At 41.7% G+C, this 121,896-nt stretch overlaps 15 protein-coding genes, 3 long non-coding RNA genes and 1 other non-coding gene across 42 annotated transcripts in view; 10 read left to right on the top strand and 9 right to left on the bottom strand.

The window, feature by feature from the left end:
• Positions 1–15,554: 15,554 nt before the first annotated feature.
• On the top strand, positions 15,555–18,590 carry LOC124329241. 10 transcript variants are annotated; one of them, XR_006916636.1, is made up of 9 exons: positions 15,555–15,792; positions 15,889–15,986; positions 16,088–16,358; positions 16,428–16,707; positions 16,774–16,902; positions 16,971–17,115; positions 17,183–17,400; positions 17,807–18,070; positions 18,132–18,590. It is a non-coding gene; the product is annotated as an uncharacterized LOC124329241 (long non-coding RNA). The 10 variants fall into 10 exon arrangements; XR_006916644.1 differs by having other exon boundaries at positions 16,088–16,362; positions 17,230–17,400; XR_006916640.1 differs by having other exon boundaries at positions 16,088–16,362; positions 17,199–17,400.
• Positions 18,591–19,120: 530 nt separating this feature from the next.
• Positions 19,121–24,024, bottom strand: LOC124328995 (condensin-2 complex subunit G2-like). Of its 2 annotated transcripts, none has more exons than XM_046787876.1 (18): positions 23,897–24,024; positions 23,429–23,824; positions 23,177–23,362; positions 22,885–23,091; positions 22,679–22,813; positions 22,446–22,601; positions 22,148–22,375; positions 22,024–22,089; positions 21,797–21,943; positions 21,474–21,732; positions 21,204–21,409; positions 20,868–21,135; positions 20,678–20,808; positions 20,376–20,593; positions 19,959–20,304; positions 19,751–19,894; positions 19,545–19,682; positions 19,121–19,480 (listed from the first exon to the last, which is right to left on the bottom strand). In XM_046787876.1, the coding sequence occupies exons 1-18, from the start codon at positions 23,978–23,980 to the stop codon at positions 19,271–19,273; spliced, it is 3,525 nt and encodes a 1,174-aa protein (XP_046643832.1). In that variant the 5' UTR covers positions 23,981–24,024; the 3' UTR covers positions 19,121–19,270. The 2 variants fall into 2 exon arrangements, with proteins under 2 accessions (XP_046643832.1, XP_046643833.1); XM_046787877.1 differs by having other exon boundaries at positions 21,204–21,406.
• Positions 24,025–24,072: 48 nt separating this feature from the next.
• On the top strand, positions 24,073–24,968 carry LOC124329213 (39S ribosomal protein L13, mitochondrial-like). Its single transcript, XM_046788273.1, has 4 exons — positions 24,073–24,205; positions 24,265–24,388; positions 24,457–24,611; positions 24,672–24,968. Exons 1-4 carry the CDS (start codon positions 24,182–24,184, stop codon positions 24,903–24,905), a joined length of 537 nt encoding a protein of 178 aa, XP_046644229.1. The 5' UTR covers positions 24,073–24,181; the 3' UTR covers positions 24,906–24,968.
• Positions 24,969–25,627: 659 nt separating this feature from the next.
• LOC124329033 (septin-7-like) lies at positions 25,628–37,718 on the bottom strand. Of its 7 annotated transcripts, XM_046787961.1 has the most exons (13): positions 37,463–37,477; positions 36,958–36,959; positions 32,404–33,492; positions 30,199–30,507; positions 29,944–30,104; positions 29,646–29,817; positions 29,410–29,510; positions 29,045–29,297; positions 28,774–28,963; positions 28,528–28,711; positions 28,057–28,192; positions 27,812–27,975; positions 26,600–27,326 (listed from the first exon to the last, which is right to left on the bottom strand). In XM_046787961.1, the coding sequence occupies exons 3-13, from the start codon at positions 32,998–33,000 to the stop codon at positions 27,179–27,181; spliced, it is 2,415 nt and encodes an 804-aa protein (XP_046643917.1). In that variant the 5' UTR covers positions 33,001–33,492; positions 36,958–36,959; positions 37,463–37,477; the 3' UTR covers positions 26,600–27,178. The 7 variants fall into 7 exon arrangements, with proteins under 7 accessions (XP_046643918.1, XP_046643917.1, XP_046643920.1 ...); XM_046787964.1 differs by lacking the exon at positions 32,404–33,492 and having other exon boundaries at positions 37,463–37,718; XM_046787960.1 differs by lacking the exons at positions 36,958–36,959; positions 37,463–37,477 and adding an exon at positions 36,510–36,791.
• Positions 34,017–36,267, top strand: LOC124329178 (transcription factor Adf-1-like). Its single transcript, XM_046788225.1, has 5 exons — positions 34,017–34,256; positions 34,972–35,131; positions 35,378–35,489; positions 35,595–35,821; positions 35,966–36,267. The coding sequence occupies exons 1-5, from the start codon at positions 34,076–34,078 to the stop codon at positions 36,141–36,143; spliced, it is 858 nt and encodes a 285-aa protein (XP_046644181.1). The 5' UTR covers positions 34,017–34,075; the 3' UTR covers positions 36,144–36,267.
• A 1,033-nt stretch (positions 37,719–38,751) lies between the features above and the next one.
• LOC124329424 (protein fem-1 homolog A-like) lies at positions 38,752–40,335 on the top strand. Its single transcript, XM_046788486.1, has one exon. It carries the CDS (start codon positions 38,752–38,754, stop codon positions 40,333–40,335), a length of 1,584 nt encoding a protein of 527 aa, XP_046644442.1.
• A 209-nt stretch (positions 40,336–40,544) lies between these two features.
• LOC124328979 (ATP-dependent RNA helicase DEAH12, chloroplastic-like) lies at positions 40,545–48,229 on the bottom strand. 2 transcript variants are annotated; one of them, XM_046787834.1, is made up of 18 exons: positions 47,775–48,229; positions 47,549–47,679; positions 47,173–47,357; positions 46,785–47,111; positions 46,523–46,722; positions 46,107–46,461; positions 45,774–46,040; positions 45,533–45,703; positions 45,254–45,455; positions 44,994–45,188; positions 44,635–44,924; positions 44,251–44,561; positions 43,853–44,183; positions 42,453–43,784; positions 42,151–42,389; positions 41,833–42,082; positions 41,369–41,770; positions 40,545–41,299 (listed from the first exon to the last, which is right to left on the bottom strand). In XM_046787834.1, the coding sequence occupies exons 1-18, from the start codon at positions 47,915–47,917 to the stop codon at positions 40,685–40,687; spliced, it is 5,946 nt and encodes a 1,981-aa protein (XP_046643790.1). In that variant the 5' UTR covers positions 47,918–48,229; the 3' UTR covers positions 40,545–40,684. The 2 variants fall into 2 exon arrangements, with proteins under 2 accessions (XP_046643790.1, XP_046643791.1); XM_046787835.1 differs by having other exon boundaries at positions 44,635–44,915.
• A 596-nt stretch (positions 48,230–48,825) lies between these two features.
• Positions 48,826–50,275, top strand: LOC124329152 (probable 1,4-beta-D-glucan cellobiohydrolase B). Its single transcript, XM_046788191.1, is given in 5 exon segments — positions 48,826–49,076; positions 49,155–49,273; positions 49,351–49,789; positions 49,791–49,826; positions 49,914–50,275. Coding segments are annotated over 5 exon segments (1,062 nt in total). The 5' UTR covers positions 48,826–48,896; the 3' UTR covers positions 50,202–50,275.
• A 153-nt stretch (positions 50,276–50,428) lies between these two features.
• Positions 50,429–52,220, top strand: LOC124329151 (beta-1,3-glucan-binding protein-like). Its single transcript, XM_046788190.1, has 7 exons — positions 50,429–50,708; positions 50,771–50,905; positions 50,966–51,093; positions 51,156–51,342; positions 51,407–51,614; positions 51,694–51,830; positions 51,915–52,220. The coding sequence occupies exons 1-7, from the start codon at positions 50,521–50,523 to the stop codon at positions 52,000–52,002; spliced, it is 1,071 nt and encodes a 356-aa protein (XP_046644146.1). The 5' UTR covers positions 50,429–50,520; the 3' UTR covers positions 52,003–52,220.
• Positions 52,221–52,503: 283 nt separating this feature from the next.
• LOC124329070 (pickpocket protein 28-like) lies at positions 52,504–55,921 on the bottom strand. Of its 3 annotated transcripts, none has more exons than XM_046788033.1 (13): positions 55,854–55,921; positions 55,131–55,331; positions 54,830–55,059; positions 54,550–54,759; positions 54,261–54,464; positions 54,079–54,186; positions 53,902–54,010; positions 53,561–53,840; positions 53,441–53,500; positions 53,201–53,372; positions 53,030–53,121; positions 52,752–52,963; positions 52,504–52,669 (listed from the first exon to the last, which is right to left on the bottom strand). In XM_046788033.1, the coding sequence occupies exons 2-13, from the start codon at positions 55,182–55,184 to the stop codon at positions 52,625–52,627; spliced, it is 1,776 nt and encodes a 591-aa protein (XP_046643989.1). In that variant the 5' UTR covers positions 55,185–55,331; positions 55,854–55,921; the 3' UTR covers positions 52,504–52,624. The 3 variants fall into 3 exon arrangements, with proteins under 3 accessions (XP_046643989.1, XP_046643991.1, XP_046643990.1); XM_046788035.1 differs by having other exon boundaries at positions 54,830–55,055; XM_046788034.1 differs by lacking the exon at positions 55,854–55,921 and having other exon boundaries at positions 55,131–55,236; positions 55,308–55,328.
• LOC124329183 (inositol monophosphatase 1-like) lies at positions 55,788–57,365 on the bottom strand. Its single transcript, XM_046788234.1, has 7 exons — positions 57,187–57,365; positions 56,983–57,116; positions 56,655–56,914; positions 56,467–56,572; positions 56,248–56,345; positions 56,134–56,187; positions 55,788–56,049 (listed from the first exon to the last, which is right to left on the bottom strand). The coding sequence occupies exons 1-7, from the start codon at positions 57,250–57,252 to the stop codon at positions 55,943–55,945; spliced, it is 825 nt and encodes a 274-aa protein (XP_046644190.1). The 5' UTR covers positions 57,253–57,365; the 3' UTR covers positions 55,788–55,942.
• Positions 57,366–58,263: 898 nt separating this feature from the next.
• LOC124329001 lies at positions 58,264–62,668 on the top strand. 2 transcript variants are annotated; one of them, XM_046787889.1, is made up of 11 exons: positions 58,264–58,562; positions 58,623–59,498; positions 59,567–60,449; positions 60,540–60,674; positions 60,749–60,991; positions 61,070–61,234; positions 61,316–61,531; positions 61,617–61,694; positions 61,750–61,844; positions 61,904–62,072; positions 62,143–62,668. In XM_046787889.1, exons 1-11 carry the CDS (start codon positions 58,330–58,332, stop codon positions 62,296–62,298), a joined length of 3,249 nt encoding a protein of 1,082 aa, XP_046643845.1. In that variant the 5' UTR covers positions 58,264–58,329; the 3' UTR covers positions 62,299–62,668. The 2 variants fall into 2 exon arrangements, with proteins under 2 accessions (XP_046643845.1, XP_046643844.1); XM_046787888.1 differs by having other exon boundaries at positions 62,140–62,668.
• Positions 62,669–62,932: 264 nt separating this feature from the next.
• LOC124329278 lies at positions 62,933–65,093 on the bottom strand. The gene is made up of 3 exons (XR_006916725.1): positions 63,830–65,093; positions 63,462–63,568; positions 62,933–63,402 (listed from the first exon to the last, which is right to left on the bottom strand). It is a non-coding gene; the product is annotated as an uncharacterized LOC124329278 (long non-coding RNA).
• A 996-nt stretch (positions 65,094–66,089) lies between these two features.
• LOC124329267 lies at positions 66,090–67,689 on the bottom strand. Of its 4 annotated transcripts, none has more exons than XR_006916709.1 (3): positions 67,200–67,689; positions 67,033–67,123; positions 66,090–66,974 (listed from the first exon to the last, which is right to left on the bottom strand). It is a non-coding gene; the product is annotated as an uncharacterized LOC124329267 (long non-coding RNA). The 4 variants fall into 4 exon arrangements; XR_006916710.1 differs by lacking the exon at positions 67,200–67,689 and having other exon boundaries at positions 66,090–66,821; positions 66,893–66,974; positions 67,033–67,193; XR_006916711.1 differs by lacking the exon at positions 67,200–67,689 and having other exon boundaries at positions 66,090–66,842; positions 66,901–66,974; positions 67,033–67,193.
• A 1,164-nt stretch (positions 67,690–68,853) lies between these two features.
• Positions 68,854–68,925, top strand: Trnaq-cug. Its single transcript has one exon. It is a non-coding gene; the product is annotated as a tRNA-Gln (tRNA).
• A 1,071-nt stretch (positions 68,926–69,996) lies between these two features.
• On the bottom strand, positions 69,997–71,495 carry LOC124329153 (probable 1,4-beta-D-glucan cellobiohydrolase B). Its single transcript, XM_046788192.1, has 4 exons — positions 71,283–71,495; positions 71,030–71,148; positions 70,464–70,935; positions 69,997–70,382 (listed from the first exon to the last, which is right to left on the bottom strand). The coding sequence occupies exons 1-4, from the start codon at positions 71,460–71,462 to the stop codon at positions 70,095–70,097; spliced, it is 1,059 nt and encodes a 352-aa protein (XP_046644148.1). The 5' UTR covers positions 71,463–71,495; the 3' UTR covers positions 69,997–70,094.
• A 10,965-nt stretch (positions 71,496–82,460) lies between these two features.
• Positions 82,461–110,073, top strand: LOC124329079 (sonic hedgehog protein A-like). Its single transcript, XM_046788056.1, has 3 exons — positions 82,461–85,318; positions 99,239–99,500; positions 107,686–110,073. Exons 1-3 carry the CDS (start codon positions 84,752–84,754, stop codon positions 108,570–108,572), a joined length of 1,716 nt encoding a protein of 571 aa, XP_046644012.1. The 5' UTR covers positions 82,461–84,751; the 3' UTR covers positions 108,573–110,073.
• A 6,006-nt stretch (positions 110,074–116,079) lies between these two features.
• The window catches only part of LOC124329023, a 7,088-nt gene continuing 1,271 nt past the window's right edge, over positions 116,080–121,896 (bottom strand). Inside the window, exons 2-5 of the mRNA XM_046787935.1 lie at positions 119,964–120,131; positions 119,550–119,880; positions 116,629–119,069; positions 116,080–116,548 (exon numbers count right to left, since the gene is read on the bottom strand). Of these exons, the coding sequence (XP_046643891.1) occupies positions 116,480–116,548; positions 116,629–119,069; positions 119,550–119,880; positions 119,964–120,116 (2,994 nt within the window). The 5' untranslated portion in view covers positions 120,117–120,131 and the 3' untranslated portion in view covers positions 116,080–116,479. The remainder of the gene's footprint in view (positions 116,549–116,628; positions 119,070–119,549; positions 119,881–119,963; positions 120,132–121,896) is intronic.
• The window catches only part of LOC124329124 (flotillin-1-like), a 9,519-nt gene continuing 8,382 nt past the window's right edge, over positions 120,760–121,896 (top strand). Inside the window, exons 1-3 of the mRNA XM_046788150.1 lie at positions 120,760–120,948; positions 121,739–121,814; positions 121,888–121,896. The exon at positions 121,888–121,896 is cut by the window's right edge and continues 82 nt beyond it. Of these exons, the coding sequence (XP_046644106.1) occupies positions 120,897–120,948; positions 121,739–121,814; positions 121,888–121,896 (137 nt within the window). The 5' untranslated portion in view covers positions 120,760–120,896. The remainder of the gene's footprint in view (positions 120,949–121,738; positions 121,815–121,887) is intronic.

Here is a 121,896-nt window from a genome sequence, read left to right as displayed (position 1 = left end):
CGGCGATGGATTTGGAAGCTCGGGCGGTCAGACTGTATTACGTCAAAGAATAATGAAGACGTGACTTTCTGTGTGTTCCTTCTTCCCTGCGTACCCCTTCGTGTCCCGATTTAACCGACAGCTATATACAACTAACTCTTCATAATTGTTTTTCGATAAATTTTCTTCTGCTGTACAACATCATCTTTTTTCTCTTCTTCTTGCCTCCCCGGGACGTGGATTGAAATATGAAAATGCCTTGGCTTTTTCCTCCTCTTGGATAAAAGGCAGACAGTCATGGCCGCCCATCCATTATTACATTCTCTCCTTATTGCCTCTCCTAATAACCTGACAAGGAGAAAAGTTGCGCTTGACCACACGCGTGGAGCTGATTGCATCTGATGGCAGGTGACTAGTTTGGCCGGCCGTCTTCCATCATTTTGGGACTTTTCTGGCTGCCCAGCACACACAACTAGGATGGATCTTACCGGAGTGTAGGGGGAAGCCGTCCATCATGTCGCGCGGTCAATCCGAAACCGAACGACTCGCGTCCATCCCTCGTCCTTGTTAAATCCGAGGGACAACCAAATAACAAATACCCCCGAAAAATAAAAACATCGAAAGTTTTTTTTTTCCAACTTGCTGGAAGGTAAAAGGCATTCTGGGTTTCAATGAAAGTCATGAAGCAACCAACGGTTGCGTATACGTACTGCGTGCGGAAGGTCGCTCGCTGTGTGTGATTTCTCAACGACGACGAAACCCTACGGCGGGCGAGCAGCTCGGCCATAGCTCATCTGCTCATCATCATCAACGGCTCCCGCCCCTCCCGTTCCGCCGTCAAATATACTTTCACATTAATGGATTCTTATTTTTCAAAGGAAAATGAAAGAGAGAGAAAAAAATGAATCGTTATTATTTTTTTTTCCCCTTCTTGCTGCGCCTCTCTGTGTGGACGGACGGTATAAGGAGTCGAGTATAGAGATATATAGATAGTGAGGAGCTAGCCGCTAGCTAATAATGCCAAAGTCTCTACACGGGGAGAAATAAGAAAGATGGGAGAAAAAGAAGAAGAATATTTACAGGTTTTTCCGAGCAAGAGAGCTCATCACGGTCATTATATCAGTTGCCTACTCGTGTCCATCTGCTACTATAGAGTGGACGGAATGCGTTCCGATCTATAAGGGGGCTGTGTTCAAACGAGCAGTGGAGCGTGTATCGCTCCACCGAGAGAAAGATTACTACAGCAGTCGGACGAATTAGTGAGCAGCAGATAAAAATGAAATCATAAAGAATAGAAAGGGAAAGAAGAACATCTCGAGGGGGGGAAATATAAAAAAAAAGCTAAGGGACAGCACGACGACAAGAGCAACAAACAAAAAAAATAACGTTCGAAATGCCACTTTCACCGCGCGTGATCTCTCCCAGCAGCCCAAAGTTTCCTCTGGGTCCGTCTGAGCTCACAACAAACAAAAAAATTAATAAATCTGCCAAAATAGGAGCGCGTCAATGACTCCTATAAATGGCATATAGAAATTATATACATCCAGTCCGGCGCCGCAGCTTTTTTGTTTCCCCTTTTTTTTCTTTTTGAGTGATATTGTTCTTGTATTGTCAGATTGTTTCTCTTTTTCTTTCTTTGGCTTGGATACATATTCTCCTGACGGCAGGGCTTTTCTCTTTTCCCCATTCTCAGATGGAATTAGTATACGACCAGCCAAAGACCTCCTGCGCGCACCTTATTAGGCACGGCTTTGATTGGTTTAGACGATCTCAATGACACACACGAGCACACAGGGCTTACAAAAAGAATCAAGCATTTTCTTTCTTTTCTTTTCTTTTAGCTTCTATCTCTGTCGGGATTCGAGAGAGTAGGCCAGACGTGTTGGGCCAACAAAAACAAGAGGAAACCTACCAGGACTCTGGAGGGGGGTCTCTCTGGAAAGGGCAAAACACCCACCGAGTGCCAAATTTGTTGTACTGTAGACGACTACTATGGCTGGCCCGGGTGAGACTGACGAATAAAGAAGGTGATGGTGGCAACAGTCAAGATGGTCATTCTCCTAATCTCTCGCTAGGGAAGACAAAACGGACGCGGAACATGTGTGTACACTGTAAATAATATATTATACGTATACACCGCATACCCGCACCAAAGGCAAGTCGAAAAAAAAAGTGGACTTTCTCCGACACAGTTTATGTTTATGCCGCGACGACCATCGAGGAGAGTGCTGGGAAACGGGCGGGGGGGAAGATTCGAGTTGAAACGCCAACGTGATGAGATCACAGCGCCATGATCAAAACGTTCAGCAACTTCATGGGTCCCATCACTTAAGGAAGGAACAACGTACAATGTGTTTTCTTTTTTTCTCTCTCTTTCTCTTTCATGGGGTTATGAGGAACAACATGACGGGCATACAACAAATCAGTTGATTGAGATAGAACAATCAAGACAAGGATGCCTATTTCGTGATCAAAACGGCCGGCACGGCAGGAATTCTTACATCCAAATATATAGCTAATAACCGAACGCGCTCAAGGGGTTCTCTCTCAGCATCCGATTCCCGCCAAAACGGAAAATTTTCAAAAATGATATTAGAAGAATGTAAGAAAGAAAAAAAGTAGAGAAGGGCAGCAAATGATCTCTCATCCACCCCCTACATAATGGACAGTCAGACAATGAGAGAGTCCCGAGACCAGACACTTTTTTTTTTGTTTCTCTGTCGGGTCTATTATTTATGCGGACTTGACTACAGAGGAGGGTGGAAAAGGAAAAAAAAAACCCAAAACATTTTTTATTAAAAAATATTACAAGAAGAGGCCGAGTTGTGTATGTGTGTAATCATTCCTGTGTTCAGACGTCCGTGGCTAGCGCGCCCAGCAAACTGACCGCAGGTGAAAGTTGCGCTCATACCGCGGCCTCACCAAACGTATCTATGATTGCCTTTTGGTTTTTTCTTCTTCTTCTTTTAGCTTGTTTGGTCTGGTCCTTTTAGCAGTTGGCTTCTTCTTCTTCCTGTGTTGATGTTGTCGGTGCGGGGATTTTTATATTTTTTATTCCAAAGATCTTTCGCTGCTGGCGCTTGTCGCTACCTGCCGCACCAAAAGGGAAAGAAGAAGAAGATCCAAAAGCCGTGAGGGAAAGATGGCCATGATGGATGGATAGGCCCTATACAAGTATATCTATATATATACACTGGTGTATACATGTTTTAAGCTTTTGGGATGTATCCTACATGAGCCTATAGCCTCTTTTGTTTTGTTTCTTTTCGGGGTTTTTTTTTTTCCGGACCGTATGAACGGACTTCATTTCCCATTTGTTTTACGACCGACTAAATAAGTTTTCCTCTTATTCGTTTTACACCGACATCTTTTCTTCTTCTTCTTCTTCTTCTTGTTCTCCCCCCTGATTTTGTTTAAGTTTTTCCGTTTCTTTCTTTGGGGAGTCGAAATAAGTCAGAATGAAGAGCAGAAATGTTGCGGGCGCTTTACGCAGTTGGTTCCCAAATGATTAGAGTATTAGATGAGGGTTTTTGTGCACGGCGTGGAAATAAGAAGAGCCCCCGAGAGAGAGAGAGAGATTGGAAAGGTCGCGAGATCTTTTTACTTCCAAAATGTTTTTTGTTTTTTTAAGAACCCGTAAAAGTTGGAAAAGAATAGAAACATCGAAAAAGAAGAAGAAGAAGAAGGTTGGAATTGCGCTGCTGGTAATCGAGCGCTCAGCTTTAAGGGGAAAAAACCAAACAACAAACAAAAATCAAAAGCTCTGCTGCTGCTGGGAAAAAGAAAAAGAGGAAATACAAGAAAACAGGACAATTGTTTTTTTTCTTCGTCTCGTTTGTCGTCTTGTTCGTTTTTATTTCGGAAAATTTTTTTGTTTCTCTCTCTCGGCGAACGCCGTCATGCGTCACGCCCCTCTCTGTAAAAAAAAAAAAAAAAAAATCCCCAGCGTCTATATTGCGCTGGCGCATAACAGGTGGCTTCGACTTTTTTCGGTTTGTTGTAATGCAACAAAGTTACACTGATGAGTTTTGCCGCTTCTCTGAGCAGCAGCACTCACTGCACGCTGATAGTAAAAATGAAAAGATGTATACACGTAAACTATATAATTCCTATATAGTAATACTGCGCCGCGCAGCAGCAGACTATATGGCAGAGATGTCCGGAAATGGTTCCAGTGCACGCATATTGCAGCCTGGCGGTGATTACAGAGAGCAGCGGAGCTCTTGAGCTTTTAGATATAACACGGATAGGATGTAGTATATAATATGTACACACCTACAATACGGCAGGCGCAGAACGGTCTAATGCATATTATATTCTATAGATACATTTCATTTTTGTTTTAGAGAAATGTTTTCCTTTTTTTTTTTTTTGTTAAGTTGTTTGCTTTTATTATTATGATGATGATGATTCTTTGCCGGGTAGTACGTAGTATATATTTAAGCAGTGGTGTTCTACTAACTCAACGAAAAATGTGCCTCCCCCCTCCTTTTTGCTCATGAATCTTCTTTAGTTTTGGACCACCATCCGAGTTGCGAGCACGCGGATCACGAAATAATCAAAACTGCTGGCAAAGAGAAAACGCGGCCCTTTTTTTTTCTTTTTTTAATGAATCTGTAGATAGGAAACGTATATAAAAAGAGACATGCAGAGATGTTGTATGCTACAACGCGGGACGTTGTTGTTGTTGTTGCCGTAGAGAGAGAGAGAGAGGCGCCGCGCGCTTTCTCCACTCACGGAGAATTCTAAATCGACGATTGATCCGTTCAATCGAGCGAGACGATGTTTTTTTGTGGCCGTTACGCGCACTGCTCGGAAAACAAACACACAAAAAAACAAAAGAAAAATGAATCTTCCTCGGGGGCTTTATACGCCACATATCGCGCTATTTATATCCCATACGAACGAGTCGAGAAAATGGATGATGAAGTCGTTATTATCTGATTTTCTCCTCTTTGTGCTGATGCTGATGCTGCTGCTGCTGCTCCAATCGGCTATACTCGGGTCGTCGCTCACCCGTCCAATCTAATATTTCCCTATTCTGCCTCATCTTGCCCCCGCTGCTCCTGCTATAAATTACAGGTGAAGGCCGGGGGGAGTTGCATAACAAAAAAAAAGTGACGTGTGCGCAATTTGTCATCATCTTTCTTTCCTTTTCTCTGAGCTGTTGCATTTCAAAAACTGATGGCCAAAGTCTATATCTTTTTTCTTTTTTCTTTTTTGGCCAGCTATAAGTAGTTCGTTTGCAATTCCTATTGTAGATTTCCCGGTTGAACGCATCTCCAAAGTTATAAATACAGCAAGGCATATATAGCTGGAAGCGACGAAAATTAAAAGCAAAGAAAAACATGAAACCAAGTCGCAGTAGAAGAATTCGTTTTTTTTCTTTTAACGTTTGGGAAGAATATTAAGAGAAAGGTCGCGCAGGGTTCGTGTGTTATTTCTTTTTTTTTTTTTTTGCGGTAAAAGGAGGTCATCAACAATACACACACACGACGTGACAAACGAGCGCTCTAACAAAGTAGGCAACCTGGAAATAGGAAAAAGGCAAAAATAATACAATCCTTTTTATTATTCTTCCGCGTCGCGGGTGAAGACCAAGACAATCGCACGCAACCCGACGTTGTTCCTCTCCTCGCCGTGTATATACATTTTTGCTCCTTTTTATAGTATAACCAGCAGCAGACCTGTTTCTATTTTTCCCCTTTTTGTTTTTTTACGGCTTTTTACCTTTTGGTTCCATCCGCTTGTTGCTCCATGGGTCTTTGAGCGACTGACGGCGTCTATAGTATATAGAACCGCGTGATCTTTGCGTGTTGGCCTGTCATCGTTCGTTCGAAAAATGACAAAGTCGAATAATTATTCATGGCCTTTTTCTCTTGTGACACATAACAAATGGACTGGGAGATTATTAGAATCTGCAGCTTTGGCCGTGTGGCCTCTTTGACTTTTCGGTTAATACGCAGCTTTAAAACAAAAAAAATACAGGGCGACGATATGGCAGATGAACACGAAAAGATTCTTTTGTCTTTCTTTTGAACTCCGGTCGCGCGGCGAAACCGAAATTATTGGAGGAGAGAAGAATTGATATGCGGGCCCCGATTTATTCCGACGATGACTGATGAAATTCATGTTCAAATCTCAGCAATCTTTTTTCGTTTCTTGTGTGCTTGATTTGATTCAGGCGATCGCCAGATCACGCAGCTTTATCATCCTGTATTATATAACTTTTTCAAAAAAGGTTTTCGTTTCTTTTTCTCCGTCCATTTAAAGTGCGGCTATTTTTATTTTTGATTTCGCTCGAGGATGATGAACGACGATGCCAATTGGATTCTCAAGCGTGAACAATTATCCATTGATCAAGTAGAGATTTTTTTTTTCTTCCGCTCGGAGAAAGCGCAACGTGTTTGGCTAATGCGTCCGAGAGAGCGTTCAAAGATTTGCCGGTGGTGGCCCGACTCGAACACACACGCACGCCGCACCGGCGCAAAAAAAGGACAGCTGTGCCGTGCCGTCTATAGTACATGCAATCTGCATCATCCTTTCCCCCTTGTTCCCGACATCCTTGTCTATTCTGCGCTCTGTCTGTGTGTTATTCTCGTCGTCTATTGCCCATATCAGCCTCTCTCGGTTAGTGTACACTGTAAATTCACGATTACGTTACGGGCCCAATGGCTTTTTCTCTCTCCCTTCTCCAGTTAAGAGGAACGAGAGAGTGAAAAAAAGGTCAAAGAAAGAAATACATTTTTGAAAAAAGCGCTAGCTCTTTTCTTCGTGATATACCCCCGAGTCCCCCGCCCCATATAACATTTCTTCTCCCCCCCCCCCTTTCCTTCTTGAAAAACATAAGCGACCGAAAAAGGCATTAATTAAGGATAGGCTCACATTTCACTAGGGAGGATAGGTTGTGTGTGCTCTTTCCTCGCGTGACAATTAGACCTAAAAGGAGTTTGGCCATATGTATACAGCACCGCGCCGATGGAGTTTTGTGATCTCGATTGTTTCGTTATTCAGTTTCATTGGCCACGAGTCTATAAAAGAAGAAGAAGAAGAAAAGACAACAACAACCTACAGAGCAAACACGCACGTGTTTATCCGCTGTAGCTTTTAACACCGGCTTTTAACCTACATTCCGCCGCCAGTCTTTTCCTCCGCGAGGGATGAAGTCAAGCAGAAGCAGAACCAAATACCATCCAGCCGCGCGCTAGGGCCAACGCGCGCAATATTTGCGCAAATAAGGCGCTCTTTTTATTTTAGTCTTGCGTGTTTGGCTGTGTGTGACAAATTGCGAGCACACGGAAATCTTATACAAGTCTGTGTCGCTATGAGTTACAAATTTTGAAAACAAAAAAAAACCCATAATATTTGGGGCAAATGTTATGAAATAAAATTTCACATATATGAAAAATCCCAGGCGATCTGGAATCAATTTGGTTTTTTATTGAAACCAGACGTCCTTGATGCGCAATTGATTTCGTTATCCGGTCATAATAATTCGTATATACAACAACCAATATCTTCTATGGTTATGTACGGTTATGCCCGGCCAATAAAATCATCACGCAATGTCGGTGAAAAACTTTTCCTTTTTGTTTTCCCACTTCTATAAAATTCGATAAAAGTTGCACTTGCATGCACCGTTGGATGGGCCTGCGATATTATTGACCACACACGCACACACACACACAGACTAATAAACATCTTGTTGTATACCAGGAATGCTGTCCAGCGGTACTTTTACTTTTCTCATGTTACCGTTCCAGCCGATTCGCTAACGGTCAAACTTTTACTTGCTGTTCGTCCCTCGGGTAAATAACTGTCGATTGGATTATTTTTGTTTTTTTTTCCTCCACATCGCCCTTGGACACGACGATGGAAATTCCCCCCAAAAAAGTTAAAAAAGAAAAAAGAAAAATGTCGATTCGATTTTGTGTGCGCCGTAAAAGTTTTAGGAGGAGAGAAAAGAAATTGTGTATTGGCACGTCGATTATTATGCAAATGCGAGGTCCCGCCCTTGAGCGTGGCGTGTTCATTACGTGTAATTCAATCTGCTAATATAAAATACATAGACGCCCAGTAAATACTGGACAATGTGCAGTCAGGCAACTCATTTCGTCGACGGGCTCAGCAGCGCCCGATGATGAAAAAACTCTCATCCGCTCGCCTTTACCATTATTTTCGCTTCTTTTCTTCTTCTCTCTTTTCAGATGAAAAGAAAACTTATTGGCAAGCGCGCTCCCGATGCCCGTGTCCACAAATGAGTCGGCACTTTCTAACTAAGTGTATATACATGTCGAGCAATCACTCCGAATGTCACCTGACGGCAGCGATGCGTGAAAGAGTCTCCATCCCGCGTTAACATTCGTCCACAATGGCGCTGGCCCGGCGCATAATAATAAATTGGAGATGAAAACTTGACGGCCCGTCGTAGATATATAATACCCCGTGTGTGATATTCGCTTCCCAGAGAGTTGTGTGTAGATAGTGTCCGTGCCCATTAAGTTGTCACTCTCTCTCTTTCCACATGTGATATCTCTTGCCCGTTATTGCAACAGGGCGACGGACGAGGGAGCCGGCGGCTGGATGTTTACGATTTTCCCGGGTCTCTTGTTGTCAGCCGAAACATTTTTGAGTTCTTCTCAAAGACGGTTGGGGAAAGCTTTCACCTCTTTGACGGAGAAGACAGCAGAGCATAGCACTTTCGCACCGGGTATACTCACGTCACGAAGGAAAAGAGAGAATCGATCAGAAAAGGTTTATTATAATAGGCGGTAATAAATTCCTCCCCCCATTTGATCCACTATCCAACATTATAAGAACCTGTTTCTCATTTTTCTTCATCTTCTTCTTCTTCTTTTTCTTCTTCTTCTTCTCGGTTATTTTTGTGTGTGTTTCTATTCTATTTGATTTGATCGTATCTGTCGGGGCTGTGTGGGTTTTACATACGTGCCCGGCTCACCGTCCAACGCAGGCCATAACATAACGCGGCTAACGGACATCCAAGTCGACAAGGTCCAGGTCAAGATTGCCCCTCCGTCCCCGGTTGAATGGATGGCCATTGTTATCGGCATTGACACAAAACACACGAAAAATAGAAAATGTATAGTTTTTTGTTTTTTGTTTTTGTTTTGTGTTTTGTTTCTCGTATGATTGGATTCACGGTCTTCTCGACGATTTGAAACCGCTTTCCATCAATGACACGCCCGTGATGTTGTCGAGAAAGGACAATAAAGATTTTTTAGGTTGTGTGGATATTTCATTTTCGAATCAAAATGATCTATGCCTTCATTTCGCCCGCACAAAACACGCCCCGCGTGATATCACCGTTTTCCATCTCTCTCCCTCCGCCGGTTTTATACGTATCTATCTGCTTTGCTGGCAATCACGAAGATGAAAACGATCATCGGATGACCGCAGAAGGGCACACGGATATCCACGTATCATCATCGTATCAGACATGGGAATGCAAACAGCAACCGTTGATGCGGTGGTTAATAGTACATCTTAATCGAATTCTAAACGCCGCGCAGTTCAGTTTCTTCCAACTCTCTCTTATATAATAAATTCTCGTTTTCTTTCACTCACGCTATTATATTTGTTGTCCCTGTCCCTGTCTCTCTCTCTCTCTCCCAGGGATTTGCGGACTTTATTGACTTTTTCCAAACAAAACAAAAAGAAAAATGTGTGCGGTTGACTGGTGAATAATATCCGTCGGTCTTGTTTGCACTATGTGAAGTGGGTGGGTAGGGTGGAAGCGTTCGCTCATTCGTTCACGACTCTCGTTGTGTTATGTCAGCTGGGGCGACGTCAACAAGTGACTCGGATTTTTTTTTTTTTGGTGAGGGTTTTTTTTTGTTTTGCGGCCGTCGGGAGAAAGCAGAAACTTTTGTGCCGAAATGTTATTACAGCAGCAGTCAAAAGGATTCTTTCACGCTCCGGCTACGTCAGCAATGCGCTGTGACCGAATACTTTTTTTTTTGTCTTTTTTCTTTTTTCGTTCTTGCCTTTTGATTTATTTGCATGTTCATTGGAGAATTTAAAAAAAGGTATGAAAAACCAAATTAGAAAATCAAAATCAAAAGAGATGACTAATTGTGACTCAAATCCCGTTCCTATATGTCTCCCCGCCCGTTGAATCGTGTCAACATTTTTCGGGGAGGTCCGTTGCTGGAATTCGTAATAGTCATCATGTCGTGACTCGTTGGATTTTTTTTTTAAATTTTACTATTATTATTTGACCGGTGTGTGTGTGTGTACACACAGAAAAGAAAATTAAAAAAAGGACATTCCATTCACGTCTTTTTAATATATATTTCCCTCCACAAAAAGAAAAAAAAAAAAAAAATCTGTGCTGACATAGAAAACAGGTGAAAGTCTTCCTTCTTTCTCTTCTTCCGACGAACATGGACGTTGACATCGCCTAACTCGCAGCGTTTATTGACGTGCCAGGCAGCGGTGTCCACATTGATATGCAAATAAATAGTTATTTTCTTCTTTCTTTCTTTCTTTCTTGTCCAAACTGCCGTCGCTTTCAGACTCTTTTCTCTTATGGCACGTACGTTTATTTTTAAGGCTATCGTATAAATATTGGCCGGCGCTATTTCGTCGGCACATGCGAGAAAGCGAAAAGGATCGCCTCCGATATTCGTTAGTTTTTTTCGACTTGTCTCATCATTTCCCCGCATTTCCCCCCAGCGCGCCTGTAACCCATCGACAGATTACCCACAGTCGTTATTAATAGCGCGGTTCATGTTGTGTATATTTATACAGTGAAGGTATTTTTTTCTTTTTTACTTATCGAATAAAATTGGCTGAGATATTGGTCGTAGAAATTGACGTCACCCGCGCGTTCGTCGGCGGCGGGATATTTCTTTTGGGTGCCGCGGACGTTACGTGCGCTCCAATGGCGTGTGCGTATTCTTTAGTTATTGCGCATTACAGCCGACAGATAAGCCAACTCGATACTATATGGGCGCGCATCTTATATCTATTTTTTCGCAGGGCGCTTATCATCATCTTTTTCCCGCCTCTTTTCTTCTTCCGCACTGCTCCGAAGATGATGAGAAATTGGAGAGAAATAGAAAATGATTTTCCGGGGTCATTAACTTTCTAATCGTGCAGCCCGCACCTGTCTCGATTTTTATCCCGTCTTATACATCTTATCATATTTATCCCTTTTTTTTTGTTGTTGTGTGTGTGCTTTCGTTTTTGATTCGATTTGGATTTTGTGATGATGGATTCTGGTTTCTTCTCTTTCTCTCCGCGTCGGAGAATGAAATGCTCTTAAACTGGGATCTTGTTCTGATTCTCATCCATCACACAAGGGTAACACAGAGCATCCCCCCTCTGGAGAGGTAATAATATCAGGAAAGCTTTTGAAACAAAGCTATTATAAATCCGTATAAATCAACCGTAATTTTTGTTTTCGGTTTTGCGCTATAGGTAAGGTGAGAAGAAACATGAAGCTTGCGACAGTTTATCAATCAATGATGATGTACTTCAAACCGAGAAAGATAGAGCCTATAGCTACCGGAGATGGAGATAATTAAAAGCAGCAAAAAAAGGTGAAACAAAAAAACACAAAGCTACAGGCGAAGTTCTTTCTCGGGTGGTGTTTGTGAAAGGGAAAAACAAAAAAAAAATTCCCTACAGCCGCAAAAGTCCGGTTCTCATCTTCCGACACATTCTATTTTATTTTATTTTTCTCTTTCATCTTATAACTCGGGTTCTGATGCATCAAGAGTTTTGAAAGGCCCAGTCTTCTCTGCTGCGTAAACTACGTTCTAAACTCGCCCTTGTTGATTGTAGCTGGCTGCCCAGGTGACGTTTAGTGCCAGCTGAACGCTGCTGCTGCCATTTTGATTCTTACGCTCTTAAACGCTGCTGCCCAGATGGCCAACGAAACAATTTCGGTTTTTGGCGAGCTGGGAAAAGGCGGAGACCGAGAAACGGTGATTTTCTCCTGACGTCACTCTCCCCGCAGTCATCGGACTATAAAAATATTTCACAACCCGCCAGCGGGTACGGTCATCAGGTATGTTATATTGAGAGCTATAGGCAAGGTTGTTGGAGGGGGCTGCTCACTCCATATGTGGCGGGCTCTGTCGCAGCTTTCTCCGCTTTCATATTAGTCCACATATACCCAACCGAAATCAGCATAGAGACTCGCTGATAATGGCGATATCCGTGTTCATTTCGACGTGCGTTTTTTTGTTGTTGTTTTGTTGTTGTGTGTGCTACCTAACTCAACTACGCATCAGCAGCATCGCTCGAGCAAACACCCAAGATGGTTGTTATTACATCTACACACACAGAGATTTGTATGTATGCGCATGCAGATGTGTCTGTGCACTTTTCTTGTCGCACTTCATCATTCACTCGCGTCTCTGCACCTCCTATAGAAGAACCAAATGATCATTTGTTTTTATCTTTGGCGTGTATGTGTGTCTATAAGTACATATTTACTTAGTCGCAGTATTATGTATTGTGTAGGGCTGTACATACATGCATAATCACGAGTCGTGGGTGACCTACTGCGCAACCGAGAAGATATATAGAATTCACGGTATAATCTGGCTGGGTACACAGGCTGGCTGCTGCTGCCGTACCGTGGAAATGGTTTCACGTGCTCATTGATTTTCCTGCTCGACAGACCATATAGTCACGTTGCATGATGATGATGCGCGCGGTTCGGGGCTGGCGCAGCAACGGTTTATTATATCCATCTTTTGACTGCTGCTGCTGGAAAGTTGCTATTTGCGCTCATGTATAAATAGTTCTTGTTCTTTTTTTCTCACATCACTTGGATCATGTCCATATATCCCGCCTACTTTTGCTGCATATTCCGTGGGGCGGAAAAAGAGAGAGAGAGAGGGAAAAAAAAAAAAAAGATTTGAACTGTTTCTTAGTAGATATTATAGACTTTCGTGCTGCTGCTGGAATGTCGAAGTGCTGGGAAAGCTCACGTCCTGGTGCGGTTGCCGTTCTACAAATCGTCATCATGCTTGCAATCCTCCTCCTTTCCTCCTTATTCCCCTCTTTCTCCACTTTACATGTCCACTTTCATCTTCTCGTTTTCAGCTGAGAAATCAGAAGAAGAAAAAAAACTAAATCTCTTGCCGAATAACCGCGCCGTTTCGTTTCGGAACTATTATAATCGAGTTCGTGCGCTCACGAAGCCGCAAAACGTTTCATTTCGTAGGCGTTTAAAATAACGGAAGAGAAATATTTCGTGTATATCAACTGTTGGGACCCGCTCAGCCAGCTGACACCTTTTAAGGGCTGAGATGAATAGCTCAATCACTTTCCAAAATTGGATAGACGAATTAAAGATTCGTGAGTTGCAGGTCTTGGTGGATTTCTTTCTGGCGGGTCCGCAGTATGGCTGACTGAAGGGAAAATCGCCCAAGCCGAATGACACAGGTATACGTCGCCGCATGCTTATAAGTCTCCGACAATGTTGTTCAACCGGAATGGAGTTAAGAAAAATAAAAGGGAAAAAAAAAATAACAGATATAGTCTCAACATGCAATGAAGAGATTGAGGACTCATCTCTACAGCTCCCATCTTCACCAATGACATGGAAACTAAAAACCGAAACCAAAAACGGTGGTCTAGCCTACTTGCAGCACACAAAAATCCTTATCGGATTTAATACATCAAGCGACGACCGCAGAACTCTTTTTCCTACTTGAATTGATGCCAGGAATTAAAATGAAAACAAGGAAAATGATTGTCAATGGGCAATTTTAAACCATGAAAAAATGAAACAGTTTTAGCGAAACGTCATACTAAAGGTTGGATCCATGAATGGCATATTATTTCAACCATTTATTCCTATCCGCAATGTTGCGGCGTCTCATAGCAGTAGACGAGAGTATGCACACATGCGTGCGTGGCATTTTAGTATCGAGTAAAGAGCCCAGGAGGTCCGCAATTCGCATCGATTGTCTACTGACGACTTGAAATAACGGCCTCATAGTTTCAAAAACCATTGAGCATCGGGCCATTCGAACTCGAAGAAAGATTTTAAAGAAAAGGCTATATACACATAAATAATTCAATGTGTTTTTTTTTATTTTGTTATGTTCCAATATGGAAATAACCAATCGTTTATTTTGTATACATAGCACGCCGCCAGCAGCAGCAACATTAGAATTAGCAAGTTATTTCATGTAATTTAGTGTTGGTTTACTAAAATGATACCGTTAAAAGGCGTTAATATCTTTATATCTTTTGCATCAGAGATGCGTCGTCATTATTTTCATCTTCGGATTCAATTTTTCTGATTGCTTTGGCGCCTACTGTTATTTTCATCAATTATAAACTGGTTTCTAGGGATCGTACAAAACATTTGATTACCGTATAGAGTGGACGCATTCTATCATATTTTCATTATTTTTAAAAAGTTTTATAGCTCTCCTTATAATTTAAAATACTGTTAACCCCCAGCGCCTTTAGAACATAAATCCTGAGCACTGTGACTGTTTCAACAAGAGTAGGTGGTATACTACATATAAAGGTGATAGATTATAGGGGAGAAAGGAACAAGAGCCTTGTTAATACGGTACTGTATATACGTACTATATATCTTAGATAAATGTGTTTGAAATGAGCCAGTCCTTATTTATGTTGGGATGAAGATGAGATGGCAACACATTCATTCCTTAGAGTAAAAGAACTGGTTCTCACTACTGGCAAGATTAAAAAATTACATCATGATTTATTATCCATTTTTATTATTAAGATTTTACCTGAAAATAATTGAAGAGAGGCTTCAGACGAAGAGGGCGAAAGGTCCTACGTATACAGAGGTCTTCAGTGTACGTTACAAGATGCAAGGATACATTTTTGAAAAAGCCGCAATCAGGCACCTAGTAGAGAAATTTCGTACTGCTTTATCGAATCAAGCTTGATAGCCTTGTCGTCTGCGTCATTCCCGCGTGCTGTCCGCTGGGTGGTGTTTGTTTTTTTCAGGCTCAGGCTTTGGGTTATTATGACCGAAGAATAGAAACTTGAAAATTTGCTTTCATGTTCCTACCACTGTTTTATGGAATAATTTGTCATTTAGAGAAATCTGGGAAGTAAAGAAGACACAGACAAAAAAATTATTTTATTGTTTAGGATAAATTTCTGTTGGTTTTAGTTTTTAGGCTCAAAGTGCATGCAAACTTTTGAGACAGCAAGTTTTTATATGGGATACAATCTGTTTATTGAGAAAAGTGATGGCTCATAACTCATAACTGTGCACAACCATTTACCTTGAGTCTACAATAACTGTGACACGATCAGTTTATTCTATGTCCTTCCACTGCTTCATAAAAATGCGTTTATTGTGTGTTTGTACATTGTAGGTTGGTTATTGCTATGTTTTTTTGTTTCTTTAACTTTTACAAAATTCTTATTTGTTAATTAACAGATAAACAAGGGCCTTTAAATATAGAATGCATCACATCACCATGCATGCAAATATTTTAAAACAACATTGAACCTGGCCAATTCAAGGAATGCTGCATACTTCAGTTTTATTCAATCTCGCTCAAGAGATTGTGGTAATTTGAACTATTTTCAAACAGGTTTGTGGACCTTCAGTCGTGACCATTTTAAAATCCTTGAACATGCTGGTAGATCTCAGAAGAGTAGCACTGTAGCAGCTACCATCACAGACATAGAATGTCATCTGTGGTAATGGATACAGGAATGAGTGTTGAGATCCAAGAAAATAGTGAATTTCTCGTACTACGTGCTACCACTCGACTCGAAAGTTTTCCTATTTTTCCATGAAAATCAGCGATGATTAACAATGAATTCAAAGTAAATTCAAGTTTATTTCTGTGCAACTTGTTTGCGATGTGATTTATTCCGTATGTGTGTTGGATCAACTTTCATATATCTTATTTTAACTTGTAGGAAGGAACGCCAAAGGCAACTAGCCTAGACAAGTAGCCTACCATAAATTTTTTTCATAAAATTGTCGTTCAGCTGAATGCTTCATGCTGTTAAAACAGGTAAAAACCGATAATAGCTTAGTCATAATTTTGTGAATACCTCCTTACATTCTTAGTTAATATTCATCGTAATTATCTGGAGTTTCTGTTGATATTGGTAGGTCAGTCACTACCCCAGTGTGGACACTTGTTTTTTTTTTAACATGTTTTCTACAAATAATGCATTGACAAACAAGTATTGTTCTTGCTTCAAAAATTTTTAACTTTTATTTGATGCCGTAAACTTTATTTTTGCCTAGAGAAAGCTATGGAAACATAATCAAGGCCATGGGTATCTTCAGGTTTATTGCAGCAACTTTAGGGAAGTCACATGAAAAGATGCAGGGCACATACCAACATGTGTTGTATTTATCTGAATTTTTTACTCAAGCAGTAGGTAGCAATTAACTTTACTTTATTGCATTAATGTTGTAGTAATATTTATTGGAATATTTCCTTTAGATTCAACATGACTGTTTGATGCCAAAGTAAGTTAGTTGAAACTCTAACTAAAACACAGATAACTGTTGATGCTGCTGCCTTACAGTCACAGCCAGGAAAATTATTTATTTCTACAGAAAATTGTAAGTTTTATTTTTTGTCTGGACCCCCCATACCCCTAATCTCATCAGATTATTTTGTATGTGATGTGTATCTGATTATCCATTTCTCGTGAGTCGTGATGTTAAGCCTCGGCAACAGAGTTCGGGTAGCAATCCATCCGTCCGTACAGTCTAATGTGGTAATTGATTGTGAGGTAATCTTTTGGCCGTCAGTAGGCTAAAATGGTTTATCCCTCATCCACCAGGTGACGCGAGTGTCTTCGTGATGACGAAATATTAGCCATTTGTTTCCGAGACGCTGACTGAAAGTGTATTCCAAATTCATTACGGAATTGCGGTGTCGAACTGTTGATCTACAATTTCAGACATGAAATGTAATTGGTAGTGCTAGTTTGGATTTCTTAAATTTGTTTAATCTTAACGTTTCTGTCTGCATTTACAGGCAATCTGGCATATAATTTCACTTGGCCAAATAATGTCACGACGTGGGTCGAAACTGCTGTCCATTTTGCCGAAATGTCGGCCATTGTTAGCTGTATACCTATTCGGCTGTACGTCTCATCTCGTGCAGAAACACTTCAGAGCTGGTAAAGTAATTTTGTTGATAAATTTCCCTGCAATAATGCTATAATATAGGTTTTATTAGACTTTTAGTTGATGTTTAGTATAGACACAGAGATCTCTTTGCTCAACTGTTGCAGAAATTGAAAACACAACAAAGTCAGAGATTCATGGCTGTCGTTCATTAACATGGTGTTGTTGCAGCCAGCTGGTGAAAGGTGTGATCGAGTCAAGTTGAGGTGCAGCTGCTGCATGCAGTTTATCAAGCTGGTGTTATCTGAAGTGTCATTGCAGGAAGACTTCATGAATTGGTAATTATATTGATATAATTGGTTGTATTGGCAATTTTTGTGTTTTCTTTGTTTGCTTGTTTGTTTGTTTTTTTATTTTGTATTCAACAGACAAATTTAATTTGATGTGATGTAGAAAATTAGGGTTTATATTTCCCCCTTCCAAACAATTCATTGGTTCCCTTCAAAAATAGCCACATTAGTGGTCAGCTTCCACTGAGTTTTTTTTTTTTCAATTTTCTTCCAATTAAATTAGTCCCACTAGAACAAAAATTCCCACTTAGTATTACCAAGTTTTTGTAGATGTACAGAATTATTTCCTGGTTTCTTTTTTATTATTAATTTTAAATTTAGTAAATTTTATTATTGGTACCCTTTTTCACATTTCAAAATGTTTTTGTTTCATTAATGTTCTTTTGCTGTGTAGGAGTTTGTGGTTGGTTTGATGTTTATGGTGTTGCTGTTTGGTGTACAGTGGTTTTGCAGCCCCTTTCCAATTGAGAGATCCTCTGAAATGGAGTTTGGTGCAGACTTGCAGTTTAACATCACACTTAAATGTTTCATTTGCCTATGTTGGTGTCTATGCAGTGTTGAACAGTGGGGTAAAATAGTCAATGCTGCCTGATGGCTGTCAGTCTTATTTTATCGGCTGGATTTTGTCGATATGTCGTCTCTTGGTACCGGCGTTGAGGTAATGCTTGATGTTTCGTTCAGTTATTGACTTTTAATTAACATCTCTATTCGTTTTTCAGTTTCATCGTTTGCTGCCGTTCCATAGACTTGATCCATTGGTAAAACTGAGGAGAGGTTGCTGAAATTCAAGACTCGTCAATAACTTATGTAGATGTAGAAAAATTACAAGTGCATATCTGGGCTCCCTTCTTCAGTGGCCCCGTTTCCCTAAATAACCACTAACCAACGCCCGCCGGTGGTCACTCACTCGCTGCGACAACCAGGAGGAAGGGAGATGTTTGGTCGAACGGGGACTTGCAAGGCGCATGATTCGATGAAATCTGTTGGAGGGTCATGAGTCTAAGCCGGAAGCCTACTATGATACACTGCTCTCATAATAACTGCTCCTCAGCTCTCTTCGCTCTTTTTCCGGTTTCTCTTAACCATGGCCGGGTAATCTCCCTGGTCGAGTCAGTCGGGCAGTGTCTCCCCCTGCTTGACTGGCAGCAGTTTGTTCCGGACGGTTTGTTTAATAAATATATAAAATCTTTTATTATACAATTTATTATCTCTAACAGAAATGTACCTAAATAACTAGGTAAACAGTTATATTTTTATGAAATAATTTATTAAACAGACCGTCCGGTACAAACTGCCAGTCAAGCAGGGGGAGACACTGCCCGACTGAATGCTGGCATCCCGTTCTGGTGTGCGAGGTTCCGGTTCCCGTAAGAAATAGGAAATATGAAGTAAAACAAAAAAAGTAAATGATAACATGAATTTCAAAATGAATGTTGTGAAGTAAGTGAATCATGAATCTAACGGTATATTGAATCAGGAGGGGGGAGGGGGCAGGAGTGGCGGATCATTTTGAATTTCATTTTATCTTTAGCTTTTTTATGATTTACTTCATATTTCCTACGGGAACCTCGCACACCGGAACGGTATGCCAGCATTCACGTTTTTAAAAGAGGTTGGATGTGGAAGATGTTGCATGAAAGGATTAAAAGTGATCATGGTTCGCTTCTATGCAACTAGATGGAAAAGTTGAAGCTTTCAAAAAATTAAATCCAGTGAAAATGATTCATTATATTTCCGGTTTGCTCGAATTCCACCATGAAGGACCTTATTTTCACTAAATAACTGCAGTGCCATCAAAACATGTGAACAGTGCTTAACATTTTGTTTGTCCAGTCACAAAGTACAAACCACTCTAGACCTATATTGAAAAGGCTTTCTTAAGATCTTTAATTGTATCGTTAACATGTGAAACCAAATCCGCGTTAGCTCTTTTTTCAATTTCTCCTACAGTTGACCACCAGCGCTCGAAAGAGTTGATGGCGTGTACAAAGGTGCCCGCTGAAATTTGACCTTTATCCTGACTCAAATGTTCGAGAAGCCTGGTAATCGCAACCAAATTGGATAATACCTGTGGTGGAATAAATACGTGTTTTAGCCGTTTGATAAAAAAATATTCCAAAGGAAGTGTATACCATCTCATCTTCGTCGATTTTGAGAGATTCAAAAATTTCGTCCAACATCATCTTAGCCAAAACGTTTCGAACCCGGAATGCTGCAATGATAGCTTTCGATATCTGATGCAGACAAGCTACATCGCCTTGCTCTTCAGACTTTAACGTCCAACGATAATACGAAATTACTAATTAAGATAAAATAATTTTCTTTTAATGGAAAATACCTGTTGATATTGCAACATTTCTTGTCGTATGGTGTCTCCCATTTTACGTACGATTGTACGTATACTTTCGTGTTTTTCCGGACTATGTCGATGGCACTCTTCCATGATCTTTCTTATAACATTTCTCATTACAATCCAATCGTCCTGTTGAAATTTCGAAACCAGATAATTTTTTTAACAAACGATGTTTAAATTTTAATTTACATACCTCATTCAGGGACACTTCCTCGCTAGTCTCAGAAGATTCTGTTGCTGAGGGACGTTCCAACACGTAGAAAATTATATCGTTGATTTGACGGTCACATTCAGCATCACATTCATTTCCAATCGAACGCTCAGTCCAAATAAAAACCAAGGAACTATGTGCACAATTCATGGCGAGGGTCAAGTGACTAGATGACGGAAATCGTTTAACCGCTTGAAGAACACTACTCAAAAACTGGCGATGGACTTCCGAACTCATAGAGTGAATCACGACTAAGTTGCTAATGGAGGCAACGACGGAAAAAATAAGATCCCCCTCTAATGGATTCAGATTTTCATCTACCATTAATCTATTTAAAAATAATAATAAAAAACATATATAAAAATATGAATGATAAAATGTCAAAATCATTTTTAAAACCTTGCTATCCAACCGAGAACTCCTAAGATTTTTTCTTGTGATTCTGCATACTTCAATTCTTCATCTTTTGTTCGTTGGTAAAAGGAGGTTAATACCAGAAGAGTTCTCACATACACCGACGCAGCCACAAACAAGAAACTGTCTTTATTGTTTAATATCTCGGGATTGTTTTCAATGATCAACGTCACAGCCTTTAAGCTGTCGCACAATTGTTCCATCTATATGAGTCAATGAAGTTATTTTATACATGATGACTGTAGCTTTAAAGGTAATAATGTAAAAATAAAAATAAGCATATTTACTTGTATGAGGTTTTTTCGCAAAATGATCTTTTTATTGTAGGGATGTTGTAAGATATAAATCAAACAACGTAATCCCAGCATAGGTTTACCCTTGTTGGTTTTTTTAAAGGAAACCCGCTTCTTTCCAGTACCTATACAATTTGCGAGGATATTGAGGTCTCATTTCAACACTAGATTTTTTAAACTGTACCTTTTCTTGTCCGAGAATCACAATTTTCAGAAGACTGATCGGATACAAATGAAATTAAAATTTCATGGAGATGATCAGTTATGAACTCCAATAAATCTTCTCCTCGACCCCAATTACACATGACGTCCACCAAATGACCAAACTCTTTACAGGTGGCTTCATCAGTTAGTGATTTCAACTGAGACTTGACGAAACTTAGCACCAAAGTAGATGCAGTGGATGACATCAATCCATAGAGATAGATGAGCGAACGGAGACCGTCCGAATTCTAAGAACATAATAGGGGGACAAATAATTAAGCGTAAAATTTTGCGAGGGGAATAAAAACAGGCTTACCTTGAAATAGCGAAAAAATAAGGAACACGTTTTATGGAAACTAGACTTAATTTCTTCCCAGAACGCAACATTTTGCGGCGCCTTAAATTTCGTCTTATTTCCACTCAGTAGGATACACATAACATCGATCAGTCCAATGATGCTCGATTCATTAAATTCCTCGTTGCTGCCATCGTCTTCCCCATCATCGTCGGTGGATTCATCTGCAGCAAATACATTAAATATAGGATTCAGGAAAAGAATAAATAGAGTAAAGTGTGTGTGAGAAACCTTGATTTTCTTTATCTTCGTCTCCGATCGTCTCTTCAGTTCTCTCAACCTGCTCTCCTCTTCGAGACCTTTTCGCCACGCGGGAACGATTCTGACGAGCTGTTTCCTCTCTTTCTTGGCTAATTCTATTCTGTTCCAATTTCTTGTGAATATGGTTCCGTAAAAACTTCCATATAATTAAGATCAGTTCTGCCATTTGCTCAACTCCCACGCAGTTATCAATATGCTGATAAAATTTTCTCGAAGCTTCCCGGTTATCCTGCAAGACAATAACAAACTAGAGTTATTTCGCATTTTAAAAGTTTACAGATTATAAAATTTACAATGACAAGTCGTAAGCAGCGTTGGAACACAATTTCTGGTGTAGCTTTAGGATAATAAAACGGGGCCAAAAGTACCACTAAACGACGACAGACATTTTTCGATGAATCCATTGCAAGTCTGGCGACTAAATGACTTACTTCAATCACCTGAAGAAAAATGAATAAATGATACGAAGATGAATGTTATTCGAATCCTAGATACAAAAATTCTAATTGGGCATACACACCTCCCACAATTTGCTGATTTTTAACTTTTGGACGTGAGTTAACAAAAAAACATATTCAGCCCGAACCTGCGGTAAATGAATTATGAAATGGTGCTACAGTATGATATCTATCGAGCAAATGTACCTTTTCATTGGGATCATGAAGTACTTTGTTGGTAAGGGGGATCATTTTCTCGAGGAGATTATGAGTTTGATTACTTCCTAACATGGTAACTAGTCCTTTAACAACGTTGGCACGGACATCAGCAGAGGATGAATCATATAATAACTTTCTCAACAATGCTGTAATAAAATCTTGAATAATGTTGACCGGAACAATTTCCCAATATTCTGTTAAAATTCGACATGTGCCCTAAAATAACCATGCATTAATAAAGGTAGATTCATCAAGCAAACATCAACAGATTCAAGGGAAAGCCAACCTGTATGGCGATTGATCGAACAAGAGGAACGGGATCCAAGAGAGCGGCAAGCATAATTTGCCACTGCTTATTACGAACAACTTCATCTTCTTCCACCCCTTCGCCACTCTCAAAAGGGAAAGCGTCAAAAAACAGACACAACGCATTTGCTCGAACCTATTATCCAATGTCAGAAGACCATTCTTATTATTTGGGTAAGCAAATAATTAATTACAATAGTTTTAATTCATTACCAGACCATTAGAAGCTTCCAAATAGCGCCAAAGAATTGGTTTATAGAGGTTGTTAATAAGAATCGCAACAGTACGCTGCTTTCTCTGACGATGAAGTGCATGCAGCAAATGGAAGAGTAGCTTGTTCATGGGTATCTGTTGCAAGAAAACGATAAAACAAATTTTTAATCCACATCGAAGAGATATGAATTATTCAAAACTGTTACCTTATTCATTCCACCTTCAACCGCACCTACTGGTGTTCGAAAGGCAATGACAGCATTGTACATTATGTCTTGAATAGAAAATTCTATGTCTGCTCGGGATTCTTCAGTAACTACCGATCTCCACGCTTTAAAATAAATCTCTCCCAGCGCTTCGCAATCGGATGTTGTTGCAAGTGGAATAAACTTTTTTATTGTTTTCTGCAATGCCTGATGTGCGTCCGTAAAGATAAAAATGTTTAAATAAAGAAAATGTTACGAAAGCCAATTTGGTTGTCATGAAACGCTTCATTACCTGCACAACAGAGGGGCCAAAGTTAAAAAGGCAGGCAATGCATTTTCGACCTTCATTGGAGCTTATAAATTTTGAATTTGAAATACCAGAAAGGAAAAGTTCTAGCAGTCCAGATCTTTCAAGAATCTGGGGATTCAACTTTTCAATAGATCCTTTTAGGCTCCACAACCGCTTCACTGAAGTCATCTGCAGACACAAAAGTTATTATTTAAATTATTTAAGTTGTAACATCAACTAATGTATAACACCTACTGTTGCTTTTGGATGTAGAGCATGGGTCAGAAGCCAAGAGATAACATTTACAGAGAGAATCATTTCAAGTTCAGGATGAACCTTCCAGTAATGCTCGCTCATTTCACAAATACTTGCTCCTGCTTTCTTGCATGTAACCAATTTCAGAGATCCATTCATAGCTTTTAAAGATGGGCTCAATCCTTGAGGCTCATTTGTTGAAATGTTCTCTATTGTGTAAGTTGCCATGGTAGACATAATTAGTAAAACTTTCATGATTGAATCCTTTTCGGGTGAATCAGGGTTTTCTTTCAAAGAATTTGTCATGTCCATCACCCATTTGATAAAAACTGTCCATATTCCACATAACTCATTCTTGGACAGACGATCAACTGATTCTTTGACAGCTAAGTTGTTCTATAAAAGATAAATGTTGAAATCTGAGAAGCCTTGCTTAATACACGAAACGTAAAACACGTTGCTCTTTACCTGAGATTGAGCTTTCTCGTACCACTCCATGAAAACTGTACAATCAGATGATTCAACAGCTCGAAGAAGAGCTTGGTGATCCATTTCTTCTGCTTTTTTGACTGTATGATTGTTAATTTTGCGCTCAAACTCTGATTATAAATTATTTTACACCAGCACCAGCATCACTCAAAAGCGAATAATTTCAAAAAATTCAACGGAATCATAACAACCTCTTCACATTGCTTTCATGCGATGGTTGCTCTAGTCGAATAAAATCGTCGATTGATTTTGAACACAAGAAAGATGTCTGCTGCTAAACGTGTGCAGGTAATTCTGAATTTCTCAAAACTTTATTGTTTTCTATAAATGTACTCTTTCTTTTTCAGCAATGGGCGACTTTGTCTCGTATGTGGTATCTTTTTGATGCTCAGTGGCAAGATCCATTCCGCTCTGCTCCTATTTTGGCCTTATATCTTACCGGCCAAAACAAGCCTATCTATCACCCAATGAGTATGTTGTTTTTAGACGCATCACATGCATTAAATATAGGTGAATACCCTTTTTTCAAAATATTTTAGATGACTGTGGAGATCATGTTGTAGTGATCAACAGTAAAGAAGTAGCTTTGAGGGGAGATGAATGGAAGAAAAGAGTATACTTTCATCACACAGGCTATCCAAAAGGAGCATCATGGACACTAGCCTGGCAAGTGCACGAAAAAGACCCAACAATGGTGAATTCCTTTCTTCAGACAATATCTTGTACTCTTTAAGTCATTCCTGGGTTTTGGTAGGTTATGAAAAAAGCTGTGTACAAAGCCATGGACAACAATCTTATTCGAAGAACTAATATGGAGAGATTACACATTTTCCCAGGATCACAGATTCCAGAAGATATAAAACGTAATATTAGTGGGCAAATCAGACCAATCATGCCTGTACCCAAGAGACTGACAGAGTACAGTAAGGAAGATGTTGACAACTTTCCCAAAATATTTGATTATCCTAATGATTATGTAGTCCGATGATTGGAAATTTATAGTTTCTACTGTAGTGTAAGTGAATTAATAAAAAAAAGAAGAAAGAACAAACATTTGTATGTTTTAACTAACTAAGTTCTACAAGTAAAGAATAAATATTCCTACATAATTAAAAATGTTTGCAAATGTAAATTAAATTTTCCATTTTTTAAATAGACATAGTTTGCTATAATTAAGAATAGTGAATTATACACATAATCCAACATCGTCGCATTTTAAAATTTCAATAAGCCAAGATTATTAAAAATGGCTAATCAAATATGCGGAGGTAGACTAATAATTCCAGCCGGTTTGTTGCATTAATTATATACAACTTTCGGGAAACTGTAGCACGCTAACTCATCCTTTCACTTTCCGCCTCAGGTACAGTTTCTTTGGTCTAGTGTAAATAATTATCCAAAAACTTTTTGTCCCCCGTTACCCGTTTTTCTTATACTTTCCACTTCAATTTGGATTAGAGCTTTGAATGTCACAAATATTTCATGTTATCATTTTTTGGTACACCGTACACACAATTGATTAATGATTATGTAAGTATAAAATATTCCTGCTGATCCAGAAAGAGGCATAGAAATGAGGACGCATAGGAACAGAAGAATGACGGAGATAACAGCTCCGACAGCTTTTCTTGAAGTACTTTACTTACCGATTTTTTAAGCTGAAACTGAAATTTAATCATTTATACCAAAGATTACAAATGAATGTGATCATACGGTTTTCATTAGTTTATTTAATGTTTCTGTATTCTCCTCCAGCCTTGACACTTGACACAAAGTAGTCGATATGGAAGATCGGGGGTGGGGGAATAATTCATTATTTAAATTACAAATTTTGTTGTATTTTGTCAGCATTCATCTCTGTTTTTCTTTCTTTTTTTAATTAATGACAAGATCGAACCCAACAAAAATGGTAACCTGGTTGACTCGAGTGTTTCGACGATGAGGACAACCCAAAAATGCAATGAAATTAAGACAGGACTGCAAGAAGAGGGTATTTTTGTTTTGAAATTCAGTACGATCATGTTTGTTTTTTGTTATTTTTGTTTGCGTGACATAAAGACCCCATAACGGGAGACACATCAGATGGCTGAAACTTCCCTATGAACAAAAATTCAAAGAAAAGAGAGAAGAATACTGCCACCAAAATAAAAAAATGGCACACAAAGGGAAGCTGAATGAGGTCGGGGTGAACTCGAGAAAAAAAATTGACGTCGGAATGCCAGTCTACATAATAGGAAAAAAAGAACGTTCCAAAAATGTAAACCAAAAAAAGAAGAATATAAGCCCAAATTGTTTTCCATTTACTCACATACTGCGAAGGGGGAAAAAAAAGAAGACAAAAAAAAAAATCTGAAAAATGAGGGGAGGTAGTAGACGTTCAAAATATTCGAAAAAATAAAGAAAAATTGATTTCACAAAAAAAAATTGAATATAATTACTCCCGAGAGGTATTAAAAAAAAAGGGGGGGGGGACATGAATGACACAAAACTATACACAGAAAAAGAGAAACAAGACACAAAATACAACGTAGACACACACTGCACGATCGATACTTCTTCACAAAGAGCGAGACAAGAAACAGAGCAGAGAATAGAGAAAAAGGAAAAAAATTAAGAAGCTAAATTGAAAGATAGAAGTTCGTGTCTGCGTGTAAATGTGTGTGTGTGTGATCTAGAATTTTATGCTTTCCTAGAAGAGTCCCTTCTTCTTTTTCACCTTCTCCTTGTCCTTGCCGTCTACTTGCCTGCAAAGATATAGGGGGCATTTGGTTAGTCAGAGACTACACGAAGAAAAAAAAATATGGCTACAAATTTGTTCGAATTAAGTTTTAGAGCATGCGATTTCCGCAATGTGCGCTTAACGACAGGTCAATTTTCAGCTTTGATTTCTCTTGTTCTTTGATCACCTTTGCAGAGCAAGTACAGACGTGAGATTTCACAATTTAAGTTAAAGTGCCTTTGACCCCACCCCGGAAAGAGAAGAAAAAAATAACTAAAGTTAAGTAGAAACGGCTCGAGCGCATGCAAGTTCATATCAAAAAGAGGTTTTGTTTTTAGAAAGGAAAAATTTAAGAGAAAAAGTGGAAAGAGAATGAGAAAGAGGAAAATGAAAAAAGAGATTCAAAATTTTTTAAAAAAAGATTATTTTTTGTTTCATGTGATGTAAACAAGATGCATCATGAGTTTGTTTGTTTTGGCAGTCAAGAGATTATTGAGAGAGAGAGAGAGATGTATATGGAGGAGGAGGAGAAATCAAATTTCTCATTGCTGTTTGCATTCTTGGTTAGCGGCTGGCTGATGTTGGGAGTAGGTTTCGGGCTTGCTGGCCGTGCGCAAAGAGAGCGAACGCTTGAAACGATTCGCAGCCCCGCTGATGGACCGCTTTGGCTCATCAGCAACGGTCAATCCCCTAATTTATAATATTAATATGCATTCACCGGTGATTTGTTTTGTTTTTTTGCTGTTTTTTTTGTTGTTTTATTCGGCGGTTTTGTGAGGGGTTTATTTTATTTTTTAATGATTAGTGCTGGCTATAGCGAGCGAGAAAGAGTGAGTGAGTAAGTGAGTGAGAGCAGCCGGTTAAGGAGAAACCCATAAAATAGGATTTTAAAAATAAATAAATGTACACATATATATTCTACGTACTGCATAAACAACCCAGTCAAGAATGACCAACAACTCGAGGCTAAATAACGTCGTAAAAAGTTATAGGATCCCGACCCCATCAAAGAAAAAAGAAAACGAATCCGCCCCAAAAGGCAAATTACTCGCCAAATAAAATAAAAAGTAAAAACCAAAAAAATTGCTACACGTCCAAATCCTGACCTTTTTAAGAGAAAACTTTTAACCCATAAGGAGAAGAAGATAAAAACAAAAAGAAATTGCGAGACTTACTCTCTAGAATTGGCTTCGAGGCTGCGTCGGCGCATTTCCTCCAGCGTCAAGCCGGAAGCATTCTCCCAGGCCAATTTTTCATTCTCAAAGGCTTTACGCTTCTCCTCCAGTTCTTGTTTCTGGGCCTCGAGCGAACGGAGCGTCTGTTCGTGTCGACGTTGCAACTGTAAAATTTAAAAAAAAAGCAACAAAAGGATACGAAATGAGATGAATGAAAAATGGAAGGCTACAATTGAATCGGTTACGTCTGTTTCGGAGTCTTTGAGCTTTTGCGTCTTCTCCTTGACTTTCATTTCAAAAACTTGTTCCATCTCTTGCTCCATTTTCTTCATTTTGGCTTCGTGATCCCTTCGCTCTTCTTCCATTTGCGCCAACGGGTTCCTAACGAAGAGGGAAAAGATAAATGAGCCTCTGATTAGTGCCATCCAGAACTTAATGGACGTTATTTTGCTGTAGAAAGGGGCCGCCGGATGATGAATGACTTACCAAACCATCATAAATGGGCTCATTATCCAAGGAGAGCATGCACTGGAGAAAATTGCCAGATTATATATTCGACTCAACAGAAAATGAACGTGTTTATACGGTGCCAGCTACGATTCAACATGCCATGCTCTCCTTTTTCATTTTTCATTTTTTGACTCAAAATAACATTTTGTGTTTCGAAATGGCAACGAAAGAAGTCAGGGAATAAGTCAACAAAGAACGAAACTAACTTGTTGGAGATCCGATTAGATTTGCCCAGCGTTCCGTCACTGGCCGTCACTCCCACTCCAGCCAGTTTCCTACAGCGGAAGTTTTCGTAGTGGACATTATTTGTCACTTCTTTCAAATCAGTCATGTGGGTCCGGATCAACATGTTTCGTAGAGCGATGAAATCGCAATGTTCCATATTTTCCACTGCAAAATAAAATGTCAATAAAGCTGAAATAATGATTTTTCAGAGAAGATGCGAAATTCACCTTCGACGACACCCCATGGATAACGCCGTCCACGAATCTTCCGCCCGTCCACTTCGACAACTGTATTGGAGCCGACCACGGCAAACGGCACTCGTTCTCGCAGGGCGCGTTGAGATTTGCGCAATTCCTCGTCATCAACGTCTGGAAACTCGTAAATCTTGATCTTGTGCTGAGCAATTTCATTGAGAACCTGATGATGAGAGACACATTTTAAGATTAAGAACCAACGGGAAGTTGTCGAGAAAGTTTGAAATAAAAAAGCTGAGCTGACCTGTTTTTTGAAGTAGGTGCACTCATCTGGCGTCATGGTGTCGGCCTTGGCCAAGACGGGGATGATATTGACTTTATCGTGGAGTCGCTTCATAAATTCAATGTCCAACGGTTTGAGACCGTGACCCGACGGCTGGATGAAATACAGGCAGACGTGAACACGGTGGTCGCGCATGGGTTGGCGCTGCACCCTGGATTCGGCGTTCAGGTACTCTTCATATTTGGATTCAATGTAGTCGACGATCGGCTGCCAACTGCAATCCAAAAAAAACAAGAAATGAGAAAAATCAAGGAGCAAAAACTTCCACCTCATTCGACAGCTGCCCTCCAGTTGAAGGAAAACAACAAATGATAATACACACGCACCAGTTGCTGTTGTCTACCGCGTCACCGAATCCGGGCGTGTCGACTACGGTCAGTGTCAAATTGACTCCGTTCTCTTTCAAAAGAGCTTGGCACTGTTCCACCTTGCGAACACAAACAAAGAAAGAAAGTTACGAAATGAGAAAAGATAAAAATAGTCAAAATATAAAGAAAAACCAGTTTTACTTGAGAAGAGGGAAAAGTTTTTCAAAAAAGAAAAGGAAAATGCCAAAACATACTTGGACCGTCTTTTTGATGCGGTGCGACGGGCCAGGGTATTCCGGCGAGTAAATGTCGGCCAAAAACATGGAGTTGATGAGCGTCGACTTGCCCAGTCCCGACTCGCCGACAACCATTAAGGTGAATTCAAATCCTTTTTTGACAGCTCTTCGGTACACCTGGTTGGGAAGACTAAGAAAAGAAAAGAGAAACAAGACGGGCCGGTTATCGCTCACATCCTTGTCGCAAATCTAATGACTTGCAGTTCATCGGACAAGAAGAATGTGTGTCATCTCATGAGGACATCATCGAACATACTTGGCAAAGCCGACGTAATCCACTTCGCGTGTCTTATTGATGACTGGCGGACTGGGTGCCGGACCTTTCTCAGCCAGTCGGTCACGTAATATAACCCGGTTGCTGGTGCTACTGCTACTACTGCTACTATCATCCGTCAATTCCCGCTTCAACGCCTCCACCTGTCGAATTGAAATGTTTTCATTGTTTAAATTTTCCTCGTCATCCATCAAAAATGTTTGTTTCCAAGAAAGAAAAATAAAGAAAAAAGTATACCTTGCTTCCGGTGCTGGCCAAACCGGGCACACTGCCATGGCTGCTGTTATTACTAATGCTGCCAGTCAAGGTTGCCGAGGAAGATGACGTCTGCGGTCCACCCGTCGTCGTCGTCGCAGTCGTGTGATTCTCCTTGTTGGCCAATAAACTCTCCTTGAGCGAAGCAATGTTGCCCACCGGCTGTTGAGCACCAGTTGCTGAAGAAGCGGGCGTGGCATTATTGGCTGTCGAGGCCGTGGCAGAGCTGCTCAAACCAGCACCCGCTGGCAGCGTATCGCTCTTGAAGAACATTTCACGCTTACTTTGTAACTGTCGAATTCCAAACAACAAAAAATCAAATAAAATTGAATGAAACGACGGAGAGAAGACGAAACTTTCAGTCACATCATCAAGGAGAGCCCTCCTTCCCCTTTAACGGCAGGAAATAAATATCTGGGTGGTCAGAACAGGGTCAATTGCTCGGAAAAATGGGCGGCGGTCCCATGACACCACCCGACAGACGCGGGCACACACACAGACAAAAACAGGGTCGTGTCCGTCTTCCTAATCCAAAGGATCGTGCCAACAAGACGATGTCTCTGCCGGAGGCCTCTCTTCTCGTATAGGAGGCGTTTCCCAACAACAAAATAATGAGGAAATAAGAAAAGACCAACAAAAACAAAAAACCAAAACGGGTTGGTTTCGCCCATCCTCGGTGGTAGGTTAAAAGCCAATGCGACAATCGATACGCACGCAAGTCACTTTAGCCCCATTCTTGTTTTCTTTTCTTTTCTTCTTCTTCTTCTTCGTCTGTCTTGAAATTGATTTGGTTGACGCCAGTCAGAAAAGGGAGAACAGCGCCGATCGATAGTCAGTTGAGACGGAGTGAAAAAGAAACGTATTGAAATGAATTTGACTCCATCTGTAGGCGAGTTGCAAGTTTCTCGCTTATCATCCCCGACTGGGTTCGTTTCAGGGGGTTTCTTTTTTAACGGCAACAACAACAACAACTGCCAGTTGATGTGCTAAACAGACAAGACAAACCCCAAATACTCCCACGTACACTTTGAAATGTAGACACGCAAACACAGCTGTTTGTCGGATTCTCGACATTAAACAATATTTTTGGGTTCGTCTTTGGAAAACTTACAAATTTCCACAAAGCGCAAAAGGATTGTGTGCTGCGCCGTCTTACACGTAAGACACACGAATAGGAATTCTTTAATTTATTTTGGTTTTTTCTCTTCTCCAACTTTTTAATGAAAATGCAAAGACATGAAGCTGACGATATTTTTCCGTAGGATGCTGGGAGCCATGGCGTAAGGAACCCTCTCGTTCTTTATTTAAAATTTTTTCCTTTGTGGTGTACTTTAACCAACCCACCCTTTTTCAACCCACCCTCCTGTGCCTAGTTTCCTGTTTTAAAGACTTGGGAGACGGATGATATCCGTTCTCTCCTCCATTTCCGGACGCCGCTAAAGATATTTTCCTCCTTTCTTTCCTGTGTGTTGGGGAAGAGCTAACTTTAGAAAGGTGCATTTCTTTTTCGGAAAAACACACATGGAGGCCATGTGTGTGTGTGTGTGTGTGTATGGGCATTGTAATGCAGCCAGAAAGTAGAGGCGTGAGGTTAGGCTGAAAAGAAATTTCCAGAGAATTTGGCAGTTTGGACAGTCTTTCTTAATCAGCGGATGGGCCAATGACTCATCACCATCCGAAACCCCTTTAGGGCTCGTTGGGTGTTGTTTTCCTTCAACTGCATACTACTGCCGTGTGGGTAACCCAACACACCATATCCGGAGATTATCAACTTTGTTCGGGTGTAGTAAGTTGGACCCCATAATCCAAAAGGGATGGACTTCTTCTTCTTCTCCAGCACTACGGCCATACATAAATAAATCAATAGCCAGAGCGACCCCAGCGTTAGATTATATGGTCCTATACATGAGTTGAGTATATGTATAGTATGGCGCATCCGCAATGCCGGATCGTGATACACACACTGACAGGAGAGGAGAGAGGACTCCAGTCCCCCCCCCCACCCCCACTCTTTCTCTCTTTTCCTTCAAACTGTTTCGAGGTTCCATTCCCCATTCCGACAAGGGGTCAAAATGGCGTGTCGCCTTCTCAAGTTACCCGAGCACACAGAAAAGTAGAGAGAAACATAAGACACACAGAGAGAGAGTAGGACATTTTCGTTTTTCTTTCTTTAAAAGAAGAACTTACGGCGAGTGACTCTCCAATGGCCACATTAGTGGCGGATGTGAAAGAAGAAGTCGAAGAGGACGAGGAAGAAGTTGAAGGAGGATGAGCGGTGGTGGGCAATCCGTTGGGCTGGACCGAAGTGGCGGTCGTGGTTTCAAACAAACGCTGACGCTGGGCCAGCCGATCCAGACTGGATAATCGATAACTGGGTATGCGCGAATTGGAATCGACACTGTAGGATGTGGTCAACTTGTGCGGGAGGTTGTTGTCGCCATTGGTTGTCGCCGACGTTGTTGTTGTGGTCCCTCCAGCAAAAGTGGAAGTCGACGAAATTGCGGCTGATGAGGAGGACGAGGATGATGTCACCGAACTAATTGGAGATCCAGCCGAGGCCATGGCCGCCAGACGACTGGCTACGACGCCGCGGACGCCGGCCGCAGCGGCAGCAGCTGCCGCTGTTGACTGAGCCGCTGAACCGCGGTTCGGTTCCGGCGGATTGGGCAAAGGACGGCGCAGTCGTTCCCGTCTCGAAGCCGCCGCCGCTGCAGCTGCACCACTACCGACAACTCCACCAACGCCATCACTACTACTCATCATCGCCGCTTGTTCACTCATCATTTTTTCTCTCCCTTCCCCCCTTCTTTTCAAACGCACAGTGACGATCGACTTCGACAGATGGCGTCACTTACGTCAAGCCGAATATTCAAACGGGAGGGGGAAAAAATAAAATAAAATAAAAACAGCCACGGAGAAGAACGTCAATCCGCACGGAGAGAATAAACAAGTCACGTTGTGTGGACCAGCTCGGTCGAGCGCCAGTTTCTCTCTGTGCGTGTGTTTATCCACTTATCAACGACGCGAGACCAACAAAGTTGACAGGGAGGTGCGTGACGGAAGCAACAGGCGACGGAAATTCACGAGGCGCCACAAAGACGGGCATTCCCAAACCAACTGTTTTTTTTTTCTTTTTTCCGAATCGGTTCGGTTCCGTTTTTCTTGAATATTAAAATCTTCCGCAAAGTGATTTTTTGGTTTAACGAACTGGTGCGCGTGTTAACACGACAAAACAAAGCCGGATCACGTTTTCTTTCCTTCCTGTTTCCACTTTTCCTGATGTTTTCCGAAAGAAATTGAAAAAGAATAAAACAAAAAAGAAATTTGAGAGAGAGAGTCAGTAGGGCCGGTCTAAACTGGACAAACTCTCCAACGTCAATGAAATGAAATTCTTTTCCCCCCCGAACTTAACAAACGTCTTTAATTCCGTTAGGTTTTTTTCTCTGTGTGTGTGTGTGTGTTGGTTGGGGGGCGACTCTCCGTTAAGTTTAATTTTCCCTTGGGAAATTTATTTGGCCAAACAAAACAATAACAGGCCTCCTCCTCCCCAAAGTCCCTGCCCAAATAAAACTATAACAAAACTGTCGCCGCCTGTCGGTCTGGAACGACGGAGGCCCCTGGCGTCCGTTAACGGCTCTCGCCGCGCCGTCCGCGTTTACGTTTCTCGCCGTCGCGACCGAAGCGACACGACGCGGTTGGACCGGACGCGCGCGGATGAAAGTAGGTGAAGGAGGGAGGGGTAGGGGGCCGACTCTCAATGTCATCACCCCCCCCCCCCATCTCCTCCCTCCGTCTCTCTCTCTCTGGCTCGTTCGCTGTGAACGCGGGCGCTCCATCAGTTTGCGATCCGTCGCTCAAGATGGCGGCCAGCGGTGGTACCGGGTCCGGCGGTACCTCGACCACCAACTTTCCGGACGAGCTCATCATCCGTCACGTTCGCGACCATTCGTGCCTCTACGATCCGCGTGAAACCGAATACAAAGACGCTGATCGAAAGGCCGCCGTTTGGAGAGAAATCGCAAACAACGTCGGCATGTCCGGTAAGCCAATTCCAAATGTAACTCAGCCATTGTGTGTCTGTGTGTGTGTGCCAGCGTGCAAGCCCTCCCAGTTTTTTTTTTTTTTTTTTTTTTTTCGGTGGTTGCTACCCGCGGCCGCCCACGTACACCGTAACTACGTAACCCCCCCGCTTTTCCCCCCCGTCCGCTAGTCTGCGTCCTCTGCCTACCGTTACGTAGAGAAAAGGAGGGCCAGCGCCATTGCGTTCACGAGGGGGTTTAAAGGAGGGAGTTGCCTCCGGGTTGCGCATGCGCCGCCCTTAAACAAACTTGCAATCGGAATTTCCCTCGACGTAGAAGAAATAAAAATAATAAGAAGAGATCACCATAAAATAATTTCCGAATCGCTTCGGAATCACGTTTTCTTCTTGGCGGACAATGTTCGTTCAGGTGGAGAAAATCGGTGACAATCGGCTTCACATAACTGTCGCAACGGTCAGGGAGGTTGTAAATCGATTAGAGGATGGAATAAAATAAAAAAAGATATTCGGTCAAATTGGCCGTATGCCATCGGCTTTTCCCTCTGCTGGAAATCTAACGAGTCGTTAAAATATTCCCCGCAAAATAAAATCCAACGGAAAACGATTTAAAGAAGAAAAAAAAAGTGCTTCCCACCCGCACCTGTCTGCTGTCCTTTTTTTTTCTTAAAATTCCCAAACAAACCATTCAGATATATATTTATTTTTCGACTTTATAGCCATCGAGTGCGAGCACCGCTGGCGCTACTTGCGGGACCGGTACACGCGGGAGCGCAAGCGCAAGTCGCAGCAGACCAACGGCTGCAAATCGGGAGGCGGAGGCAACTGGCCGTTGGCTTCTCAAATGCATTTCATCCAGGATTTTATCAAACACCGCAGGTACAGTAGAGAGAGAGAGAGCACGACTTTTTCTCACACACGTTTTTCTTCGGTAGTTTTGTCTTAATAGTTTCTTTGACTCGGTTGGAAAGTCTCATGGCCTTTACGAGCAGTTGCCTGCGCTGTTTACTACTGATAAAACGAAAATAGACAAGTGACGATGTTTTTAAAGCTGGGAATCAATAGAATATTCATCGGCGATGATTCTTCTTTTCCTTTCCTTTCCTGGGGGGGAATTTTGTTTAGTTTCAAATTCAAGGCTCGCGGGGGTGGCGGTGGCGGCAGCAGCGGCGGCCAGCAGGAAGCGACGTCTGATGGTACAAACACGCCACGAGGTGCCCGCCAACAACACGTCAAGGTAACAAACGCCAGACTTTCCTCAATGATTGAAAGAGTGGCTGGCTTTATCATTCGAACGGACACACACACACACGATAATCCTATCTTTTCCTATCTCTGACAGTCTGAAGGTGATAATAATCATACGTCGTCGGATGAAACTGACGGGCCAGTTTCGCCGGGATTCGATCAGCAAAGTGCCGCAGCGGCCGAATGCTACCCCATGGTCATTATCGAGGAAACAGACGGGCACCATCACATAGGTCCACCTCGCTCAGGCACACCTTCAGATTACCTACGAGGAGGAGGAGGAGGTGGAGCGGCTGATCACCACCTCCACCACCACCACCGGTAAAAACAACCCAAACCCAAAACTCAAAATTGAATTTAAAAAAAAAAAAAAAGAACTGCAGGGGCAGCACAAACCCTAAAAAAGAAGCGGCTACCATATAAGGATTATTATTTTGTTGTTTTTCTCATTTTCTGATATTGAAGGTCGTCAGCGTTCAATAACGGCGGGAGCACAAGCCCTCGGATGACGTACAACGAAGATGAACTCTTCTGTCTCTCAGTGGCGCAGACACTGCGACGTCTGCCGCTAATGCGCCGATCTTTGGCCAAAGTTCAAATCCTTCAGCTGATACACGATATGGAATTCGGGAGTCATTCCTAAACTGAAACACATTTTCAGTGGGGGCAAAAGATTGAACGCCACTTGAAAATGAAAAAAAAAACTATTCCCCCCTCCTCGTCTCCTGTTCTTCTCTTTACTTTATGAATACATGTTTACATCTCAAGTGGTTAGTGTGTATCTGGCAACTCTGTGGGTCGTGATAAAAGGTGTGCGCATATAGCCAGTAGAAAAGAAAAAAGAATCGGAGCCAAGAATAGCGATGATGACTTTTCTCTCTCTCTCTCTCTGAACCCTTCGCCCCGTGGTATAACCGTGATTCCTTCCAGACATTCTTCACGGTCAACAAACACACACACACACCTTAAAGAAAAACCCCCCTTTCTACTGGGTACAACAACAAAACACCTGTGCAGGAAATCCGGACAAGATCCAGCCAGCCGCAACAGCAAGTAGTTAAGACAATAAAACACAATCAAATAAAAAGAGGCCTCCTTTTTCACAGTTCACCACCGAGAGCGACACTGGCGGAAAATAATAGTTCACTTTTGCACCACCAGAACAAGTCGGGATGAAATAACCACAAAAAGATAAGCAGCAGCAGCAGCAAACACAAACAATTTGGTAACGACTAAAGTCTCTTTCGCTTGAGACTTGAAGTCGGAACGACCGTTCCGATTCAACTGACCGGCGGGATTGAGAGCGCGCGCCATAGTAGCACGCCGCCCGTTTTGACTAGTGGCGCCTCTAGCGGGACAAGATAAACCAACCCAGATTGCCGTTTTATAACACTCTCGCTTTGAATCTATCGACTAAAAACCAAGAAAAATAAAAACAAAAAAAAAGTGACACTCACCACTTTATGTCAGGAACCACGTGGGGGCGATGATGTCGATCGATTATTTAATTTAAAAAGAAAACAAAAACAAAAAAAATAAAAAAAGATGAGTCTCTAGATCCACTTTCAATCAGGGCGTGTAACACTGTGACCAAGGATAGAGATTTTCAAATCAATTCAAATATGCACGCCAAAAGAAAGGGAAAAATGCTGGAATCCGGTTTCGAAACGAGCCGTCTCGAATATCCCCACCCTTCAAATACGCCCAGGTTTCGGCCAGTTGTATCGAAAAATGTTTTGAACAAAAATGGATCTGCCAGACTAAAAAGTGAAGGCTTTCAAGAAGGCCACTGACAAATTGCACATGCCGTTTCCTTGGCTTTTTATTCTTTTGTCCAGCCATCCATTTTTCTTTTTCGTTACAACAGACTTGACTGTTTCCAAAAGACTATACAGCAGCAGCACTCGAAAGAAATAATTTGGCTGTGTGATTTCACAGAAAAATGGGGAAACAACAACTTACCGCTCTTCTGCATCGTTGTCACAGCAGACACACTCACACCACTCGAGATGGGGGAAAAACGGTTGCCTCTTCTTTTTTCTTCTTTCTCTCCTTGTAGTGACAGTCACTGTTGCTTTTCAAAAACGGGAGTGGAGCTTGGAAACCCGCGTCAAGATTAGGAATTTTCGTCACAGCCAACTGCCAAACACACACACACCAGTTACTTTTTACACACAACGTGAAGGAACCACTGGCAAATGTGTATGTAAACGCCTGTGGGGAATCAAGTGAGAGTTGGACGAGCGTCTGCGACCCAAACGCCATCTAACGGTGGAATTTCGTACTCTATTGTAAAAATGGGAACCCATTGTTCGGCGGAAAAATCTTGATTTTGACAATGATAAATGCCTCGGAACGAATTGGATGACGATGTTTCGTAAATTAGAAAGCTGATAGCCACAGAATCTTATTAGGGAAACAGAACGTGAATCCCCAACATTTTCATTACCGTCAATCACATTAGGCGTTTACGAGTTTTTTTTTTGTCTTATTTCAAAGTGCAATAAGGTCATAATCTGGGTTGTGGTCAAATTTCCTTTCTTTCCCTTCGCTGCGAGCCTGAGGAGCGATAAGATTCCGGATGAAGAAAATCTGATAAGACTTTTTTCTCCGCACATGCTGTACGTTACTTAACCCAAAGAAAAAGGTTTTTTAGAGACGGAGAAAAGTTATCTTGAAATCAAGCCAAAACTTTTAGGAAGAAAATTGTTCCCAGAGAAAAAAGTTCCCAAAGAACTTTGTCAGCAGTTAGCTCCCTTAAATAGGAAACGAAAGGGCTGCAATATTCAGGAGAAAACGTCCGAGTGAATTAATTATTACGACATTGTCATGTCAATAATGTCGTGTTTTCATGGCTTAAAATGAATGAGCTTGCGTCACGCACGAGAAAATACTCGAAAAATATAAGAAAGTCTAAATAAGGAAGGCTTCATGGCCATATTCTACCCATATTTTGGTTCTTATGGACAATGGTCTCTGTGATCAGACCTTCCCGACCATGAAACAATAAAACTCATTTTCAGCTTTTAAAAATTCGTTTTTGAGATGAAATGTCATTGAACAATGTGCTTTAATATAATTAAAAGCATTTTATTATCTATTCTTTTTTCTACTGATCCGCAAAAACGAATTAAAAGTAAAAGAATCACGAAAATCGGATTTGCGACGACGAAACTAATTGGAGGAAGATGATATAAGCAGACTAGATTGACTATTGTTTCATTACATGTGCTCTTATTGTTCCATCAACCATGGGTTCTAATAGAAATATCAGCAACCACTTTTTCGCAGCTGTGAGCATGGGCTCAGAACTTGAATTGCGTGAAATACTGGAGGCGGAAGGACGGGAAATTACGATCGATGCAGCTCAATCGTACAATGAACAGGGGGAAACTCCGCTCCTGGTGGCCATCCACCGCAAACACATCGGCGTCGTCAAATTCTTGGTCAGTGAACTGAAAGTCGACATTGGTCAAAGCGGTAGATTTGCTTGGAAAGGTCTTGATCACTCCGCTAATCCACCGCTATTCGCGGCCATCATTTCCGGCCAAGTTGCCATCGTCGACTACCTTATTAGCGTCGAAAATTTGGATACACCGTCGATCCCTATGAGTTCCATCATGTCGAGCTCCATCAGTCGACAAGAGAAGATAGACGCGCTTGAACTGATGGGTTCTGCCTACATTTTCTACGGAGAAGAGACGGCCCGTGGATTCGGACTGCCTTGCTGGATGCAAGCCATGACTCTTCGTCAGTCGACAACTAGAGGCCAGCCGGAGATACCCAAGAATCTCCATCATTCGTCAGAACTTGTTCGCAAAGCCATGGGTGACGCTGTTGAGTTTAATACGCCCCAGCAGTTGCACCTTTTGACCAACGAACCGCACAACCAGCTCATTACTCAAGCTAATATCGTGAGCAACCGGATTCTCAAGAAAATCAGTCCCGGTACTAATCCCTGTACTTGCACGCAATTGCTGAATTATAGTCGACATTACTGGACAGAGAATGAGTACGGTCGTGTCATTAGCATTACCATGCTCATTTTGGAGTCGTTTGACCTGAGCGACGAGGATCAGTACTTTGATGGGATGAATGACATCATCAACAGCGCACTCACCATCGTGTCCAACAGTTTGTTGATGCTGCGGCGAGAGTCGGCAAACACCAGCGGCCATGAAGAGCTTTCCTTTGCTAATCTGATGAAGGTCGTCGATTTCGCTTTCACACATTGTCGTTCACGGACGAATGAGTCATTTAGAGCCAGAACAATGGACAGCATGAACGAATGGGCACTTTGGCCAGAGAACTACATCGGCGATTTGATCGTTTTACTGCACGACATGGACTTGAGCCAGCAGGAGAAACATCTTTTCAGGAAGAGCATTTTTCGCTTCATTTCACTTGATCACAGGAGCTCCTACCAGCGAAATCTGCTGCACATGATTTGCTTGATGCCAGTTATCCCGAACGATGTTATTCAGCTCTTGCTTGAACTTGGAGCCGACCCCAATGCGACCGACGAGGATGGAAATACGGCGCTTCACTTGCTGGCCAAGAATCAGTGGACACATTTCGATACGAATGCAGCTCGGATCCTCATGGACTTCGGAGGACATCTCGACCATGCCAATAAATTCGGTACCACCGTAACTGAACGACTCAAATATCGGATGCGCTGTCTGATCCGCCAGGGAAGTTTCGACGCTAGCTTGCAAGCCCTTATCAATCGCGTGCTTCCGCTGAGCTGCTGCAGTGCCCGAGTCATCCGACAAAATCAAATTGACATTCGAGCGCTTCCGCCCAGTCTGCAGGAATTTGTCCGCCGACATTAAACTATTTCTTCGTGAAAACCACGGTGTCTAAATTACAGAATGATGAATTGTTAATTCTTTTGAATGTCGAATAATCTGAAAATACAAAATAAACAAAATTGTGTTGGTTTCTTTTTCTAGTTTAAGAAAACCATGAAATAAGTCAAGGTTTTATTTGTTTAGCAACTCGGTTTCACTTCAGCTTGTTGACAAAGAGTATTTGGAAAGCGTTCAAGTGTTGAGCAAACGAATGATTTGCTAGAAGATTATATTTGATAAATGTAAAGAAAGGTACCGCCAAAAAACCAAACAAAAAACACCGTTTCTTTGTTTAACAATAAGAGAATTACCGGACTATCTGCGCAAAGTTCTATAAAATTACACAGTCCTTTTTTGGTTGACGTGGTCTTTCGGCTGGTTGAGGCATTGGAGCACGTCTAATGGGTTCCACTGGAGGGAATACTACCCTTTCAGGAACCACTGGAGGAAATACTGGTCTTTCAAGAACCAACGGTCGTTGAGGTACATATTGTGGAATGGGCCTATAATCAACTGGCCTGTCGATTTCAACATGGCGAGGAGGTACTCGAGGAACGGGTCTATAATCTACTGGCCTGGGGTATTCAAACGGACGAAGTGGTACTCGAGTAGCTGGAGGCGTGAAATCTTCAGGGCGGATGACAATATTTAAGTGTTTCAAATTAATCGACACCGAGTCGATGACTGCTTGACGTTCAGTAGGATCCGGGCAATGCGACATTAAATACTTGACTATTCCTTCCTTGCGACGCTTGCAGTTTACCATTTCAATTTGATCTGTAGGAGTGTAAAGTTGGCCGGGAACGACGTTCTTCGGGCATCTGATGACGTGAGCGTGATTTCTCTGGTCATCAACGCAATCCTCGAGGCAAAAGAAACAGAAATGGGTTTTGCATTGTTGATTCCAGCATTGCAGGGCCGAGCAGCCTTCGTAGTCGAAAAAGGCCTAAAATTTCCCAAAATGATTGATAAAATGGAGATAGATTGCACTATTATTTAAGCCATTGTAACTTACTGTGCGGCAGCGTGGGCATCGCAATGTGCAAATTTCTTCTAAAATATGTTGGCGATGTTTGGACGTGTCGGCTATAGGCGTGAAACCAGACAGATTCACTTCACTAGGATTGATGATGATTTCCAAGTCTTTTAAATCTCTTTCGATTGAGTGAAGGACTGAAGAGCGTAGTCCACGATCAGAACACGTTCTCATCAAATACTGGACGATGGCTCTCTTCCTCGATTCCCTGTGCACAGTGTTTTTCTGCGAGGCACTTATAAATACTCCCTGACCGGTATTCTTCGGACAACTTCTTACGTGACTATGAGCATCATTGCCACAATCCTCAAGGCAGAAGAAACAGAAACCCGCTTTGCATGGGCAATAGAGAGCGCAGCAGCCAACAAAATCGACAAAAACCTGTTTAGAGAATATAAGCTTATAAGACATAATTACTATCTACAGAAATAATTTGCAATTACCGCTCTGCAACGAGGACAACGTAAATTGCACAATTCGTCCAGAATGTAAAGGCGGTGAAAACCTACATCTTTGTTATCACCCAATTGGTTTGCAGCACACGTAACTCCTCTATGGCGTTCAACGGGTTTCCTCAACGTATTGCAACAGGTACGACAGTAATGAAGATTGCATTGATCACAAAAGACCGTGTCTCCGCCACTTACTCTCTGCTCTTTCTCTTCAAGTTTCGACTCCTTGATTGGTAGGTACCTTTCATCATAAATAAAATAAAATAAACATTTCCCGTGAAATTGTAAAAAATAAAAAAAAGTACTCACTGTTCACATCCAGTTTTGAAACAGGATTGGTACTTGTCCTTAGATTTTGGGTCAAGCAGTATTGCATTAATAGCAGTCTCAGCGATTTTTTCTACGACATTAGCTGGAGCGATCGCTTGAATGTCTTTTAAGCAAACCTTGGCCCCGCATCCTTCAGCTGGACATATAATTGGATATGGGACTGTTTCTTGGTTAAGCATGTGCTTAATGCATTCTGAGCAGTATTTATGGGCGCACATCTAGAAATAAAAGACGGAATTACTCACTCAAATAATATATAGAGTCTATGGCAATCTAATTACCTGAAGAAATGTAGGATTTTCTAGCGGAGAAAAACATAGCCCGCAATCCCCAATGTCAATGTCGCCTCTCGGTTGAATAATGTGATCTTTCAAATCGTATTTCAGTTTTTCAATTCCATCTTCCGTACCGGTTGCGTACAGGCGGTTGTACAACAACCGGAGCTCATCACGTAATCCGGGGTTACGATACTTAGCCAAATTTTTTCCCACGACGTTCAAACTAGTCTTGCGAACAATCAGGGGAACATCGATGCGAAGTAACTTGAGAGTTTCAACTAGATTGTCCAATTTGTTGCTGATTTCTTGCCGTTCCGTCTCGGTGCCATAAATTCGAATCGCTTTAGTGGCAGCATTGAGGTGAAGATATCCCGGTTTGACGTCGAAAGCTGAAAGCTGTTTCTGACCGTGGTGAGTGAAAAACAGCTGAAACTCATTGTTTCTGTAGAACCGAAATTGTAGGAAATCGTCCAATTTCTTGCGAATATCATCAATGTTTTCCGCCCGCGGGACTTCTAGATGAAGCCACACATGAGTGGTTGGCCTAGTTTCGAACTTGCAGAAGACATCTTTTGTTTTCAGATTTTTCACATATTCTTCGATTTCTTTTTGTCGGAATTCCCACAAATTCTTTTCCAGTCTGAGGCTTGTTTTGATTTGAGCTTTCAATCTGACCCGTTGATTTATGAGTGTGCTAGCACACAATCTAGATATGTAAATCATTTCAATTTGGTCCATCGATTCATATCTGGCGCGGATGGTAACCGTTTTCCGTTTGGAATCTTTGCGAACAAAAGTCCTCATAACTTTATCCGAAAGCGGTAAAAGTTCATTATTCTTGGCGTAGTCAAGTATTAAATCCGTTTCGTCCGTCGTGGTTGAAGGTAAGTAATGAGGATGTTCAAATTTCAATTCACCTCCTCGAATAATTTTGATGTAAGTTAGCTTTGGACATCCGTACCTGTTGAGCTCGTTTTCCACGTCTACTTCATCAAACATAGCAGGAAGTCGATTGGCGTAGAGAACGTATGTCATCCTAACATTGAAAGGATTGGCTTGTTTGATGAAATATCCACCTTCTTCTGTTGGATTGTAAATTGACGAGCTGTTATGGGGAGCTTTAGATTTTGAAGGGCGGAAACCTAGACATCCTAGACGTATCGTAAGATTCGCATCTTCCATTGAATTGTACATGATGATGGAACTGTTCAGTGACGGTGCAATGGCAAAAGTGATGGTCAACCAAGCTTCCGACTCTTTATAGACTGACGGGCGGTTACTAAGAGCAGGAGAACATTCCAGTCTACCCCGAAGACCACCACCGGCCGATAGTTCCTAAGTCACAAATATAAAAGTTAAAACATAAGTGTAAGGAATTTTGCACAAACCAAGTGGCAAATTACCTGAAGAGCAGTGGCAGCTTTATAGGGATCGTCAAATACAATTCGGGCAGTCTTATTCTGTTGATCGGAATTTTTTGGCAAGAAGAAAACATTCCGGAATGAATCCTTTGTAGACTGGCTTAATTTTTGACGGACAATTATGTCCACATCTGACAAGTTCCACGAATTGAGCACGTTGCGTACGTTGATGCCGACGTAGTTGCCATAAAACAGCAATAGTTTGGCTTCTCCACCACAGCCCCAGACGATTCGCGTTTCTCCGACAACTGGATCTTCTCTTATCTCCATTTCTAGTTCCGTCTTCCTGGATTCCACTTTACGCGATAATTCACTGTAGCCAGAAATATTATTAGATTTTCTTTACTCTATCAAACAGGTCAGGTAGCGTTTTGACTTGCCTATTAACGAAGTTACATGCGTGTGGTTTACACCAAGCAACAAGGGCGTCATTATCGTAATCACTGTGAACTAGACAGTCGAGCTCTTGGTTAAGTTCATCCACATTGCGATTGGCCGGGCCGAGAATAAAACGGAGAATTCCCCGAGACACTGGAGTGACCCGAGTTTCTTTAATATTGACCTGAGTGGCTCTCTCTTCGTAAAGGGCATGAAGGGCTCCGTTCTCTTGACGAATCCATTCCATATCAATAGGCGTTATTTGCAAGGCATACGTTTTTGAAGTCCGCAGAATACTTTGGTATATTATAACCTATGGATTCAGAAACACAGGAATTTTATCATTAGACGTTATCACTTAAAAAAAAATGGGGAAAATGTTTTACTTGAGGTGGTTCTTTATGGCGAAAGAAAACCGAACCAGGATGCACATATGTCATAGTATCCGCTCTGAGAGCCACGTAATTTTTATTGACTTGATAGGCAACGTTTAGAACGAAGGCCTGGGCGATTAGTTTTTGAAGTTCTTCCTCGGTCGCCTGCCGATCCTGATTGGTTTTCTTCCAAATGTGAGAAGCGCTTCTCTTGAGATGCAATTGGATTTCATGAGAAGTCGACATAGCCATATTCATTGCTTTATTGTTGATGTAGTTTTGCATACACCACGCTTTGGCAACTATACGAAATTGTTTAGTAAAATGTAAGTATTAAAAAATTTCTAAACAGAATAAATTATAAATCTTACTTTTCAGAGAAGGATCGGCTTCTTTTCGCGTGAGCCATTCAGTAAAGACCTGATAACTAGAAAATATGTCTCCTCTATCACTGAAGTACTTCTTCTTGGCTTCATCTGAAGCCTGGCGAGTTTCATCATCTCCGCCACGCCAAAACACCATGCTCGTTACAGAGAAGAGGCCAGCTAAAATGGTTGCCACTTTTCCTGTATTGAAATAATTACATCTAATTAACTTTTACAGACTAGCTACATATTCAAGCTAGACATACCAAGCCCTTTGGAACAGGAGTAATAAATCATATGAGCGATCCCTGGATCAATCTGCAGATCACCAATGAGATGGCCAAGCGGAGTAAGATTTTGTCGGTGATCCAATGCTCCCAACAAACTTAATTCTTCAGTGGCTGCCTCTAGAGCGACACTGTCAGGCTTTTCTAGCCAATGGAAATCAATCGGATCGACCCGCATCGCCTAATATAAGAAAACAACGTTTGTTTTATTAAAACAAAAAAATATATTAGTAGCTTCTTTTTATTTTTATGATAAACCTTCAATAAGGTGACGGTGATGCTCAAAGGACGTAAGAATATTTCCGCTTTGTCATACTTTGCCAGGGAATTGTATTCGTCTTCGCCATACATCCGGTAACAGATGCCTGGTCCTGTTCGACCTGCCCTTCCTTTGCGTTGTTCAGCAGATGCCGATGAGATCATCATTTCCTTTATGAAATTATAAGTCATCAAATGTCAAAGCATTGCTTAATTGAGAAAGAAGAATTATTTTCCAAACCTTGAGGCTCGTGATATTCCGAGCGCTGTCAAAAACTAGATTCTTAGTCAGTCCACTGTCCACAATAAATTTCACGCCATCGATTGTGACCGATGTTTCGGCTATGTCGGTAGAAAAGATGACCTTTTGCACATCTGGCGTTTTTTGGAACACCAATTGTTGTTCTTCGGGCGTTTGCTTTCCGTACAAAGAGTAAGCGACAATTTTTTTCGCCCTGGAAGCGCTGGGTTTGACAGACGCTGAAAACTTTTGCGTTGCCCATTCTACCTAATGAAATAATGAAATTAGAAAACCAAATTCAGCTTAATATTGTCTTAAAATTAAAAGTCTTACTTCATTTTGTCCTGATAAAAAACACAAAATATCCCCAGACTGATGTTCGTTACAAATCGTGATTGCCTGTTTGACCACAGCTTCGATGACTTTACCGTTATCACGGTCAAAAGGGCGATAAATGACCTCTACAGGAAAAAGTCGGCCGGGGATATCAATGACGGGGCAGCCGCCTAAATACTCCGAGAACAAGTTTGTGTCAATCGTTGCGGAGGTGACGATCACTTTCAAATGGGGCCATAGATGAATTTTTCTCTTGAGGACACCAAGTAAAACATCCGTAGTGATCGTCCGGCTGTGAGCTTCGTCTACGATAACTGCAGCACAATTCTGAAATGGATCCTCTTTTGATACCCTGGATTGCAAAATTAATCTTGTTAAAATTACAGTAAATACATGCATATTTTTAAAATTACTCTGCTTGAGTGAGTTGATTTAGAAGGACAGTTTCCGTCATGTATTGGATGCGATTATTCAAGTGAAGTCGATTTTCACCTCCCACATGCCAACCGACCCATTTCTTCGATTCTGTTGATTCTTTACCTGCCGCAAATTCAAATGCAACTCTTTGCGCCAAAGTAACAGCTGCAATTTTTCTTGGTTGAGTGCAAATCACCTACAAGTAGAAGTCACAAAATTAGAATCCAGCTCATGATTAAGAATAAATAATGAACTTACAAACTGTCTTTCGAACTGAGGCATATCAGCTAAATATTGCGTTAATTGCGTACTCTTGCCTGATCCCGTTTGACCCATAACGACAACAAACTTATTATTATTGACGGCATTCTCAAAATCTTGCCTTTTCGATAAAGCTGGAAGGGGTGTAGTGAGCCGGAATATTTCGCGCTTCTTGCGGATCTCTGAATCGGCGCACATGGAAGCTCGCTGGAAGCCAAACTGGGCACCTTTCTTTTGCATTTCCAACTCGTCAATTTTCGACTCGAGAATAATGACATGCGGCATATTTTCTTGATGCTTACTTGCTTTGTTTTTCCCATTTTCCTAAAATCATTAAGTTATATTAGGAATAAAATTTAAAAATAAATACACCCTTTGCGCATACCTGATTTTTCTTTAACCGATCCACGGCAGATTTTAGCTCTGAAATACGTGTTTCACAACCGGTTACTAAGAATTGGAATTGAGTTAAAACATCTGGTTCTGCTAAAGTCTGAATAACTGGATTCGTTTTATTAGCCGGTTGGACAGTTTGTCGTAAATGTTTTTCATTCCTCGGTCGCCTTGTTCCTAAAATGAGAAACAAAAAATTAGCATAAGTCAAATTTACATCACCAATATTTTAACTATTCTATATGAATCAATCAAATTATGTTGTGAAGAAAATTACTGTGAATGATGAATGTATGCATTATGCAAGCATTATATAGAGAGAGGCACTAGAAAATTAGATTGCCATATTCAAAAAGTGGATAACTTACTTTGACCATGTGTTTTATTCATGGAATTGGAAGCATTTTTGTTGATTGTTTCAGAATCTTTTTTAACATGCCTTTGATCATCAGACATTGGGGTTCTTTGAATTACTGTTGGAATATTAGATATTCCAGCACTGAAAACATTTGACACATAAAAAACACACTTGAAAAAACTGAGTAAATGCTGCAACGGTCTCATAATTTACAAATAAATGCTGGTGTAACTCACTAATGACTTGACTGGTACGTTTTCCCATGTTTCAAAACAATACTCGTGATGGCCGGATTTTCCTCCTCTGCTGAGCAGCGACACTGATCCAGGAATATGCACGGAATAACAAGTTGGTTCACATCAGCAACAGCCGAAGCCATGGTACCGGCAGACACTAGAGTTCTCGCTGAACCATTATGACGACGCAACCTTATCGTAACTAGCGGATATTATCCTCGACGTATAAAATGAAGTGTATGTGAACTAGGAGATAAAAGATATCGCAGAGCACTATTTACAAGCGTCAAACGTTTGAATCCAGTGTATGCGAACTGCGAAGAGAAACGAGAAACGACGTCCATAGCGCGTCTGATTACAAGGCCAGTATGTCTCAAATGCCTTGGAGTGTTTTTAAAAAGGGGAAAGGGGAAGCTAGATTAAACTGTAAGCACGTGTATGTTGTTGAAATCTTTTCTTTTGTCTAATGTGCGCTACTGTCCCCGTGAGTCTGTGACCGAAGGAACAGTCATCTAGCGTGATTTTCACGAACGTAAAGTAAAGTGGCCGTTGAACTGATTCCTTAATTTTGTCACGAACAGCTACTTTTGCGATTGAAAGACGAACGAAAGCTGCAGAAGACGTAATGAAATTTGCGGATAATTTTTTTAACTTTCTATGAGTATAAAACAAGTTGTGAAGTAATAAAAAAAAAACACAATTTTATTATTTATTTTTTTTTTACTTTCCACTAACAAAGCTCAATAAAATTTAAAATAAGCCCCATATTGTCGCAACTTAAATTTTTATTTCAAGTGATAAAGAAACTGATATTTTAAAACCTTGGACATGGGCATGGAGATAGACAATGGACAATGTCTAAACAATCATTTTTATAAGACAACGATTTCGTAAACATGGCATGTTATTATCAGGGCGAAAGGTCCATAGAACAATGCGAGTTCGTTAAATTAATAGCCTGATGCATATGCATATCAATGTTTTCTTATCACTAGAGTTAGTGATAAGAATAACTATGGGATGAATAAATCAGGAAATAAGCTGCTATAACATTCTTTGTCATTATTAGCAGACTAATTAGAGACGTTGAGACGTCAATTCGTTGCAACCGTGATTCCAAAAATGTTACATAAAATATGTTTGATCATCTGTTCAATGGTTGCCATTGCTGTGCCGGTTACTCCGCAAGGATTGGATTTCACGCTTTACATTTGCACCAGTCCGGGAAATTGTCAGCCCGAACAAACACGTCTAATAGCAGATTACTTCTATGTCTGCGAAGATCAAGTGACATGTAACGAGGTATAACAACGTTCCCCCTCCCTATAATTTAGAAAATTAATTGTATAAAATTTAAAATATTGGCAATAATTTATTCAGACAGCTCCCTTAGAAATTTATGAAAAACAACTTCGTGTTACCATCACGAATGGTGATGAAATGACTTTCGCGCACTATCAAAGAGGCGGCTCCAGGATCTTTATGGCGAGCGGAGACCAGTAAATTTCATAGCAATGCAATTCAAAAAAACTTGAATGATATTCCCACATTAGAATGCTGTACTTTATTCTATTAGATATAAAATCTTTTACCCTCTGAATCGAGAGATCACCTTTGACGTGGATATGTCGACCGTCGGTTGTGGCAGGAACGCGGCCGTAGTTTTTGCCGGTATGCCAGCGGACGGAGGACATGAGGAATTCGGATACGCTGGAGCTATGTACGGAACTGGCTTTTGTGATGGGCAGGACGATCCTCCAAATTGCCTGGAAATGGACATTATAGAAGCAAATAGTCTGGCCACCATGTATACGGCTCATCCGTGTAACGCCACTGCCGGAAAATGCAGTGCTTATGGATGCGGACTCAATTCTTATCCGCTAGGACACAAGGACTTTTACGGTCGTGGGTCGAATTACACAGTAGACACGACTAAACCATTTACCATCATCACTCGATTCATTACAACCGACGGAACGGACACGGGTGATCTAAAGGAAGTCCAACAGCTCAAAAACAGTTCAAAACGGCCAAATGATTTTGACACCTGAGGTATTATAATTGCAGGTTGAATTCTTTTCGTTACCAAACATTAACTAAATATGTGTTTTGTCATTACAACGGAATTTTAATTTCAAGGTTGAGGGAGGATTCTCAAGCCTTTCGGATGAATTTTGTGATTATCATTACATACCAACATTCCCACCAGGATACGAAGACTATTTTCACGGAATCACTGATGGAGCGACTCCGGGCATGAAGAAAGGAATGGTGTTAAATTTTAGTCTTTGGGGAGATGCAGATGATACTTTTATGTGGTGGCTTGATCAAGAACCCTACGGACCTTGTCCGGTTGAACCAAATAATCCCAATTCTACCGTAACTTATTCCAACGTTAGATTCGGCCCGATTGGCTCTACAGCTTAATGAGCTTCAAATGATGCCAACTAAACTGTACCCACCTGTTGCTATCTTTCTTGGAAATATATTTTAATCATGCATCTAAGTTTGGAGAAAAAATCAAGATTTATCTGGTGAAATTTTCGTCAAGTCTGTTTGACGATCCTAGTCATGTGACCGACAGCAGCACGTGATTGCAATGCTTGAAATAAAACATCCATGTTCAAAGACGCACGTCAGCGAGCGTCAATGATTGCAAGTCGAGAAACTGGGACGATAGACATATTTTCCCCAACAACACGCCAGTTTCATTCTTACCCAACACCGCAGTATTTCTTGTTCAAACATGACGCTCGCAATTGCGCTGATTGCGCAAATTGTGTTAGTAGTCGGTTTTGCCCGTCCATCGTCTGCCGACCAGAAACTTCTGTTAAGTGAGGAATTCGATTCTATGGAAAGGTGGGACAATGTCGTTACGTCTTACCGAATGAACGAGAATCAGTTTCAGTACTACACCCGTCGACCAGAAAACAGGTTAAATAAAATCACGCGATATCTTTTTTGAGTGTTTCATTAATATACGGTACTACATTTAGTTTTATCAAGGATGGAAAACTATTCATTAAACCAACATTGACGACTGAGCGTTTCGGAGAAAAGTTTTTACATAACGGCAAGTACAACTTGAAAAGAGAAGGATGTAATCTGGCCGTGGACGGTGGATGCGTACTGTACGTGCACATTATATTGACTTTCATTTATAGTTTGCTGACATATTTTATCTAACGCAGTAAAGCGAATCATGACATAGCCAATCCTATTCAGTCAGCAGCACTAGTGACAAAATCAACATTTACTTTCACTTATGGGACTGTCGAGATTCGAGCAAAGATGCCACGGGGCGATTGGCTCTGGCCAGGTTTTAATTCAATCTCAAATCGTTCCGAATAATTTGTTGATTTATTTTTATTTTTCAATCAGAAATATCCCTGATGCCGAAAAATAATGTCTACGGCGAATGGCCACGATCCGGCTATATCGGCTTGGTGTCCGTCAGAGGAAATAATGCATTTACGTGTAACGGACAATCAGCGGGAAATAACGTGATGGAATCGTCACTGGAATGGGGACTAAACGATGACCACATCAAATCGATAACGTGGACAAAGTAACGAAACTGTTGCGAAAACACGACACCAAATAATATTTTATTGAACTATACTTAATTGAAGGGAGGCGCAAGGTAATGGTAGTTTCTCCTCCGATTTCCGGACCTATCGATTTGAATGGAATCCCAGTAGCATGCATTATTTTGTCGATGATCAGATGGTGGGCTCTTTGGAGCCACCTATAGAAGGATTTTGGGAACTATCCCGGTTTAATGACACAGTTGATAATCCTTGGATCAATGGCACTTCAATGGCTCCGTTTGACCGAGAAGTAACAATTTATATAAAGAAACTACTGCAATTCTGAAACTAACAGAAACATTGATTCGTCGTCGATTATCCATTTGTAGTTTTTCATCGCAATCAATGTCGCCGTGGGTGGTGATTTTTTCCCCGACAGTTGCGAGAATTATCCGTACCCAAAACCATGGAACAATTCTTCGCCAGACGCCTCCATGGGTTCTTTTTGGGAGAAGAAAGATCAGTGGTTGATATCGTTAACAATAATAATTTAAAAGTTCTATTTTAATTCTTATGATTACAGATAGCGTTTGCCTTTCTCCCCTTTTAGGTACCCTACTTGGTCTCAGTGTTCCGTTGATGATTCCGCCCTTCAAATTGATTATGTTCGCGTTTACGCCCATCCAACAATAGGATAACGATTCTTCTACCTTTTCATGACTTGTATATGTCATGTACTTAGGCTTGTACATGGTAACATGTACAGTATATACGGTATGTCAGTATGACCGACTACCTATCTCGATATGATAGCTCGGATGTATTGCACAAAATATCTCAATCAATTGTAAGAAACGTGAAATGAGAATTGCAGAAAATTGAGAATGTCGTACAAAGAATAAATTCATTCGAACTATTGCTTGAAAGTTTTCCTAGTCGTCACTAAGCAAGAATTTATAACATAATATAAATGGGAACGCGATAAAGCGAAAGTTGCGCTTTAAAGTGGTTTTAGCCGCTGTAAATGTGTTGACGGTTTTGTCACGTAGAGACCTCAGCAATAGTTATTCTTGCCAAGTTTATCAGCAGGCATCAGACACAAGTTAGAATACATTGCAATCAAGTCACGCATTATTTTTTTAGCACCCCCCCCCCCCCCACATCGTTATCAAGCCATCGACATAAAAACGAGGAATAACTGTGGCGTATTGTCTAATGTATTATCTATTATTCAATATTACACATTAAAACTAGGATTATACATACTGACCTCTTTAGAATTTAATAATACTGATGGAGGCCCTTATAAGTGTCATTGAATCAATCGGAGATAGTATTGACCCAAGTATTGACGATGGTTCTTCTCTGTTACAAGCGATATCCAATTATAGAAGTATATGAGATGGATACGGATGGATAGAAATTCATATTTGAGAACAGAATTTACCTTGACAGGAATATCGGGATTTTTTTTAGGCTGATGCGACCGCTTATGTTTGATGGGAAATTGAACGTCGCCTAGCAACACCCAGTTGTCAGTTGATTCCGACATTCTCCTTCTTTTGCGGGAACACCATCCGCAGCACAAGAAATAACACAACTCGATGGCGCTAATCATGCTGAAACCTAATCCGAGACCCAATATTCCACCAATTGAAGCTTTCATGCATAGATATTACATAAGATATTTCATTACTTAAATGTGAATCTTGTCATGTTTAATACCTATCAGTTCTTTGTTGCCGAACGGGACATCCATTGAAAAACTGTCACCAGCGTTGTATTTAAAAAAGATTCGAAGTCCAATCAGCTTCACGCTGCGATGGCGAATATTAATTGCACGTAGTTGTAGAAATAAGCGTAGAAAAGACAAGGGCATATTTATTAAAGTATTACCTATAATTGGCGTCCACATTCTTTCTACTGGATATGCGTTGAAAAGTTCTCGAAGAGGAAAACCCCGAAAGAGATAACGGAGCTGAGGAAATCTGGGTCGTGAACCACTGATCCTTGCAGGTGGCAGGGCATCTGCAGTTATTAGCAATCGATGCCATTAAAACGGATCGAACTATATGGACAGAAAGAATGAATGTAAAATAAATTCTCAATCGTCGGATAAAACAAATAGTATGAAACCATAAAATTTGACGACACAAGGATAAGATTGTAGTCGGCAACTAGGGACGGAGACGTTTACTAGAACAAAATAAATCATGTTAAAGTGATAGCAAAGTAAATACATTTCTAATTGAACACCTTTAATAAAGTAAGGTATACACTGACATTCTTCCAGAATTTTTTCGGTGCGACACTCGAAAAGGCAACTGGAACGGGTGTAAAGGAGACCACTCAAATTATATTTCAGCTTCCCTTCACCCTCGACGTAGCATTGGCGCTTTTCGAACGAAACAGATGGGATGACAGGTGTATAACTCACTGAATAGCTGTTAAGAGCCACGTAATTCTCATATCCCGATCCAACAATGAACCCGCGCTCAATCACGTCAGGAAATTCGTCTTTGTTGTGCAATAAAATCTGTTTAAATAAAATCACATTATTCAACTCTTGGCAAAAATAAAAGGGGGAGAGGAGTTACTTTGAAACCGTCAATGCTAATGGTGCTCAGAACATTGTCATTAACGTTAGGATCAAGGACGATTCGAAAGGCGGAATGTACTCCGTAGTCGTATACGGTGCCGGTGGTTCTAATATTCGAATTTTTAAAATAAAAATACAAACGAATAATTTATTTATTCATTGACATTTAACATACCCATTTTCATCGTCTCTGTCGAAGACACCCACGTCAATCGAGCAACAAAAACCATCATCAGTCATCCGAAGTGATAAGAGGCGACCACAGGAAACAACACTTGATTTCCTGTTGTTAACAATAGCAGAATGAGAAATAAGTTCCGAAACGTGTAATACGAGCTACACAAATCTGTTACTAACCACTGACAATCGACAATCATATCACTGCATCTAGGGTGCACCTGATGGATGACTTCTACCAAATCTTCTATGTCAATGTTGCGTTCGTTTAGCTCGCGAAGCAAATGCTGAAAGTTGTCGTCTTCAGTGTTGCTTACCAGACCGTCAAATTTTGTCAAGTAACGTATAGCCATGACCATGGAAGAATAATTCATCCAGCTATATCTATAAAAACAAATTTCGAAAAGCAGCCCATTTATCTTCGATTGCCATTAATGAACACGCGACAATGTTAAATAAAAATAACAACTTTGGTTCGTTGATTACGGCCTCCAATTTGCTCGAAGAAATCTTGTTTGTACTGCAGATAGTCATGACGGGAAAGTTTATTGGGTCGTGGGTTGTAACTGACGGATCACGAGTGATCAAAATGGAAGAATCGCTCCATTTAATCCATTCTAGGTAACATCCATACACCGAAATGACACAACCCACGACGACAAGCAACATCCAAAATATTCTTTTTTAGAAATACAAAACGAGTTATATTAAAAAAAAAAAAAAAAAAAATACAAAAAAAGCGCAATTACCTTTCGAAAATGGGCCTATTTCGCTGTCCTATGTATCGCATTCCATGTATGGAAGTGTTACGCAAAAACGCATCCGTAATTTCAGCCATTTCCTTCTGATTCAAACTCCTATTGCGGCTGTTAGCGTACATTGCGCCTTGTGACTCTCGCATTTGAGATATAGATCTGTTTCTCTTCATTGCTCCTCTGTATCTGAACAATATTCGAACATGTCGTCGACTGGAGACCAACTAAATATATAGACAGTGAGAACAACAATAGCTGTTAGAATATATAAGTTCACAAAAATGATAGCACTCACATGATTATGTGGACTTTTCTTGTTTACAGTCAAACACTCAAGTCCATCATACATGGCAAGACGACAAGTCTGTTTTTATAAATTTATCGCGACAGTTTTCCTAGCCCTAAGTCAGCATTGAAATATAAATTGAGTTTTCAAATTTGGTAAGTACATCATGACATTATTTGTTTATACAGTTGCTGTTGGACTACAAGGCCACTTAATCATTCTCATGTTATGCAATAGGCCATCACAGGCCGAGGTGGATGGTCAATGAGTGTTTGGATGACCCCAGAACTTAAACCAGTTTACGGGGGCACTTACTATCCTCCTGATGACCGATACTATGGCCAACCTGGTTTCAAAACAATTTCCGAGTTGCATCTACGCGGGCGGATCGTATCGATCGACGCCGACACGTTCACGGCCAACCGACGTCTTCAACATCTCGACTTGAAAAACGGTCAACTCCGCCGCTTGAGCGTCGACGCTTTCCAATCGTTACGCAAATTGCGCCTTTTTGACCTGTCGTCCAACCAACTGGTCCAGCTTCCGCCGGGCCTGTTCGACCCTTAAACCCCCCCCCCCCCCCCCCCATGTCGTCTCGTTAAAAGAATTGTGGCTCAACGGCAACAAGTTGACGACTGTTCCGGCTGACAGGACCAAAAGACTTAAAAAAAAAAAAAAATTTAATACCACTGAATCTTAACATTTTAATATATCTGCAAAAGTGCAAATTACCTGATAGCTAAGCAGACACATTTGAGATCATCACAAAACTTTCAAATGAAATTAAGCCAGATAAGAACATAATTTTGTGTTAGTCGACGTTAGTCTCTTTCTAATATCAATGGCGTAAGAAGAGGAATGATTTGAAGGGCCAGTTTTTCAGATGACGCACAAATCATCCGCCGAGACATCAGATCCAATGGTCCTCCTTTATTAAATAACAAAAATAAAAAAAATTATATAGAATCATTTGTAAACGGAAACGGAGAATTACTAGCACATTATGAAGTACCTTCCGTGTCGATACAAACACCTCCAGCTTCCCTTACAATTAATGTTCCAGCGGCTGAAATAAATTAAGCACATTTATAAATTTGCTGTTTCAAAATTGAGGAGAGAATTTTACCTATATCCCACACGTGGGTCCCGTATTGAAAGTAGCAGTCTGCTCCACCCGAAGCGACCGAGGCCATGTTCAATGCAGCACTTCCCATAGCTCTTAACCTGCCAATTAAATCAGATTTCAGCTGAATTCGATGTCTTACGGTTCAGAAAGGAGAACATTCTTCATCCTTAAAATTCTTTGCACAGTTATTTAAAAAAATATGGTATCATAAATTATTACCCATGAACTTTGTTCATAAGCGCTGTTATATTTTTAAGTACACTTTCCATTGTTTGGATATCCCAACCGCAACCATACTCGGCAATGACAAGAGATTTTCCCAATTCTTTGGGAGAAAAAAAAAATACATCAATCTGAAAGAAAATTCAATTGTGAAAGTAGAGGAGAGTTTCCCTTTCCTTTGATACCTGTTTCTTCAGAGGCCTGAATGGGTTTATCATTTAAAAAAGCTCCTTGACCAAGTTTGGCAGTGAACATTTGGTCTAAAATTGGATTGTAGATTATGCCAATGTGGATATCTTTATGGTACAGCACTGCTAGTGATATGCAGGAATGAGGAAATGAGTGTACAAAGTTCATTGTTCCATCAATTGGGTCGACAATCCAGGTGGGTTCATCTGTCAGGTCACACTTTTCTCCTGCTGCCACAGATTCCTCTCCTATAAACCTGGAAACCACAGATTTGAATGTTATCACTAGTTGAAACACCACCGCAGCAAACAATGAAATCATTACATGTGGTTAGGGAAATTTTCTTTGATTCTACCGATCAGCATTTTCTCCACTGCCTGATCAGTTTCGGTAACGAGATCGACAGCACATGATTTAGTGAGCACAGCTTTCTTCTTGTAAAATGCTTCTTTGATAATCTAATTGATGATGACACAAAAGACAAAATTATATATGATATCATAAATTACATGTTGAATAGAATCTTACTTCTCCTGCATCTTTCACTGCTTTCAATGCGACGGTAAACACTGCTTCAACATCGAATTCGGTCATGGTGAAAATAAATAGACGAAAGGTTGGATTATATTTTATGTTCGTTTGTTCTGGATTGTTTAATTTGTTGTTGTTGACACCTTGTCACCTTCGTTTAGCCCTAGACCTTCGTTGAGGTTGAGCCATGAGCTGCGAGCCTATCTAACTGACTACTAGATAACGCCACGGGTTTTCCCTATTTACAGCCCCAGGGCTCTTTCTTGCCCAGCTTCTACGCCGGTTTTCAACTACCGCCCTGGATTCTCCTAAACTCCGTTCACCTTTCCATTCATCCAGGCTGCCCTGGCTGCCGCTGCTCCCGCTACTGTGGCTTTAAATATTTGGATCATTGAATGTCATGTATATCGTTTTGTTATTCTTTTTGTATTGATTAGAAAATGTGACGAATTTCATTATGAAATTCCCGTTAACAGCCGTTAATAAGGGGATTTAGTTACTGAAACAAAATATTACGTTATATTTAGTTAGAATTTTCATAAATACTGGCCTTCTTTAAATTAGAATCCTTCAGAATGTTAACATTGACGTGATAAAATAAATTTAAAAAAAATTCTGTGATAATTTAGAGAAATACTTTTTTATTGTAATTTCAATTTCGTATTGAAATAAAAAGCTAATAAGAAGAAGTTTATCTCAATGAAACTTAAAATGAACTGAACTTCTAGATGACGTATGATGAGAGAGAATGAGAATGAGAATAAGAGAGAAATGAGAATAATGATGAGAAATTTCTTGTTGTGGTTGTGTGGGAAAAATTATTCAGTGCTTCTTCTTTTGTTTAATAATTTCTAATTAATATTAGCTATGTATAATGACCGGCATTAATAAATGAATAAAGCGTGGTATAGATACCAAAATGCTTGTTTATCTCGAGTTTTAACCCAAGTTTTAACATGTTTAAGACGGTGTCTTTGTCTTGTTGTTGCTGATAAATTCGAGACAATCTCGTCTTATCTGTCCGCTTGTTCCTTTGTGTCATTGGGCAACATACATCATACGTCGTGCAAAATCCTTTATACAACGAGTTACTAACAGGCAGTGGTAGCCTTTTTGGTTTTTCCGCTATAATACACAGCAATGGCGAATACCAGAGAAAAAGTAGTTGGCAAATTTAAGTTTAATAGGGAAAATGAAATTGGCCGAAGTATTGGAACGGTTGTTTTCAAAGGTAAATATGAGGATGACATTGATGTTGCAATCAAAAGGATACAGAAAGGTGACGCTTCAGTTGAAATCAACGTACTCAAAAAAAATCATTCTCATCGAAACATTGTGAAGTATTACGTTACAGAGGATGACGAAGAATTTAAGTAAATATATATGAGTTCATTGAGTTTATCCTGCATCATATTCACATTAATTTTCTTTAGCTATATAGGTACAGAGCTGTGTCAAGACACACTTGAAAATTTAGTAAATAAGAAATACGAAGGACAAGAGGTTGGCTCCAAGCTCGAGATTCTGAAACAAATAACCCAAGGTTTGGAATACCTTCATTCCAATGATGTTGTTCATCGGGATATCAAACCGCAAAATATTTTGATTTCATTTCCTCACGGAAGTGTGCCACCTTTAATGAAATTGACTGATTTTGGAATCAGTCGCATTCACAAAGATGGACGAAGTGATTTAACCAAAACTGGATCGTCCGGAACCCTTGGATGGATTGCACCAGAGTTCTACGACCCCAAAGTCGAGAAATACACTAGGCTAGCTGACATTTTCCCGTTGGGTTGCGTTTTTTGCTACGTCCTTTCGGGTGGCAAGCATCCGTTTGGTGATGAAAAGGATCTCCGACAAGGAAATATAAAATCAGGAAAATATTCCTTACCAATGGAGGATTTGGAGAAATACGATCACGCATTTGAACTGATCGATGCTATGCTGGATCCAAATCCAGAGAAGAGACCTACGGCCTCAGAAGTTCTAGCTCACCCTTTCTTCCAATCTCTTCGTTCTGATGAAAGTACAGCAGCTAAGATCGCATCTTTGACAACCTCTGGAAAAATCAAAGAAATATCACAACTGTTCGAAAAGCAATTGAAAGCAAAGCCAGTTTTGGGTAAGGGTTCTTTTAACACCATTGTTTGTGAAGCTCTATACAATGGATCAATGAGAGCGATCAAACGAATCGAAAAGGTCTTCAACGATTCTTACATAAACGAGATTGAATTACTAAGCAGTGACGAACTAAATAATACGCACGTCGTTCGTTATTTCAACCACGAAGACGATGAGCTTTATTGGTAAGAATTAAAATAGAAAAATGTGTTATTGTTTATTGGCAAATGTTATCGAAATAATTAAATTATAGGTATATTATCATGGAACTTTGTGATTGCTCCCTGACACAATGCATCGACAACATCGAAATGAAAATAAATTTAGAATTTTCAAAACCGGATAGTGGTCTGTTGCAGCAGATTGTCTTTGGATTAAATTTTCTTCACGGAATTGGAATCGTTCATCGAGACATCAAGCCATCAAATGTCTTAGTGAAATTTCAATCCCAGAGTAACAGTCCAACGAAAACTCCCAACAATAAACCTTTGCTGAAACTGGCAGATTTCGGAATCAGCAAGAAGCTGGACGCAGTAGAAAAAGACGTGACAACCAAACGACGTGGATCAACTGGATGGATGGCACCAGAATTATTTGCTACTCCGGCTGAGTATACTAAAGCCGTTGATGTATTTGCTGCTGGACTGGTACTTTTTTATGCTTCAACTACTGGGTCTCATCCATTTGCTCCGGATGATTCTGCCACCACTGACATTGGAAGTAATTTGAATTTTGAGGCCTGTCAGGACAGCATAAAAAAAGAGAAACCACCGAAAAAACTAATAATGCTAAATGGTAGTCCAGGCATCTATAATTTAATCGATTGGATGATTCAACCCAAATTTAACGATCGACCAGTTATCGAAAAAGTGTTAGAGCATCCATATTTTTGGAATGCAGATCAGGCCCTCAATTTTGTTCGCCAAGTTTCAGAAAAGATTGAAGGCATCAAGTGTCCATCGGAGGAGCATTCCACATTTATCCAGCCATTGGAAAATTTAAAAGATCAATTATTTTCATCCAATTGGGAAGATGAATTAACTCCAAAAGTCAAGGAAAATTTAAACTTCAGGCGGAAAAATTACCCTTATGATGGGACTTCAGTCGCATATCTCATAAGGGCGATACGAAATAAGGTATAAAAAACTATAGTCTATCAGAAAAACTATTGAACATAATTGTATTTTGTATACGTATTTATCATTTTATTTTATACAACACAATAGTACGCTCATTACGAAACATTAAAAAAGGAAGAAAAAGAAGAATTTGGTATTCTTCCAGACGGATACCTGAAGTACTGGCTGTCGCGATTCCCTAAGTTGCTAGTCCTTACTTGGCGCGTATGGGATGGATCGGAGGTAAACTTCAGTTTAAATCGCAAACACTACTTTTTTGTACATATAATGTACAACCTCATTTTTGTTTGAAGTAGTTGAGTAAGGAACCAGCATCTGAAGAAAATCTGAGTCAAATGGTGGTTGTAAAGCCATTAGAAAAAGCCCTTCCCATTTCGGATTGTGCTTGGAATCCAGTGAATAGGAATTTGTTGGCATCCGTCTCACTCGATGCAATCACAAGCGTTTGGGATACATCCGACAATCCCCCCAAGAATAAGACCTTTCAATTCAATGACTGTCCAACAATTAAGAAACCGTTTCTAACCTTGGCATGGAATGTATGTACATATGCTTATGCGGCCAAGAGCCTTTTTTGAGATAATATTTTTTTTTAAATTATGGATTTCTGAATGTAGAAAAGCGGAGAAATCCTAGCCGCAGGAAACTGCGCTGGTGACGTAATTTTTTGGGATGTAGACGGGACGCAGTTGCAACATCTTCCGAACGTCATGGGAAATCACACTCGACGTCTAGAATTTCATCCGTCCGAAGACTTTATGTTGGGGATATCGTCAAATCAAGTAATAATAAGCTGACATTACAATATTTTCTTGGTGTGATTTGTTGTGTATTGGAAAACTTTCTAAATTTTTTAAATTTAGCTCATGGTGATCTGGACTAATCTATTAGAACCCAATCGCAGTACGAAATGGACACAGCACGAGTTTGACACTATTTATTACGCAAATTTCAACGAAGGAAAGCCACTTGTGGCTGTCTGCGGATCCTTGGACTCGAAATTTGCAGTACAAATAATCGAAATTCGGCATTATGATGAAACCCTACATCTTTGTTATCAAATAGATTCCGCTCATAATGTAAAGTAACTATATAGTAGATCATTTAAGATGAATATTAATCAATTATTGTGTTCACAATGTTGAAATTATGATTGGAAACAAGGAAAAAATCAACGAATGCAAATGGTCGATTGGGGAAGAAACATTTCTTGCTACATGTTCCGATGATCATGCAGTCAAAGTAAATTATTTCAGTACAAATTTTTTACGGTACACTTTTTCATCTTTGGTTCAAGGTTTGGTCGAAAAAACACCTACATCAAGAACTACTTCTTCACAAATCTCCAGTGACAACGATAGAATGGAATCCTTTGCAGTTGATTTTAGCCAGGTGATATATAAAAAGATGAAAATCATTTGCATTCAGTTTGAAACTGTTTCGTCATATAGCGCATCTGTTGATGGCACGATTAATATTTGGAATGCGTCTGAAGGTGCTCTCCTTTATAATCTTGACAAAGTGCATCAGAGAACAATAAAAACGCTGGCTTTTTCGCCTGATGGAGAGATGCTGGCTTCTGGTGGATATGATAACCTAATTAATGTGTGGAAATTTGAGGTAAATATGCCATGGGACTAGAACAAATTCTTGTAATTTGCATTAAATAAGACATGAATTTGCTTAGCAGGTAACAGAAAAAGAAAATATTCAAACGATTCTATCGGAGGATGTTAAATACAGAATTAACAAACTTGTATGGAATTCGGATTCCTCAAAACTCGGAGCTGCGCTTAACAATGGAACTGTTGGTTTCTTTGAAAAATCAATTAGAAAAAAACAGTAAATCCGTTTAATGATTGTGATGAGTAGCTGTTAAGCAGTTGTAGGAGGCAAACCAGTTAGTAATCGAGCACGGGTAGCCGGCAGAGACTAAGACTGAGCATTGAGGGACGACAAGGGGCAACGGACGAAAAGACGTTGCATAGAAGAAATCTCTCGAGCTTTATCTAACTCCTGGTCACCTGCAAGCCACTCTTCAGTACCTGACGCTCTTATTCTAACATGTGAATCCTCTACAACTAAAAAACAGTACAGATTTAATACAGTAAGACACAGGTGAGCAGGTGACAACTGAAATATTCACCATGCTTTGCTTTTCTCTTAATAACCAGATAGTTCATTAGAAAAATTTCATTACTTCCTCTGAAATTGAAAAGATGATTTAAAAAAAAAGAAATATACTAACTGAAGAAAATTATTTAAAAAGAAATCTACCCATTATTTTCTGAATCCATCTGTACCAACTCCACTACTCTCATCACCAGCACTCCATTATTGTTAATGACATTGAAAAATTTGAAGGGGTGCGCGCGGATAAGGCGCAACCATGGGAGCTACTATGAGGAGAGCTACTGTTCTTAAAACAAACAAACAAATATTATACTAAATTTGCTAATTGGCAAGTATATTTGGCGGAAATATTGTCATGTTCATTTTTTGGAAGCTTAAAAATTCGATTTCTTAATGTGGTGGGTTTCAGAGATTGGATTTTTATGATAACATGTGATAAGGGAATAATTTTTTGATTTTTGGTTGGTTTATATCCTCGAATAAAACACAATTTTCCACCGGGGGACAAAACAATGACATTAAATTCTCTTTTTTCTTCAATCTCTGAAACCCAAAAATAACTGTTGTCGAGCGCGTTTTCGTCGACGGTGGCGAAGTCGGCCGTGGCCGGGAAGTAGCGGAAGCGGATGATGGGGTCGTGATCGTTGGCGTCGAGGAGGTCGTCCCCGCCAAGAAGACGGTGACATAAGTGCGGCCGTCCTGTCGCGGGTTGCCGTGATCGCGAGCGAAGACGGTGAACACGCAACTCTTGTTGCACGACGACTCACTGATGAGCTGATCCACTTTTGCTTGCAGCTTATCCATCTCCTTCTTGCTTCTAAATAATTTGGAAAATTTAAGCATTTAACTTGAGAATGTATTTTTAGTGGCTGTTACCTTTTTGAAGTTTCTGCTGTAGAGATCGTTGTTCCGCCTGATGAGAAGCTAGTGAGGCGCGCTGTTGATTCTCGAGCTCTTCGATAGCTTCCGAAGCTTGCTGACAACTGCATAAAAATGGGATTAGGAACCGTTGCTCTATGTACCCCTTTCAGAGAATTAATGTCTTTCAAATTTGGCTCCCATATCTTCTACTGTTTAGTTGGATTTTGATGGTTTTAAATTTATTATGTGTTTGCCACAACGCCTAATGTTTTGCCTATACTATCATTTGTCGTAACTATTTCAAATCTATTTTGTTCATATTATATATTACTAGAAATTTGGCTTATAATAAATAATATTTTTTTTAAAATTTGCTTTATTACTAGTGACAGGGAAAAAAGGTCCCATTTCACGTCTTCCGAAAATGGAAAGTGGCTACCGCACTCCAATTGGCGAAGTCATCGTAGCGATTGACGTAAATAGCGAAGGCTTGGGTGTCTGGTGCCAGGACGATGGTCATCAAGGGCAAGTGGATAATGTGGACATGTTTCGTCATATTTGCATTGGATGCAAAGAATTCGGTCCACCAATAAAATCCACTGTTGTAAAATGGGTTGTACCTCCCCTAAGTCTTCTCCAGTCGTCCGCAAATGTATTTTGCGTAGTTCTTACCACGAGATCCTCATCCGGAAAAGCGATTCCTGTTTCTTTTTTTAAAAAGTTACAAGACACTGTTGTCGAAAATTCTCCGTAATTTTTCACTTATACATGTCATGTTGTTCTCTTAATAATTGTTGTATCAATTATTTCAGGCAAATCAAAGCTTTTCTTCGTGAGCAAACTGGACTGGACTATGAAATTCACATAATTCAAGAAGCTGCTGGTCGCGGATCAATTTTGAGCACCGAAGAACGTTAGGTTAAACATGATCGTTCAGCACCCGGCGAAGAAGATCTACATCTGCCATTGGGTTATGTTTCCTATCTTTTTGCTTACCATTACGCCGAAAATTGGAAAGTCGGCAATATGATGAATTGTCCCGGCGATTGCAATGCCAAAAGAGCTAATTATGTAAGTAACTGTAAGTTATTTTTATTCTTATTATTAGTTACTAATGTTACTATCTTTTTTTAAATTAGGCGGTGAATTTGAAGAAATTAGATAAAGCTGGCATCGATCCGTCCTCCGTCATTTTCATGACTTACGGACTGGAGGTATCTGAGGAAAAAAAACCGACGACAGTTTTTTCGGTGTTCCGAAAAACTTTGGCATCTTTACTGGTCAGCAGTTGCTATAGTATTAATTGATGAATATCAATTCCGCAATCAAAATTCTTTCTCAATCTCAAGGGAGAAATCTGGTCGCAATTCCGAATTAATCTAATGAATCCAAGATTCCGAATATCAATTCCGCAATCGAAAGAACCGAACGCCAAGGGTTTCCTCTCTGTCGTTTCCAATGGTAAGAGAAAAAGTTTCCGTTCTTAATTTATAATTGTTATTCATTCTTAAATTTCTATTTACTGTAGATGCAGCAACGCGCATGACCAGAAACTACAATTATTGAAAAGGCAGGCAGCACCCAAAAAGAAAAATTGAGATGAAGAATTGAGAGAAGAATTATTTGCTCTTTTAGAGTTAATAATAGTCTCCCTCAAATTCAATAGTGGTGTACTACTAGGGGAGACTGGAGTAAAACGGGACGGTTTTTGTTTTCCCCCTATATCTCCCAAACTAATTATTGAATTTCTTTAAAATTTTGTTTTTATGTATTCCATATTGTAATGAACCCCCCATATTTTTTATATAATTTAATAATGAACCATTTCCCCATAAAATACCTTTAAAGTTTCCTCAGATTTGTGGGAGGGGCCTATTTTTGGGGGTAATTGAGGACACTGGGGTGGGTGATGAGGGACGTCCTCCGTTTTCGCCTTAAAATTCATCAATAAAATTGAAAAAAATTGAAAAAGTGTTCCACTGCATATACTCTTTGAGTTTATAAATGTTTCAAATTGATTATTGTGTTAATGAACCTTTTTTCTTATAAATACAAAAACCCTTATGGAGCAGTAGGACATCCTGCGTTGCTACGAAATCGAGCCTCTTAAAAATGCTGTACGCTGATTGGTCCGTAACTGTCCCAAATTAGCCAAAAACAGCTGTCCCGATTTCCCGGTTTAGACACTTTTTTTTTAAAGTTCATACTGTCTAAACTAATCGATCTAAAATTATAATTTCTGTTTTAAACGATCAAGAAATGAATCAGCTTCATTTCCATATTAAATTTACATGCCATTAGCGTTTATTTGTTTCTTCAAACATAAAATGGCGGAGACAAAAATTTCTAAAAAAAAACCGTTTTTTTTGTTTTGTCAATAACTCATGCAGTTATTGACAAAAACCAACCAAATTTCATGCCAAATTAGATTATACAGATTTACATAACATACTAAAAATTTTTAAAGTTTTATTAACATCTACTATTTTTCCCCCCACTGTCCCTTTTGACCCGGTGTCCCGTTTTACTCCAGTCTCCCCTACTACTACCCGTATACTTGAGGATTTATGTATGTCGTGTGGATGCATACGATTTTCTGAAATGGGCCTGAAAATCGTGAAACGCTGTTTCCTGGGCCTGAAAATGGGCAAAAAGGGGGTTTAATAAAGGAATTTATAGATTGTGTCTAGAGATCACATAGAAATTTAAAAAAATTCACACAACATGGGGGATTTCTAAGCTATATTTACACAAAACATCACTATTGAAATGTTAATGGTTTAATTATAAACTTACGGTGTGTGAAGACTCAAATCAGTAGGGAAAGAGGAAAAATAATGGCTTTCGTTTTGTGTGCTCGACGCGCCACCATACGGCATAGGACGAGCATAGCTTCAAGCATTCCTCTCAGCCCTATCCCCGATCGTAGTCTTTACCCTCTTAGTCTGTGCTAGGATCCGGCTGCGCAAGGTAATAGTTGACGGCTCTATTAATGTCACAGTCAGCCGCCAGGGCTAACCGCAAAAGCTCAGGCCTAGAAACTTCACCTCCGAGGATATCTTCAAGCCGGAACTAAGTTGTTCGACCTCAAACCGGCCAGCCATGATTAACAACTCTATTAGTTGCTCATTACTGAGAGTAGTTTGACCAATATGGTCACCATAAAGGAAACGAAGAAACAGTGATAGCAGCTGACTCATCTGATGAAACGTATGGAGTATTTTTTCCTGAGGGGGCCTAGTGCATCTTGGAATATGTAGTTAACTTCTGTCCCCGTCAATGAAGTGTTCAATAACAACACATAGACTTAGACACTTAGTCGACTCAAACTGCCTGGGCTCGTAGTACTTGTTGTTTGGTGAAAGCTGTGGCAATCTAAATGGTCAACGACAGCTTCTATTAACTTAGAAATTAGAAAGGAAGTGAAATTACATATGTTCTAGTACTTCATTACTTGTGTGGTTGTGGAATCGCTGAAAGCTTCCTCAACCATGAGTGCCCATCACCAGACCATTGAGCGGAATGTTCCTTCACAATGGAAAAAAAGATTTAAAAATGCATTTCTAAATAGATGACATAGAAATACCTTTCATTTGCTACAAATTTATCAATTCAAGCAAGGAAGACGCCTTCAGCGAAGGTCCAGCCAGCACTTGCAATATTAGCACAATAAATTCCTGCATGAATCGGCAAAGCAATCAATGAAATCCAACTTAGTGAAACAAACAGTGAAATTTATACTACTATACCCACCACGAAAACGTCTCAATCTAAAGAAACACCACGATGTACAGTATTAGGAGAGGTGGGCGAACGCAGTTGGGCGCCCCCTCTTAAAACTGTGCCAACTTTCTGGAATTGTTTACACTTCTGCCTCTAGGTTCTCTAGTGTTAGTGGCCCTGGAATTTGGCGCGAATTCTCTGACGTGAAGCGTCTGCCATTGTTGATAGTAGATTTTTAGATTCCATTTCGTTGTTTCTTTTTATAATTTCATTCTTTAAGTTGTGGTGATGTGTTTTTGATACATCGTGTGGTGAAATGGTGAAGTGTTTCGTGGTTGGATGTTCTACGGGATACAAATCAGCAAAAGAAAATGATGCCAAGGTATTTAAACCACCAAAAGAAGAAAGGCAATTCATTTTATGGGGAACAAATATGGAAAGAAGTGACAGAAAATTTTCTAGAAAAGATCATGTGTGTTCTAGAAATTCTAAAGAAGAATTCATCATCAAGAACTCTGTAAATGGTGGTGAAAATTAAAAAAACTAAAGCTAAACCTGTATCAAGGAAAATGCTAATTTCTGATCCCGTTTCTGCCTAAGACTGTTATCTGGTAAAGGTAATATGTGTTATTTGTGTGAACATCTCGAAAAGAAAGTCAGGAAGAATGTCACTGCGGCGTGAGAAAAGGCAATAAGTAATAAGTTTCTTGGGCTTAACGACCAGGTATATCATGCTCCCATTACTATTCCTCTCTACGACGATTACGTTTGTTAGATTCCCCAATTTTAACTATTTTTCTCCCAATGACCACTAATAACGACAACACTACTTATTTATTTAAATTTATATTATTTAAATCAATAAATTGTAATTGATTTTACGTTATTACAAACTAGCATGGTGTTAATTTTATTTTTACTGAACTGAAACACCCTTAAACAAAGATGCGTTATCCACAATGGTTAAACTTCGCGCCAGATTCCAGGGCCACTAACACTAGAGAACCTAGCGGCAGAAGTGAGAATGATTACCGAAAGTTGGCACAGTTTTTTCCTCTCGCGTTCACCCACCTCTCCTAATACATCGTGGAAACACTATGACTCTATATGACTTCGTAGTCTATATGACGTATAGCTCGATCAATTCGCCAACAAACAACGAATACTTCGCTGTAGCGTCGACTGCAGTGAGATTGCTCGGATTTTTCACATCCCTCTACCGGGAATCCGTCGGAACTAAATTTCCCATGTTAGCTTATGGGAGACGGATTCTTCACTTGACGAGCCCCAGACTCCGATGGAAGCTGTAGCTGTTCGACTGGAATATTAGGTTTGACAGTTGTTGACACCTTCGTTCAGCCCTAAAGCTACGAGCCTATCTAACTGACTACTAGATAACGCCACGGTTCGGGTAGGCCCGCCCCGAAAAAAATTTCCTTGACGGTTCCCCGTATTTCGGGTTTTCCCTATTTACAACGTATTTTGGTACGGGTTTTCATGGATCACACTCTCACAGCGATAGGATAGATGCAGTCTCTCATTCAATTTCAGTTTTTGTAAGACAATTGTCAATTAATTCTTAATTTCATTAAAAGTAATTTTTACTTCATTTCAAAATCTGAATAAATGTACCTCTTGGCAATTTCTCTTTTGATTTTTTCGAAGCAGTGAAAGTTGGGAACAAGGTTTCATGGTGTAATGGTTAGCACTCCAGACTCTGAATCTGGCAATCCGAGTTCAAATCTCGGTGAGACCTCTTTCTTTTTTTATTTTTAGTTTAAATCTTCGATGTTTATTTTGTTCACGTGATCAACATGGTGCTCTCGGAATTGTTGATAAATTTGTGCAGTGACGAAGCCAAAATACTGAAATGCTGCTACTGAAATGCTACTGATCAAACATTTCAGCATAACTCATTACCTGCTCATTACACACAGGAGGACTAGCAAAGCTAATATCTTCCAAAAAACTCAATAGACAAGTTCCGGATGCTGAGTTGCACAACCGCTAAATTAGGATCGTGCGCCAACGTATCCTTTTAACGTTGTGGGGATAGTAGAAAGCGGGTTTTTTATTATTTAAGCATAGAATTACTTATCTAATCTTAGAAATGTTCAGGATTATCGTTGTTTAGAACATTCTGCTTTTTATAGAGTAATTTTAAATGTATAATTCAGCTTAGTTTACCCATTAAAATTAAAGAAAGTCCAAGCCTGGGATGCTGTTTAGTCTTTTCTTGTGTGTTTGAGCTTGTCACTTGTCAGCAGATCTGTCAAAAAACACAAGAAAAGACTAAACAGCATCCCAGGCTTGGACTTTCTTTAATTTTAATGGGTAAACTAAGCTGAATTATACATTTAAAATTACTCTATAAAAAGCAGAATGTTCTAAACAACGATAATCCTGAACATTTCTAAGATTAGATAAGTAATTCTATGCTTAAATAATAAAAAACCCGCTTTCTACTATCCCCACAACGTTAAAAGGATACGTTGGCGCACGATCCTAATTTAGCGGTTGTGCAACTCAGCATCCGGAACTTGTCTGATCAGGAGGCTACAGGTAAATATTCGAAGTAAATTATTTTTAAACTAGTACATAACACTAGATTAAAAAATTTCTACATTCTTCGGGACATAAATGATGAATCCAAAGGAGTTTCGAAACGTTTATCGGTTGCCTCAGCAATGTCTGCATGTACCAGAAAAAAAGAAATAATGAATCAAATACAAAAACAAAGAGAAAAAGCGAACAAAATAATTTGTAAGCATTCTTTAGTTAATTCTGATTATTTTATTTTATTTTTTGTTACACTTATAATTGATTACTTGCATGATTAAAGTATATTTCCAAGGAAGATAGCCATAGTTTGTCCAGTTGGGTACAGCAGTTTCTTTCGTTTTCATTTAAATCATTTGAAGTTCATTAGGCAGTGGAACCAATTGGGCCAAACCTAACGTTCGAGTAAGTTACGGTAGAATTGGGATTATTTGGTTCAACAGGGCAAGGTCCATAGGGTTCTTGGTCAAGCCACCACATATAAGTATCATCTGTATCCCCCCAAAGGCTAAAAATTAACACCACTCCTTTCTTCATGCCAGGAGTCACTCCATCAGTGATTCCGTGGAAATAGTCTTCGTATCCTGGTGGTAATGTTGGTATGTAATGATAATCACAAAATTCATCCGAAAGGCTTGAAAAACCTCCCTCAACCTTGAAATAAAAATTGCGTAACAATTGATATGAAAACATAGTTATTGCTAATGTTGGTGATGAAAGGATTCAATCTGCCACCTCAGGTGTAAAAATCATTTGGCCGTTTTGAAAGTAAAGCTGTTGGACTTCCTTCAGATCACCGGCGTCCGTTCCGTCGGTTGTAATGAATCTAGTGATGATTGTAAATGGTTTAGTTGTGTCTATTGTGTAATTTGACCCACGACCGTAAAAGTCTTTGTGTCCCAGCGGATAAGGATTGAGTCCGCATCCATAACCACTACATTTTCCGGCAGTGGCGTTACACGGATGAGCCGTAAACATGGTGGCCAGACTATTTGCTTCTATAATGTCCATTTCAAGGCAATTTGGAGGATCGTCCTGCCCAGCACAAACACCAGTTCCGTACATAGCTCCAGCGTATCCGAATTCCGCATGACCTCCGTCCGCTGGCATACCAGCAAAAACTAAGGCTGCGTTCCTACCACAACCGACTGTCGACATATCCACGTCAAAGGTGAACTCCCGATTCAGAGGATAAAACAATTTATACCTAGTGAAAACGGTTTATAAAATACTTTTTTATAACAGGTTTTATTATAATGAATTTAAATCAAGTTATAAATATTGTGTTGCTATATGATTACTGGTCTCCACTCGCCATTAGGAGTCTGGAGCCGCCCCTTTGATAGTGCGCGAATGTCATTTCATCACCATTCGTAATGGTAACATGAAGTTCTTTTTCATAACTTTCTAAGGGAACCGTCTGAAAAAATAGTTACCGAATTTCAATTTTACATAAAAATGATAAAATGAAGAACAAATAATTTAGTTTATTTCATGGTGCTCGTCAATTATAATAGAAATCAAAATATGAGGAAGGGAAAAACTTTGTAATACCTCGTTACATGTCACTTGATCTTCGCAGACATAGTAGTAGTCTGCTAATAATTTTGTTTGTTCGGGCTGACAATTTCCAAGACTGGTGCAAATGTAAAGTGTAAAGTCCAAACCTTGTGGTGCAACCGGCACCACAATGGCCACCAAAAAACAGGTGATCAAAGATGTTAAAGGCGTCATATTTTGAATCGACGGCTGCAACGAACTGAACGTCTCTAATTTCTTTATATTTTTAATTACCACACAACCAACTCTGGTGATAAAAATCTATCGATAAGCATCAAGGCTATTAAAAAACTCGCGTTCAATCGACTAGAGAATCAATGTAAACATGTCATGTTTACATGACGTGTTTGGTAAACTTATTTGGTATCTTATTTGGTAAACTTACCAAATGGCGAATATCTCATCAAAATGAGTCTGTTTCAGAGATAAGGGGAAATCCGAGAGAAATTATAATTTAACAATAAATGGGCCTTCAGTGCTAATACAGGGAAGGCGGCAGCCTCAAAACGCAGTAGCGCCATGCGAAAATCATAAAGTAAGAAAGTAAGCGTATAGTCAATAATATTACGGCAAGAGTAGATGTTAAGAATGTCCACAACAAGCGAAGATTTCTTTACATATTTTTGAATTATTCATCGTGTAAAAAGACGATGATATATTGCCGTCGTCGTTGATTGATTGAATTTCAATTCGATTGATGAAATTTTTTTATAAGATATGGTTTTTTGAGTGCGTGCTTCATTTTTCTACCAAAAGATGCCATCCCAATCATCCCCTTTGGTCGATAGCGCTGAGCCCAGCCAGTTTCCACCGTTGTCATGCGAGTCCAAATTTCACGTCGAATTGAACTCCAATTTGCTTTCTAACAGGATTATTCCAGCTATCCGCCGTTCCTGCCTTTGACAGATCGGCTGAAAAATAGAAAACCCGAAGATAACAAGAAAGCAAACATCACAACTGTCAGATTCTATTGAAAGTCCGTGTCGTTCGAGCGCATCATCTTGTTCGCTGTAAACACACAGTGAAACATATAGCCTCATCTGCCCCGTGTCTGTCTGTATACGTTGCGTAGATCTATCTCTCTGCCGCGCTGTTATGTTCACTCCTTCTTCTATTCTATTTCTTTTCCACCTTCTGTCATCATCCTCCGGCCCTCTCTCTCTCTCTCTCTCTCTCTCTCCTGCTGGAAAAGAGAAAAGCATTTAGAGTGGATGCATTCGAAGAGCAATTAAAAAGCTTTTCGCACAGCACTGATTGGGGCCTGATGTTGTCAAAGCGCTGACCGCGGGATCTGTGATTGGCGGGCCCGACATTCCACCTTTGTGTGTGTGTGTGCTGTGTGTCTTCCATCCCAAAATGAAGCGAGTCGCCAGGGATATACGAAAAGAAAAAGTAGATAGTCGCGAGAGAGAATTTGACGCCCCTTTTCCCATGGTTGTTTCCGACCGGCCAACATCAGTCGTCATCCTCGGGCTAATGCGTTTGAATTTTTGAGATGCTGTTGCTGCTGCTGCTGCTGGCCCCCCCATTTCTCTTTTCTTGTGTGTGCACTAGTATAGTGCTTCTGGTGTGGAGGTGCTGCTGGGTGGTGAGACGGGTAACGAGGAAAGAGCTGCCATAAATTCTTTCGTGTTAGTTGAAATCGACGCCACAATGTGAACAAAACAATAAAACAACAAAAACAAAATCCCGAACGACCGCCCGACCGGCGTTTGCATATTAGGACCGATATATACTACCCACACTTATTAGGCGGGAGTGGATGGATGGATGGATGGATGGAGGGGGGCAACCGGTACACTATAAAGTGGCACGTCGTGGAACAAAATACAAACGCTACCAAAGAAATGTCGTCCCATGTCACATAAGAAAGCGGCGCGCTGACACATTTCATCACGGAGCACATCTCATATTTTTATCGGCTCCCCCAACTAAAGTCACCGTCAGCGTTTGTGTGTATATACAAATCGTTAAAGTCCAGGCGAATAAGGAATGCTGCCCACACAAAGGATATGTCGCCTTAATTATTATTCTTTTTTTAATATAATTTTTGGAATTTTTATTCTTATTTTTTAAAAGAAATTCTATTTAGCGCGCTTTGATGATTGTTGTTTCGTCTGGCAGTCGTTAGGAAATTGCTGACCGTGATTCCAGAATCAAAAAAGAAAAAAAAAATGAAAACGGGGGGGATCATAAAAATCCAACAAGTGAAGCAACAAGAATTAAAATAAAAAGTTTTAGTTTTTCTGTTTTTGTTTTCTTTTGTCCCCTTTTTTCTTCTAATGAAACAAACACAGTCCGGTCCGCATAGGATTTACACAGAGGTGCCCTGGTAAACAGGAGGTGCCCATGGCGCGCGGGTAAACAGATTCAAATAATCCCCATTTAGTATACAACAGCCTATATAGTATAGAGTTGTGTGTGTGTGTGTTGAAAAACACCAAAAAATTCCCTTGTCGACTGGTGCAACAGTCAGAGACGAGAGAGAGAGAGAGAGAGAGAGAGAGAGAGAGAGAGAGAGAGAATCAAGCAGCCGTTAAACGGCATATTTGATTGTAAGTTATAGCTTGTAATCAAGGTTTCCCGCTGGTGGTGTAAGAAGTGGTTGTGCGGGAAGTCAGCGCGCGGCGTTGTTTTACACCGGCTGCCCACTTTTCTTTTTACGGCTCTTTCTCTCGAGTAGTGCTTGTGTGGAATAAGCGCCGTAAAATGTTGTAACAGTTCCTGTTTCACCAAAAAGCAGCAGAGGTCGTGTTTCGTTATTTTAAATTCCCCCCGCACCGAACAACAAAAAAACAAAAAACTTCACCACCAAAAAAAGCATCTCCAGTCCCGCGTCCCGGCCGCGACCCGTTCCACAATATTTGGGTTGCGGGTGCTAATAGCGGCGCGCCGGGGAACCGTTCAATTCGACAGCAACCCAACAAGAAGAAAAAGAACAAAATAATAATAATAATGAAAATGGGGAAAAATTGAAATTCCTCGGTCCCGTCAAAAGATACATAGGGCTGAAAATAATAGCAGCAGCTTATATAGTTAGGAATGAAGCTGGCAACAAAACAAGGGAGCAAAAAAGACAAAATCCAATAATAAAAAGACGACCCTATAACGGTCAAGTCAATCCAATTGCAGTCAATTGGGCCCGTCAATGATGAGAGATGATGAGCGACGTACTATGTGCTGCACACATAGTGGCGAACTATATAAGTGTGGGCGACAGTCGTTAAAGTAATTTAGAACGAAAACGATAGTCTATAGAGTCCCCGGTCCCCCGGTCAGCCGATCCATGATGATGATGAAAAGCAATTGAGCATGGGACTATATACGTAGGTAGTTGACAATTGAATCAAATAATGGAAAGGGTGGAAACTATAGTTTGGAGGGAAATGGAGCTGCTGAAAGCCATCAGGATTATAAGTCGATATAGCGCGGTCGCAGCAGCAGCAGCAGCAGCAGAGGCTATAAAGTCTGGCCACATTTCAATGAGTAATAACCGGAATGCTGGCAGCACTCACCGCGGCTGCTCGTAAAAAGATAATCTCGTATGGGTCAGCGAAAAACGAAGATCGCCTCTCGTCGTCCATTATTATTATTGTAATAACAGTCCGCTACATTCTCTTGTGTGTGTGTGTGTGCGTGTGTGTGGGTAAAAGCTTTGCCGTGCTATTAACCGAGTGAAATGTTTCCGCATCCGATATGCCGAATACCCTATAGAATTTTACTACCGCAGTTCATACAAGAAAACAATTTCGGTTTGAAATCCTATATCTCTCCAATACTGTAATCAACACTTTGTAGAAATTCATCGATAAATCTCAGTTTATACATTGTCCAATCGAATAAAAAAATAAAATAAATTCACATTGCCATTCGATCATAATGTCTCTGAATGCCCTACATTGAGAATCTAGGGTTTAACACTACACACACGCAAGGAAGCTGATTGGATGATTATGGGGCGCACTGGTCAGCCTATCTATAAATACTCAGCGTGGGGCTATAAAAAGTATAACATGTGGCATATGTAGAGGATGTATATACTATTCAATGTGTCGAGGAGAGGGGCCGAGGGTTTCTGGGTACACCCGAAGATTTCGCCCGTCTGTATACACAATTTGAAACAGGGCCGTTCTCTTTTTTCGCCGGACCTTGTAATCCTGTCTAAAGGGATTAGCCATATACTTTTCATCTGTGAAGAATTATAAAGAAGAATAAGAAAAAACAAGAAAAGCTGGGCGATATCTTACACACACTGTCGTCTGTATGTGTGTGTACCCACATCTTTTAAGCCGTTTTTTTCTTTGATACGGTGAATGGAATATGAGAAGGTGTTTCGAGGATATGTCCGTCCACTTTTAGATGTATATGTACTGTGCTTTTTGTGCGTATGTACATAAACACTTCATTAAAACAAAAGAGAGTCTCTTAAAAAAATGTCCCCCCTCTACGAAAAGGAATTGAATCAAAATCTGGTGGAAATAATAAAAAAATTAAAACCAATAAATAGGGAAAAACGAGACAACCTCCAATTGTCTTCATACATATTCGCTTGATTGGGTCTTATAGTCCCTCTCTCACTGGCTGTAAAGCGCTTCACCATTTTCTTTTATTGCCTACATATATACAGTCTACAGCTTTTGATGTGTAGTAGTAGTAGGCTACATCGCATTACGGCTGAGGAGCTGGGCATACCATAAAAATATAGATATACCCCAGTTGAGACTCTTGGCCCAGTCAGGCCGAATCCTGCATTATTAGGAGATTAAAAAATTCCTGTGGGAAGTCTGGCAGTAAGGAGAATGTCGGTGAATGGGTTTCTCCATAACACCCCCCTTTGATATGTGTATATATAAATAAACGCGTTATACATTTCATCCAATCTTTATAGACACACTGTTTTAACTGTGTATAATTGTCTACGACTGTGAATTTACATTCTATACAGTTCGGATGATTTTTTGGGGTCAATCTAGTTTTGACATAAGAATCTCACACGACTTTGTGTATGTGTAGTCCTCTTTTTTTTTTTTTTTTTTTTTGTTCAGCCAATATACATGTTCAAAAGTCGAGCGGTCTGTTGTACCTTATAATCTTGGAAAATGATCTGAAAATGTACAAGAGAAAATCCTGTGAATGCGATCCTTTTTTTAATTTTCTCTCGAACTGAATTTAGCTCTGCTCCGGATGAGAAAGTTGTGATGATTTCGCTGTCGATCAACGCCGAGCTCCTGTGGGCCCAGACAACCTTATAGCTGTACGGTTTCTATCCAATAGTTTTCCAGGCTAAATGGAGGGTATAAAAAGAAACAATAAAATAAAATGAAAAAGGGAAACAAAACAAGTAAAATAGGAGAAAGACGGTCAAAGATGCCCACGTCGCGGAAAGGATTGACCCTTGGGTATCATTCACCTGATCGGCCTCATTGCTTGAAGATTTCAAGACAAGATCCGACAGGACACACAAAATATTTTCAACCGAAAAAAAGGGATAAAGAAAAAATGGGCCTGCTGGATGATATGTGTGGGATCTATCTGGAAAAAGTCGAAACATTGTCCTTTGATTTTCTGGGGCATAGGGGGGCTGTATGATATAGCGTGTACATAAATGTATATCGACTGTGCGTATGTATGTATATACAACCGGACATGAATCAAATACATGCCCCAAGAATGTTGTCTCTTTAAAAGGAGATTAGTAGCCGAAAAACGCTTTTCTTCATTTCTATATTTCTATTCCCACATCGCTCTATTCCTTTTGAGCTATATCATCGACGACGGCTCTGATATTATACCTGCAACACGGTAAAGGATTGAGAGGAAAATATTTCTTTTTCCTTCCTTCCTTTTTTTGATAATGTATATCCCCCGCCTTCTAATAGGCGCTGCTGTGGTCTCTCAATACTTTGACATTTTCCCTGTGTGTGTCTCGATGGATTGTGCACACATTGACAAGCAAGTTTTGACTTGTAGCTAGCGCAGCAGATAACCCACAACCGGATCAAAAGGCGGTGGAATGTGTCGGAAACGTTTTCTTTTCAAACCGGGCCGTGTCAAAGAGTCATCCCCCACCCCCACCCTTGGCTGTTGTTGTTATATTCAAAGAAAAAAAAAGAAACATCAAAATTTTTAACCCCCCACAATTTTTTTACCTTAATAAATATACCGGAATCGGATAATAATTACCGGGTCCATTTTTTTATTTTTTTTTTTAGTCCGTTAACCTTTTAAAAAGAATAAAAATTCAACCGATAATCTATTTCACTTTGTTGTGCATATTCGTCGGTATACCCCAGTGGTAAATGTGTGTGTACACGGGTGGGTGGAGGCTATTGAGGAAATTATCATTCAGTGCCGGGCCGCGTCGTCCGCGCACACAAGACATAAAAAGGACGACTCATAAATCTCCCCATTTTTTCCCAGTTTCACTGATGGGTGCGCACATTTTCGCTATTGGCTTTTTTCTTTTTTGTTGGGTGTTTGAAAGTCTTTATGTGGTCCGTTTTTTTTGTTTTCGACCTTTTTCCCTTCCACAAGTCCATTTCGATGTACCGTGTGTAAATTTTTATGATTATTTAGGCAGCGCGGAGTCTGAGAGAGAGACAGGAGCGGGCGGTGAGGACTATCTTCTTTTCTCTCTGTTTGTCTCTGCTGTTGGAATGTCTCGGTGTTTTCCCACACACGGACACGATAGAAAAAAGGAGAACCAGCTCATGACGGCCTCCTTCTGCGACCGAACGACAGGGGGTCGCCCAGCAGCTCGAAAAAAATAAAAAAACGGCCAGCGTGCCTATAGTCATTTCCTCTGACTATACTCTGCTCTCTGTGTGTAGTATGTGTGCCTCCTCTCCATGTCAAAAAGTCTCTTCTTCTTTTCAACTCCGGAATATAATAGAGTGTACACACATAGACATAGGCGGCCAACAACTATGTGGCCCAGATTGATATCGATAAGCGCGTTAACTCGCCAACAACACTGGGTCCTCCTGGATAGATAGCTAGCCATCCAAGTCGATCCTGTCGTCGGCATATAGACAAGCTATACGCGGGAAAAAAATAAAATAAAAGATGGGGGGGGTTCTTCTTCTTCTTCCGGTGGTACATAAAGTGTGAAGGGAAAAGGGCCAAGAGCCACCCAACATGTCCAACAATTCAGTCACACACACTGGGATGTAGAAAGGAAGAAGAAGCAAAAAAGAACTGGAGAGAGAATACGGGGAATCTGTTCCGTTCTGTTTTTATTTGACCGCATCTGCCACGGTCCTGTCGGGATATTTAGGGAGAAGTTGTAGATAGTATAGTGGCCAGTCTCTCCTGTGTAAACAGGCTCCGCTTTTAAACACACACACGAAAAAGAAAAGCCGCTAGACATTTCACCTCGGGGTGGTCGACGGGGAAAAAAAGAAAGAAAATTCGACTCGTCCATTTTAACCCCACTTCTAGATTGTGTTGCTCATCGCTGCCCGCTCAATTGTATATATATCTTTTGAGACTTTTTCCCGGCCCCCACAGTCTGTGTCTGTGTTACATTGAACGTCTTTTTGCGGCGCGCGTCTTATACAAAAAGATTCCAATGGCAGAAGCGCCAAGTTCAAACGGCAACTGAGAGGGAAAATAACGTTTCAACGCCCCGTCACCTGCTGCTGGATCGCTGCTGCTGCTGTCGTCCATCCAAGAATTTCATAGGGCGTCGGCGATGTATGCATAACAACTCTCTCGGCGCCTTTGGCGTGAGCTCTGGGGCTTTTCTAGAGCTGGTCCCGATCCTTTTCAACGCGCTGCAGTCGTGTGACGGACGAATAAGGCCGAGGGGTTATGGCGCTCTTATCATCGTTCCTCTTCTTCTTCTTCTTCTTCTTGTGTTGTTTAGACTTCGTCCACCCAAAAGAAGAGAAAAAAGGCGACCGAAAAACAACAGCAACACAAAAAAAGAAAGAAAGAAAGAACCGCAACCGGCGGTCGCTGTGTGTGTGTGTGTGTGATGGCGGCGCGTGTTTGTGGGTGTTTGTATGTGTTTCTGTAAGTGTTTCGGAAAATCGTTTTCTATTTTCCCTTTTTTTTACTTCCCTATTTATTTGCGGCACCCGTCTGTGTTTGTGTGTGGGCCAGTCTCAGCGAGTTGGGTGGGGTCACCGCCGGACCTTCCACCTTCGTCGTCGTCGGCTGGGATAGGAGAAAATAGGAGGGTCTTCCAATTGTTTCTCATTTCGCCTACATACAAACACTCTGATGAAATAACACATTTCGGTTCTTCCCGGTATACTATAAAGAAAGACTGTGTCGAAATCTATACCGAGAAATATATCAAGTCGCGAGGTCGAAAAGCTGCAAAAACTTACTTCTTCTTCTTCTTCTCGGCAGCTGTGGTTATTTGTTTTTAATTTCCGCCAGAGAAAATAAATGGATGGACGGACGCGCTGGATGAAGGATGTTTCAAATCCTGTTTATTCCCGCTCTTTGGATGTGGAAATAATCCCGATCCGTTCAGCGGATGTTAACTGTGCGATTAAAGTATTAAACCGTTTTTTCTTTTTTGGCAGTTTGGAATTTTCTAATCGATATCTTTAAAGTATTGCCGAATCTTAATTATTAGACGATTAGTGTCGTCTGCTATTCCTTATCAACCGTTTTACTTTACAACACAAGTACTCTTAAGCATTCAAAACAAGTTTGAAAAGGAGATTAATATAGTATATAAAAGATTTCATAGAAAAATGGAACGATCACTTTTTGAGATTTGGACATGGATGCAAAAAAAATGTTTACAAAAATCTTGTGATCGTCATGCCAACTTTGGTGTCGCAGCTTTCCAATGCTCTCCATGCTGTTTGTGTTTGGCGGGTAAATATACTCAGCAGCATGGACTCTTTATACCATGCTCAGCAGATTAAAATGGGATGGCTATGGGAGCTTAAATTGAAGAGTTAAACTTGTTCCAAGTTTGTAAATTGTTACTTCCTTCCTGAATAGCATTATTTATCCCCTTGTCGATGCATGGCAATTTGTTTGCACTATATTGTAACCTTTTTCTCTGTGTAGATTTGGGGCCTGAGCCAGCCATCGTAACAGCAAATTTTACTTGTGCTGGACCTCCAGTCATATGATTTGACTTTTGACCTCCTGCCATCAGCAACAATCACAGTATCATCACTTAGGTAATAATTTTCGTAACTTTTATGAACTTGCATGTAACCTGCCAGACTTTTAAATGATGCATGACTTGCACAAATGCAGTTTCCATTTCATTTCATGGATAGCTTTAATTCTCCTGTTGATTCACAATTAGGGTATACCTCTGGTTTACGACTGTCTCAGTTTCAACTTTTCCTATCCTTGCTTGTCATTGTTTCTGTAAATATTTTTTTTCGGAACTCATTGTTGAAATTTTTCATTTAGATAAACAGCATCCAGTTTAATTGGAGAAACTTCCAGTATCGACCGAGTTAAGGATCTCTTCAATTCCCCTTTCTTTTTTGTCCTCGTGTACGCCCATGTGAATGTGGGTGTATTCACGAGGACTCCCTTTTACCTATCCCTCCTGGTGGATTCAACTTCTTGCTTCAACTTCAACTTCTCTGCGGATGAATGGAGCACTTGTGGACACTTGGGCCTGGCTGTAGGCTTAAAGGTAGGACAAATTCATTTCTTTCTTTCCTTTCCAACTATTGGGTGGCGTTTATCATAAATCTATGCGGGGTACGATTATTCCTGAGCTAGGCCTTTGACTGGAACTGTTTTCTCTTGTCGTTTTTGTTTTTCTCAGTCAGGTCGTTCATTAAATAGCTCACGTGTAGAACGACTGCAGATCGGGCCTGTTTTTGTATACCTCACAACTTTATCTGTGGGTAAACAATCACATTCAGAAGTATCTGAACTTGAAACACTTGAAGAAAAATGAAATTTGAACAATGTTTTCTACCAAGAGGGTCTTGTCGCCACACCGGCACTTCCTGGTAGAAGATTCCAAGCGTTTGGAATAATCAAACATTTCTCTTCTCTGCCATTATATGTGTAACGCGTGTGTTCCGTTGTGTGTGTGTCTGTGTCTGTCTCTGGTTTCTATTTCACTTTTTCAATTTTCTAATTTGTCTTTTCTTTATATCCTACGGGACGTTAAAGCTAACAAGATTCCAGTCATGTTCTTATAATTCCTTCGATTTTCTGCTTGAGACCCCCGGCAGAAGCCGAGAGGTTTAATTGAAAAAGCTTCGGCCATTCAAAAAGTATAAGGGGAGATTATCGCGGACCCTCTTTATATTTCCAGGTGTCTTTTGTATACAGGTGATGTTGGGAGGGGGCTGGATTTCTTGCGAGTCTATTGATCTGTAACAACAACAACAACAACAGGCCTTCAAAGAAATTCTGTACATGTAGTAGGCTAGGAGATATCGTGCGGAATGATTATTTGCCGCCCAGGACGTCGCCAGACAGACTGGCATCCAATTATGGCGTAACAATCTTTCATCTCAAAAGGGAGAGGGGAGAATTGATTCGCCAATTTTTATTGCGCCAGCAACAACACAACAAAAAAAAAAAAAAAAAAAGTTTCAATGTCAAATAGTTGTGTCGATTGTTTTGTTCCCGCTTCTCTCTCTATTTGAATTCCCCTCCCAACCAAAAGAGAAAAAAGAAGAAGAAGAAGAAGAAGAGAGAAAGAGACTGGTGGCATTTAAACGTCGGTGCGGGCGGTCAGGTGATGGCGGTTTGCCATCGTTTAACTTTTTTAAAAAGGAATTTCTCCGGGAAAGAGAAAAAAGGAAAAAAAGGCCGAAAGGCCGCGAAAGAGCTATTAAACAAATGGCAGCATCGACCGAAATTCTCTCTCGTTCGTTCGTTCGTGCAACTGTTTTTTGTTTTTTTGTTTTTTCACGTCTGGTTTGTCTTTCACGCAAATGATTGGGGGACACTTATTATTATGTACACCTATTTATACACACATGTGGTATTTTAATACCTAAATGGGCAATCAGGGCGGCAGACGCAACGAGATGTTTCTTCTAATAACCGAAATGATTTGCTTTACAAGCTAAGGGGGGAAAAAAATACCAAAAATATCGAAAAAGGCCGGAGAGGAGAGCGCACACGCACGCAACAATTTACGCGCACTCGTAAAGAAATAATTTAAACGCGCACACACACACACACACACCGAATTCTTTCGCCTTTTTTTTAATTTTTTTATTTAATGATCATTTATTTTTCCTTAAAACAAATTTTTTTTTTGCCCTTTTAACGTTGAGAGGTTTCGACGGAATAAAACAAAAGAATTTTATTTAAAAAATAAAAAGAGGCCCAGGAAAAATTAATTTTTCAGCTTCGTCATTGATTTCTTTTTTTTGTTTCTGACGGGATGGAACTCTGAGAGGTGGGCGGTGATAAGAAGAGCGATTCATAAATAATGAAATCTAATTACAGTTTTTTGAAGGTAGTACACTATAGAGCAAAAGGGCAAAATAAAAAAAAGAGGAAAGAAGAAGGAGAAAAAATGTATAACAACATTTGAAATTGAATGGAGCAGCAGCGCGGGGGGAAAGGAATTTTAGACCCCGCCCCTTTCGTGAAGAGAAGCAACATTAGCACTTGGAAGATGTCGGTTTTTCTTTCTTTTTCCTGTGTATGTGTGTGTGTTTTGATGGGTTTTAGACGCTCTGTGTGTCGGGGGCATATAAATAGAAGAGAGACAAAAGGAAAAGAAGAAAAATAAAAGATTCTTCTTCTTCTTCTTTTTGATGGCGCATTCGGCACCTCTGCAGGGGTTTTTCTTGCCCCTTTTATTTTTATTTTGGCTTCGCTTCTTCTTGTTCCATGTGTTTTTCCTTGGCTTTTTGTTTGCCTATCTCGACTATCTTTTTCGGTGTGTGGCATCGGCTTTTATAGGTGTCCCTGCCTCGGGTAAAGAAAAAGACGGGCGCACCGGTCGGTGGAGGTGTAGTAGTGTGGTGGTCAAGTGGGAGGGATTCTTACATATCTCTCGACTATACACAGAACCCGAATAAGAAAATCTTTTTTTCTCTCGATGATACTCACACAAGTCTCTTTTATATACACGCACACAAAAGAAGCAGGAGACTTTTGAAATGGACGCTGAGGGCGGAGCTTGGCTCCAGAGTGGGAGGTGTCCTCAAGCTCCGCCTCTTTCTCTCTCCCGTGTACCAACTTGGGTGCTCAGCCGAAGGGGAGACTTGCGCACCCGTGAGCGCACCCCACACACACACAGAAGAACCCCCCTTCTTTTTTTTTCTTTTTTTTTTACCTTAGACACCGAACAAGGTGAAACACACCGAAAAAATCTCTTTTCTTCTTCTTCTTCTTCTTCCTTTTCTTATGTATAACCTTCTTCTTCTTCTTCTGCTTCTTCTGCTTCTTGGCCGTGTGGTGTGTCTCTAACTGGGAGGTCGGGTCCTGCTCCTTTTCCCTCCGCCCTGCTGTGTGTCTGTACGCCCAGTTGTACCCACCGGTGGGGACTTTGGAGCTCAGTCCGTCAAGATACATTGTTGTGACAACATAGATCCCAACAGCTCGACCAAAAAAGAAGAAGAAGAAGAAGAAGAAAAAGTTCTTGTTCTTTTCAAAATATTATTTAAAAGAAGAAGAAGAAGAAAAAGGCACCTGGAGACCCTCCTCAATTTTCGTTGTATTCCCTTTTAGTGAATGTTTTCACCTCTAGACCTTTCATACCCCCCCGATTCTCAATGACCCACCTCTCCGATCCGATCCGCTCCTCTGCTCCTCCAGCGTCACCTTATTCCTCCTCCTCCTTCTCCTCCTCCTCCTCCTCTTGGTCGACTGCTACTACCCCGCCTCCGCCGTCTCCTCCAGCTCTGCAGACTCACAGAGTGCTGGTGGTTCGGTGATTTGCTGCCAGTTCCATCACAGATACCTCATCGGCCGGTGTCCAGAGATCGTCTCTCCGCGCTTCCTGTCGGATAACCCACTACTTTTGACCATTTTGATCCTCCTCTCTCTACTCCACTCTGGTTTTTAACTCACCCAACAACAAATTTTTAAAAGAAAAACCGAATTTTTATTTCTGTCGAAATTTTGGAATTTTTTTTTTCTTATTTTTTTTTTTCGTATTTGTCAAAACCAAAAAATTTTTTTCAAATTAAATTGGCCCTCTGCTGACGGCTGGGCATCGAGAGATGGAATGACACTCTCCCAAGAGCCGATGCCGTTTGTCGATCGTGTCGAAACGTCCGCGTGTAGACACCACACCAGCGCACGATCAGAGATTTATCGGCCCGCGTCTATTCCTCGCTGTTGCCTCCATTGATTTCCCCAATTCCCCTTTTTACCTCGATCCTCATTGGTGATTTGCACATCGACGGTGCCGTCGTCGTTTCATTTCGTTCATCGGGATTCCCAATCAAAAAAAAAGTGCTGCGCCGTTCGGTTCCCAAATATTTCCCGCAGTGTTCAAACAAGCGAATTGAGAGAAGAAGAAAAAGAAAAGTCGAAATAATAAAATGATGGCGTCGTTCGTCGAGTGTTGGTCCAGTGCTGGAAGGCCTACGTGCTCATCAGAGGAGGCCGGTCACGTTCGGACTCGGCGGCGGCGGATAAGCGTCGGCGTCTGCAGCGACTGTGGCGGTGATGGAGTCGAGCGTCCAACCAAATCATCCGCGTCGTCTTGTTCCTCCTCCACCACCACCACCTCCGCCACCACCACCACCTCATCACGACGCCCTCACAGCAGCAGACGTCGCTCGCCCGGCTCGTCATCTTCGTCGGCCGGTTGCTGTTATTGGCTCCTGGTCCTGCTGGTGGTGTTGAGCGCGTTGCTGCCGTCGCCGGCCACGGCCTGCGGTCCCGGCCGAGGCGCCAACCGCCGCCGGTCGCCGCGCAAGTTGACGCCGCTCGTCTTCAAACAGCACGTGCCCAACGTGTCGGAGAACACACTCGGCGCTAGCGGACTCACCGAGGGCAAGATAACGCGCGACGATCCCAGGTTCCAGCAGCTCGTGCCCAACTACAACACGGACATTGTCTTCAAAGACGAGGAAGGAACGGGAGCCGATCGACTCATGACCCAGGTAAATGTCGCATTTTAAATATTCAAATATTCCCGCCCTTCTATTCTCTACATATATCGATTGAATCGGAAGCCAATAGGCCTAATCCATTCTGCGGGTTCAAAACCTTGTCGTGTCGGTTGTTTTTTATTTTTTAAATGGTGTCGCCTACCTGAAACCACACCGTGAGCCGTTGTGGTGGTAAACCGAGACGGCCGAAACACAAGTAAAAAAGAAAACACACACGCGATTATATAGTTATAAGTTTTTCCCTTCCTCTCGTCGGTTTTTTATGACTGTAGGCTATATGTATAGGCTTTTGTAGACGACGACGACGACGAAAAAATAAAGAAAAAAGAACCAGCGGCCGGAACTGTTATGGCGGTATCCGATGGCTCCAAATAAGCCTCTTATGGGTTTTACTTTACACGGCAACCAACCAACTAAAGGAGGGGGTGGGGTGGGGGGAACAAGGTTTTTCCTTACTCCTTTGACTTGTTATAATTTTTACCCCCAAAATATTTTTTGTTTTGAAGTTTGTCTTTTGTTATTTTGACACTGTGCGAAAAAACCAACCCACACACACACACACAAACAGTCAGTGAGATCCGTGAATTTTCTTCATGAAAAAAGAGAAAATTTCTTCATTTCACACGGCTGGAAATCCAATTATACAGTGGCACAAACATTGGCGGATACCCCGTCCATGTAGGAGTGACATGTGAGATGAAAAGAGAGAGAGAGAAATCAGGTGTGTATACCTTTTTAACCATCGCCAAAGATATGCCTGTCCTAATTAAAAGCCTTTTCTTTCTTTCTCCTTTCTCTATACACATACATATATATACTCATATTTTTATATTGGTATGAATATGTACTACTCTTGTATTTATGTGTACGCACTACCTGAGAGGACAGATTGCCCCCATAGAGTTTAGCACCAGTCTCGACTTCTTCTTCTTGAAGGGGAGGCCCTGAGATTTCTCCTTTTCCCATGGCCACGGTTTAAAATAGAGACAGGTGACAATTGGTTTTCTGACTCGAGAAGATCATTCACGATCCCCAGACATAAAAATCCAAATTTCCCCCCAAAAAAAGAATAACGAAAAAAGAAAAAAAACTTGGAAGAAGCCACCCAATTCGACCGCCGATAGTTTTTCCCACCCGAATCAATAAAAAAGAGGTTTAATTGCGATAAATGAGAGTCGAGAGATGTATAGTCTTATGATATCTATAGGCGACAATCATAGCCAATAAATAATAGAGATGGGAAAAGGCTATTGGGGCTGTGTGTGTGTGTGTGTGCCAGGGCGCGGTGTTCATTCTTGTCTTTTTGGGAACTTGATGTGACTTTTGAAAATACCTCGCTGAAAAGCTTTTGATTCTCCTGTCATTGTCGTCGTCTTCTTAAGAGGCCCCTGATGGAATTCCCCCCCACCACCAACCGCTCTCCGCCCCATTCGAAAATGATATGGTGAGACACGGAAAACAAAAAGCTAGATGGCTACTCTCTCTCTTTGCCCGGCTGGCTGCTTGGGGGGCTATTGGCTATTGACAGTAACACGTCGGCGTGACTGTCACCCAAGTGTCAAATGGACCTCTCAGCTTTTTGGGCAAGGGGGGGATTCACCTAAATAACAAATCAAATAAGAAATAATCAAGAAATCTTTGACAGACATTCGAAAATTTCCTTTTTCTCTTTCTCTAAATCCTGGCGCGCCCAATTCAAAACAGATCAATTCTCAAAAGTGTTGCATCAGATGATTCAATCACTTTCTCTCGATATTTAAGTTATGAGAAGAATGCGCCACGATTTTTTTCCAACTTAAAAAAAAAAAATGTTTTATAAGACTTTTTTGGGGGTTGTGTACATGTACGTATTCATCGCGTCGTTCTCCATGTCTTCTGTTGTTATTTGAACCCCCCCGCGCAACGGAGAGAGAGAGAGAGCTGGGGCAGTCGCGGGTGGGTTGCCCTTTTTCCTGCCCAGTCCGATCGAGAGATTCGGTTTCACCGCAAAGTCGGAAATGTTACGGCACCAACAAGAAAGAGAAGCTCTCCATTTTCTTAACGGGAGGGAAGAAAAAAGAAAGAAAACATTATTTGACTTTGATTTCAAGAAGAAAAAACAAAAAACCAAAGAATTCTTTGCCCCAGAGAAATGGACTTGGGCGTGTGACGTGTCCTCGTATAACTTTTTGGCCGGGCATGAGGAAACGTTACACCGAAACTTGTTTCTTGTCGTCGTCGTCGTCTTTTCCACGGCGTCTGAGAAACCCTCCCGTTTGGATTACCGGCGTGCGCTGGGTCCGCAAGTCGGCGACAATTTCCGCTTTCATTTCATTTCCTCCTTTTTGATTATTTTTGTCGGATGGGAACCGAATCCCCGCGTGGGCGTGGTCGAAACTCGGTCGGAGATTTATATGTAGGACACGCATCACCTACATGAGATTGGCGGCTCAGGAAGTTAGTGAGTCCGTGTCAAGACCCACCAATAAAAAACAAGAAAAACAAAAATGGCGACTTTTTCATCATTGGTGGGGGGGCCAGAAATTCAGAGTTGATTTCGGACATTTTATTGAGGCCAAAAAAAGAAGAGTTAACTTGTTTGAGCAGAATTAGGTAGAACTGTCATTTGGGGAAAATAAAAAAAAAAAGGTAGTTTCTTCTTCTACTACTACTATTCTAGCCACTAAATATACATACATGTACGAATGGGATGTATACCTACAGGGTGGGGTTATACCTATAGACACACACAGAGATACTCTTCCTTTTTGGCGTTCCCATGCCATATCCTGGGACTTGTTCTTCTTCTTTTTCTGACTTGTTCTTCTTCCCACAAGATGCGGGACAGAGATGGACACACACACACAAGTGTGTAGTGTGTGTGTGTGGATGATGCTGGCCCATTTTTACCTGTCGTCTCGTTGTCTTTCACAGCAGAATTTCGCTGCCTCCTCTGCGCCCTGTTTTTTTTTTCTCTTTCTTTTTCTTTTTTTAAATTTTATTATTCCTCATCACTTCGAGGTCCGTTGAGGGGAAAGAAGAAGAAGAAGCGGGTGCACAACAAATTCCCACGGCCGTGTGTTGCCGTAGCATTTCGTTAACTTTTTTCTTCGACGGTAGTGGGGAGAGAGGAGTGAGAAGAAAAAGAAAAGAAACATATTGTCATAGACCGACGACACGGTCATGACACGGTTCAGAGTTAGACGAACTGGTGGCATTTATATGGCGCTATAGGATCCGGCATTCCTCTAGAGTGTGTGTGTGTGCGTGTGTGTGTGTTTTTTGGGAGGGCTTGACATTTTTGAATTTTTGCGCGCTCAATTTGGTTCGAAGGCCAAAAAGAAGTCGCCATTTTTTTCTCACAGACACTTTTTGAGAGAGATACCATTAGATAGATAGTCGCCACCCAACGTGCCACTACTATATACCGCCATTATACAGTCTCGTTTCTTTTTTTCCAGCTGTAGCTTCTTCCTGTCCTTATGGCACTATAGCGCAGTAGCTTTATAGTGACTCCTTCTAGTGTACATTCATTTTGATTCGGTTGTTCAAGATCGACTGTACCATATCTATCCAGTAGGATATCGATCAGAGGGTATACAAGAATTCTCCTCGGTGAACCCCGGTGAATAAGAATTCTTCAACCTCCTTCTGGTATTTTTTTGTTTTTATTTTCTGGTCATTCAAAAAACCTTTCGGGGTAGTGGTGTAGTAGCTGTATGTATGTATATAGTGGCGCAGGGACAACTTTTGTTTATGGCCGTTGTTATTCAGTCACGGTGACAGAGAAAGAAGAATCTTAAGGGTGATGAAACCAAAGTTTGACAGGACGTTTTAGCTTATAGTGAATGTGTCTGTGTGTGTACATACATTGGAGGGGGGATATTGTACACGGTATGATGCACGTATATATACACTCTCTCTCGACTGTTATTGTCTCGGGCCAAAGTTCGCATGAAAACTCTAGACGAAAAAGAAAAAGATGCGCGCGCAACATTTCGAAAAAGGGCAGCAGCTCCTCCTTTTTAATTCTTTCAGACATTTTTTAGTTTTTTTTTTTTTCGGGGGGTGAGTTGTTGTTTCTCTTTCAGTTTTTAATGGCAGCCTCCAGCAGAGAGCAGTTCTTTTTATGCCGTCGTGCGCGTTAGAAAAGTTTAAACAGAAGAAAAGAAAGAAAAACAGCACACTACTAGACATTTTTTTGATTTGCATTTAAAATTCCTGGTATTTTTTCTTTCTCTTTTTCCTAGTTGATCGCCAATTGCGAAATAGTATCCTTATAGTATAATCTCTATATGGTCTGGTTCAGAAATATTTCTCTTGTTTGCGGCGTTGTCGTTTGAAACAAACTCTAGTCGCCACCTCGGGAAAAACCGCAAACTTTTATACAGACAAGAGCGACGACACTATGTTGTTTGTTTCCTTTTTTCTTCACATGGAATTCAGACGTGGACCTCTCGGGCTTGATGGAACTCCTCTCTGACGCTCCATCAACCGAGTGTCTTGTCTTCTTTGTAAAAAACAAAAAATCAAAAGAACTTTTATTTAAAAAAAAGAGTTTCTTTCGAAACAGGTGAAGGTATTTAGGCCGATGGAAAGGGTCGCACAATCGCGCAACAAGATAAAACTCGACACAAATGGAAACGAAAATTTTTGTTAAGTTTAAGAGTTCATCGATCACCAGAAAGAAGTTGCGCACGGCAAAGATAAAAAGAGAAAAAATAAAAAGGCGACGAGGAAAATAAATTTGAGAAAGAATAACGTTGACGTCATCGACTCCTCAAATGTCAAGCTCTTCTTTCTTCTTTCTCGGTTTTGTTCGTTTTTTTTTCTTCAATTTTAACATCCATAACTCTAACATAACAAAACGTTATGGCGCATAGTAGCCGGCCATATATATATTGTCCGTCTGCGCATATTATACCGACTACCTACAAATGACCCAAACTTTCCTTATAGCTGCTTCTTCTTCTTTTTCTCCCCCCTTTTTTTTCTCTTCCTTGGCCGTGTTGTGTCCTCCGCGTGTCATAAACACCCGGTCCCGAGAGGACCTTGCCTCAATCCGTAAAGGTGTATATACGAGTGGTAACAGTAGCAGTTGTTGTTGTTGCCGTACAACACTACCCAAAAGTGAATGAAATGAGGGACCAGCGAAACCCCTGGCCGATCGATTCCGGAAGCTAGTATTATATATATACTGCTGTGTCCATCATATAGTTTATAGGCTCTCCTCTCTGGGTACGAGGTATGGTACAAGGTATCTAGGTACTACAACAACATAAACACGGTAGAGCCGGATGGATCTTGAAATTCGACCTGTGTACTATATAGAGAAGAAGGAGAAGAATCAGGTGTTTTCTGGGTTTTCTTTTGGCTGGTTAGATACGCGCAGGTTAGATTTTTATTTTTTATTTTCTTGCCCTTTTTTCTTTTATTATTTTTGTGTCGCAGTAGACGAGCTGGTCGGGTGTTAGACGCGGTAGTGGCCCGTGTCAGTTCCACTTGAAATCATAGGCCCTCATCAAGAGTCGATCAAACTCGAAACCAATTTCCAGGGGCAATTGAAACTTTTTTCGGACGTCGTAAAAAAAAATCAAATTCCAACCGATTCGGAATATAAACTTGGAAGAATTTAAATGATACACACGTAGAGTCTTCTTCTTCTGTTGTTGTTGTTGTTATCCAGCTAACAACAAGAGACGGAGAAATTCCAAATCGGTCGATTTCAGCACACACAGCAGACACAAGTGAAGGATACAGAGTCGAATTATATTCCAAACGATAGCCCTTCGCTGGCTGCTGCTGAGATTTTTTTTGGGGGGGTTTGACTTGCGAGGGCCGTACTATCAGCATCTGCTCCAAAGTGAATGCGTTCGTGTGTATACGGACCTTGTGGCATGTACTTTGACCTCCAAAAAAAGAGAAAATTCAAATCGAATCAAAAGGAGAATCAGGAAAGAAGAAGGAGCTAGACTCTTCTGATGCGATAGAAAGCAGAGAGAGAGAAGACCCCACGGGTTGCCCAGCACCCGCATTCCTACACGTCCGTTTTTCTTAACAAAGCCAAAAGAAGTCTAAGACACAAAACAAAACTTAACAAATCCAATAAAATCAAAGTCCAAACAAACACACTGAAAACAATCAGCCAAACTTCATCATAGATCGGCCGTTCAATTTAGAAAAAAAACTAATTTTGGCCAAATCTTTCTACTTTTGTCTTTTTTCGTGATGATATGTTGGCCGGTGGTCCGTTCCGCGCACCCGGGACGGTCGATTAGCATAACGTATATCTCGTAGTAGTAGTAGACATAGTATTTGTGTAGTAGCATATGGACATGTAGGTCGACCTACTGAGCTGTTGGGTGTTTGTTTAATCTGTTTGGGTGCCCCCCCCCCTCACGCGATTCCTCGAAAAAGGGAAAAATAACAAACTGGGCCGTCAAACGCTCTTGGTCGACCGGACGGGCAGACGGGACGCTAGACGCTGCTGCGCTAAAACGAGAAAAGTTTTTCTTTAAATTTTTATTTTCGGTCAAAGAATTTTTTGTGTTGTATAGTTTGGCCAGCAGCAGAGAAAGATACACACTCACCTTTCGATATCGCCGGCTGGCATCAGGCCAGCAGCAGCACACAGCACACAGCACAAACACAGTCGGCAAAAGAGATTTGTTTTGTTTTTTTGGCTTAACATTTCTTTATTGTTTTGATCCTCTTGTGCTGCTGTGGCCTGTTGGCTGCTGGATGATCTTTTTAGCGGTCACAAACCAATTGGATTTAGGGCGTTTCCCTGCCAACAAGAAATGTTTCACTTGCTTCTTCTGCTTCTTCTTCTTCGTCGTCTTATTCCAATCACCAACTCAAAGGTTCTTTCAATGTCAAAGTTTTTGGAACAAAAGAAAGAGAGACGAACCATTGCGGATTATCGCCCAAAGAGAAAACATTTTCCTATAGAGCTCTTGATTTGGAAAAGGTGATAGTCTATACATCAGCCAGGATGTCTGCATTGATATTGGTGTGCACACACACACTCTGTTTCTTCGTCTTCTCTATTGATTCACTTAACTGGCGAAACGGAAAGTTCCTGGTCGAACTTGGTCGTGTTTTCTTAATTCAAAAATGAGCATATTCGGTCATTTTCATTGGTTTGGCGAGGGACGAGGATGAGCAGCACGCGACCAGGATGCATCGCAGACTCTCACACGCAGAAAACTTTAGGTTTTTTCGAATCGGGTAATATTATACGAGAATAGAAGAAGAAGAAGAAGCGGCGGCGGCGAAATAATCCAAAACACGTGCCAACGGACGGATCGTGTTTCTCATTGAGCATGCTCCACTCGTCGTTCGTCTTTTGTTTTTTGGTTGTCGACAAATCAAAAGAAGAAGAAGGAGAAGTCGGGATGAGACACAAGAACAACAACACCGAAAGAAAATCGCCTCTAAGAAAAAGAAAAGGCCGACATTTAGGCGTTTGCGACTTAGGTTATATTGGCTGCTGCTAGCGGACATTGAGAAGTAGATTTGATTTCACGATGGCAATCGCACCGGTCGTTCAGCTGCTGGTTGTTGTCGCTGTTTGTGTGTTGTTGCGGTGGATTCCAATCGCTTTTTGTTTTTGTTTTTGCGACCGCCATCACACAGCCAGAGCTTTAGACGAAGAGTTAGTCGGCTCCCAGTATGGCCTATCAGGAGCCAGTCAAACTTCGAATAGCCGCGGGATTATTTTTTTGTTTTTTCTTCCCGTGCAAGGGAATCAAATAAAGCGCAAAGGGTATATAAAAGAGCGTCCGACGCCGCTATTTCAACAGCTGGGTCGTGATGGAACGATGTGACGAAGCCAAACGGTTCGCCGAAGCAATCACTCTAGATTTCTACCGAATTTCCAAAGTCCATTTTTCTTTTTTCTTCTTCTTCTTCTTCTTCTTCTTCCAAGGGGGGACGGTTCGTTTTTATATAGCGACTGGGCAGCTTCAGCAGCAGCAGCCCTGTCCGTCCTTGGGGTTTATTCTTCCTCCCTTCTATTAAATTTGGTGTTTATACTAAGGAAATGCTACTGTCAAGACAAGAAAGAAAAGAGACAATCGAGCCAGCCGAAATTTCTTTTCCTCGATGGCCATTGGCTGCCGGACGAGACGGGACCGCCGTTACGGATGGGGGGGGGGATCTATTGTGTCGTTGACTTTTCTTTTGTTGCCGTTGTTGTCACGAGAGAGAGAGAGAGAAATAATCTAAACTTTATTCAATTGTATTGTCGTCTCGGAGTGCGGAAATAGCTCCTCTTTGGCCATTGGCTCTCTCATCTCGCCTTCCAGTTGATCCGGCGAGAAATGTAAGTGGCCGTCTGGGCCGGCGACGATGAATAGATCATGACTTTGGGGAAAATCAGATCTTTCCACTGGCAGCTGCTGCTGGCCCTTGGGGTCACAAATAAAAAACCCAAATTCCCTTTTTCTTCTTATTCTTCTTCTCTTTTCGTTTTGTCGTGACAACGGAGAAGAAGCAGGGCAGAGGCTGTCGTCGGCTCAAACCCAAAATGGGGCGGAGCCTAATGCCATCTTCTCCGTTTGGCCGCAGTCTCTTCTGTGATTGGATCCGTCGAAGGGCCGGCACTTTTTTTTATTTTTTTGCTCCGAAGGCCGCCGCTTCTTCTTCTAGACGCAACAGCCGCCCGAAGGGGCTGCTGCTCTTGCCCAGCAGCTGTTGCTGCTGCACCACGGTCTTCATCTTTTTTTTTTTGTTGTTTCTCTCGTGAAACTGTTGTTGTTGTGAGCGTAAAAACAACTCGGACGGTCGAGTTCGTATATAGCCGACAGCAGGTCGTCCACACCGGCGTGAAATGCCAGCAGAGCGGCAGCAGAGACGCGCGATGATGCCCTAGAAAAAAAAAAAAAAAAGAAATTAATTCTTGGCTGCCCGTCCAAACAGCAGCAACAACAACCCGTGAACCTCTCTCTACGGCCGGAATTGGCCAGACACGAAAAACATTTGGAGTTGGCGACAAATCAAAAAAGTTTATGAGACTAGAAAGAAAGAGAGAGAAATACCTCGGAGACAATGATGATGATTTGCATATAGAGTCGCCGGACGAGCAAAAGTTCTCCAAAGGGCGTGATGGCATGCCGTTACAAATTCTTTCGCCAATTTCTTTATTTTTTTTTTGTTATTTTTGAAAGAAAAGAAAAGAAAAACAACAACTATTTTTATCTATAATATTTTGTGTGTGTGTGTGTGTGTGTGTCGTGTGCGGGGGTGAAAGGAATGGAAAACCGCCGCGCTCGACTCATTCCACCAATTGACTTTTGACACTTTTTTTCCGTTTGGGTCATTTCGGGTCGCGCAATCATCGCATTCCCAGCCCGACTGTCTGGAATTTTGTTTTTCTCTTTTTTCCTTTTCTGAGCTGTGATTTGAACTGGGAGGAGGGAGAATAAATATATATATACATCTATGTATGTAATAATAAGATAGCTGTAGTATAGGACTTGTGTGTGTGTTGATGTTGCACGAATTGTTTGGTCGACTCCCGCTGCGTTCAAAACTGTCGAAATGAACAACTTCGGGGATTTTTCTTCTTGTTCTCGAGACAAATTTGTCCATTACGATTGGAATTTCTCGTGTTCTTCTTCTTCTTCTTCTTTTCCGCCTTTTGGGGTTTTTGATAATTTGGTGTTGACTTGTTGACTTGTTGACTCGCGAGCAATGCGCGTCCCCCCACGGCGCAGCAGAGAGCCGTTCACATTCTTGTGCCAGAGTTTATAGAGGCCACCACAAACGCACAAAAGTGGTTGGGTGGTTGATATGGTGGCACTCGACTCGAATTTTTCTTTTTCTTTTTTTTTTCGGTTGCAAATGAAACCCCCCATCATCTGCCGACCTGCGGGGCACATTAAAGATCATCAAAAACGCGCGGATGATGATGACGCCGGCAGGGCGACGACGACCGGCGCCCTTGTGTGTGTGCGACTTGTGGTCCCTGGGCGCGCGCATATTTGAAATTCCAGCCCAGCACCCGAAAACAACAAACGACTACTACTATACTACTACGACTACTTTGATTCTTGGGTTGTTGTGGGTGAACGGAGGTCATCCCCTCGGCGGTTAAAAGACAAATTCAAACGCGTGAGTTGTATTGTACACGTATATGTACCGCAACACGAAAAGCGGGAAATTTGAAAAAATTTCATCTTGGGGCCTCCTCCATTAAAAACGAAAGCAAAGTGAGAATAGATTTTTTTTACAAGATGGATGGAAAGTTTGCAAACTTTTTTTCTGAAGGGTTAATGATTATTCTAGTCTATAGTCCCTCCCACCTTGTCAATGCCACATGGGAGACTATTCCTTTTTTTTTTGTTTGAAAGCCGGACCGCCGCTAATGATACGTTTTGAGTAGATACAACCAGACATATTTTTCTTCAAATTCCTTCCGACCGACCCTAAAAGAAAAAAAAATCTGGAACCCCCCCCCCCCTTCCATATACTACCATATAATAATAATGAGCTATTCCTTATTTTCAAAAAATAAAATAAAATCAGTTGAATTTTTTTTATTGAATAAGGGAAACTGCCATCGACTTTTCATTTTGTGTCAAAACATCGGCCGTTCAAACATTCGAAAAAGTGGGAAAATGGCTTTTCTTCTAGCGGCAGTGTGTTGGTCTACCTTGTCATTTGGAGTCCAGCCGCGCCTCCCTCCCATTTGCCCCGGCGCAGTTTGTCCAGCCGCCCGCTCTTATCTCCCTATCCCCCATGTCTCTCTGTACATTTGTACAGAGTATTTTTCCTCCAAAAAGAAAGAAAAAAAGGACCGGCAACATGTATACTGTAGAGTTTAGCCCCTTTGCTGCGCGCCAGAGAGACAAGAAAATGTTTAATAGTCAAGTCATGGCCCGATCATTCATTATATTACCACCACCTTTTTCTTTTCCTCTCTCCCCTTGTTGCTGGAAGAAAAACTTTGTAGACACATTTTTTAGTGGCTGGCCTACACGAATAGTGTACTACAGTTCTCTTTTGAAATGCGAGAGAGAGAGAGAGGGGGGCGAAATGAAAGCAAGAATAAAATCAGAACGAATTGTGTGGGCGGAATTATATACATTTATGTACGGCGGCGGAAGGGATCCGGAACCCCCCCAAATTTCCAGCTCAACAAAAGGGTCGGGTCCAGCAAGCGGCTTCTTCAATCGTCCCCCCCCCCCCCCATCTCTCCTGGAAAAACAAATTTTGTTTTCTGGTCTACACGCGCCAGGGGGTTCCGTTTTTACTGGAACACCCACACACACACACACACGCCTTTTGTGAGAGGAGTTGTGTGTCTGTCTGGATTTCGGTCGCTTTTCATTTGTTATTTCTTCACCCTTTCTATGGCCGGTGTTGTTGTTGTTGTTGTTATTAAATCAATCCGAGAGTTGTATAGTAGTAGTAGCCTTTTTACGGGCATGGGGACATTCCTGGAATTCGCCCAGTTGTGTTGTGTCCCCCAGGAGAGAGAAAAGAAGAGCGGCGCGTCTCTGCCGCCCGGAGAAAGGCAACGAAAAGTCAACGCCGTTTGTAATGGGAACACCCGCGCGCGCAACTTCGGGACAATAACCCCGCGACGATGTCGCAATCCATCTCTCTCTCTCTCTTCTCTTTTCTTTCTAGTCTGCGAGATTGAGGTCGATGAATCTTTTGACATCACATCGTCCGTCGTCTTTTCCTATCGATTTGTCCGTCTGAAGTAAATTCCCCAAACTAACACAAATTTTTATTCTTTTTCTTGAATTTTTTTTTTTTTTTTTTTCGTTTCGACAAAAAATTCCTTCCGTCCCTTTTGGGATCCTGAAAATATAATACAATAAGGCACTGCTGTGGCAGCAGCACTCAAACACCTGGCGTCCGGCTAATAACGAGCTCGCGCGCTTAGACGGGCCAGCCAAAAGGGCGAACACCAATCGGAAGATGCGCACACAGTCCAACAATAGAAAAGAAGAAGAAAAAAAGATTCCAGCTCTCGCTGTTTGTGGAATCGTCTACATAGAAATTGAATAGGCCTTATTTCTTTTTCCACCCTATATTAGTTTGAAATTCTAACGTCCCTCTCTCTCTCTCTCTCTCTCTCTCTTGTGTACGTGCTGCCTCGGCTTGTACAAAAGAGCAATTAGCCCCCAAAGTCCTCTGACAGCTGGGGCCTCAGTTGACCAGCCCAAAGGTTTTTTTTTCTTTTTTCTTATTTTACAACAAACATTCACAGAGTCACAACTCGTATCCGTACAGAAAGAGATGCAACACAAATAACCTATCGGGTTTCTTCCAACTATGCAAACACCGTTGGCCAAAAGGGAAAAACAAGAAAATTGTGTCGTCGTCGGCGTCGTCGCCTTATCGGCCCGTGTTTGTGCGCGGTCGACTTTTTGAAATTTTTTTATTTTTTACCCAAATTGTTTTCAAGAGCCGCGCGCTGTTTGAATTTCGTACACTGGCCACTTGTCATCGCCCCACTCGAAACCATTTCTCGGTTATGGGGGGCGGCGGTAAATGTGTGTTATCTCTTATAGATTTTCTATTCTTTCATCTCCGTGTTGTTTAGACAAAAGTAAAATACCAAACGGAAACTGCTGGTCGGAAAAAAATAAAATAAAATAAAGTCCCCCCCCCCGTCCCTCATATCCATCGGTGTGTGTTCAGTAAATGGACGGCCAGAGAGAGTCAAACTCGTTTAACAGCTCTTCAAAAAAGAAGTGAAGGGAAAAAAAGAAAAAAGAAGACAAATAAAAATCTAAAGGAAGAAGAAGAAGAAGAGAGAGGAAAAAGGGATGACAAATCACGCGCGCGGCTCTTCTTCACCCAGTGACTCCTCCTACCTTCCCGCTTTTAAAAGAGAGAGAGAGTCGAAGAAAGAAAACACTTAAAGAACACCGTGGGAAATCAAAACATGGGAAGGTGGGAGGTCGTGTCTCTCTCTCTCTCTCTCTCTGTGTGTACCGAGAGAAAAAAGAAGTTGAAGGCGCATAGTCGAAGAAGGGCGGCAAATAGCAGCCGAGTGTGTATATATCTAGCTATATCTTTTTTTCTTCTCCTGGGCCGGTATGCCGGTTCTTCTTTACCGTACTAATAGCATCGTGACAGTATAGAGATAGAGAGAGAGAGAGAGAAAGAAAGACAAAGATCAAACAAAATCTCTGGAAACATCAATGTGTGTATGTGGACGGACTGTCGCATCATTAATAAATATGAGAGAGAGAAAGTAGGCAGTAATAGGCTTATATATATACGGATACGGCTTGTGTAATATTTGATTTACATTTATATAGCTAGGGGGGGGGGGATTCAAAGGAGCTCGCCGGTTTGTTATTAATTAAAACATAATGAGATGACGTCGGATAGTTTATTTTTAAAATAAAATCTGACCACCAAAAACGGCGGAGAATTTTGTTTTTTCTTTCTTTTTTAAACAAAACAAATGAGATGATGAGATTTATATACAAGAAGAAGAAGAAATAACGCTTTTTGTTTTTTAATTTGTGTTTCTTTTTTTTTTTTTCTTAACATTTTCTTCTTCTTGTTGATCGAAATGATGCGGGGGGCTGCTGTCCGGTTTGGAAATCGTTTCTTTTCTGTTGGGCTCTGTGTGTGCGGTGCCCGCGCCGCTCTTAATTGATTCCAAAACGTGAACCGTTGAAGCGAGAGCACACGGGCGCCGAGTCCGCAGGTGGCTCTCTACCTCTTCTTTTCATGAACACCTGCATCACACTTTACACAAATCTCTTGTCTCGAGGGCCGGCCGGCCGGCCGGCCAGAAAGAAAGAAAAAAAGAGACGAGGTCGTTCATGACCTACGGGACGAAACGTTCACTTTGTGTTTCTTTTATTTTTCAAATCTTTTATTTTTCAAATTGAAAGCGCCAAATTTGTTATAATCAGATTTTTTTGTTTTTGTTTTGTTTTTCCAATTTTCCAGAGATGCAAAGAGAAGCTCAACACGTTGGCCATTTCGGTGATGAACCAGTGGCCGGGCGTGAAACTGCGCGTGACGGAAGGCTGGGACGAGGAAGGCCTGCACGCGACCAACTCTTTGCACTACGAGGGACGAGGCGTGGACATCACGACGTCGGATCGCGACCGCTCCAAGTACGGCATGCTGGCCCGTCTGGCTGTCGAGGCCGGATTCGACTGGGTCTACTACGAGTCGCGGGCTCACATTCACGCTTCAGTCAAATCAGGTAAGACCAAAATCAAATCATCACCCCGGAATAAATCAAAAAGGAAACAAACAAAAAACGAAAAAAAAAAGATTCGAGGCTCCCGAAAACGAACGACCGAAAGAGAGAAACAATTCAACCAAAAAAGCTCGAATAGAACGAACCGGATCCGTCTTGATGGATAGGGCTTGTACTATTGTCTTTCCTTCTTCTTCTTCGTCTTCTTCTCCCTTCTCTGACATAGTCGCTCGTCGACCCTGGCTCTCTTCTTCTTCTTCTCCTTGGAGGTTTTTGTTGATTCGTTATAAATACTCGGCTGGAATCACAAAGTCGAGGCCGCATCTTCTCTTCTTCTTCTTCTTCTTCCAGTTTTCTATTTCGTTATTGATTCTTCTTCTCAGAGAGAAGAAGAAGAAGAAGAAGGGAAACTCTATAATACGCGCTAGACGACCAACCGACTTACTACACTACCTACTACCTACGTTTGATTTTGTAAAAATCGGGAGGGCCGTGAAAGAGGGAGGCTACGATAGAGAGGAAGGTGGTGGTTTCACGTTCATTTCTATTTATAGAAGTGCCATCATTCTTTCAATGCCCGGGACGCGCCAGTTGTTGTTGTTGTTGTTGTTTTATTTTGGTTTCCTCTTTGGGAGAAAAAAAAAAAAAAGAAAAAATCTTTTTCTGAAGTGAAAAGTTCTAATATTCTTCTTCGGGCAACTCCTACTTTGAGCGTCTAGTGCGTGTACGTGGGAGCCCGGTTCGTTGGACCGACCAGCAGCCGGAGCTTTATTTTTTTATATTTTTTATTTCATTTTCATCTGATGGAAAGAGCAACCATTTTCCAATCGCCCTCCAGCAGCTCCGACTCTCCGGTTAAAGAGAGAGAGAGAGACTCTCTTTTTTTTATTCTCTTCTCTTCTCTGAAATTCTGCGTCCGTCTGGTACTTAAAAATATATATATAAATATAAGATGCTGGACTTTGAGAGAGCCAGCAACAGGGCCTTTGCACACGTCTATTATATGTACAAACTCTTTTGTCGATTGTCATCGCACTTCTCTGAGCGGTAAATCCCGCAAAGTCACGGTCTTCGTGCAGAGCTAATGGACACCATGTGTAACCTAATAGTTTTCCTTATTCTTTTCTTTTTTCTTTTCTTTTATTTTGTGAGAAAAAACAAAACAAAATACAAAAAAAAGATTTAAGCATATCATCATCAAATGAGGATGATGGCAACTTGCTGACGTATGACTTCATTTCATTCCAATGGATCGGGACTTCGGGGAGAGAAAAATCCGCAATTTGATGTGTCTAAACAGACGAGACGTGCGATTGGTCCAAATGCGTTTGGAATGCAACCCCTTGAGGCCCGTGAAAGAGGCCAAACCAACTCTCTTTTTCTTCTTCTTCTTCGTCGTCTTCTTCTTCTTCTTTCTTCTTCTTCTTTTAAATTCTCAAAGGCATCGTGATGGGGATAGGTTAGACGTGTATATGCACACGTATCGGCTGGCTAAAGGGCCGGCCGTTCATTGGCTGCCTGCCGTTTCTAAAGGTCCCAAAGAAGAAAGAAAAAGAGAAAAAATAACGAAACAACCTAGTCCCGTGTTGTTGTTGTGGCAGATATAGCTTTGGCTGGCAGATCATTGGCTCCAGGGATACAAAAAAAAAGGGGGGGGGAGAGAGAGAGAGAAAAGAGGTTATTATTATTATGGCCCTGCCAGGGAGAGAGAGAGAGGGAGAGAGTATAGGGCGCAACACAAGGGCTAAGTAGTCCCACAGCACCACCGATGATGAAGAAGAAGAAGAACTCGAATTTGTATATGAGGCGACTGTGTGAACATTCCGCTGGAGAGAAGAAAAAAAGGTCGAAACAAAAAACCAGCCTATAAAAAAAATACCTGTGTTGTTGTTGTTGTTGTTGTTGGGGGAAAAGCTCGTCGATTTTAAACGAGTCACCGTGTGTTCTCTTCTGCTGGATTTTTTCTTCTTTGGAAAAAATCTTGGCCAGGGATAATCTACAAAGTGACTGGATATTACAAGACGGGAAAAATAAGTGTTTCATCCGAGCTATTCGATATTCTATCGGCTGTTATCATCGGTAAAGAGAGAGTGACTGCGCGGGAAAAAAAAAAGAGATTTAAACGCGGCCCAGGAATGTTGCGTGCATTCGCTTGAATACCTCCCGGAATTCATCATTCGATCGAATCTTATTATTTGGGTTCCAGCTGGGTCTTATTTGATTCGATTGATGGACAATAATCTTCCGGAAAGAAGAAGAATTTCCTTGGCCCGGCCTTTTTGTTTAGCGTTTACATGGTAACAAAATTCGCGCTTGTTTGACGTCAATTCAAATTCGGATGTGTCTTGTCCATTCAATCAAAACACTTTTGTCAAAAACCCTCCGCAGCGAACAGCGACAACACACGCAGGTGTGCGGGACACGCATTCGATTCCCTTTTGCTTTTTGACATTAATGAAATCGTTGAATAATTCCACGAGACTCTCTCCCGCGCTCGTCTCCCAGCGGATAGCGACCAGCACATTCACAACATTTCCATCATCTTTTCTTGTTAACGTTCTGTTGGTATTTTTTATTTATTTATTTATTTATTTAATATGCGCCATCTTCAACGGAGCGTCATCCGTTTTTTCAGACATTTCTTATATTTTAGTCCGGGCATTTGTTGTGTGTGTGCGTGTGTGGCGAATGGGGTGATGGGTGTTGTTCCGGCGACTTTTTGACTGTGGCCTGTGGGCCGACAGAAAAAGAATGAAAAGAAAAGAAGGTACAAACTTATAAAGAGTCTAAGTAGTAATAGATGTTGGAGAGAAGGAAGAAAGAAAGAAAGAAAAGAAAGAAAGAGAAGAAAAGAGGCCGTGTATATCGCCAGGGTGATGGGTGCCGCTCTCGGCGGGGAACCTGTGTGATGGGAGCCCCTTCTTCTCCAACATAACCGGCACCCTCTTCTTCTTCTTCTTCTATTCAGGGAGATCTTCTCTCCCTTTTTTTCTGAACTCTCGGCGCTCCGCTCTTTTTTTTCATCCTGGGCCGTGTTACCTGTTTTACCTGATGCGCCGTCTCTTCTTCTTCTTCTTCTTCTCCCCCCCACATAACTACCCGCATACCAATGGGGGGCTCCTCCTCCTACCTCTTCGACTCTCGGAGCGTGTAACACAACTTAACAAGCTCTAGGGTCCCTCAACAACAAGCTGCGCTGTAAGGATTTATTCCCATTCTTTTTTATTTTTTTCCATTTTGTGTTTGGGAGTAAGCAAATGTAAAAAGGAAAAAAGAAAATCGACTCGAAATCAGATTTTCCAGATGGGCTGGGGGGGGGGGAAACCCACGCCATGGCTATTTTTATTTATATCGGATCTAAAATAAGCGTCGATTTGGAAATACCTTCCGCATAGTTTTAACTGGGTATATTTCCAGTCAGTGCTGGGTGTAGTACAGCGCGCACGTTATAAATATACCCCGTAAGCTTTTTTTAAATATCTACACAGCAGAGCCAGAGCGCTCTTTGGGTTGTATAACAGGTAACAAGTATCATGTGACTCTGACTGATTGGGTTCCGTCACCTGTGAGAGGTGCCGTTTCTCGCGTTCACTTGACGCGTCAGCTTATTCAAACTCTTCAAGAGAGTCGACCTGCTCTCTCTCTCTCTCTCTCTCTCTAGTCTTTCTTTCTTCTTCTTCTTCTTTCCAAACCAGCTGAGCATTATTAGATACACGGGGGATAAATAGAGAAAGCCCCGCAGGAAACACTTGTCGGGGTGAGCTATGTCGACTTGGGTTCTCTCCGGGCCCTGGTGCGCGCTCTTCTAGACGCCGAACCCGATTTGTCTCTCTTCTCGTTATACCTTTCTCTCTCTCTTAGACCTTTTTATTTTTTTCAAAGAAGAAGAAACGGCGGCTCCTTCTTTTGCCCTATACACCGCATACCTGCGTGTGTATATAACCCATCTCTGCGCTGCACTGCGCTGTGCTGCCACAGGCTTTAGAGAGAGATATATTTTCTGTCCTTTTTTCTCTCTCTACCAAGCTAGATGAGAGAGAGAGAATTCAAATAAATGTCTGGAGAGATTTCCAACGGGCGCTTTTCAGCACTCGGAGCTTTTTTTTTTATTTTCTCACAGCGAGCACAGCACACACACATATATGTGTATAGATTGTAGGCCTATGCCCGAGGATTCAATATGTATATGATCTCTTATCTCTCTACTACTCCCTCTCACTTCTGTGTGGGCCTTCTTCTCAAAAGAAGGAGGAGGCCTATCTCTCGACACAATGTCTATACCTATACGTATCCGACTTCTTTTTTTCTTGGACATTTCAGGGGGAGACCACCAAATAAAGAGATGGGTGTCCTTCCACTTCTTTTGAGGTGGTGGGGGGGTTCTTTTCAATTTTCTTTCCCACACCGGGAGAGAGAGGAGAATAAAGGGGAAAAAAGAGGGTGATATTTTGACTCGTTGACGGGGCGGCGTGTCCCGCTCTTGTGTGTGTTCTTCCGAAAAAATATGATTTCCCAACTAGTCGTTAACACTCATTTAAAGTGTCGGCAGCAGGGAGGACGTTTGACCTTCCGTCGTCTTTTCTTTTCTCCTTCTTCTTCCCTCCCGTGTTGCGTCATTATTATCAAGTGGGAGTGTAGTTGACCAACTAACTGACGTCATATCGTCGGGGGATCGACAGTGACACGTTTGGCTATTCAAATGCGCCAGGGTTGTGTTCAATTGGAGAAATAGAAGAAGAAGAAGAAGCGATTTCAAATGAGGAAAACAGTAGAAAGAAATAGGGAGCCATGACGGCGGTCGGCTCGGTTCGCGCTTGTTAATTTATGCCGGGCCGCCCAAGTTGTTGCGCGGCACATAAAAACGGGAAGACAAGACAAGAAGAAGAAGAGGAGCTCCCCCGCAAATTGCCAGACACGATGGAGAAAAAATCAAGGGGAGAAAACAGAAAGAGAGACAGAGTATCGTCCGAGTTTGTTTCGTTTCTTACTGGAGAATAAATTCTCTATTCTCTTTTTTGATTGCGCCCATAAATATGTGGGAAAAGAGAGGGGGGCCTTTTTGAATTGATAGCCAAGGTAGTAGCTATACACTGCCAACAGTCAAACAGCGGCCATTTCTTTGACTTCATCTCGTGTGTTTCTTAGCTCTTTCGTCAGTTTCTTCTCTCCCAGTCAGTCAGGAAAAGAAAAAGAAAAAGGAACAACTTCAAAACTTCTTCTCCGATTGGTTTAAACCAAACAACATTCCTCCTCCTTTTCTTTTCCTGAACTCGTCCCTTTTGGTTTTTTTTTTCATCGTTTTTTATTTCATTTTCTCTCTCCCCTGGTCCGTTTTCTTTTTCTTTTTTCACTGCTGATTGCCTATCTTGTCCTCACCCGTTGATAATCTCCTTCTTATATATATTTTTCTTTCTTGATTCCCAACGGGCACACAAATCCTTCGACACGGGCGACCGGGGGGAAATCAAAAGAGACGGGGTGAGATCCGTGACGAAAACCTCTCCGGAATTTTAGATTTCATTTTTTCCGATGCCACGTCAAGAGTGAAATTAAACGCGCATCTATACTCGGCACGTTATTATATGATATGGGTGGGTTTCTCTATGTATAGAGGAGATCTATGTGAATGTGGATCCAATGAATATCCCCCCTTTCCCCCCCTCGAAAGAGAGAGAGATAGTCTTCCTTTGGCTGCGTATAATCGTAATAATAAAAATGAATAAATCAAAGTGGGATAAAATTCTTGAGAAATGTCCAGCAGCTGGGAGGTGGCGGCGGCGACCTTTCCTCCATAGTTGGTGGTGTAAACATGTCCGTCCTTTTTGACGTGGTGCCAGTTCTTCTGTGCTGTGAGAAGAAGAAGAAGAAGAAGAAGAGATTGTTGTGACATTTGAAATCGTGCGTGGCGATGAGCGCGTCTCAGCCTTTTTCCCTTCCAGCTCGGATGGTTTTTCCCATTTTCTCAAATCTTCTCCTGTGTGTACAGCATTCTCGTCGGCCTCCGTGTCCGATGCGGATCGACCCAAAAGAGCCGGACCTCAAAGAGAATCAAAAGAAAATGGTTCGCCTTCTTTTGTCGAACTGATCGGTCGCCAGCACACAACTGTGTTGTGTTGCCCCATGACTTTCTGCATGGCTTTCCCTTTCATTTGGTGATGGGAGAATGAAAGCGGATGCGCTGGAATGTTTTCACTCGCCCACCCCGAGCTCGTAACAAAAGCGGACACACACACACACAAATGAATTCTTTCCTCCAGTCGATTGGCGTTCCGCACACCTGGGAATAACCCAAAAGAAGAAGAAGAGCTCTGGCAAAAAGAAACGAAACAATCGATCGTGTACTCTGTCGCCTTTTTTGCGTGTGCGCATTTTCCGGGCATTTGAACGGCGTTCGAGAAATGCCGCGCGTTGTCCGGCTCACCGCGATGCGATAAAAAGAAGCCGCCCGTTGTCTCTCTTGTCTTTTTTTTCTTTTGTTTTCGGCCACCCAGTGATGTCGTTGTCTGTACGATTTACTGTCATTCAACATTTCAAATGGCTGATGATGAAAAAAAAAATAAAAAATGAGAAACAAATTTGAAATTCTTGTGGAGAATGATTTATCTATTTTCGTTTTTTGTCTTCGGAACCCCCCCTCATCTTTTCAGTACATCTCGGATGAGATGGTGATGGATCGCAGTTTTTCCTTCTTTCTTTCTTTTTTTCTTTCGTGTCTAACAACGGGCCAGACATTCGCGCAGTCAAACGATCAGTCGAGAACTATAGGGGATCTGAAGGAAGAAGAACATGACGACAAATTGGCAACGTAATGTTTTCACTAAGTGAATATTTTCCCAAGGATGAATGCAGACGGGCTCGTAGACAGAAACCCCCCAAAAGAAGAAGAAGAAGATGAAGAAAAAGTGGCACCCATAGGTTTTTTGTGTTGAGGTACGCGCGTGAGAACTGCTCAGGTAGAAAAACGGAACAGACAGAAAAGAAGGCAGAAAAAAAGTAGAAGAAGAAGAAGAAGAAGAACGATGTTTATTATATAAGGAATGCGGACGAGAGGAGGGCAAAAAAAAAAAAAAGAAAAAAGGTCCGTGTTATGGAGCCCCCCCCCCTCATCCATCTATATCTTAAACATAAGAAGCCCATGGAAGAGCTTTAGCTGCTCTCTCTCTCTCTCTCTCTTGTACACATTTTTATTTCTCAGTTTTTCTCTATCTTCCCCAAAGATTTTGGGTTGCTTTCGGTATTACAGCGCAGACAGGAGGGGGGGTGTGTGTTGTGTCTTCTCTGGGTGCCCTTTTATCTTGAAAACTCTAATTGACTAACAGATTCTCAGTGTCAACTTGGAGTCAAACGCTGTTGCATGTCTAACGTGTGTGTGTGTGTGTCTGCGTGCCCAATTGATTCAAGGGGACAGGAGACAGGACAGGGGGCTGCTGTTAGTCCTCTCTTCTATAACCTTGGCTATTTAGTTTTGCCATGTTTTTTGTTTTTTTTCCCAACAGCCGAGAGTCAATACATTCGACGCATACGAAAGAAAACATATCATAGGACGTGATGGCGGGAGGTCAGCGCGCAGAAAATAAATAAACGGGGCACACACACACACACAAAGTGGTTAGAGTTATAATGAGCACTAAAAGAATGGGACTCGGAGGAATCTTACCAAGATAGATAGAGAGATGTTATATATGGATGTAAAGCTAACTAAAGAGACTCGGCAAAAAGGATATGAAAGAAAGCTCGGAGAGAGGAGCCATGGCAACAGAGTCGGGTCCTATATATTATGCAAGGATGCTCGCGTCTGTTCATCGCGGTGCCACAGAGCAACAAGGGAGAGCGGAGAAGAAGAAGAAGAAGAAGAAGAAGGGGGGAACGAACTAGTATATACGACGACAAGTAGTAGTTATCTCTCGACACGGAAAACATTCGACAGTTGGACGAGACAAGGGCAGCAGCATCAAAGCCCAACTGTTATTACCTTCTTCTTTTTCTTTAGCTCTTTTTTCCACTTCACTCCGCCATCAGCACCCGGCGCAAGGGAAGAAGAATGATAGTTTGGGTCTCCCAGCGCAGTTATTTCCGAGCGTCCATCTTTTTTGTTATATTTTGTTCGTTTTTGTTTCCTCCATTTGAAAAATTCTTTCAAACAAAGACATTTATAATAACCGAATTTTTCTTTGATTTGATTTAACAGAATCTTCTCAAGCCGGTCGTCACGGAGGATGTTTCCCGCCGGAATCGACCGTTTTGAGCGAGAGCGGCGGAGTCAAGAAACTGTCTGAATTGTCGGTGGGCGACCGGATCCAGTCGATGGACTCGCAGGGCCGTTTGGTCTTCAGTCCCGTCTTGTTGTTCCTGGACCGCGACCTGAGCGAGGAACGGGATTTCGTCCAGCTGCTTTCGGCCGACGGTGCCAGCGTGACGATGACGGCCAGCCACCTGATCTACACGGTGGCCAGCCAAGATTTACTGGAGGATGTCGACGTCGACTTGATGAACGGACAACTCCAATCCAACAGTTTGCACTCAGGCGAGAACAGCAGCGCCGAAGAGGAAGACCGATTGCTGGACCAGATGATGGCCAATGCCACAATGGACCGTTTCGGAACCCGCCTGAAGGCCACCTTCGCCTCCAAAGTGCAAATTGGCGACTGGATCGTTTCGACTGGCCCCGACGGCCGACCCAAGCCGCAACGGGTGGTCGGCGTCTCGGCCGTGACCCAGCGAGGAGTTCTGGCACCGCTGACCGAGGAAGGGACACTGGTGGTTGACCAAGTCGTCGTCTCCTGTTACGCCGTCATTGACGACCAGACCATCGCTCACTGGGCATTCGCTCCCGTCCGTCTCCTCAACAACGTCCACAAGAGTCTGGTCCACTTCTGGCGAGCCCTCAGCTGGTGGAATCACGACCGGACAGAATCAGCGAGCGGCAGCAGCATCCCAGTCAGAATAAGCGTCGAGGCTGAGAGATCGAGCACCAGCGAGAGCAAACCTCCGACGCTAGTGGGCATCCACTGGTACGCCAAAATGTTGTACAGGATAGCGCGATTTGTACTGCCCAGTCATCTGGTCTTCAATTGATGACTGCTGACATGTGCTGAGGATGATCGCTTCATCTTTCTCTCTCTCTCTCTCTCTTATGTAATCCATCAATGATCGACTATCTTTTTTATAATCGATACATTGAGACAAACACCCCCAATTCTATCCCGAGAGAGAGAGATTTCCCGATTTTTTTTTGTTTGTTAATTTTTTTTTCGGTACAATTTTCGCTCACCAATTTCGAGCCTATATATTTAAATATGCCCAATGATGTATGATTTGTTGATTGCTCTCCTCCCCCCCCCCCTATCCCTCCCGATTGTTTTTGTTTCGTTACAAATAAGCCACGACCGATCAACGGTCAACCAACTATATGGAATGTTCCAGACACATAAGGAACTGCCACCAGCAAACCAGCAACCACCACTATTACTATTATACACCTACAGTCCTATTCATATAAAATAAAACCATTTTTTACTCCTCGCGTTTCCGCACTCCGCTACTAGAAAACCCGAAATCAATTTCCGAGAAAAACTAAACAGCAGCAAAAAAAATAAAATAAAATATACCCTCCATAATTTTGTGATGATGCATGTGTAAGATGTATAACAATTGTAAATAGGATGAACAGTTGAGGATTGAAGAAAAAACGACGAGGTGTTAAAAAGAAAAGACGGAAAGAAAACACAACTACCAGCCAAACTTTTGTTTTTTTTTATGATGAGAGAAATAATCTTCTGTCCCATATATGTAGTTAATTTCACAAACAAAAAAAAGAGTGTTAAAGGTTCAACAAGTTGTACATAATAAAATAGAGTGAGACATACACACACATACAGATCTATCAGTATCTATCGATTACCCCCCTCCCCACCCGCACCCCTCAATATCACGCGTTCACCTGACCACCACCGACTTTTTCTATGAAAAAGCCTCTCTCCCTTTTTTTTTTTTTTTATAAAACAAACTATATACTATCTTATGAATTTTTTTTTTACCTATTTTACTCCGTCCGTCTCTTATAATAATTTTTCTATTTGATGTCGAGGGAACTTTTTTGTCAAATATTTTTTTGGGTTTTATTTGTCAGACTCTCACTGCTCTCCAGTGCCCCCAAACGTTTGAATCTTTTATATCAAAATCTTGTTCTTTTCTTTTTTTTTATTATTATTATTTTCAGCTTTCATTTCATCATTGACGGATGATAAAAAAATTGAAAAAAACAAAACGAAACAAAAAAATAATTTCACCGGAAATCGAACCGCCCTCCAAAGCTAATACGACAACCAATTCATTTGTTATTTTCGCTCTATGAATTCAATTGTCGCAAGAATAAGAAGAAAAAAATAATAATCATAATGGCGAAATGTATTTGTTAATTTTTTTATTATTATTTTGTAATTTCGCGCCCCTTTGTTTCTTAATTTCTTGTTTAAAAAAAATTGTCATGGGACAACCCAATTTCCGCCATTCGGATTGTCAACTTTGTATATTTCTGCAACCATACACATCTGTTTCAATTATTATCAAACAACAATTTCGACTTTTATTTCATTTTTTTTTTTTTTTATCGGACGATCTGCTGTCTGCTTATACAAAAAGTTTCAAGTGAAGCTAATATTTACAAAGAAATAAGAAATAACGGATTGTATAAACACTGAATGAATTGGAACGCATTCAACTTGAGTGTGTCCTCGAACCTTTTCTGATCCGTTTGCAAATGAGAAGCATTCGTTCATATCGTTATATGCATTACGCAGTGACGCAAAGTCTAAAAATATCAAGACGATATTGTACTGTACACTTTTTCTCTTGTTGTTTCTTCATTCCAAAACGTGAACATTCTCGTTCGTGTCATATTTATGGAGACCCCGTCGTCCCACGAGAAATCCGCTCCATCAAAAACATTAAGTACCGTACGGTTTTCTCGTTTTCGGCCGGGATGGATATAGTGCCGAGAGGGAATCCATCAAAGTCAGTGGGCAGCGTATCACGACAAATGTCGTGTGGGGCATGAATCTATTCATAAAGGCGATGGGCATATTCCCAGCAGCAGCAGCAGTTATTTCGTCGATGCGCAAAAATCTGAATAAAATAACATCGCAAATCGATCATCAAATTCTACGTATCTAACGGTTCGATATCTCGAATCAAATACAGTGCAAATGTCACACGGCATATCTTTTGATGAGTGAGAGAAATAACAAGGTCTTGGGAAAAGAAAAAAAAATGTATTCCGTGACAAAACGCCAAAACGGGTGGCGGGTGGCCGCTACCTCCTGTATCTAAGTCCAGCCCAAAAATCCCCAGCAGATCATTTTTTGGCCAGCTAGATGCATTTGATTCAGTGACAGCAGAGAATCAAAAGACATTGTGTAATACAATACGACCGCCTTGACAAAGTGTCAAAGGGATTTCTTACTCTCACCCATCACTCGTGTCCGTACCTCTTTTCCTCTTGCACGACAAAACAATCCGATGCGCACAGAAAACAAAAGGCAAAGAATTTACCAGCCATCAAGTATAAATACATATACATACAGACGCAAGGGAAATCGATAAAAACGATCGGTGGTTCATATACGCTCGCTGTGCTCGATGATGATCCACTCCGACGGTAGATATAACAAAAATTGTTTTTTCTTTCTCTCTCTCTCTATCTCTCTCATTCCAACAAACAAGAATGCTCCATCATTTTTTATTATAATACAACATCACACAGCAACCAAGCAAGAAGAAGTCCCTCTCTATACGCAGCAGTTCTCGTCCGGTTCGAAAATTGATTTCTGTTTGATTTCTTTTGTTTGGCTTTACGGGTTGTCTTGTGTGTTTGTGCCACACCGAAAACGTGACCATCGTTCATCATCCCATGTGTGTGTGTGTGTGTGTGTGTGTGTACACATGGCCTCCGACGGCCAACCGAAGAACTGTATATGGCTCTGTGAAAGCGCTAGGGAGGTCCGCCGACGCCGCCGCTTGATGGCTTCTCCCCAATTGTTTATGCATTGATCCGGCAGCAGCAGCAAAGGCCAACGCCAACCAGCCAGCCAGCCCAGCAGCTCTGTGCAGCAGGAGCAGCAGGAGCAGCATGCAGAAGTCCAATTCAGACGGAATCTCATGTATCATCCGGCCATCAGGAGGGCTGGCTATGGTCTGGCTGGCCATAGCAGCAACAACACCTTACATATTTATCGATGAGTCGAGAGTGTATGCGTGATAGCGGCCCCGTATTCGTGCAACACTGGGCGCGCGCGCTGTCTCCGCGTCTACATCTCAGGCTATCCTATCCTATCCTATAGCAGCTTTGCTAGATACGTTCGGGTTTCGTGTGTCTGCCCCCGTCTGCATGAATAATAGAGAGGTGTGGACAGCTCGGCGCTGGGCGCCCCAACGGGTTCTCTTCTTCTTCTTCTTCGGCACCAGGAGCAAAACCCAAGAAAGCATCGAGGAATCAGCCAAAAAAATCTCATCGTCTCGAATAAAAGCAGCAGTGCTGCTGCTGCCTGTTGCTGGCTCCCGGCCGGTTGGGAATAAATTATGCACGCCCGTCCGGAGATATAATACAAATGGGGCTCCCGATGAACGCCTTCATAGATAAACGATGGTGGCCGGATCGTCGTGGTCTGCGGTGGTGCTGATGCCATACACACACGCAGTCTCAGACGCCTCTCAAAAGACTTATGTCTCCAAAGATCCGATTACTTTATACTCGTCTGTTGCGGGGCTCTCGGCTTTCGGTCCAGGTATTCGTGCAGCTATTCGAAGAATTGGGTTGAACGCCGTCTGAACCCGCTGACCAGGTTCGGCTGCTGCGGTGGCAGGTTGTTAGCCCGAACCCAGTGAACTATTCCGCCGCTTTTTCAACAGTCAGTAACATGGGCGGCCGCGATTTTTTGGCGATGAGCAGGAAAAATCGTGAAAAAGCTCGCATTCGTCGCTTCACCCAAAACAGAATTACATCCTCTCTCTCTCTCGACATGTTGATGGGCAGTAATGGACCATGTTTATTCGCCTTTTCTATTGCGTTCGATGTAAGCCATCCATTTTGGCGATTCTTCTCGCCAGCGCATTGACGTCAGCGGCCGGCCGGCCGCGCGTCGTGATTGAAAATGACGTGAAACCTCCGGCCATTATTTCGGGCCCTATATACATGTCTGGCTAATGAACCGCTCTTTTTTTCTTTCGTTCTTTCTATCTTGATAGTCGTTCTATATAATGCGCTGGGCGGTATTTAGCTCTGTTGGTAAATGTCCGCGTTGATACGACTGGCTGATAAAAATGGGCCGACAGTAATAATCTAATAACGAAGCATTCTCTCCGGCTTCGCTATTTAGATTGTCTAACGCCCAACATAAACAGGCCAACGTGAATTAGCCGTGAATGCCGACCGACAGACAATTTCTACAAGAAAGTTTTTTTTTTTTTTTTACCTATTTTGACCTGCAAAATAAAAAAGTAGTACCGCGCAAAGTTCCCGTGTGTTGGCAACGAATAGAAACATGCCAGGTCACTGCTGTCGGTAAAGAATGAATTTCTGAATAAATTACACGATGCGTAATACCTGAATCATTGACTCAATCTATACGCACAACATAACATCAGCAACAACAACCAAAAAGTGGACAAAAGAGAGAGAAAATATACGTACGACATGCGGACATGGTCGTATATACCTTCAGTCGATGTCAAAATGGAATTAATCTTGTAATAGGTTAATAATGATTCTATACGCAATGTTACATGTCGCTGTGCTGAAGAAACGGCCGCCATCTTTTGAATGCATTCAATTTCGAAAGGATTGAGAATCTATGGAAATGAAGGTGACAAAAAAACCTTGCATCAACCTTTTTTTTTTTTGTTTAAATAATATTTCAGTTTTGGTCATAGTGCAGTTGCAACAAATAATAAATGGCTGATATTTACAATCCAACCTTGAATTGCCGTCGAAGCGTATATAACGTGAATATCTACGCTTATAGTTATCTTTTGAAAAAAAAAAAAAAAAATAATAATAAAAATTCAGCGCGGGACCCAGCAGACTGCGATTGTTTAAATGGTCGGAGTCTAATCCGCACTGTAATGTCTTTTGGCTGGAGGTGTTTTTCTTCTCCCCTCCAAAATGGCTCTTTGTTTTTTTTTGTTTTTGTTTTCTCGTGCGTTCAAAAACGAAACCGCTCCCGCAAAATGGGCGAAAAACACTTAATACTATTATACAGTGTGTGTCCCAATTGCAATTAGAGTAGAGTAGACACCAACACATAAAAAACGGCTAAATTTAGCCGGCGAAACGATATACTTAGAGAGACTAGAACCAACTATCTCTCTGCCAGGATAGAGGGAAAAGGAATTTCGCCAAAGGTTATCCACATACATACGCGTAGTCTGATGTGTATAGAATTCGCTATATAAAGTGCCAACCAATTACAAAGAATGATATACCCTCCTGCTCGTTGCTGTTGCAATCTTTTATCTATTAGCCAGCAGCTATATACAGCACGTAGACGCGTTTAGTCTAATGTTTAGACATTAGTCGATGCCCCCTCGATCTGATCTGTTCCGAATGGTGGAATGCTCTGCTCAAATTGTTAATGTCCAGTTGTCGCAAGTTTATACGCGAGCTGCGGTTTTCTAGCGCCAGAAAGACCCCGGTGTCTAACTTTTCTTTTTCCGAGAGGGATAAAATTTGCAATTCAGGTTCGACGGCAACTTGATTCGCATTTTTGCTTGTTTGATTGCGGCGTATCTGTACATTGCATTGCCGCACTTGGATATCCGAGAGCTTTTTCTCTCTCTCTTTCTCCCACAGAAGCAAAAACAGCTCGAGGAATTCGTGTCGAGATGGCCATTTCGATATGTAAAGCTTTCTCGCTTTGCGTCGATGTAATCCCAGTCGATGCGTACAAACATCCATTTAGATGCGGATGATGGAAGAATCCGCAAGAGTAAAAAAAAAAACCCGGGATCCAATTTAAAGGTGATGTCACGCCAGCAGACATTATTGTTGGCAGGGTGAGATGAGGATTTTCTTCTTCTTTATCGCACGTCTAACGTCGATATGTGTAATATTTGCTATAAGGTATGTTACGCCTGGGCCCCCCCACGCGTAGAGACGGGCCATATAATGCGGAAAGGGCCGTCTCTGCTTTCGTTATTTTGTTGTTTTTTTAAGAAGAAGAAGAAGAAGAATCCGTTTGGGCTTTTTTCTTTCTTCGTCGTCTTCTCTCTCTTTTTTATTTTATTTTATTTATTTGTGTGTGTGATGAATACTGATGATCTTCCCCCATGGCGCGATACACGACGATCATTCGTGACGCCACCAGTCCCGCGTGCTGCTGCGCTCACGGTGCCGACCAATCAGAAAAATCAGAATTTCGTAGGGAAAAAAAAGGAGAAGAATAAGAAGAAGAAAAAAATTACCAAATTCCTTGATCTTTTCTTTTCTTTCTTTCTTTCTTTCTTCTTCTTTTCCATCTGGTCGGTCGAGTTATTTCTTCCTCTTCTTCTTCTTCTTCGTTTCTTTTTAATGACATTCATCCTCCAATTGCCTGTCGACATAGAGCTAAGGCACCCCACCTTGTGCGCGCCACACGGCTCTCTTCGGGTGTATAAATTTCCATTTCAAATGGCCCCCACGGGTGGAAGGACTGCCAGAAGGACACACACAGACACACTCCGGAACCCCCCTCTCTCTCTCTCTCTCTCTCGACCACCACCATCACCACCAAATCATCGCGGCAATGAGCATTCCATTTTTTCTTCTCTTTTTTACCTTTCGTCGAAAACATTTGAAAAGGTAAAGAAAAAGAAATAAGAATTTTTTGAATATACTTTACTACTACGTATATTCACCTATATATTGCCCTCTTGGGGCTATTAGGAGGTTGTGGTGGTACAGTAGAGAGCGGCCCGCCTGTTATTATAACGACACTCGCGAACACACCTACTTTCCCCCCTCCGAGACTGCCCTTCTCTTTGTCGCTATTCTGCGCTGTTTTGTGTGTGTGTGTGTGTGTGTGCCAGGTTAATTCATTCTCTCACTTAACGGAGATGAGGGGAAACTAATTGAATGTTTCATTCTTTTCATTTTTTTCTCAATAGAAAGTTCTCCTTTTTTTTTACCCCCGGTCGGTCTCCCAGGGAAGCTGTAAGGTGGTGGCCTCCCCCACCATTCAATTTTTCAAACTATTCATCAAGTCACTCGCAAAAGTGGCTTTTTTTTCCTTCTTCCCAATTCTAGAAAAATAAAAGAGTGACTGAGTGCTGACTGCATACAAGTCTTGAGAAAAATCAAAAGAGAACCACACCTTTTTGCGCAGAGATCACCTATAAGGCTGAAGGACTCTGCTGCTGGGAGGTAGCGAAGGATATAAGAACGGGATCCAATTTCATAGGGCCAGACGGGGCTTTAGAGCAGAGCCACCTATCCTATATATATACCCATCAGGATACTATAGTTTTTCTTTCTCTTTTTCTTTTTATTGTTGGGCGTGTCCCCTCAAACAGCTGGAAGAAGAAGAAGAAGAAGACGACGATGATGATGATGGAAAATCGAAACCAAGGAATTATTGTTATTGATGAATTTTTAGGTCGATCGTACACATATAACATGATCATATCGATACAAATAATAATTCATAATGTTATATCCACCCAAAACCTCGGGTTGATGATTGTAAAGGTACACACAAGTGAAAAATAAAGTCGAGGGAATAAGCTACTTAATTTCTTGTTTCTTTCTGACAAATGTTGTTTGCTGGGAATACATAATATATATAAACATTTCTTTTTTTTTTTCCTTTCCTTTTTAAATATATGGTAATACTTTGGGATTCTTTTGGTTCGTAAAGGTAAGAGGGCAGGAAAGTTCCGCCTTGGAAAAACAAACAAAAAAAATGTATTTAAAATTTCTTTCGTTGTGTGTGCGTCTCTGTATGTGTTGAATTTCAGCATTGGAAGGAATCGTTTTCCAGCACGGTGCCCATCATTCTCTTGTTGGGCGATTTTAACTCCACCTGTTGCAAACAAAAGAAGACACATTTAAAAAAAAAATAACCAACACAATTTTGAAAAATTGAGTTTGAATGATTTATACTTTGTACAACAGTTGCGTTCGCCAATGCCTGGCCAACATTTCCAGTTCGGAAAGATAGGCCAGCGTCTTGGCCGAGTCCAGTGAATCGTTCAAATCGACCGCCGGAAGCGGTGGAGGTGGCGGCGGCGGCGGCGGAGGTGGCTGAGGCGGAAGCTGCTGCTGCTGCCGGCTGCTGCTGCTATTTGACCGGCTCCTGGTCCGCCTGGATGACTCGCGCTCCACGGTGTGATGTGACGGGCTTGCGGAATAATAGTCGTCATAGTTGCGTTGATTGTTGTCGATGTATCGTGACTCACGATGAACGGGCACGACGTCGCCCGATGGTACGGCTATGTGGTGACGGGCGTCTAGCACCTGGAGCAAATCTAGCTTGCGCTGAATTTCCGACATTGCCAAATACATGGAGGTCGATCGACTTAAACTCGATCCGGACGGATGTTGCTGTTGAGTCACGCCTCCTCCATTATTAGCGCTGACATTGTTGCTGCTGGAGCGGCGTGACGAGCCCGAAGGCGACGAGTAGCGCTGGTGGGAATTGCTGCGCAGAGCTGGACGCGGGATGCTCATCACGCCCAACGGCGGCAGGTGGCTGCCCAAAAGGGAACTGGCATTGAGCCACTCGTTGCCGTAAACGGCCTTTCTTCCGGCTTGTGACATGTGATGGAACGAAACGGATCTGCTGACTGGTTTCGACTGGATGCTCACCTGGAAACTCTGATCCGGCGTCGTAGATGTCGACTCGTTGTGACCGGTCGGAGTCCCGCGCTCCGAACGCTTGCGAGGAGTCGCGTACGTCACGTCCGTTACTCGCGGCTGGAATTCTTTCAGGTTATTCTTGCCATTGCCGCTGGCCACGGCTGGATTGGGATCGATCTGAATGACCGTCACGTTGACGGGAGCTGGCGTCGATTTTCCCGGAGCCATTGGCTCCTGATGCTGTTCTTGCTGGACGCCGCCGAGGGTCGGCTCTGGCGTCGGCGATTTGGATTCAGTTCCGCGCGGAGAACTGTAGCCGGAAGAGGATTCCACCGGAGATATTTGGGGCATAGTGGCCGTTTCGGTGGCCACCTGACTGGTAGGCACGGCTCCTCCGCCCGGTTTGACTTTGCCATTGGAGCCGTGATATTGTTGCTGCAGCACTGAGCGCTTCATTCGCTGCTGGCCCTGACCAATTCCGGATGTGCCGAAATTGTTGTTGTTGTTGTTGTTACCGCTGACGGGCTTCAAAACGGAAAGCTCGGTCTGCGTCGAACTGGAGACGCGTTTGACGTTGGTGTTGTTCCGCACCGGATGTGGACGTTGGACGCCAGGAGCTGGCGGAGTCGACGTTCTTGCCGGACTTGACTGCAATGTGCGGAAGCTTTCAACCCTAAGGATGATCCGGTCGCTGCTGCGGACCTGGTGGCGAACAGCTGGCACCCTCGCCGGAGGTCTTTCTTCTTCTTCTTCTTCTTCGTCATCCTCTTCTTCTTGTTGCATCACATCCGCTTCGACGGTGGTCTGCATTCCGTTCTCAACTTTGGTCGACCGGACGGGAATTTTCGGCGGAGGTGGATCGACTGCAAACGGTGAATCGGCCACCGGAGCCGTCGATGCCACTGAAATGCCTCCGTTGCCTTCGTCTTCGTCGAATTCGCCCGTAATATCGTGGACGAAACTCAGGGCGGAATTGCCGTCCAGGCTGGACTGGAATCGCTGGGCGAATGTGTGTTGGGTCGTCGTCTCGAAAATGGGATGTTTGTTGCCGCCACCGTTGTGACAGGGCGACGACGTCATGAAAGTCGTTTCGCGCATCGTTTTGCTCCGGGTCACTTTAGCGGCCGCTCGACTTTGCCGGAGAACCGTCGGATCTCGTTCGCCTCCGAAACGGAACGAGGCGCTTTTCAGATGGATGGGACGTGATGGAGCCTGGTGTAAGAAATGATTTTGATGAAGCTCTGGAGGCAATGCCATCAAAATGCTTGGCGCCCGACGGATGGTGGCGTAGCGGGTCGTCGAACTGCCACCACCTCCGCCACCACCGCCTCCGCCTCCGCCGCCGCTGCCATCTGAAATGACCGAAACAGAAACGGGTCTCGGTCGAGACGACGACGAATTCTCAGGCTCCGGATGGAGCAAAACTCCTTGGCTGCCGCTACTGCTGCTGCTGCCGTTCTCTCCGTAAACCCAATTGGGATTGTCGAATCCAGCCGGACTGACTCCCCGGACGGAAACCTTGCGAGGGCGGTGCAAAGTACTGCCGGCCATCGAGGCTGTCGAACCGGCGCTGGCTGCATGATCGATGGTCACCGTTCGATTCGATGATGGAAGCGAGTGTCCCGTTTCGAGAGCCGGATCTTGACAGGTTTTGCGCTGCTTGTACATTAACCAGAAGTTGAGGGCCGTGCAAACGACGCCGATGATAATGGCCAAGCTCATTTGGGCTGCAGTCACGCGATGGGCTGCAAAGGAAAGAAAAGGAGAGGCAAACAAGAAGCCAAAGAACAGATTAGGCACAGCACACACACACACACACACAAAAAAGAGAAAGAAAGAAACAATTATTATTGCAGACAAGGACATTTGTGATGCGCGGCTCCCTGGCTGCTGTGTTTCATCATCGCGTCATTATCGGAGGCAGAAAGGAAATTACAGGGAGCCGGAGGATCGAATTCGCCCAAACAAGAAGAAAGAGAAGAACAAAAAAAAAATACAAGGAAATCCAACAGGCACGCACAACAAATTATCAAAATAAGAAAAAGCTTGGCTATACTCTATTATGATGGATCGGTATATGCGCAGAGAATAAGCATTGAATGAACTTTATTCAAATCACCCGCTCTTTCAGCTCAGCCAACAAAACACGGCCCTTTTCGAGTCTTTTCGTTGATCATCACAACAAGGTAGTAGAGAAATGCGATAATATTTATATAAATAAGTACCTTGAACGGCCAAAACACTCAGGTTGGTTCTGAGTTGATCCCGTTCGGAAGGGCTCATCCACAGCTTCCATTCTCCGACTTGGCAGATGATGGCATTTCCGACATTGATGAAAATGATGACGACACAAAGACAGACGGACCAGTACAGGCGAAACGGCTGGACTGTGGGAGCGCTCAAATCGCCGATCGATTGGTGAATGGAACTATTTGAAGTGCCTTTAATTTTCCTCTTATTCTGCTCTGGCTGGGAATCAGATATTCGCCATGGGGAGTCCCTCAATCCGAGCATTTTGTGGTGCAGACCAAACAGACCCGCTGCGCACAGGACGTTCTACAAGATAAAAATCCAGTCACGATCGAATGACGAATGAGAAAAAGTTGTATAAATTTTCGAATTATGTTGAATAATCTTACCAAGAATCCGATCCATACTGGCGAACCGATTTTAAAGATGGGCAATTTTGAAATGTAATAAGCACCAAAGGTCAATTGGCTGACTCCGACCAGGACCAACAGGAGGCTCCAGAAGCAGACGCCGATCGATCCGTATTTCATCCAGTTCTTCATCGCGTCGCCGCCGAGCTGTATTTCCGGTCAAATGGATAACGAGTTAAAACAAATGTTGATAGCACCGTTCTTTGGTTGTTTTTATTTTTAGATGCCATGCCCGCGTGGAACAACATATGTCGGCGTTCGCACGCGACGGGACTTATTGCGCGTCGTCGGCATTTTTTTCAACAGAGACCAAATGTCTTTTCAACGGTATTTGACTGCACTCGCCACTTCTCCGTCAACTAAATAAAGGTCCAGCTGTGTGTCTAATTATTTTAAGAATGTCAGCCGCGTTTCGCATGCCGCAATTTCGGCGACATATTTCACGTGTGAATGAACACGGGCTGCGTACGTGCGGCGATTCTCACGATTTTCGGACAGTCAAAGACCTCTAGTGGTCAACTTTAACAACTGTTGCTCCGAAAATCTCTTTTTCTTTTTTTTTCAAGTAGATAAAAACAAAAATACTGAAACGGCAAATGACACCAATTTCAATACGTACGGCAGTAAAAAGCATTTCTTTGATTGCCATGTAGATTTCGGGAAACAGCATTCTAACCCTGTGATTATACATTGCTTCACGGAAGAATTCTCGTGATTTACGGAGAATTTTTCTTTCAACGGGTGATATGGCAACGCTCTGGTGTTTTCGTATGGGTTCTCGCCCTAGGGGTTTGTGGCGTCGCCGAAGCTTTACCAGTATATTAGGGCCCACCTGGTATTGTTTTCCATCAACTGTTTGACAGCCTCCTCTTTCCACTACACATTCTCTCTCACGCTCATAATTGTCGTGAAATGGTCTGGGGTTTTGTTACTTGTGGTCCTAATGAGGCCTTGGTTGTTTCAGGTACGTTTTTTTCTATCTTTTGCGCGCAATACAGTTATTTTAAATAAGAGTGTTTTTACTGTGAGAAGGAGAAAAAGTGGTACTTCTGACAGGCCGCTCTGCGTGCAGTCCTCGTCGCCTAGTGTTTTCAGACCTGTGCTGTGTTAAATTACATACTCCTAATCCCTTGTTTCAATATTGATTCATTAGAGGGAGGCTTGGTGTGCTACCGATGCACTGCTTTGTAGCTACCGAGCTGGTTTTAACTTTCAAGTGCTTCAAGTGCTGATACTCATAACTTGGATAACAGTTGCTGGAAAATTACGACAAGAAACCTTCTTTCTTTTAACCTGATGATGAGCTATAAAACATGTTTCCCTTGGAGCCTTAGAACAGTTTTGAGCATGAATATTCTAATCTGGTTGGGAAGTCGTGGTCTCAAGTCTCAACCCTAAACCACTTTTTGGTTTCAAAACCAGATTTGAGGAAGCCAGGTGGCCTCTCATTCCAGTGCTTTGGGATTCATCTATAGTTGTGTCTAGACACACATTTTTTTTTTCTGAATTCTGGATTAACTCTTATAGCTGCTATCCCATTATACTGTTACGTTCAACTTCATTAAGAAGAAAAAAAAACATGATCTTGAGTGGTATCACCACCAGAATGTTATTGCTGATTGTCATGCACATACCAGTCCAATTAAAATTGTTGCTCTGTCGGCGGCTGGTTAAGATATTCATGCCACCAACAAATTTAACGTTATTGAAGAGATTTGTTATTTTACATGTTTCCTTTGTTTTTTTGCTACTAGGATGCTGTCACAGAAGGCCGTTACTTGTTCCAGGTGGTCGGGCTTTCGTTTGGCCTTCGGTTCAGCAAGTTCAGCGGTAATCACGAAGAAATTAGGAAGTAACTTGAAAGAGCTGTTTTAACGGAACGCGGGATATTTATTCTCTTTAGAATCTCGTT

This window comes from Daphnia pulicaria, chromosome 3 (assembly GCF_021234035.1).
Source record: "Daphnia pulicaria isolate SC F1-1A chromosome 3, SC_F0-13Bv2, whole genome shotgun sequence".
Lineage (NCBI taxonomy): Eukaryota > Metazoa > Arthropoda > Branchiopoda > Diplostraca > Daphniidae > Daphnia > Daphnia pulicaria.
This window is presented reverse-complemented; position numbering and strand designations above follow the sequence as displayed.

Coding starts and splice junctions, on each gene's coding strand:
- LOC124328995 (XM_046787876.1), bottom strand. CDS start 23,980: ATGGATCACCAAGCTCTTCTTCGAGCTGTTGAATCATCTGATTGTACA. Junction 23,363..23,428: donor CTCTACATCCAAAAGCAACA/GTAGGTGTTATA, acceptor TTGTGTCTGCAG/ATGACTTCAGTGAAGCGGTT. Junction 21,410..21,473: donor CGAAGATAAAGAAAATCAAG/GTTTCTCACACA, acceptor ATGTATTTGCTG/CAGATGAATCCACCGACGAT.
- LOC124329213 (XM_046788273.1), top strand. CDS start 24,182: ATGTCTGCTGCTAAACGTGTGCAG. Junction 24,389..24,456: donor GCCTATCTATCACCCAATGA/GTATGTTGTTTT, acceptor AAAATATTTTAG/ATGACTGTGGAGATCATGTT. Junction 24,612..24,671: donor ACGAAAAAGACCCAACAATG/GTGAATTCCTTT, acceptor GGGTTTTGGTAG/GTTATGAAAAAAGCTGTGTA.
- LOC124329033 (XM_046787961.1), bottom strand. CDS start 33,000: ATGATGAGTGAACAAGCGGCGATGATGAGTAGTAGTGATGGCGTTGGT. Junction 29,818..29,943: donor GATTACGTCGGCTTTGCCAA/GTATGTTCGATG, acceptor TTCTTTTCTTAG/TCTTCCCAACCAGGTGTACC. Junction 29,511..29,645: donor GCATCAAAAAGACGGTCCAA/GTATGTTTTGGC, acceptor TGTGTTCGCAAG/GTGGAACAGTGCCAAGCTCT.
- LOC124329178 (XM_046788225.1), top strand. CDS start 34,076: ATGGCGGCCAGCGGTGGTACCGGGTCCGGCGGTACCTCGACCACCAAC. Junction 34,257..34,971: donor AAACAACGTCGGCATGTCCG/GTAAGCCAATTC, acceptor TCGACTTTATAG/CCATCGAGTGCGAGCACCGC. Junction 35,822..35,965: donor CACCTCCACCACCACCACCG/GTAAAAACAACC, acceptor CTGATATTGAAG/GTCGTCAGCGTTCAATAACG.
- LOC124329424 (XM_046788486.1), top strand. CDS start 38,752: ATGGGTTCTAATAGAAATATCAGCAACCACTTTTTCGCAGCTGTGAGC.
- LOC124328979 (XM_046787834.1), bottom strand. CDS start 47,917: ATGGCTTCGGCTGTTGCTGATGTGAACCAACTTGTTATTCCGTGCATA. Junction 47,112..47,172: donor ATCGGTTAAAGAAAAATCAG/GTATGCGCAAAG, acceptor TAATGATTTTAG/GAAAATGGGAAAAACAAAGC. Junction 43,785..43,852: donor AAGCTGCCACTGCTCTTCAG/GTAATTTGCCAC, acceptor TTTGTGACTTAG/GAACTATCGGCCGGTGGTGG.
- LOC124329151 (XM_046788190.1), top strand. CDS start 50,521: ATGACGCTCGCAATTGCGCTGATTGCGCAAATTGTGTTAGTAGTCGGT. Junction 50,709..50,770: donor ACCCGTCGACCAGAAAACAG/GTTAAATAAAAT, acceptor TACTACATTTAG/TTTTATCAAGGATGGAAAAC. Junction 51,343..51,406: donor AAATCGATAACGTGGACAAA/GTAACGAAACTG, acceptor ACTTAATTGAAG/GGAGGCGCAAGGTAATGGTA.
- LOC124329070 (XM_046788033.1), bottom strand. CDS start 55,184: ATGTATGATGGACTTGAGTGTTTGACTGTAAACAAGAAAAGTCCACAT. Junction 54,187..54,260: donor ATGATTGTCGATTGTCAGTG/GTTAGTAACAGA, acceptor TGTTAACAACAG/GAAATCAAGTGTTGTTTCCT. Junction 53,841..53,901: donor TTAGCATTGACGGTTTCAAA/GTAACTCCTCTC, acceptor TTATTTAAACAG/ATTTTATTGCACAACAAAGA.
- LOC124329183 (XM_046788234.1), bottom strand. CDS start 57,252: ATGACCGAATTCGATGTTGAAGCAGTGTTTACCGTCGCATTGAAAGCA. Junction 57,117..57,186: donor CAGTGAAAGATGCAGGAGAA/GTAAGATTCTAT, acceptor ATCATCAATTAG/ATTATCAAAGAAGCATTTTA. Junction 56,346..56,466: donor CTTATGAACAAAGTTCATGG/GTAATAATTTAT, acceptor TTTAATTGGCAG/GTTAAGAGCTATGGGAAGTG.
- LOC124329001 (XM_046787888.1), top strand. CDS start 58,330: ATGGCGAATACCAGAGAAAAAGTAGTTGGCAAATTTAAGTTTAATAGG. Junction 60,675..60,748: donor GCGTATGGGATGGATCGGAG/GTAAACTTCAGT, acceptor TGTTTGAAGTAG/TTGAGTAAGGAACCAGCATC. Junction 60,992..61,069: donor TTCTAACCTTGGCATGGAAT/GTATGTACATAT, acceptor TTCTGAATGTAG/AAAAGCGGAGAAATCCTAGC.
- LOC124329153 (XM_046788192.1), bottom strand. CDS start 71,462: ATGACGCCTTTAACATCTTTGATCACCTGTTTTTTGGTGGCCATTGTG. Junction 71,149..71,282: donor ATCAAGTGACATGTAACGAG/GTATTACAAAGT, acceptor CTATTTTTTCAG/ACGGTTCCCTTAGAAAGTTA. Junction 70,383..70,463: donor AAATGATTTTTACACCTGAG/GTGGCAGATTGA, acceptor TTTTATTTCAAG/GTTGAGGGAGGTTTTTCAAG.
- LOC124329079 (XM_046788056.1), top strand. CDS start 84,752: ATGATGGCGTCGTTCGTCGAGTGTTGGTCCAGTGCTGGAAGGCCTACG. Junction 85,319..99,238: donor CCGATCGACTCATGACCCAG/GTAAATGTCGCA, acceptor CCAATTTTCCAG/AGATGCAAAGAGAAGCTCAA. Junction 99,501..107,685: donor TCACGCTTCAGTCAAATCAG/GTAAGACCAAAA, acceptor TTGATTTAACAG/AATCTTCTCAAGCCGGTCGT.